The sequence below is a fragment of the Miniopterus natalensis genome, chromosome 1 (assembly GCF_054644295.1).
Source record: "Miniopterus natalensis isolate mMinNat1 chromosome 1, mMinNat1.hap1, whole genome shotgun sequence".
NCBI classification, from domain to species: domain Eukaryota; kingdom Metazoa; phylum Chordata; class Mammalia; order Chiroptera; family Miniopteridae; genus Miniopterus; species Miniopterus natalensis.
The window spans coordinates 66,489,567-66,629,491 of NC_142081.1; the positions used below are offsets into that span (position 1 = coordinate 66,489,567).

General features: G+C 42.9%; 5 protein-coding genes, 1 long non-coding RNA gene, 3 other non-coding genes and 2 pseudogenes across 10 annotated transcripts; 2 read left to right on the forward strand and 9 right to left on the reverse strand.

Moving 5' to 3' along the window:
• Positions 1-6,435: 6,435 nt before the first annotated feature.
• Positions 6,436-27,062, reverse strand: TTC5 (tetratricopeptide repeat domain 5). Its single transcript, XM_016199547.2, has 10 exons — positions 26,958-27,062; positions 23,739-23,871; positions 19,812-20,023; positions 19,258-19,408; positions 17,948-18,039; positions 16,302-16,358; positions 15,605-15,751; positions 15,210-15,424; positions 13,940-14,084; positions 6,436-11,079 (listed from the first exon to the last, which is right to left on the reverse strand). Exons 1-10 carry the CDS (start codon positions 27,060-27,062, stop codon positions 10,960-10,962), a joined length of 1,377 nt encoding a protein of 458 aa, XP_016055033.2. The 3' UTR covers positions 6,436-10,959.
• A 4,676-nt stretch (positions 27,063-31,738) lies between these two features.
• CCNB1IP1 (cyclin B1 interacting protein 1) lies at positions 31,739-39,830 on the reverse strand. The gene is made up of 3 exons (XM_016199655.2): positions 39,534-39,830; positions 33,895-34,228; positions 31,739-31,941 (listed from the first exon to the last, which is right to left on the reverse strand). Exons 1-3 carry the CDS (start codon positions 39,828-39,830, stop codon positions 31,739-31,741), a joined length of 834 nt encoding a protein of 277 aa, XP_016055141.2.
• Positions 39,831-45,555: 5,725 nt separating this feature from the next.
• On the reverse strand, positions 45,556-45,703 carry LOC148094169 (small nucleolar RNA SNORA79). The gene has a single exon (XR_015716528.1). It is a non-coding gene; the product is annotated as a small nucleolar RNA SNORA79 (small nucleolar RNA).
• A 1,034-nt stretch (positions 45,704-46,737) lies between these two features.
• On the reverse strand, positions 46,738-54,415 carry LOC107526956 (uncharacterized). Its single transcript, XR_001602233.2, has 4 exons — positions 54,396-54,415; positions 50,658-50,833; positions 47,809-47,882; positions 46,738-46,824 (listed from the first exon to the last, which is right to left on the reverse strand). It is a non-coding gene; the product is annotated as an uncharacterized LOC107526956 (long non-coding RNA).
• LOC148094170 (small nucleolar RNA SNORD126) lies at positions 47,543-47,619 on the reverse strand. The gene has a single exon (XR_015713693.1). It is a non-coding gene; the product is annotated as a small nucleolar RNA SNORD126 (small nucleolar RNA).
• Positions 54,416-62,634: 8,219 nt separating the features above from the next.
• LOC148094171 (Nuclear RNase P) lies at positions 62,635-62,959 on the reverse strand. The gene has a single exon (XR_015716441.1).
• Positions 62,960-63,180: 221 nt separating this feature from the next.
• PARP2 (poly(ADP-ribose) polymerase 2) lies at positions 63,181-73,627 on the forward strand. 2 transcript variants are annotated; one of them, XM_016199550.1, is made up of 16 exons: positions 63,181-63,236; positions 64,760-64,906; positions 65,193-65,263; positions 65,830-65,880; positions 67,803-67,899; positions 68,346-68,421; positions 69,027-69,129; positions 69,984-70,146; positions 70,395-70,533; positions 71,321-71,384; positions 71,466-71,600; positions 71,874-72,001; positions 72,158-72,257; positions 72,801-72,899; positions 73,118-73,242; positions 73,361-73,627. In XM_016199550.1, exons 1-16 carry the CDS (start codon positions 63,194-63,196, stop codon positions 73,518-73,520), a joined length of 1,701 nt encoding a protein of 566 aa, XP_016055036.1. In that variant the 5' UTR covers positions 63,181-63,193; the 3' UTR covers positions 73,521-73,627. The 2 variants fall into 2 exon arrangements, with proteins under 2 accessions (XP_016055036.1, XP_016055034.1); XM_016199548.2 differs by lacking the exon at positions 63,181-63,236 and having other exon boundaries at positions 64,513-64,906.
• On the reverse strand, positions 64,131-64,659 carry LOC107526986 (small ribosomal subunit protein uS10 pseudogene; annotated as a pseudogene).
• Positions 73,628-81,058: 7,431 nt separating the features above from the next.
• On the reverse strand, positions 81,059-114,000 carry TEP1 (telomerase associated protein 1). The gene is made up of 54 exons (XM_016199551.2): positions 113,403-114,000; positions 111,660-111,848; positions 111,222-111,356; positions 110,314-110,475; positions 109,645-109,806; positions 109,276-109,353; positions 108,057-108,181; positions 107,688-107,845; positions 104,401-104,510; positions 103,595-103,685; positions 103,201-103,366; positions 101,022-101,190; positions 100,369-100,527; positions 100,111-100,188; positions 99,211-99,341; positions 98,829-98,888; positions 97,795-97,953; positions 96,968-97,144; positions 96,622-96,742; positions 95,951-96,075; positions 95,562-95,675; positions 95,352-95,469; positions 95,005-95,199; positions 94,702-94,877; positions 94,445-94,601; positions 94,153-94,332; positions 93,611-93,703; positions 93,192-93,324; positions 92,894-93,044; positions 92,529-92,662; positions 92,248-92,336; positions 91,864-91,978; positions 90,991-91,231; positions 90,670-90,793; positions 89,684-89,808; positions 89,460-89,559; positions 89,084-89,239; positions 88,727-88,939; positions 88,319-88,472; positions 88,012-88,224; positions 87,264-87,424; positions 86,900-87,013; positions 85,880-85,987; positions 85,388-85,520; positions 85,220-85,296; positions 84,984-85,116; positions 84,707-84,843; positions 84,421-84,545; positions 83,190-83,333; positions 82,951-83,047; positions 82,114-82,219; positions 81,804-81,997; positions 81,586-81,690; positions 81,059-81,362 (listed from the first exon to the last, which is right to left on the reverse strand). Exons 1-54 carry the CDS (start codon positions 113,967-113,969, stop codon positions 81,240-81,242), a joined length of 7,860 nt encoding a protein of 2,619 aa, XP_016055037.2. The 5' UTR covers positions 113,970-114,000; the 3' UTR covers positions 81,059-81,239.
• Positions 114,001-126,168: 12,168 nt separating this feature from the next.
• KLHL33 (kelch like family member 33) lies at positions 126,169-131,575 on the reverse strand. Its single transcript, XM_016199553.2, has 4 exons — positions 130,782-131,575; positions 127,149-128,073; positions 126,859-127,026; positions 126,169-126,745 (listed from the first exon to the last, which is right to left on the reverse strand). Exons 1-4 carry the CDS (start codon positions 131,527-131,529, stop codon positions 126,193-126,195), a joined length of 2,394 nt encoding a protein of 797 aa, XP_016055039.2. The 5' UTR covers positions 131,530-131,575; the 3' UTR covers positions 126,169-126,192.
• Positions 131,576-132,101: 526 nt separating this feature from the next.
• LOC148094172 (solute carrier family 12 member 3-like) lies at positions 132,102-137,350 on the forward strand (annotated as a pseudogene).
• Positions 137,351-139,925: the final 2,575 nt, after the last annotated feature.

Below are 139,925 nucleotides of genomic sequence, written 5' to 3' on the forward strand. Positions count from 1 at the left end.
ATCATGACCTCTCGGTTTCTACACTGTGATATCCTGGGACCATATATTTCAGTTTATAAGACCTTGCTCAGTAGGATCCATCTTGCAACAATAAAGCTATTAAAATCTTGCTTCAGGAAAAAAGAAAAAAAAAAACAGTTTTATTTAGGTATAATTGATATACAAAACAATTTCACATGTTTAATGTATATTAAAGGCGCAGTGACTTTTAACTAGCCATGAGACCCTTCTGTAATCTTTAACAGATGCTCCTTTCTTATACCTAGTCTAGCAATCATATCTAAACACACCTTCTAGTAAGAGAGAAAAAGAAAAACTTATCTTGACCAGAAGGAACTCTTTCAACAAATTTTCTTTGTGGTAAGTTTAAAATAAAACTTGGATACATGCTAAATAATAATTTGTCGAAGTTACTTTTCACACTTCTATTATTATGTGTACTATATTGTAGTGTAATTTATTTATTTACATGTGCTTCCCCTGGAGGGGAATTGCCTTTTTCATTTCTAGATCCCCAACACACAGTGACAGAGAGGAAAGCAGGCCGTCGCAGTTGGGAACTGGCCTGGCATTATCAGTAGGTCTTGGTGTTGCCCAGGAACTCCTGGCACTCACAACCAGGCCGTGGTGTAACACAAACTAATACTGAATGTAAACTGTAATTGAAAAATAAAAATTTTAAAAAGGATCTACAGACATAATAAATAAATAAATAAATAAATAAATAAATAAATAAATAAATAAATAAATAATAAATACATCAGTGGCGGACAGGGGCTGGAGGAAAGGGGACAGAGGAATAGGTGAAGTACAGAGGATTTTTAGGGCAGTGAAACTGCTCTGTATAGTATTATAATGGTGGACACAAGTCATACATTTGTCAAAACCCACAGAATGTACATCAGGAGTGAATCCTAATGTAAACTATGACCTTTGGGTGATGATGTGTTGATGTAAGTTCACTGACTGTAGCAAATGCACCACTGCTGCAGGATGTTGACAGTAAGTGCCTGTGTGGAAGCAGAAGGTATATATGGGAACTCTCTGTACTTCCCACTCAATTTTGCTGAGACCCTAAAACTGCTCTAAAAAATAAAGTCTATTTAAGGATTGTTTTTTTAATGTAACCTAATAATGATTATTGGCCAAAGCTGCACAACTAGTGTGTACTCTCTTTTGGGCAGTGACAAACAAAAGCAGACAAAATAAGTTTTCTATAAGACTTTTTGTTAATAGAGAAGCAGTCTGTGGACCAAAATATCAAGGCTCACATTACTCAAACGATGTTTTTCATCTACACACTTCTGCCATCATTCACTAGGCCCTTTTGGACACCTCAACCAGATGTCTTCTTCTCCCCTCTCTGCCAGCAGGAGTAAAATGCGTCAGCCCAAACAGTAGTTGGCAAAGTCAAGAAGTTGGCACCAGCCAGACACCTCTGTGAAAGCAATGCCCAAAGGATCTCTATCCCCCAGGCCTAATTCAAAGACAAAGTTGTTTTAACAGATTAGAAAAGAAAGTTGAAGAAACAGTCATAGCAGAAGAACTGGGGTCCCCAGATGCCAGTTTGGGACTCCGCAGCAGCTCCGCCTTGGTTGATTAGAGCAAGTGTTGAAAGCCCCTGAGAGCAAATTAGAAAAGGAAGCCAGGGTGAGGGAGGAGGAAATGATTCCAGCAACTACCAATTAAAAGTGAATGGATCCCACAGCACCAAGGGACTATGACTCGAACTGTTGCATCAGCCAAGTTCCAATATCAATTCCCTAAGCATGAAGAGGGAGCGAAGAGGAGGAGTGAGGGAGGGAGGCAGAGGTGTCCCACACTCTGGCACGCTTCCACTTCTTATCCCAAGTGCATACACACCTGACAATTAAGGTGCAAGTGGTATCTCTTGATTAGTCATTTAGAAAATCCCAACATGCCATGAGAGACAGGACCTGTAGGCTGGGAAACACACCCAATAGAGTTAGGCTATTGACAATAATCCTGCTACCAATTCAGAATTCCTCTTGTCAGATCAGATCACATGTGACTCATTGTCCTTTGTGAAGAACAGTGCTACTTCCATGACTCCCCTCCCCTCCATCCTGGGCTGTAAGATATCTGCTGACTTTCAAAGCATGTTCACAAGCATTACTTCAATGGTTGTTACAAAATCCCTGTGGGTTTTGTCAGGTATATATTATTTCCATCTAGGATTTTAAATAAGTAAATGCTGAAGTTCAAGAGATTTGCCTAACATCACACAGGCAGTATTATTTGTATATTTTTAAGTGATATGCCACTATGCTTATATATGCACAGAATATCTCTGGAAGAAAAGAAAAAATGGAGTGGACACTAACTATAAGGGAACTAGGGGTCAGGAGTAGAAATGAAGCTTTCTTTTCGCTGTTACTTTTTTTTGTAACTTTTTGATTTTATACTATTGTATATACAACTTCGTGAAATTAAATAAAAAAGGAAGTTACACTTAGGGAACAGAAAACCACAGTCCAATTCTCCTTCCCACTGTATAGTGTTGACTCCTGTGTGGGTAAGAGGCCAGAGCAGTTTTCTTTCTCCTGTATCTGCCCACATGGTCCCCATTCCATCATCTCCATCCACATATGCACATGTTCTATGAGAACTTTCCCATGATTTCCTGCTCTATGCAAATCTGCCAGGAGCTGAGTGTGCTTGAAAACCAATCGATAGAGAAATTGAAAATATGATTCTGATTTATATGTATTCTGATTTCAATTTATTCATCTTAATAAATTTCATTGGGGAAAAAACAGCATTTTTGTTCAAATATTTTAAGAGAATAGAAAAATAAGCTAACACTACAGCATCAAGGATCAAGATTAGAAAGAAAAGGCCACAGAACCTGCCAGTACCAGGGACTGTGGTTTCCCAATACTCAACAGGATGGCAAGTCACTAACAGAAGGAACAAAACTTCTTTTCCTGGATATCAAGGGAGATTTCAGAGAGCCTGATACAGAGAGACAGGCTCCCACAAGGAGAAAGGTGAGAGGATCAATGACACAATGGGAAATGCAGCTGACACATCTAAAGATAAAATACATAAAATTAAACTGATAGAATATTGAAAGAAATTGCCTCTCAGGTCACTTTCAACACTGATACTCTATGACTCTACAAATCATAGATGTAGGTAATCAGTAAATAGAGGGAATGCTAACAGAATGCTGACACCAAGGGACAGCCATTACCGTGGACTAAAACAGGAGACTACCATGGGAACAGCATGAATGTTCCTTTAAAGTTCATTCATTAGTTCCATGTAAATTTACCATGCAAGTGTGTCAGGCACAAAGCTAGATCTAAAACAGCAAAGATGAGTACCTTCAGTAATCTCATAGCTTAAGGAAACTGGGAAATATAGAAAAGACAATGTCATAGATACTCTCAGACACAGACACAGCATCAAAGTCTACCGCAAGTATGTGCAGGAATGTCTTACAAAAGAGGTAACATTTGAGCTGAATCTCAAAGGACAATTAGGAGCTCTGCAGGAGTAAGGACAACATATTTCAAGTAGAAGGAATCTCATATGCAAAAGTACTGATATATGAAAGAGCATGGAACTTTCCAGATATTAAAAATGTGTTGAGGTCACCATGCATTAGGATTACAAGGAGAAGAGGGCAGAAACGAGGTAATACAGCCAAACAGACCAACACATGAAGGCCACGGCCCGTGTGAAGAAGTGTCTTACTGGAATTACAGAATAGCTAAGTGTTTTTAAACAAGGAAACAGTATGATCAGATTTGTGTTTGGGAAAGGTGAAAATGTTGCCAGCATTTCCCACTTCTGAAACAGCAGAAGAAAACATCAACATAATGAATAAGAGTACAGGCTCTGAAGTTAAATTGACTGGGTTCAAATTCTGGCTGTAATAATTCCAGCATAATTGAATGTTGACCTGCTTGTTCTATACCACATGTAGGATATATGTTAGTTCATTTACTCATCACAACAATCTCACAAAGTAAGTAACAATATTAACTCCATTTTACAGATGGGGACACAGAATCTTAGACGTAAGGCACTTGCCCCAGAGCCTTTGAATCAGAGTAACAGTTGAGATTTCAAATCCTGGCTCTGCTAATTACTAGCTTGTAAACTTGGACAATACTAATATTATGATCATTATTACTAAAAAGTGAAAAAAATGGAGAAAAGAAGATTTCAGCGATAGAAAAAATAAAAACATTGTCACAGCCAGGCAAGAAATGCTAAACTACTGAACTAAGACGATATGAATGGAAAGAAAATGAATGAAGAGATATTTAGGAGATATGATCAACATATCCAATGACAGACTGGATACTGAAAATGAAGAATTGTCAGAGGTGACTTCCAACTGAATACATGTTGATGTCAGCTGCTAATATGGAGATGACAGAGGTGATTGCTAATGAGTTCTTTCTTAGACATGCTGGATTTAAATAGTCTAATGTACATACAGCCTAGTAAGCTGGTATAAATTTAGCACTGGTGCTAAGGAAAAAGATCTGGAACTATAGATTTAGGAAACTGGTACTTAGCTTGGTTATTGAACACAGGCTATGAATGAAATGGTCCAAGGAAAATATTTAAAGAAAGAAAAGCAGTGGACCATGAGTAGAACTCCTAAGGCCACCATTATTTAAAGATGGAAAGAGGAAGAAGTGTCCATATGGGAAGTGGGACTCCAGATTCTGACGGCTTCACTAGGACTATGATCACCATATCCACAGGTCAGAAACAGTTTATGCTTTGGCACTGACCTGTGTTCACCATGCTCATGGTTACCCTCTCAGATTCAACACCCTGGCTTTCCTCCCTTCAGTTCTTCCCCTAGTCACTAGAATCGGGCCTCTATTTGCCCGATTCTAGAACCTAGAACCTAGGTTATAACCCTCAACCTCTCTCTACTCTTGGAGAATTCTAGAACTTCTGTGTTGGGTTTTTACTGTATCAACCTGCTAAGCTGGAACTGCATTTCCAAGAAGCCTCGTCCCTGTACAGTCTAGTTGAGTTGGCGAGAAAGGAATTTCCACAAGACCTAGAAGGTGGAAATGAATCTGAAGTAGCCATGAATCTGAAGGTCACTGTGGTGAGAGGTGGTGACAGACAGACGTGCAGAGAAGGTCCAGCTTGCCCTCTCTCTCCTCCACTCTGTCCTGCTGACCTGGCTGGCCAACGGTGGTTGCAGACCCACTACAGACACTTTACAGACACACAGAGGCTGTGTGTACAGAGGCATAGCCTCCCACCGCCTTCCCTACAAGCTTTCCCTCTGCAGTTGCATTCTTGGCTTCTCAGATTAACTGGCTCCTGACTCCTTTCTCCTGGACCCTCACTCCTTCAGCTCCTCTGACAATTGCATAAGGTCTAATTTGTATAATAAATCTGTTATCCCATAACTCATTGAGATTCTGCTCCCCTGACTGAACCATGACTGATATATTCCATCCAGCCTCCTGATTCTGACCTCCACCCCTCATATTCTGATAAATAGCACAATTTCCAATGTTTTTCTGAAAGGCTAGAGACCACGCTGACCTTAAGAGGGACAACTACCAGAGCAGGAGCCCTGTTATATAGGCTCTTCAAGTCCCTAGGATAGTTTCAAAATCATAATTCTGCATACAAGGCGTCAACACCCTGTATAGTAGACTAGTATATTCTATTTTCTTAACCCACCATCTATCAATCCAGTTAGGCATTTGTTAGTGCATCAGGCGATGTCTAGCACAGATGTACATGATAACATCTAGAACTCAAAGATGAGTATAAATTAGTATCTGTCCCTAATGAGTTCAAACCATACAATCAAGTAATTAGAATATAGTAGAAAATGTGCATAATATAGAATGTATGGAGGGCTGTATCATGTCCTAAACGTGTCTCCCTAAATTTGTTTCCTTAATAAGGTTTTCTCAGTTTTAGATGCCCTCTTTTACATTTCACATCAAATTCATAAGTAGCTAACAAGTTTGTTTTTTTTTAAATGTTCAACATCACAAACAAAGGAGTGCTAACTTAAAACAAGGAAGCGTCACCGGGCCGGCGTGGCTCAGCAGTTGAGCATCGACCTGGGATCCAGGAGACGGCGGCTCGATTCCCGGTCGGGCCACATGCCCGGGTGGCGGGCTCGGTCCCCAACGGGGCGGGGCCGTGCAGAAGGCGGCGATCAATGACTCTCATCATTGATGTTTCTCTCTCTCCCTCACCCTCCCTCTCTCTGAAATCAATAAAAATATATTTAAAAAAACAATGAGGTGTCAAGTTGTCTATCAGATATAAAAATGATATCCCAGCTCATGACTAGGTGGTCCTTGTAACAGTTGGGAAGGAGGAAAAAAAGGTATTTTGAAGATAAAAATAAAAACTAATGAAATGGGGGGAAGAAGTACAAAAGATAAGGGTCAGACAAAGGAAGCAAGTTCTTTTAAGACTTTATAAGAAACAAGCTGATGAAAAGAAAAGAGATAAGGTACAAATAAACTATTATCAGTAGAGAAAAGGGGAACCAAATGACTGCTGCCACAGAGAATAAAATCATACAGAACATATATTACAAGCAATTTAGGAGAGGAAATTTGAAAACATAAATGAAATGAATAAATTACTAAAAAAATACAAACTATCAAAACTGCATCAAAACTTGCATAATTCAATCCAATAAACATTAAATAATTTAAATCTATAGTTAAGCTTTCCAGAAAGAAAATGCCAGGTGCTGGAGACTTTATAGGCAAGTTCTACCAAGAAAAAGATAAACCAATTTTATATAAACTTGTCAAATAAACACATAAAAGAAATACTCTGCTTACTGTATGAGGGTATCATAACTTCAACACCAAAACCAGACTAGAATAGATTAAAAAATAAAAAGTATAGACCCATAAACTAATATCACTTGTGACCCAGATACAAAATCCTAATTAATATACAAGTGAATCCTGCAGTACATAAAAATATATATATCCTGACCAAGTAAGGTTTGCACCAACAACGCAAGGTTTTTTTAATTGAAGGTTGAGTACTCTAATTCACCACATTATCAAATTAAAATCATTTGCCATCTCAATTAATGCAGAAGTAGGATTAGATAAAATTTAATACCTTTTCATGATAAAAACTCAAAACAGGGTTGGAATGTAAGAGCACAAGTATGTAAAAACCATACAATAATCTTATTTAATATTGAAATATTGAAAATATTTCCATTAAGTACAGGAACAAGACGAGAATATTTGCTATCATCACTTGTATTCAGGACAGCAGAAGTCCTAACTAGTACAGAAAACAAAATAAAATATAAAAGGATTGAAAAGACAAAAAAATAGTCATTTTGTACACAAAAAAAACAAAGAAAACAACAAATCACTAGAATGAGAAAGTTCTAAAAATGTCACAGATACAAAAAAATATATAAAATAGTCAATTGTACTTATATTCCCAAGCACAGTTATCAAATGTAATTTTTTAAATTATACTATTTACAATAGCATCACACACTACAAAGTATCTGAGAATATAATAAAAGATATAAAAGATTTTGGGGGAAAAGTATGTAATTGAATTAAAATACACTGTAAAAAACCTCAGTAAATGAAAAGAAACATGGTTAAGAAGATTCAAAATTATAAAGGTGTCTCCTCTTCCTAAATTGATCTATAAATTGAATGTAATCCCAATAAAAATCCCAGAGATTTTCCATGAAAATCTGCAAGCTATTTCTAAAATGTAAATGGGCCACTTGTTAGGAATGACATGAAAGAACCTGTCTGATCAGATACTAACTTTTTATAAAACTAAAAGATAATGTAGTACTGGCATAGATAAACAGACCAGAATGTATGGGGATAGAGAACTCAGACACAGCCCTACATATATATGGAAAGTTGGTTTAAGACACATTGGGCTTTAAAGACCAGTGGTTAAAAAAAGGATTCTTTGCCTGACCAGCTGTAGCTCAGCAGCTGAGCATCGACCTATGATCCAGGAGTTCACGGTGTGATTCCCGGTCAGGGTACATGCCCGGGTTGCCACTCAATCCCCAGTGGGGTGTGTGCAAGAGATCAATGATGACTCTCTCATCATTGTTTTTCTTTCTCTCTCTCTCCCTCGCCCTTCCTCTCTCTGAAATCAATAAAGACATATTTCAAAAAAAAAAAAAAAAAAGGAATCTTTAATAAAAGGTACTGGGTCAATTAATTATTCATTAAGAAAAAAATAATATACCTATACCACAATATAGAGTCATAATAAAAGAAAAGGGCAAAATGATAAAAATTCATAAAACAAGAGGAGAAATATCTTTATAATTTCAGGATAGGGGACTTCTTAAAACATAAACAGCATTAACCACAAAAGAAAAGATTGCAAATTCAGTAACATTGAAATTAAGAACTCTGTTCAACAAAAGACCCAAATCGGAGAGTAATAAGACAAGCTAAAAACTGTTAAATGTTTGCAACACATAAAATGACAAGAGTAGTGCAGGGGATAAATAAGTCCTACAAATCAGTCTGAATTCCAATATAGAGTAGGCAAGACACAAAGAGTCATTTTTACCATGAGAAAATATTAGTGGCTTGTAAATATACGAAAAAATGCTCAAGCCCATAACAGTGAGAAATGCAAATTAAGGTCACAGGAGGTTTCATTCTAACCTCCTATATTTGCAAACCCTTAAAGACAATACCAAAATTTAGAAGAGGGTGAGGAGCATTGGGAAGATTTATCCACCGATGACACATAAATTGGTACAGCCACTTTGGAAATGTTTGGTATTTCTCAAAAAGTTGAATATGTGTATACTCTAGTACCCCGCAATTCCATAATTGTGCCAATATTCTTAAAACAGTGGTTCTCACTTACATATTAGTGTGCATCAGAATCACCGGGAGGGTTTGTTAAACACAGATTGCTGGACTCTTCCTTAGAGAGTTTCTAATTCAAGGATTGGGGCCTACAGATTTGCATTTCTAAGAAAGTCCAGGTAGCACTGATGCTCTGAGAACCACTGCTACAAAACAAACTCTAGTACTTATACATCAGGACATGTATAGAATATTGACAATGTATTGTGTTGATAGAAAATATATATATATATCCTTTAACAGTAGGATGCATACACTGGCAGAGTCATACAATGAGATATTATACAGCTATGAAAACAAATGAGGTCATAAAGAGGCACATGGGGCTTCTAAGACACTAGTGATGTTCTAGTTTTTAAGCCAGGTGGACATTTTCACATGTATTCTAACTGCTGTTTAAACTGTACATACATATTTTGTATACTCATTTGTTCATATATTTCATCACAAAATCTTTTAAATTGTGCTTTTACCACCTACTGACCATTTTTCTATTCTCTGGCCCAACACAGACTATGTCGAATCATCTCAGGACTTGAGTAAAAGGGGAATAGTTACTGGATCTCATCTCTCTACTGACTAACAGCATACATCACCCCCCACCACCAGTTGCTTTCAACAGCTTCTCAAGATATTTTACAGCCCCTCGAGATACTCATCACCCTTCGTGACTGCAGTCCTCAAAATCAACCACCAGAACTGAGTACAAGGCTCCAATTGTGGTCTGACAGTTTACTAAAAACTCTTTCTGGCTACCAGATTCATAGTGTAGTCTAAAAGTGTTTTTGCAACGATAGTGCACTGGTTATTCATACCGACTTTATCTTATCTACTAAAACTCCTAGCACTTTTTCATCATGACGTTAAGGATATACCTCATAAAGTTGGCCTTCTGGACCAAAAGAATGGACTTCGAATTTTTATCCTAGATTCAGCCCTTACACCTTCTTCAGACGGCGAGGTGCATATTCTCTCATCCATTACGAGGAATCCTTTGCATTTTACATTCTTTATAAATCCATTGAGTCATCAACGATATCCAAGTCACTTATCAAGAGTTGTACAGGAATAAAATAAAACTTTTATTTTAACAAAAGAGTTCAACGGGACTGGGCCAAGGACAAAGACCTGAGCCATATCACTAGAAGTCTTTCTTCCAAGTTAGTCTGTATCCAATACTGCAGCATTCAGCTGGCTATTAATCCTCCCTCACATTTCCCACAAAGATATTAAGAGAAACTATTATAAAATGTATCACTAGCATCTAAAAAAACTGAATACCTAGCTCTCTCGGGTCTTTCAGTCTAGTTTCACTATTAGAAGAGTGTCATCTTGGACCGTGACAATGACCACCCCTAGGGATGACAGAACGAGGGAAACGGAAAGAAGCTGGCTCCCAGTGACTTTGTGGAGCTGCCACTCCTGCCCTGGGCTGCTTACTGCCGGAACCCTTTTAACTGGAAGAGAAATAAGTGATTTTGTATAAAGGGGAAAAGTGGTGGGGTATTACTCTAATGGACTGAAGGGATTCTAAACGCCAGGAATCCAAGCCTGGAGAGAATGAAGCAGGCCAAACAACACAGTATTTTTTTTCCAAACAAGTTTAATTCTGTTCCAGCCCCAAAGAGGGGAATAAACCTAAATTTTAAAAATAAAAATAAAATAAAAATTGCTCAAAAACCAAGCCATTATAAATTTAAGCCCCCTCCCTTAGCAATAAATACTGAAATCATATGTACACGAGGCTCAGGAAGGAGGCAAGAACAGGAACCTTGGGGACTCTGTCCCATCGCAAGATCCCAACACTTCTACCAACTCCATGCTCTTTGCGTAAAACATAAAAGAGCAATGAAAGAGGCAGGAGAGATATACCCGGGGAGTGTGGCCCCGGAGAGAGCTAGGACATGATACCAGGAGAGAAAGAAGACACACAGCGTCTTACAGGACAGAGAAGGAAAGTCATCTAAAACATCTCCCCATTGCAGCTGAGTCTCTGGATGTGGCTGGTCCAGCTGCCGCGCGCCCTTGAGCTTATCTCGGTGCCTCCACTCCCTCTTTAGCGTGCAGGGTAAGGTCACTCACACTGTGGCCGAGATGCCACTGTAGCAGCAGCCTGGCTGCTGGAGCCCTGCGGCTTCCCATTCACCACTAGCAGGAGGGGTGTTTCCACACGAACACTGGAAAAGGAATAGTCCTAGAAAAGACAAACAGAGGTTCATTACAGATCCTAAGATGGAACCAAACCCAACACCGGGGTACACGGCCTGTGACTTTCCCTTCCTCTCTCCCCCCTCACTATGTACACCCTTTACCTCCATCTCACATTCAAAAGAGCTGAGCTAACAAAGGGGATGTAATTTTCCCAAAGTTTTCAATCTTTAGAAGGAAAATCTGGGGCAGGGAGGGCGCCAGTAGTGTCACTGCAAGTATGAGACAATTCTCTGACTCAAAAAAGACAGGTTCCTGGCGCTGCCTAACAAAAGCTCTCACAGAATCTGCCCTCCCTACAGTGTTTGTTGACAGTTATAACTAGATACAAATAGCAGCCAGCCAGGTGGAAATTCTGTGAAACTCTTAGTCCAAGTATTTGTAAGGCCCTAAGTTAACCTGCCAGATATAAATTAAAGTTACCTCTCCCTTTATATCAGGAGGAAGAAACAGAATGTGTGACATTCTCTTAATAACAAGAAAGATATCAGCTCACTTCATCAGTTCAAATGTACTTTAAGTTGTAAAACATGTTTTTAAAAGATCTTCATCCAAAAAATATCCCACTGGGAGTGTAAAGGAGGCTCTTTTAAGTTCTCACAAATCAATTTTTTTTTTTATTGATTTCAGAAAGAGGAAGGGAAAGGGAGAGAGAGAAACATCAATGATGAGAGTCATTGATCAGCTGCCTCCTGCACGCCCCCTGCTGGGGATGGAGCCCACAACCCGGGCATGTGCCCTGACCAGGAATCGAACCACGATCTTCTGGATCATAGGTCGCTGCTCAACCGCTGAGCCAAGCTGGCTGGGTACAAATCAACATTTTAAATATCCAAACAGTAATATGGGCAAGTGACCAAAAAATGGCAATTTATAAAAGAAATATAAATAAGATAGCTCAGTTAGAGCATTGTCCCGATACGCCAAGGTTGTAGGTTCAATTCCCGGTCAGGGCACGTACAAGAATCAACCAATGAATGCATAAATAAATGGAACAATAAATCAGTGTTCCTCCCCCTGTCAATAAATAAAAATTTTTTAAAATAAAAAGAAACAGTTAATAAACATATGATAAAATGTTCGACCTCACCAATAATAAAGAAACCAAAGCCAAACAATAGTGATGCTATATTTTTCATGTAGCAAATAATTTTTCAAAAGTTTTTACACTGAGTTGAGAAGAAAAATAAAGGAAAATAATTACTCACATCTAACTTTGGTAATAACTGGTACAACCTTCCACAAAATCCTACATACTCTTTAGGGCAATGTTTCTACCTTAGAAACTCATTTAAGGAAATAATCATGGATATGGGCAGATATAAAAATATTTACTACAGTGCTTTTATAACAGTAAAAAAGTTGAAAATAATCTAGATCTGGGGTCAGCAAATGTTTTCTGTGAAGGGCCAAATAATATCTTAGGTTTTGCGTGTCATATGGTCTCTGTCACAGGACTATCCAACTCTGACACTAGTGCAAAAGCAGCCACAGACAACAGTAAACAAATGAGTGTGGCCATGTTTCAAAAAAAATTTACTTATGAACACTGACATTTGAATTTCCTGTAAATTTCATGTATCACAAATTCTTCTTCTTTTGATTTAAAAATATAGAAGCTATCCTTAACTTACAGGCCATACAAAAACAGGCAGTGAGCCAGTTATGGTCAATGGACTATAGTCTGCCCACCCCTGGGCTAAATGGTAAAAAAGTGGTTAAATACCTACTCTCAAGAGAGTTTTTATGAGGATTAAATGAGCCAGTGCAGGAAGTAAAACTCAGTAGTGTCTAGCAGTCAATTAAGTGTTCAGTAAATTTTAACTATCATCATCATCTTCATCACCACCTCTACGTATCAATCCAGACCAATGTTGTAGAAAATTTAAAAACACAGGAAATGTTCACAAACATTTGCATATAATATTATATTCATGAGTAAAGTGATACATATAAACGTGTATATATATTTAGCAAAGGAAAAAGACTGGAGGTATACATATCAAGCTATTAACAGTAATAACATCTCAGGGACAATATTTCAGTCTATTTTTTAAATTTTATTTTTATTGCCCGGCCGGGCGTGGATCAGTGGTTGAGCGTCAACCGAGGATCCAGATCAGGGTTTGATTCCCGGTCAGAGCACATGCCCAGGTTGCGGGCTCCATCCCCAGTTGGGGGGTGCAGGAGGCAGCCGATCAATGACTCTTTCATCACTGATGTTTCTCTCTCTCTCCCTCTCCTTTCCTCTCTCTGAAATCAATAAAGATATTTTTGAGATAAATGACTTATAATATTGTGTAAGTTTAATGTGCACATCAGGTTGATTTGACAATTCATTTATTATAATATGATTACCACCCTGGGGTTAGCTAATACCTCTATCACATCACATAATTATCATTTCTATTTTGTGGTAGGAACAATTAAGATCCAGTCTCTTAGCAAATTTGAGGTTTATAATGCCATTATTGTCTATTATCATTGTGCTATGCATTGGATCTCCAGGACTCATTTATCTACTAGTTGCAAGTTTGTACCCTTAAAATTTCCCCAATTCCCTCAGCCCACAGTAACCACCATTCTATTCTCTGTTTTCTACAAGTTCGGCTTTTTGAGATTCCACATATAAGTAATATACAGTATTTCTTTGTCTGTTCGTTTTTTTCATTCTTTCTGTTTACCAGTAGTTCCCATTTTCAGTAAAAATTACATATAAATGAATATGTGTTTACATATGTCATACTCACACACATAAACGCAGTCTTTTACATATTTTTTAAAAGATATAAACTTGTTCCCACTTTCAGAACCTATTTCTTGAGAAAGAATCCTGGCCATCTCACCTTTCCCTTGTGCTGAATTCGGTGAAGCCGAAGGCTGGGCTCAGGGATGGCTACAGAGTCCCCAATGAGCACTCCCCAGCTCTGCACCATGTTATACACCATCACTGCACAGCAAGGGCCATCTGAATCTACCAAGCCAAACGTACTGCCAGGTTCAAATGCATTAAGAGAGGAGGGAAGAAAAAAAAAGAAAAATGGGCAAGAAAGAACAGAAACAGGTTTTAAAATACCAATAAAATAAACAAGTGCTTTCTTAGTAACATATCTAGAAAACCTATGACATCCACTACAGATATCTGAGTTCTCATTTGTCTTAGATATATAATAACCTTTAGACACCATGCACATGGCTCATCGATCTGTCACTTTGCCAAGAATTAGGACACATAAACACTGAGGCTATTCAACAACTATTAATAATGAACAGCTGAAAACGTTTCAGCTGATACATTATTGCTGGTCTATCAATTTAACTATCACAACCTTCATCAAATTCTCTAACCATAACTGTCGATTTAGTTTAACTCCACAAACTTTTACTGAATACTATATGTCAAGCAATGTGCTTAGCAGTAGCACACCAATCCAGCCATGAATGAGCTAATGGTCTAGCAGGAATCAGAGTTAAACCACCACTTACAGTACAACTGTGATAGGTACTAGAACAACCTTTTCCTTCTGCTGAATTCAGTAAAGCCAAAGGCTGGGCATGGGAACCCAGAGGAGAAATGTCTAAATCAGAAAGCAGGAAAAGTTTCCTTGAAGAGACTGAGTCTTAAGAGAATGAAAAACAGCTGGGTCAAAACAGGAAAACTGATCCTCAATGGTGGGGACAAGAACAGGGACTGACTGGGAAGAAACACAAGAGAACTTCCTGGAAGCCAGTGAAGGACCAAGGAGCGATGGCAATAATAAAACAGTAATTTTTCAAGAGTTAAAAATTTTCTAAATAAATATTCTTAACTCATTTCCTCTGCTAGACTACAAGCACCCCTCACTTAGTCCTTTACATTTCTCTCTCTCCTTTTTAAATTCCCTACAACACATAGCAGATGTTTAATAAATAGTTCCTAAAACAGGAAAAAATGGGTGGTACAGAATCTACAGATTGTTAGACATCACCTAGACAATGCCTGCTCATGGGACAGTCACAGAGGGAAGCAGAGCTCACTAAACTGTGACCACTAATTGTCCTCAACTGTCAGAGAAAGGCCAGGAAGTGAGAGCACTAGTTCAAAAGGATAAAAGAGGAAAGGCAAGAGAAACTCACAAAGGGACTTTCTCCTCTGTGGTGAGGCTGAACACCACCTTCCCCAGGACCACAGCACCACTGTTCACACCAGGCTGCAGTGCGCTCAGTGGCTTGAGCTCCAGGGTCACCTTCTGCCCAGAGGCTGACTGATAGCGCCCATCACCACAGGGGCCTAGATGGGCGGGACGCAAGCTTCCCAGCATGCTCTGCAACTTTTTGGTCTTCACCTTTCCCTGCAAAGGAAGGGGAAATAGGTAAGAAGCTAGGAACTAGTCACTCTCCTTGAGAATCCAGTCCTTCTCTCCCACCCACCACTTCCACAGGGTCACTACTACCAAATAAGACTATCTAGTCTTATTTTTCTGATGTACAACAGAATAAAAAAGTAGGAGTCAGCCTTTAGACACCTTTACCTTGCTCTCAAGGAGGCTGGTTAATCTGTTCAGGAATTCCAGGAGTTGTTGCTCTCGTTGTCGGGGCTCTGGCCAGGCAGGGTCCAGGGCCGCAGCCCGAGAGAAGCCCTCCAGGGCATCCCCATAATTCTCTTCATATTTATGTAACTGCACAAGAAGTAACCAAAAACCTCCCATTATAAGTATACTTAACACAAACTATGCTGGTGAGAAGTAATGGCACAATGGATTAGAAATTTAGTGAAATAATAAACTGTTTTCCTACCCGGTTGTCTTTCTGTCCTACAAAGAGCATCCTGAAGAAGATGCTAACACCTTAGCATCCTTTATCCTGACCACAGTGATCACAACCCCAAAGATGGAGTCACTTCAAAAACCTAACTTCCAAACTCTAAAATAGTTAAGTTGCATATATTGGGTGATTCTATTTTTATATTTATAATGAGTATTTCAGAAGAGTTTTCTAAACTGTCCCCCCATCCTCTACGTACCATCCCACACCCTCAACCCTTTCTCCTTTCCCTTCAGTGACTCTACCAGCTACTGAAGTTAAACTGAGCTAGTTCTTCCTAGAAATAATTTTACTTTTCTCTTGCAGTCTGTACCCAACCTTGTCCCTATGAATACTCAGTTATCCTCAAAGGCTAAGACCTAAATTTATTTGACTTTCAAATGACCACCACCCCACAGGTCTTACCGTTGCCCTGTTCAGATGGAGATCAGGATTGCTGGAGGCTGTCCTGTCAACCTTCTCCTACAGTGAGATAAAAAGATCATCAGTAGATCCTGTCTCAGTCTTAAGGATAGCCATGCCCAACATGTCCTAAACCTCTCCTCCCTGAAAAAAATTCAAGTTTCTTCCTTCTCAAAAAGTTACCTATACCCACACTGATATAGTCATTGGTTGTGTGGTACATTACACACTCCCCGAAACCTCAAGGATGCTAAGGGTTTTGTGTGTGCATGAAACTTTAAAATATGGTTATAATTTATCTATGTAATACTATAAAGAGAGAAGAAATATGTGAAAGCATTGTGATAAAAAACAAAAAAATTCAACAGTGAGATGATGATATAAATGAGGAAAGCCTAGGAAATAAATGATGTCAATTTAATGCTTTTCCTCTGCCCATGAGCCCAGCTCCAGACACAGGCAGAATCATGCTGTATATCCAAACCTGCTTAAAACACACATTCAAAGTCAAATTTTGATTTTCGAATTTAAATAGATGGCCAGCCTGGCTGGCATGGCTCAGTGGTTGAGCACTGACAAATGAACAAGGCAATCACAGCTCGATTCCCAGTCAGGGCACATACCCAGGTTGTGGGCTAGATCCCTAGTAAGGGGCATGCAGGAGGCAGCCGATCAATGACTCTCTTCATTGATGTTTCTCTCTCCTCCTCTCCCTTCCTCTCTCTGAAACCAATGTAAAAAAAAAAAAAAAGCAACTATTTAGCAGAAGCCAAATATAAAATTTTAAAGGAAGTACATACACCATATTATTCTTTAAAATATAAACATTAACAAAATTAAGAAATTAGAGTAAAATATAATTCCTCTGCCTAAAAGTTCCCTGATTGGAAAAAGGACAGTCCCTAACCTGCAAATATGAATATAAGGTAGCAGACAAAATAAGTAATGGTTAAGTCAAAGAACAATTGCACGTCAAGAGAAGCGAGAAAGCAAACGAAGGTGACCATAAGGCCTAAATAAAAAGTGCTCAAAAGGCCAATGTGAGGCTCTCCATAATGAGTAACCAGGCATTCAAGGCCTGAAGGAGCCCCATGCAAGTGGTTATTGATATAAAAATGGCCCGAAGGCCTAAGCAAAGCATGAACTCCAGTGAAATAATTCCTAGGAAGTGATGCCAAATGGGTTACATGCTGTTTTCTATTTTAGCCTGTGGGAAATACAGAGCCATAATATGTAATGGTCAATCTGGGGATGGCACTTAACTGATACCTAAGTATTAGTTTCCATTTTTCTTAAAATATGCACACAAATATTAAGAAGCATTATTTTAATATAGACTTTTTTCCCATTTAAAAAGATGAACATGTTGGCATGGGCTCTGTGATTTGGATACATGCCTATAAAAAAATCTAGACAGCTCATGAAGAGGTATCTAGCAGTGAGGCACCACACAGCAAGTAGTTGCTAATACTCAAGTGATACGAGGAAGTAAGTTACCTCTGTAGGCAGAGCTTTGCAAAACCACACACAGTGGATGCCCACAAACACTGCCCCTCCTGCTTGCAAAAGAGCCACAAGGAAGACTGAACGACACTCTTGCTTCTATTGCTGCCTCTATTCACCTGACCAGAGCAACCATAAATACTTACTGCTTGGGCATAGGCACTGAGGGCTTGCTGGGAGATCTTAGGGTTCTGCCCAGTATTGAAGTAAAGAGAAAGGTATGCATTCCCCAGAATATCTGGAAAAGAAAAAACACAGGGTTTACATATGGATGTAAAGAACTTGGAAGTCACCACTCCATCCTAACATGGAAAAAGCTGAAGAAACTGGTAAAAAATCACAACTCTTCTTGGAGCCATTACAGAAGGCACAACACTGGGCAAACCACGGCCCTCCAAATCGAAGAGAAAGACAGGTGAATACAGGGAGTTATGGCTTATCAGAACAGAAACTCACAGGCTGCCACAGGAAACGGTGCTGGGGTATGCAAACCTGAACTGTAATTGATGACTTACTGGAGGCTCAACATGCACAAGTCTGGGAGTTAATAAGGGGACCCCCTCAATATGTGAGATCCACCTCCAGGAACTCAACCAGATGCCCACAGCAAATATCAGAGAAAAAAATCCCCTCGTGCTTCCAGCAGAGGGACTGAAAAAAGGAACATTCTGAAATATGCTAGAGCACTCTGTTCTTAATGAAAGTGAACAAGGCCTGCCATCAGGAGAAACTAGTTACCCAAAACCTAACCGACCTGAAGAAAGGAAATACCCAGCTCCACCCCACACTACCCATCCTGTCCCACCTAACAGAGGTGGAAAAACTGAAGCAGTGGTGGAGCATCTCAGAGCCCGAGTTCAAGATACAATCTGAAACGTCTATTAGAAGGCCTGACAGGCCGGCCAGAGTGGCTCAGTTGGTTGAGCATCTTCCTGGTTGTGCACTGAATGGTTGCCAGTTCGATTCCCCAACAGGCACATACCTGGGGTGTGGGTTTGATCCCCAGTCAGGAAGCATATTAAAGGCAACCGATCGATGTTTCTCTCTCATATCAGTCTTTCTCTCTCTCCCTCTCTCTCTCCTTCCCACTCTCTAAACATGTCCTCAGGTGAGAATTTAAAAAAAAAAAGGTCTGACACAAACTAGTGATGACACTGTATTTAGTATACCCCACATTTCACTGGGATAAAGAAGCAAACATGGACCTGAAGGAGAAAACTGAACAGACTACACAAAAACCTTGCCTTGCTTATGTGGAAACATAAGCCTCCTCTCTTGAATGGAAAGATCCAAGAGTTCCTAGAATAGTGGTTCAACAAAATACCTTTCGGACTTGATGCCCTGGCTTCACAATTAGAGGCAGACTCCCTAGGTGGGCTCCAGATGACTCTGGTGTGTAGCCATGGTTGAGAACCACTGCTCTAGAAACTGGTTGGAGGTATCTGGGAGCACTCACACCAGGAGCGGCCATCGTGGATATCCATCTGCACAGCCAATTTTGCCTGCCGGACACTGTCCATGACATGGCGAGAATGCTCATCTCCAGAGTCAGTCCGCAGCTGGCGAAGCACCATTGACAGGTTCTGAAGGGAGACTTTGTTCTTGCACTGCAAATGGAGAAGACACTTACTCAAGCTTCCTGACTCTAGTTCCCCCTTCCAGATCTATTCTATCCCTTTCTGCTAACTCTGATTTGTTATCTTAATTCTTGATGTCGTGTGCATCTTAGACCCATATCTACAAGGCTCAATTCTCCTTCATTGTGGCTGCTAACTCTCCTTCATTCTTCACTCCCCCATGCACCTGATCCCACCATCTTCTTCCTTTTTCAGTCCCCTATCCCGGTTTTCCTCACCCAGGTCTGTTCCCCCACCCTTCCTCCCTTCTTATTCTTTTCTCCTAGTTCCAGTACAGTCCTACTCTCCTATTCATATCCCAGGGAAATTCATAGAACCAAAGAAATTCCATCCTTCCCATCTGTGTTTTCTGCGGGGACAGTGATCAGCTCACATGGGTGAGGGCTCCTGAGAAGCAGGTGTGGGCAGCTGCAACGTCCCCTTTCTTCCAGTACACCTCCCCCAGCTGGTTCCAGGCTTCCACCAGCTTGGGCTCCAGCTTCACAGCCTTTGACAACAGCTCCTCAGCCTTAGGGCTATAGTCGGGAGTCACATTCAGTGCCTTCCCGGTTAGCATCAGAACCTGTGCCTTGCCCTGGACAGAGCCTAGGAGAAAGGGGGAAAGATACAGGAAAGTGGGAAAACCCATGCAGTCTTACAGATAAGGCCGGGACAGTTTTGCTCAAAGAATAACCCCACATCAGCTCTAGAAATAAAATATTTGAGGAAAATCTTTACAAACAAGCCACTTGTTGAAAGTGTAAAACAGGCAGAGAACTATGTTACATAATGGGAGAACAAAGAAAGCACTGTCCCTACCTTTGAGGGGTTTATTATCTAGCAGAGACGACAAAGCATGTGCGTGGAAAATTAAAACACTGAAAAGGAGCATGTGCATACAGCGAATGAATGGGTTTTAAAAAGTGAAAAGGAAAAAAGACCCTCTGGGTTGGAAAATGATGGGGGGAAAAACAGAGGAAGAAAACATGTGGCACATTCCTGGGATAATGCATAGTCCAATCTGAATGAAACAAAAAGTTCCTCTGTAAGTGTAGTCAGAGATAAGGGTAGAAAAAAAGAGAATGAATATTGAGACTTAAACATCAAGTTAAGGGGTTTAGACTTCAACCACTTAACAGTAGCCATCTTTGAAGACACGAGCAAAAAGTCAGAAAAAGGATAAGATTAAATGCTTGAAGTAATGATTTAGAAAGATAATGGCCACAGTCATTAAATAAGTTGATTTGGAAGTAAAGGAAATTAGAGGCAGAAAGGTCAGTTAAGAGAATCACTGTAGGATCCAATATGGCAGTGGATTGAGTGGAGGCTACACTGACACTCTCCCAGGACCAAACTGGAATTACAACTAAAACACAGAAAGACCGTCCTGAATAATCAACTGCAACTGAAGACCAGCTGGAGAGCACCCTCATAACCCAGGGTGAAAAGCAGAGGCTGCATAGAGACTGGTAGGAAGTGAGGACGCGTGAGAGGGCTGGCCGGGTTCCCACAGGCAGCTGCTGAAGGTCCGAAGGGATATCTCAGCTGTTGGGGGTCCCCACTGAGAACTCTGGGGTCTAAACCCCAAGCTGAGTTCCCCAGTCCAAAGCACCAGAACTGAGAAAGGTACCCACATAACACCTGGCTGTGAAAAGCAGCAGGATTTCTGTCTGCCACGTAGACACGGCTGGAAATGCAGGCACCCTCTTAAAGGGCCATGGCACAAAGTTTCATGAGCAGCCCCTCACCTTGGACTCCAGGAGAGGGAAAGCAGAGTGGACTAGAGCAGTGTGAGGAGAATCCAGTGGGGCTGGCTGGGGGAATAGATCTCAGAGGGTTCCTATCTGGACCGTGGTGCTGAGTCATTCTCCCACACTGCAGAGGACATCTTTCTCAGGCAGGCATTTACCTTCCAAACAGCTTCTGCCCGGGGGGAGAAGCAATTGCCGCCCCCTGCTGGAAAACCTCTAGCCCCACCCCATGGAGTTTCTACAGCCTGAGGCTCCCTAAGAGACTGAATAACAGCCTCTGGGTGCTTTGAGTCTTTGCTTGATTTGCTTCTGGACCCAGGGCTTGGAAAAGCAGACCTTGATGCACATCTTGGTCCTATCCAAACACACCCAGCCCCAGCAGAGGAAACCAGAAGCTGTGGAGTGAGGAAAACTTCAAACAGGGTACTCAAGACCAGTCACAAACACCATCTAACATTGACCTGAACCAGAGGCCATCCAAAAGACTGGGAATCCTAGCAGATCTACCTAATAATACATAGAAACAAATTCAAACAGGCAGCCAAAATGGGGAGAGAAAAAAACAAGCTCCCAGTGAAAGAACAAAAGAATTCTCCCGAAGAAGAGCTAAATGAAATGGAGATAAGCAATCTATCGGATATAGAGTTCAGAATAATGATTATAAAGATGCTCAACAGCATGGAAAAATATATAGAAACTATGAAGAAAATTAAGAATGACATAGTAACTAAACAAAACACTGGAAGGAATGAACCACAGATTAGGGGAAGCTGAGGATCGGATCAGTGAATTAGAAGGCAGGGTAGAAAAAAATCACTCAATCAGAGATCCAAAAAGAAAAAATAATTAAAAAACAGGACAGTTTAAGGGAGCTGTGGGACAACATAAAATGTAATAATATTCCCATCATAGGAGTGCTAGAAGAGGTAGAAAGTAAACAAGGGTTAGAGAACCTATTTGAAGACATAATGGCAGAAAACTTCCCTAACCTGATGAAGGAGAAAGTCACACAAGTTCAGGAGGCACAGAGAGTCCTAAGCTCTTGCTTAGGCCCACGCCCAGACACATCATAATTAAAATGCCAAAAATTCAAGATGAGCAAAGAATCTTAAAGGCAGCCAGAGAAAAGCATACTATTACTTACAAAGGAGCTCCCATTAGGCTGTCAGATAATTTCTCATTAGAAACTCTACAGGCCAGAAGGGAATGGCATGAAGTATTCAAGGTAATGCAAAACATGAATCTGAAACCAAGACTATTCTATCCAGAAAGGCTATCATTCAAAATAGATGGTGAAATAAAGAGCTTAAAGAGCTTTCCAGACAAAGAAAGGCTAAAGGAATTTATCACCACCAAACCAGCATTGCAAGAAATGTTAAAGGGACTGCTATAATAAGAAGTTGAAATAGAGAGAATGAGAAACATAGACATGAAGAAATAAAATGGCAATAGATAAGTACCTATCAATAATAACCTTAAATATAAATGGATTAAATGTACCAAGCAAAAGACATAGGGTAGCTGATTGGATAAGAAAACAAGACCCAAATATATGTTGTCTATAAGAGACCCACCTGAGAACCAAAGACTCACATGGGCTGGGGGGAAAAAACTTCTAGAGGACTTTAAAGAAGAGATCAAAAGCAATACAATCATTAGTAGGGACTTGAACATCCCACTGACTTTACTGGATAGATCTTCCAGACAAAAAATCAACAAGGAAACAGTGACTCTAAATAACACCCTAGATCAAATGGATTTAATTGACATTTACAGAACATTCCACTTCAAAGCTGCAGAATAGGCATTCTCCTCAAGTGCACATGAGATATTCTCAAAGGCAGACCACATGTTAGGACACAAAACAAGTCTCTACAAGTTCAGGAAGACTGAAATCATATCAAGCATCTTCTCAGACATTTACACCTTCAAATACTATGCAGTTAAAAAACAAAGGATCCCTAACCCTTGAGACAGCATGGTGGGACCTGGAGAGTATTATGCTAAGCGAAATAAGCCAGTCAGAGAAAGGCAAGTATCACATGATCTTACTCATATGTGGAATCTAATGAACAAAATAAACCGATGAACAAAATAGATCCAGAGACATGGAACATGGAACAGAGTGACGAATCTCAGAGGGAAGATGAGGGTCAGTGGGTGGGTGGGAGATTAACATAAGAATTTATATGCATATATGCATAACCAATGGATACAGACAATAGTGGGGTGAAGGCCTGGGGGAGAGGTAAAGGATGGGGGGATCAATGGGGGGAAAAAGGGGGACATTTGTAATTCTTTCAACAACAAAGATAAATTTTAAAGAAAAAGAGAATCACTGTAATAGTTCAAGCAACAAATATCTTTTATTTCATGGCATTTGCTATACTCAAACTTTAGGAAAATTAGTTTAGAGGACTGAAAGGCTGCCATCCTGCAAAGGAGCCCTTAGAAGAAATATTCTGTTGTACCATACTGGGCAGCAGCCACACACAGGATACCAACAAGTATACAGACAGAGAAAAACTCTATCACATTTCAGTGACGGGGCGGGGGCTGCATGCTCATACCCACTACTTCCTTCATCTGCTGCAGGGTCTTCTCCATCTCCTCCCGCACATCCTGCTGCTTCCTGCCAGCATCCTCAACACTATGTGTCTCGAAATAGCACTCTCGAAATGAATACAGTTGATTCACCAGTTCCTAGGAAGCACAAGGATGGTACCATTAAGTGGAGAGAACACCAAACAAAAAAGTTGAGATTGGCTGGTCATACCAGCTCTTTGCCTAGAAATATTGATTCTCTACCTCACCGAGGACTAACACAGAGGCAGACACACGGGCCTTTCAAAATGCCACAGATCGTAAGGGAAAACAGCCAGTGTCCCAGGCCCACTCTCATGTTGTCCCATGCCAGTCTCTGTACCATGATGATAGGTCTCTCAGGGCTTCCAATATGACTAAGCACTTCACATACCACAGTCAAAAGGGGGGAAACACTTTGCAACTTGAGATAAAACAAAAGTTAAGAAGATAATCCTATCTGGTACTGGTTCCCAAAGTATAAAACTCCAAAATTTACCCTTAACACTGGACTTCTAACAAAAACATTCTTATCCCTGATATTTCGTAGGCTGGTATCTGAAAATACATGACCTCTGTTTACTTGATCAACATGTGAAAGTGGCTGTTTTCCAGTGACAAACAGACCAATTTAAGCTTGACAACCTTGGGATTTTTGCAGAATTTTGTTAAATACTTATTTTCATTGTATGTTTTGTCAAGTCACCTTCTGGCTCTCTTGCATTGTTTCCAAGTAAATGTTCTCTCTTAAATACTTCTATCTCTGAGTCTTCCTGTGACATCAGTCAAAGGTTTTCCATTATTTATTCTTTCTTGAAACTGAATAGCAGCAGAAAAAAATAATACTATTCCATCAAGTCTTAACTACTTCCACAGCACATCCTAAATCCATCTTCCTGTTTCCATCCTAGACTAAATCAGCATCATTACTTTCCTGGACTATTGCAATAACTTTACCTGGTCATTTGCTTCTCCTCTCTCCCATTCTCCTCACTTACAAAAATGTGCATCATATCACAAACCTTCAGATAGCTTCCCACTGTAGACAGAATACAATCTAACTCCCTGACATTGCCTTGAAGATTGTATGACCTGACCTCCCACCACTCACCCTGCCACAGAATTCACTTCTTACCACTCCCCCTCCTACAAAATTCAAGCCACATCGGCTTTCACTCAGTTCCTCAAGTCTACCAAGCTCAATCTCACTTTGAGGTCTTCACACATGCTGTTCTCTCTGCCTAGACACTCTTTCCCCAGATCTTTACAGGCTCATCTGTCATCATCATTTGGGTCTCAGTTCATATATCAACTGCTCAGAGAGGCTTTCCCTCACTACCCAAACCAAATGACCGCTTCCTCCTCTGTCCACTGTTAAATCATGCTCTTATTTTTCTTCATGGTACTTATTTGAAATTATGTGGCCTATTCATTAACTGTCTATTACCTGTTACCACCACTGGAATGTAAGCTCCATGATGGGAGGGACTTAATCTGTTTAATTTAGAGCTATACCTGAGCACTACAAGTAAGCTTAGGGCGTGACTAGCTTTCATTAAATATGTTGATTGAATGAATGAATAAATCATCTCTGTCTCTAATAAATACTTATGTCCTATAGTTAATTTAAAATCCTATCCAGAATAAATAGAATGGACCAGCACCCTCTGCAGCAGTGCTTCTCATATTTTACTGTACATACTATTTCCAGGACCCGGCCCGCAGAGATTCTGATTTTAGCAAAACTCAAAATTCCGCATGTTAGCAAGCATTCTAGATGACTGTAATAAAAATGGTCTGCAAAACACACTTTGAGGAAAATACTTTTATATGTTCCTTGTACCCTAAGATGTCTATAAAAATGAAATCAAAGCTTGCACCATTCCCACGGATAGCAACATCACTATCCTTTTCCTCTCCTCTCCTCCATTCCCCCATGCCATTTCTGCACCTTCCCCACTCACTCCACCATACTCCAAGCATCCTCTACCTAAAAGCTTTGTGCTTCTACCACTAGTGAGTCCAGGAAAATACTGTTCTCAGCAAAAATTACAACCCATTTCCTTTTTCCTACAATCAGCATGGCTGCAAATTAGAAGTTTTATTGAGGGTTTTATTGTTTGGTTGTTTTTAGTTGTTAAAACAAACATGCAAGACATTGCTCGGTTTTGTTGTTCTGTTGGCGTGAACATTTTTAATAACTTTTTTCTCATGGCAAATACGTATGTGTGTGTGTGTGTGTTGTTAAATTGAAATGGGTACATGTAAAACATACAAAGTAAAAAATCCCTCATCACCCCCAACAACCTCAGGGATAACCACTATTTAATACACATTTTCATATACACACACACATATAGGGTGTCCCCAAAAACTGTATACACACACTTGGAATAATTATAAAGGCAGTGTTTATTGAAATGCATTTCACTTTCAAAACTGAGCTATCAGCTGTTAAAGTGTGTATACATTTTGGGGGGACCCCCTGTATATATATAGACATACACACTAACAATATTTCTGTACCTCAAAACCGAGTTTCTGATATTTAAGAAAAAAATCTAGGGTCATTAAAAGAAACATAAAGAGCCAAGGCAAGGCGTTAGCTCCTATCTACGGAGTACAAAAGACTTGTCCTAGTCAAAACTGCAGTCAGCTGGGGTCTGGGTGGAGTATGGGCCACCTGCATCAGATCCCAAGCTGGGATTGTGCGGCGTGCAAAAAATGACAAAACTGTCAAGTGCTAAAGGCAGCAACGGGATACAAACGGTGCAAGCCATTACTGGGATTATTGCCAATTTCAAAGCCGAGAAGTGCGAAAGAAACGGCCTTTGTGGGGATCAAAACAGCATGTAGTAACAGCTCCTGGAGATCTGCCATAAACATGTGTATCCTGTTTGTTATGGGTGAATCGAGCGTAAAAAATTTCATAAGAATAGGCAGGAATAAAATTAGAAGCAACAAATCCTCCTCCAGACAGAACTGAAATTAAGGCAGGTCCGCAGCAGGTCCCACACGAGGGCTGCGCGGGTCCCGGCCCCGGGCTCCCGGCGGCGGCGGCTGCACCTTCGGAAGTTGTTATAGTAACCGCCCCGCCGCACGCAGCGTCCCGCAGGTGCCCAGAAATTCCCAGGTACTGTATCAGCTGCGCTCCCTGCTTCTTCCCGATAACAAAAGCACACACAGGTTTTAACCTACGGCCCCACCTGCAATTTCTGCAAGATCTCTTTGCTTTCTTCCTCTTCATCAGCCATCATTTCCCGGCCACTCTCGGCTACTCCGCCTCCAACTTTATCACCAGAGAGACGCATACCTACCCTCACCGTGGAGCCACAGCGACATCTAGGGCGCTGGAGGCTTACCTGCACCTAAGCAGAGGAGCTGGTTTTCAAGGGTGTAGCTCCAAACCAGTGCCTAAAGATCAAAGGGGATGCTCTATAATCATTTTTCAGTCCACAAAAGTCTTTATTTCCCAAATCCTAGAAACAAAGTGTTCTCAGCTTAACTGCATGTATATTTTTGTCTATTTTCCTATTTATTTATATCAAGATTATAATACCCAAATTAATACAGTTATAATACACAAAAAGAAAGGTTAAGAGAGTGGATGTGTGTGTTACAAGTTTAAAATTTGAAGGAAATGTAGTACAATGGTAAGGGAACTTGTTTGAGTATTTTCCAAACTTTACAGTGATTCGCAGCTGGACCTTGCTGGGCAGGGCCTCTGCCCAGGCTCCCATCAGGCCAAAAAGAAAAAGAAAAACAAACAAACAAAAAACCTTACAGTGATTTTCTATGTATGAGGGACTTTATCATTTTGAACACACTATCCTAATAAACGTACTACATTTGGGATGGTATTTTGAAAGCCATCATTAATATACTAATAGTATATTAGTACACTAATAATGCTTTTTTATTTTAATCCTCACCCGAGGATATTTTTCCATTGATTTTTTTTCCTTTATCTTTATTGTTGAGACCATTACAGATGTCCCCCTTTTCCATTGATTTTTTAGAGACATCGATTGGTTGCCTCCCGCACACACCCTGGCTGGGGCTGGAGGTGAAACCTGCAACCGAGCGAGGTATGTGCCCTTGACTGGGAAGCTAACTCAGGACCCTTCGGTGCACAGGCCCATGTTCTACCCACTGAGCCAAACCAGCCAGGAAGTAATGGTTATTGACAAACTTTATATATCCAGGATACATAAGAAACAATGACTGAGTCTAGAGAGGGAAACAGGGCAACTGAGAGTTGTTAGTGGGCAAAGAAAATTTTCACTGTGTACACTTTTGAACTTATTATCATGTACATGTATTAGCTACTCAAAAATAAGCATAATTTTAAAATTAAAAAATTACTTCCACATAGACTATCTCTGAAGAAGACACAAGACACTGGCAAACAGGAACTGCTTCCAGAAAGGGGAAGTGAGTGGCTAGGAGACAGGTGCCTTTTCTGTACCTTTTGAATTTTTACCATGTGAATATGTTAAACTTTTCAATGATAAGTAACATTTTAAAAAGTAACATGTAATAGTCCTAACAAAGTTTCTCTTTACTTTTTAGTTTTAATTATAGCTTACTTGTACTCCAGGCTGATTCCTGAATTTAGAGGAAGAAACAGAATTTCAAAGCAGAAATCACAAACATACATAAAATTATTTTCTCAAACTATTTTCCAACAAAATTTAAAAGTGTGTAGGGAAGAAAAATACTTCATACTGTAATCTATAAAATCTGTGTGATTACCATGAAATAGGGAGGGATGTTTTAAAACTTTTATTGATTGATTTGAGAGAGAAACATCAGTGTGGTCTACTTATTTATACATTCATTGGTTGATTCTTGTATGTGCCCTTACCAGGGATTGAACCTACAACTTTGGCATCTTGGGAAGATGTTCTAACCGAGGCACTCAGCCAGGGCTTGAAACTTTTAAGTCTGGATTTTTAATCCTTTCGCAGGCATGTCAACTGATGATCTTTGGCACCAATTCAACACCAACAGGAATCCCCAGTTTGGAGTGTAATGAAGAAGGAAACTTTATTCAGTGCGAAACAGCTCAATTGTGCTACTGCATGGTTGCAAAAATAGCACAGCTGTGAGAGAGGCCAGGCCACTCTGCAGCTAGACAGTTTTGCTTTTTTCTGGTCTGCTCTGCCTGTGCTGGTCTGTCCCATTCTGTTCTGGGGAGACAGCTTCTGTTCAGCTCCAGTAGGGAGAAAAATTACTAGAGCTAAAGTCTTCAATCTTCAGTGGAAAGAGAATGTGCCCTTCAGAGGTAGAGAGGGGCTGAATTATACAGACAGAAGACTCACCCCTGGTCCCTGATTGGTTTGTCCTCATGCAAATGAGGACTCCAAATCCTTGCAGTTTGATTGGTCCAAAAGGCACTGTCCTGACTGGTCAGAATGGAGCCACTCTGATTGGTAGGTGAAGAAGCTGATGGGGATATAGCTGCACAGCTCTAATAGGATGGGGAAAGCTTCAGTCCTATTCATTTCACTAGAATTCTAGGGACTCCTTTATAAAGGCTGGCTCAGGTGGTGGAAGGACTGCAGCACAGGGCAGAGGTAGGTATTTCAGTACAGGCTTCTCCCAGAAGTGCAGTTTGCAAGGAGCCCCTAAATGGCTGCTAAGTTCTGTTTTTTAGAGTTTGAACCCAGTTAGCCAGCAGGAGCCCTTCTTAATAGATATCTTCTTTTTCAGGGTCCACAGACACAATTTTAACTTTGGGGTAGAGGGTTGGGGGGGGGGGTGAGTGAAAAGGTGAAAAGGGAATATAGTGAATAATACTGTAATAACTTTTAACAGTGACAGTTACTAGACTTAGTGTGGTGAGCATATCATAAGATATATAAATGTCAAACCACTATTTATATATCTGAAACTAATATTATATTGTATGCCAACTAAACTTTAATAATAAAATAAAATATTTTTGAAGAGATTTTATAGTTTATACTCCTAAAGAAAGCATTGCTTGTTGCTATTCAATTATGTAAAGCAAGAGTATTCATTTGCCTTCCTACAACAACTAAATATAAAAAAGCCTCAAATTATTTCAGTATGATTTTATTACCTAAAAAACAATGGGGCCCTGGCTGGTGTCCTCAGTGGTTAGAGCATCAGCTCCTGTACTGGAGAGTCATCGGTTCCATTCCCAGTCAGCACACACGCCCAGGTTGCAGGTTCAGTCTCCAGTAGGAATAAATGGGGGTGGCAACCAATCAATGTGTCTCTTTCACATCCAAGTCTCTCTCTCTCCCTTCCACCCTTCCATGTGTTCTAAAAAAACTCAATGAAAGAAATATCCTCCAGTGAGGATTAACAACAACAAAACACAATGGGAACAATGGGAACATTTAGGATAATTCCACTGTAATTCCTCCCAAACCAGTAAGAATAAATCATAAAACTTGAGTTACAAAAGGCTTACTGGATAATTAAATTCAATCCCCATTTTACAGATACGGAAACAAAAGCCCAGAAAGTTTAAACTCAAACTTTATGACCAAAACAGCCATAATTAGAACCCAGGCACTCCATCTGCCCAACCAGTGTGATTTCAAGTCTTGCCTCTAATAGGATATAAAGTTACTGAAAGTGTCCTTCAACTTTCTTTTGTTGCTCTATACTTTAAATAAGTTATCTGTCGAAAATGCTCACAATAATGCCCAGCTGGTGTGGCTCAGTGATTGAGCATCAACTTATGATCCAGGAGATCGAGGTTCAATTCCCAGTCAGGGCACATAGCTGGGTTGTGGGCTCGATCCCCAGCAGGGAGCATGCAGGCGGCAGCCCATCAATGACTCTCATATTAATGTTTTTCTCTCTCTCTCCCACTCCCTCTGAAATTAATAAAAAAATATTTTTTTTAAATGCTCACTATTTAATAAATGAAAACAGGGAATAAATCTTTAAAAGTATTTCAGCCCTGGCCAGTGTGGCTCAGTTGGTTGGAGCTTTGGCCCATGTGCCAAAAGATGGTGGGTTTGATTCCCAGTCAGGGCATGTACCCAGGTTGTGGATTTGATCCCCAATCAGGCTCTGTGCTAGAGTCAACCAATAGATATGTGTATGCCCCAGCTCCCTCAAATCTATTTTTTAAAACTTTTAAAAATCAATTTTAAAATCTAAAATCCTCCTTCTAAAGTCAATTTAAAATTTTTTTTAAGTATTTTAATTAATGTAACCTCTTGAGATCAATAACATTGTTAAGTTTTCTACAATAGAAGTGCATTCCTAAATAAGTAAACCCAAGAAAACAGCTGGCAAAACAGTAAAGAAAGTAATTTTATTTTTAAATAAATGGCAAAAAAAAAACTTTACAAAATAACTTTATCAATGTAAATTATTTTTAAATAAAAATAAAGACTGATCATATGTACATCAAATTGTACTCTCATTCACTGAAATGGCACATACACTCCAAACAAGTTACTACAAGAGCAAATATATAAATATATAGAAGTAAATGTACATACCCAAATAACAAACTACAGAAACACCTTATCATTTCCTCTAACCAAAATCTTCTCATAAATATACTGGCAAATATAGCAAAATATCAATATAAAGAAACACACACACAGATACATATATATGCATAAATACCAAAACCCAAAGTTGCATATAGACATATAACTTAGGTGCTTTTATACATATGCATAAACATATGTATAAAACAGCCCAGGCAGAAACAAATTATGATCTACAAAACACAATAATATTGTAACCTTCCCACTACTGGTAAAAACTCAACAGTTCACAATGAAATTGAATTTAATAAAATGTCAATGCTTTAAATAACAAAATCAGAAAAAGAAACCAGACTCACTGAGTTTCTTATAAATTGAAAATGTGAAGATAACATCAAAGACTTAATAGTACAGGGAGGTTGGTGACTCCTATCTAGAATAAAGATTATTTGCTAAATGAAATCACTGAAAGTAAACAGAGAAACATTCTGTAAAGTGCATTAAATTCTTTTTACTTTAAAGGCCCTGCTAGAAACTTGCTGCTGCTCTAATTCACGATTTGGGGATGCAAAAGTAAAAAAGTTGTTGCTGGGTTCAGGTGCTGTGGGAGAACCCACAAAAAATGGTCTGAATTGAAAATCTCCGTCTCCACCACCCTGATTTTGAACTGGTGTACTGTCCAAAGGAAACTTGGATTTGTTCCCTAGGGGGGAAAAAAGGGAAAAACTTAAGCATCTACTTACTTATAGATCTTTAGGACCAAAAAGACAAAAGTCATTCAATAAATATTTTAACAGAATTCAATTCATACAAGACAAATAAAATATAAATCTAATGATGGGTAAAGAAAAGGACCATGATGGCCCCCAACCCCTCCTTCTGACCACAGTATATACTGTACCTTCTTCTGTGAGGCAGTTTCTAATTATAGCCATGACTTCATCACCAAAAGTAATTTGACACAATGAAATATGTTTTTAGCCCTGGCCAGTGTGGTTCAGATAGTTGGAGCATCGCCCATGCATCAAAAGGTCACAGATTCAATTACCAGTTAAGGCATATACCTAGGTTTTGGGTTTGATCCCCAGTTGGAATATGTACAAGAGGCAACAAATCAATGTATCTCTCTCACATTGATGTTTCTCTCTCTCTCCCCCTTCCTTCCTCTCTAAAATCAATAATAATAAAAATATACTTTTAGTAGAGCTAGAATTTACAATATAATTTTATTCATTTGTTATATAATTTAATTCAAATTATATATATATATATATATACACACACACACACACACACACACACACACACACACACACGTGTGTGTATAGATATAGAATCTTTTGTCCCAGGTTCTTTAAGAATAATTTTTTTTAAACGATTGCCATAACACTGAAAATATATGACAATGAAAAACTAGCACATGCTCATGACCTTAGGTCAATTAGAATAGCCTTAAGAAAAATCAGACAATAGATATGATTAAATAAGCATTTAACAACTTCCACTGGACCTTCCCATGGGCTTCTACAAATTTTAAAGGAAACACATAGCTAAAGGAGAATGCTACCTATATCTGCTTCAAGACAAAAATGGTAGTAAGAGGTAAAAGTAAAAAGGTAAGTGTGCACAAAAAGAGGAACAGGAAAGAACTGGTGAATATAAAAGAAGTCAAAATAAATGTGGATAGGAAAAAATAAGAACATTTGCAATGCCCATATGCAGTAACACTTGATTCACTGCATCTGCTGAGGCACCTAACAAGCAGAAAAGGGCTAGTATCATTCTAGATTGTGCACTTCCAGAAGGCATGATTCCTATCTGCATAATATTTATATCCTCATTGCCTAGGATTATGCCTAGCAACCTGGCACATGAAATATGTTTGATAAATATTTGATGAATGAATGACTAAACAGAAGAACAAACCCAACAACCCACAATAACTTAAGAACTGTGCAGTCAGCTCTCTGAAGAGAGCTCTGTGACCTTGACCAACTTACTTAAACTTTCTGTGACTCAGTTTTTTCATCAGTAAAATAGAGATAATAATACCTACCTTATAAAGTTTTTAAAATAACATGAATACATATAGAATTATAACAATGCCTAGCACTTGGTAAGGAAACAATAAATGGCCAGTGATGCTCAGTGGTTGAGCCATTGACCCATGAACCTGGAGGTCACGGTTTGATTCCCAGTCAGGACACATGCCTGGGTTTTGGGCTCGATCCCCAGTACAGGGCATACAGGAGGCAGCGATTGATGATTCTCTCTCATCATTGATGTTTCTATCTCTCTCTCCCTCTCCCTTCGTCTCTCTGAAATCAATAAAAAATATATATAAATAAATAAATAAATAAGGCAGCTAATATTATTATTACTGCAACTAAATAGCTTTTCATTTAAAATAGCCATTTGCAAAATTTTATTTTGAAGATATTTACTCTCTGTTAAAATTGAAGCTGTAATTTAAACATAAGCAAATACAACAGATAAAAGCAATGATGCACAGAAGGAGACACGGATGAAGAATTTAGAGTCTACCACCACTCTCAGCCTTTGGAGTCTCCACTGACTACTTGGAACCAAGCAGAACACCATGTGAAAAATCACTGATTTAAAGAACAGATATTAGATATTACATGTCCTTCCTTACCTAATGGGAAGCCAAAAATACCAGAATTTGAAATCATGGAAGGCTCAAGGGTACCTTCTTGGCTAGCAATCGTGATGTTTCTTAGCCTAAGGCTATCATAGAGGCCTTGGAGCTTTTGATACTGACGATTTCGCTCCATAAGTTTCTCAGAGATGTCACTGAACTTTTTCTTGTATTCTTCTAGCACTTTCTTCATGGAGGTGACCTCCCCTTTCATAGAGGTCAATTCTACATCCTTGCTCTGTATTTGCTGAGTATATATCTTCTCCATCTGTTTCAGATGGCCCTCAGCCTTGCTGAATTTGTATTCTTGATAGAGACGCTCCTGATGTACCTGTCCCAAGAGAGGGAAAAAAATGATTTTTAAGGTAATAAATACAAAAGTTATATATTGTAAAATTTTACACAAATGCTAAAAGAAAAGAAGGACACTTATCCTGGGGTAATTTTAACATCTAGAACCAGGTTAAGAAGCAATCAGGATGTACAAGAGAATGATTATTATAGAAAATAATGTTATGTCACTAAATGCATAGGAAAGAACCTGAGGAATACTCTGAAACCACTACCATTACACCAACAAAAGGAATGAGCATTTGTCTAACCTTAACAAGTGACACGTAGTCCAAAAGTTTTTAAGAAATATAATCCTACGCTTCAAGTAAACCATAGTGTGAAAAACAGATTATCAAAAAAGCCCCCAATTATCCTTGCCTCTTGGTACCTATATTCCATTCTTGAGCATGGACAGGGAGGCCTGTGACTAAAACATAGAAAAAAGTGACAAGATGTCACTTTGTGAGTACATTACATAAGAATACAAGATCTGTTTTACTGGCACACCCTCTCTCTTGCTAGCTTTGTGGAAGTATGCAGCCATGCTGGGAAGGTCAACAAGGCAAGTAACTGAGAACAGATCCTGGGCCAGCAAAATCCTGAAGTCACAATGAATCTACACATAGACTTTACAACCTTCACAAAATTAACTTAAAATGAATCACAGACCTGAATGTAAAACAAGATAGCATAGGAGAAAATCTAAATGCCCTTAGGTTTGGTGATGACTTTTTATATACCACACCAAAGGCACAATCTGTGAAAGAACTGATAAACTGGACCTCATTAAAATTAAATTTTTCTGCTCTGTGAAAGACAATGTCAAGAGAATAAAAGACAAGCCACAGACGAATAGAAAATATTTGCAAAAGACATATCTGGTAAAAGACTGTTACCCAAAAATACAAAGAATTCTTAAAACTCAACAATAAGAACACAACCCACTTAAGAGGCACAGATGGCAAATAAGAAAATGAAAAGATACTACACATCATATGTCATCAGGGAAAAGCAAATTAACACATTGTTTGCGGGTAGTTTTTATCGCGTGCTCTACTACCAGTCAACGTAAAATGTATAAATACGTTTCCCGCATACAATGTGTTAAAACAATCACTACACACCTATTAGAATGGCTAAAATCCAGAACACTGACACCACCAATTGCTGATAAGGATGTGGAGCCAAAGGAACTCTCATTCATTGCTGGTAAGGATGCAAAATGTTACAGCCACTTTGGAAGACAGTGTGGCTGTCTTATCATACAATTCAGCAATCATGTTTCTTGGTATTTACCCAAAGAAGTAGATGATATATGCCCTGTACACAAATGTTTACAGGAGCTTTATTCATAATTACCAAAACTTGGAAGCAACCAGTATGTCCTTAAGTAGATGAAGAGATAAATAAACTGTGGTGTAATGGAAAATTATTCAACACTAAAAAATAAAATGAACTATCATGCTATGAAAACAACTTGGAGGAAACTTAAATGAGTATTACTAAGTAAAAGAAGCCAATCTGAAAAGGCTACCAACTGTATGATTCCAATTATATGACAGTTTAAAAAAGGTAAAATTATAGAGACAGTAAAGAGATCAGTGGTTGAGGGTAAGAAGGGATGAACAGGTGGTACACGGAGGATTTTTAGGGTGCTGAAACTACTGCATATGATACTATCATAGTAAGATACACATCAGTAAACATTTGTCCAAACTCATAGAATGCATAACACAAAGAGAGCCCTAATGTAAACTATAAACTTTGGATAATAGTAATATGTCAATGTGGGCCAGGAAATCTCTGAACCTTCTCAATTTTGCTATGAACCTAAAACTGCTTAAAAAAATAAAGTCCATTAAAAAAAAAAAAAAAAGCCCTTGCCAGGTGGCTCAGTTGACTGGAGCATAGTCCCATACACCAAAAGGCTACAGGGTCAATTCCTGGTCAGGGCACATACATAGGTTGCAGGTTCGACAGCCTGTTGGGGTGCATACAGAGGCAACTGATCAATGTTTCTCCCAATCTCTCTCTCTCTCTCTCCCTCCTTCCCTCCCCCTTCTCTCTCTCAAATCAATAAAAAACATATCTTTGGATGAAAATTAAAAAAAAAAAAAACTGAGCCTCAGCCAGTTTGCCTCAGTGGTTAGAGCATGGGCTTGCTGACCAAGGGTTGCAGGTTTGATCCCAGTCAAGGGCATGTATATTGGTTGCAGGTTCAATCTTGGGCCTTGGTTGGGGAGTATGCAGGAGGCAACCAATCGATGTGTCTCTCCCACATCAATGTTTCTCCTTCTCCCTCTCTCTCCTCCCTCCCTCCCACTCTCTCTGAAAATCAATGGAAAAAAATATCCTCAGGTGAGGTTTAAAGACAAAAAAAAAACTGAGGCCCTCAGTCTAATAGTCCACTAGGAAATGACTGGTTGCCAACAACCACATGAGCTTGGAAACAGATCCTACCTGAGTCAAGGTTCAGAGACTGCAACCCCTGTCAACACCTTGATTGCAGTCTTGTGAGACACTGAGCAGGGTCCAAGACTGAACTCTTGATCCACAGAAACTGAGATATAAATGTGTGTTGTTTTAAGCCACTAAATTTTTTTAAGCCACTGTTTGTTACACAGCCAAAGACAACTTACTAAGACAACTTACTACACACAAAAACCAATTTTGGCTTATCTTTGGATTCACCATCATTTAAATATTAACAGAAAGTGAAATATGAGTACTCTCATTTTTTTAACCATTTTTAATTTGCCTATTCTATGCAGTTGTATGTAATTCCACCAAGTCTGGGTTACCTGTCCCTACTATATGGTCTCACAGCACTTTGTACTTCCCTTATCATTGCAGACATTAAAAATGTATTGTAAATGTCTGCTATTTTTTTTCTTTTAATGTTTAACACCATTAAACTGTAACATCTTTGAAGATCATATGTCTTGTTCATTAATGTATACCCAGCACCTAAGAAGGTGCATGAAACATAAATGTTTCCTGGTAAGCAAAAAATATGTTGAATGACTAAATAGGAAAAAAATTAATAAATGAAGTAAAGAAAAATTCATTTCTGGCTACCTTACTAACCCATTCACTGTTTTCCTCCATATCTGAAATGATGAAAATAATATCACATGTACATGGTCAACCAATGCTACCCCCCAAATAGGAATCTACTTTAATATACACTTTCTATTCATTTAGTCAATGAGTATTTACTGAGACTTAAGACCAATAACTATGATGGTCACTGAGGACCCAGAGATATACAGGAATCCAAACCTGACCTAAAGAACTCTCCCAACCAGAGAAGATGAACAGTATGTAGGTAATTGCAATACAGTATTAATAATACAATAAAGGTAAGCAAAGATGATACAGGAGTAGCCCTGGCCCGTGTAGCATAGTTGGTTGGAGCATCATCTGAGCATCAACAATTCTCAAGTTCGATGTCTCTCACATAGGTGTCTCTCTCTTTCTCTCTCTCTTTCTCCTCCCACAACTTCCTCTCTCTCTGAAATCAGTAAACATATCCTCAGGTGAGGATAAAAAAAAAGATGATACAGGAGTATGTAAGGGGGACATCTTACCCAGAAAAACATCGTGAAAATATTTACTTGACATATGACAAATAAAATCTTTAAGAAGTATTATTATAAATACACATGTGCCCTGACCGGTGTGGCTCAGTTGGTTGGGCATCCTCCCAAGCACTGAAAGGTTCCTGGTTTTAGGTCAAGGCACATTTCCGGGGTTGTGGGCTCGATCCCCAGTAGGGGGCATGAAAGAGGTAGCCCATCTATATTTCCCTCTCACATTGATGTTCCCCGCCCCCCTTCCTCTCTCTCTCTAAAAATCAATTTTTTAAAAATCCTTTTAAAAATGTACATGTAAGATATAAGTATATAAATCATGCATATGATAGAAGTTCTCCACATGAAGGTTTCTCTAAGAAGGCACCAAAGACAGAAATCATAAAGGGAGTTACAGATGTGAATCTGATGACAAAAATGCTGATACAGCATTTTTTAATAACCTAGAAAATAGTATGATACAATGAAATTATTAAAATTATGATTACACAGAACACACAAAAATTTTCAACTTTGGTATGTCAAAAAAATCAGTGAAGACCAATAAAAGGTAAGTGAAAAACCAGAAAATTTCTTGCAACATATAATTCTCTCAAAACAAAAAGGAATACAACTACAGCACTTGAAATTAGTAAACTGAAATAAGCAAACTGAAAGGCAATTTACAAAAGAAAAATACATGAAAAAAATACAAGAAAATGTATCCACCTAAAAGTCATACAAGAAATGCATATTTAAAGAGCCATAAGATTCTATTTTACCCACATCTAATTGGTAAGTAGAAAGTGTGGAGAATCAAGCACCATCATATACTTCTTAGGGGAACACAAATTGATATGACCTAACTTGAGGGCAATTTAAAAAGACTGCAATTTAAAAAACGCTGAAATGTATTTACCTACCTTCAGGAATGTAATCTTAGCAAATAATCAAGGACATAAATTTGATGTTAATGATGCTCATTACAGCATTTTTTAACTTGGAAATAAATTATGATACAATGCAAACATTAAGATTATGATTACAGAATGCTTATTTTTAAAAATATTTAATAAAATATTCATAATAGGCATAATATATCATTGACTTTAATTGGCCACAAAACCAGTATGTGTGGTATTATCCTATTTTTGTAAAGATAAAAATATATATTTATATATAAAATACATATTTATGCACAAAAAAGTAGTAATACACAAAATATCAGCAATAATTATCTCTGAGTGATGGAATTAGGTTTTTTAAATTTTTTCTTTCTTTTGGATTTTCAACAATAAACATTACTTTTGAAGAAAAAAACCAATTTATTAAAAAGAAAGCTTTTGTCCTAGCCAGTCTGGCTCAGTGGTTGAAGCGTCAGCCTGTGGATTGAAGGATCCTGGGTTCAATTGTGACCAAGGGCACATACCTCAGTTGCAGGCTCACCCCACTTGGGGCACATGCGAGAGGCAACCAACCGATGTGTCTCTAACACATTGATGTTTCTCTCTCTCTCTCTCTGTATCTCCCTTCCACTCTCTCTGAAAAGCAATGGAAAAAAATATCCTCAGGTGAGGGCTAAATAATAATAATAAATAATAATAAATGAAAAGAGAAAGTTTTCCACACATTCATAAAAAATAAATACAAACACAAGTGAAGGAAAAACATTAGAAACTTCTACATATGCCTCAAATCATACTCTCTAAAGAAACTAGCCTAAGCACTAACCTGGTATGTCCAAAAGGCCAGTGCTCGGGAGCTAATGTCCAACACAATCTCTGGTCGAAGTCCTGCCAGTACCATGGCTTTATATTCCTCTGATGGACTGAGTTCTGTGCGGACAATATCTAGCTTTCCAGAAAGGGTACTGTTGCAGGCAGGGCAGACAGCTGGTGAACGACTAAACTCACCACTGCCATGCTGATCACAGAAAATGTGAGAGCAGGCAGTGACCCATGCATAACCAGAGAGTTTGATGCGACACTTTCGATAATTACAAAGCAGCATGTCTTCACACAAAGACATAATATATAGTGAGGTCCCAGATTCCAAAATGAATCCTAATAAAAAGTAAATGAAAAAGTCAAATATGTAAAATTACAGTGAAAATGAAAAAAACAAATAAAGAAAACATGTTTTAATTTTATAATAATGTATTTGTTTTTGCACTAATTATAATTAATATATTATATTGATTTTAACCATTCAACCATATTAATTGTGTTCCTTTGTGCAAACCACTACACAGGTCTTGAAAAAGAATTTTAATGAAAAAGTTAAAGACACAGGTGGTTCCAAATCTTAGTAAAATCAAAAATAATACATACATGGGAGAAAAGTTTACAAAGTACAAACAAAAAATTAAATTAGTGCTTTTTGACATTCCTTAACACATAAACAAAAATCCAAATTTATTACCCATTTATAGTTTGCTAAAATATTTTAGTATTACTTCTCACACTTGATAGATATAAAAGTCCAGGAACTGATTTCAGCCATTCTTTAGTGCAGAGTACCTTAAGGTTTTTCATATATGCTGATTTCTCAGATTCTTTACCTACAGAGTAGTAGTAACCTGAGAGCATTAAATGCAAACTAATCTAATTCATCCAAATAATTGACTATTATGTAGCATGAAAATCTGCATAAAAGCACATTTTTAAAAAATCATGAGATCAACAATTCACCTGTTAATAGAAATACTATTCAATGCTATGCTTCTTTTCAAAGCATTTATAAAACTGTTTTATAAATTAGATTAAGTCACTTATTAATATAGCGTCCACTCTCATTGGAATTTTACTAACCCAAACCAGGCAGCAATCTTCTGGATATACTAAAATAAGTCACATATAATAATAATAATAATAATAATAATAATAATAATAATAGTGATACACCAAGCAGACACCAAGAAAAAGTGTTCACATGTCTCAACTGACAAATTTTGTCAGAAATGTTGCGTTATTCGTTGGGGTCGACCGGGACGCTCTGACCCTTTTACCCCAAATGCCCCCCAGTCTCCACAGATACATGGCGCCTGCAGCAGGAGTTACGAGGCGTATTTTATCTCCAGCAGCCTGATGGGCAAAGGGGAAGCAGAAGGGCTGGGAATAGTTTTGAAGTCAAGGCCCTTCTCAGGAACAGCGAGAGGTGCAGCTAATTCCACATTTCCCACGAGAGGGGGAAAAGAGCCAATTTAGTGAGCTGCACAAGTTATCAAGGGCCAAATTTCTGAGGCTTAGATTCACAGAAACAGTACCGAAATTCTCGGCCTGCTTTCCGCGCTGGACACAGAAAATAATTCTAATTACATACCTAACCTGAGGCGCCAAAAAATAAAAAGGAAAAAGGGGGGGGAAAACGCGGGAAAACGCGGTTTTCTCCACGACAGGGAAGGATTCGTTGCGCGCGTCGCCACTACGTCAGAGAGCGCATGCGCAGGGCCGCCCCCGGGGCCTGCCGGGAGCTGAGCGCGGGAGTTCCTGCCGGATGTGACGTCCGGGCTTGGGCCGCGCACCCACCGGGCACACGTGTGTCAGGCGCTGTGAGGACAGGAATCCGACTGAGCCTGGTGTAGGTTTCACACTCGGGAGCCCCCGCGGTTACTGTCATTGAGTGCCCGACTGCCCTCGACGCGCACAAGGAAGAGTACCATCCTAGCTTCAATGGGGATGACACCTGACGTCAGTCTCCTGAGGGTAAGAGCCGAGGGGGCCAGGCGAGCTCACGGGGCTGCCTGAGGACACGCAGCTGTTTGTCCTGGGAAATGCGGGGAGTGCCGACTGGGCAACACAGGCCTTCTTAATTTCAGAAAACGTTCCCCCAAATTGTGATAACTAAAATCGGACAGCTATCACCTCCGTAATGAGGTGAGGTAGATTCTGCCATTTTATTTTTTTGTCCATCTTGAAATAAACATATTTCCAGCTTGTCACATCTTCTATATAGATTTAAAGAAAATAGAATTTTCCTTGATTGAGAGCCTGCATTATGAACATTCATTACTGAGCTTGAAATGAAGCAAGAGGATCAGGCGCCAGTTTTAAAAAATATCTTTATTGATTTCAGAGAGAGGGAGAGGGGAGATAGAAACATCAACGATGAGTCATTGATCAGCCTCCTGCACTCCCGGGCTGGGGATATAGCCTGCAACCCAGGCATCTGCCTTGACTGGGAATTGAACCTTGACCTTCTGGATCCTAGGTTGACGCTCAACCGCTGAGCCACGCCCACCAGGCAGACACCAGTTTTTTGGTGTCCTACCTGTGTGCTCTCCTGGACCAGCTTATGATTGTTTAACTGTACCCACTTGACCCTAATACTTTCATATGTTACTTTCTCTTCTGTTCTGTATTAACTGTATGATTTTTATTTTCCTTGATAGAGTGTATTAGAATTCATTTTAGAAATTAAGCTGAGGAGGGCTTGAGGAGTCCTCCAGATATAAGCCTTAATGCTGTCCTTTGTAGCCACCTTTCCAAATGACATGACTCCAGTATCAATTTGTAACAGACACAATCCAATGAATCAGCAACATACTGGATACCAAGCCCTGCAAACCCTTTACTGGTTGTGAATCTGTAATACTAAACTTTTCTTTTTTAAACAAAAACCTATCCTAATTAAACAACTTTCTACTAAGTTTGTGCGTGTTTTGCAACTTGTCCACAGTAATTAGAAAATGTCCTCTTGGCCTTTGTGTACATTAACTAAAATGTCTATCTTCTGAGAATTTAGAGAGGTAACTTAATTCTTGTGGTACAAATTGGATGCAACAAAAAAGTGGAGGTTCATGTGTAAAACATGTTTTCCTTAACATCTATTTTTGGCTCTCTGAGCCTTTTGTGCATTTTCTGGATTTGACTATAACTTTGTGATCCTAGCCAAGGTACCTTTGTTCTGCAATATTCCTTCCTCCTTCGTTAAGATCATCCCACTGATTCCCAAAACCTAGTGTCCCCCACACCATTTTGTTTCCAATTTCTAACCCATTTAGCTAAAAGCCTGTAGGAGTTACTATATTATCTTCCTGGCGGAGGGGCGGGCTACAAAGTCTTAATATCACAGTAGCCTGGAACACCAGGAACTAACCTGCTTCTTGGTGGCATGTGTCCTGTTCTCTTATAGCATACATAAACCCTTCCCTGGCCTGCTTCTAGGGCGCTCCTGGATGAGTCCACTTAAATCAATCAAGGCTGAGATACAGAGATCCATTCACCAAAGTTTTTAAAATATTAGTTTTTATTATTAAATACCAAGCATATCAAAATGTATGAATGACCATCACTTGGCTTCAATAAACCCAAACTTTCCTCACATTTGATATATTTTAATGAACACAATACAGATACAATTGAAGGCTCACCTCAACCCCATTTTCCTCCTACCTCTCCAGAGGTAAAAGAAGCCAAATTCAGGTGTTTATCATTCTCATACATGTTTTTAGTATATGTGTACACATCAGTCTTTGTCTTCATGTTCTAAAACGACTAAATCTTATAGCACATATAACTTGGCCATTTTAACTCATCATTGTTTTTGAGATGTTGTCAAGTTAATGCATGTACTTTGTATTAACTTATTTTAACAGCCAAATACTATAAATATACCACAATTTATTTACCCATTTTCTAGTGGACATTGGTTCCCAGTTTTTACAATTAAAAACAATACTGAAATGAATTTTCAGTACACGTCTCCTTGAGTACACATGCCAAGAATTCTTGTAGAATGTAATACCCAGAGACTGGGTTAGTATATAAGCATCTTCAAGTAAACTAGCTGTTGCCAAACCACTCTCCAAAGTATAGCTTAAATTTCACTGCCACCAGCAAAGATGAGATCCCATTGCTCCAGACTCATCAATATGTGGAAGTGTCAGGTTTTTGTTTTAATTTTTGCCCATCTGATGGCAGTGAAATGAAATCTCAATGTTTTAATTTGTAACTCTTTGATTACTAGTAAGATTAATACTCAAGAGTCCTCATCTGTGACTTGCCCATTTATATTCTTTGATCATTTCCTTGATTTATATGGAATCCTTTGTCAGTTACATGGCATGAAAACATAAGTTTTAATTTTACTGTACACAAACTTACCAATTTTTCCTTTTGTGCTTCTCTATTCCAATGTCCTATTCTTTGCTTTTCTATCAATTTGAAGTTCTCCTTTTGATCTTTATTCTGTTTTTCCTAACATAGGAGTCTGAATAAACTGACAGCACAATTTGTGCTTATATAAAACTTATACCATTTAATTATGTTACTTTCACCGTTCAGAAAAGATATTTTTACCATGAAGTTTGATTTTGTAGAGATATTCTAAGTACCTATCAGCTATATTATGAGATAAAAATTTTTCCTCTCATTATCTTTGAATATTAGACTGTTAGCATCATCTACTCTAAAACTAATTTGATACTTTTAATAGAAAAATCTTAATCTAAAGGACAGGTTTCATATTCTAACAGAAGTTATTATAGTTGCATACCATTTTTGTGATTCTGGTATAAGCATGAGTATTAAATTCTATTCTAAAACACAGTGAAGTATATGAGACTTCGAATATTTGGATGTGTATTTTATACACTTTGCATGGATATAAGTACAGTATACATGGCAAAAAATTCCCTGTACTATAATTTAACCAAAACAACTGAGAATATTTCAACATTAAATATAAAGCAGAAATAATGACTTTTTTTAACCTTTTTAATTTTATTTTCCCCCCCTTATTGCCTTCCTTCCACCTCCCCAAACCCCCTCCCACTAGAAATAATGACTTTTTAACCACACTTGGCTAGTATGTGCAATTTAAACCAATGATAAATATCCAATAAGGCTATAAAATGTTCATAATAAAACAAATCCTATTAAGTATCAGTTAGCTTTTATATATCTATTCCTCACATACATAGGTTGTTTCACAGCCATTCTTTATTGCCTCTTAAAGGATCAAACATCATAATCAGATATTAATAGTTTTAGGCCCTGGCGGGGTTAGACCATTGTCCCGATATGCCAAGGTTATGGGTTCAATACCTGGTCAGGGCACATACAACCAATGAATGCATAAATAAGTGGAACAACAAATCAATATTTCTCTCTCTCCCTTCCTCCCTCTCTAAAAATCAATATTTTTAAAAAGGAAGAGTCTTAATTAGACTTACTGGTAACCAGATCTTACATCAGAGTCAAAATTTAAGTCCCAGTTATTCCACTTAAATGTCTTGCTGAAATCCCATTAAAATGGTTGCCATTTTCCAAGGATTAATGATTTACTTCAAATATTTTTTGAGTATTTATTCTAGGCCAGGTGTTAAGGAAATTGTCCTGCTTTCATGGAGTTTACAATCTAGCAAAGAACCTAAGGATGATAAAAGAAATATTTTACTCTTTCCTTTGTTTGCTGCCTCATATTTTGCAAGTTGATTCTATAAACCATTTCTGGTGAGAAAAGCCAGCTTCCATCTTTAATTTGAAGAATCATCTACATCTTCATACTGCAAAGAAAAAAAGGTATTTTTAATTAATATTGCTCTGAATATGTGAAAATAGAGTAAACCACTTAAAATTTAAACATCACTTCAGAATAGTGTTTCAGTGCTCTTTCTTACATAGCCCTAGATCAGTGCTATTCAAATACTATTGCAATCAAAGGTTTGTCTAAAAACTATATCCTCATGTTTTAAAATTAGTTTTGTTTAATTACAGGTAAATTCTTAATATAGCATTACCATCTGCTTTGTAATTGTTTGACTCCGCAAAAATCAGAAGGCACTAACGGACAGCCAACCCATCCCCATGGTGCTCTGAGTGAAGACAAGTCAGCTTAGATATATGATGGACTAAAATCCCACTACCTAAGGCTCCAAGCAGTGAGAGGAACAGCCATCAAAGTTTATCTCCAACCATTTTAACAAACATTTTAATAAATGGTTTAAAAAGTATATATTAAAGCCTGGCCATTGTGGCTCAATGGTTGAGCACTGACCCATGAACTAAGATGTCCCAGTTCGATTCAAGTCAGGGCACATGCCCTAGTTGTAGGCTTGATTCCCAGTAAGGGACATGCAGGAGGCAGCTGATTGATGATGTTCCTCATTGATGTTTTTATCTCTCTATCCCTCTCTCTTCTTCTCTCTCTAAAAATCAATTTAAAAAAAATTTTTTAAGTATTTACTAAAGACAGCAAGTGACATAGGAATCACTACACCTAAATTTTTAAAGAGTCAGTCAAGAACTAAACCATTAAATATTAACTGGTCCAGCTAGATAGACAAAATAAGGAATTAGATGATAAATAAATTAGTGGCAAAAACAATTAACTAAAGAAAATGTTATTGGGTCCTGGCTGGGTGGCTCAGTTGGCTGGAGTGTCATCCTACACACCAAAAGGCCTAGGGGTCAATTCCTGGTCAAAGTGCATACTGGAGGCAACTGATCAATGTCATTCTCTCCCCCTTCCTCTCTCTCTAAGAATCAGTAAAAACATATCCTCTGGTAAGGATTTTAAAAAAAGAAAATGTTATTTGACCAATTGTATAGGGATACACACTAAAGTCCTTATCATATTTTGCCTAATTCTAATTAAATTAGGCTTTAGGGTAAAAGATGAGGGGTAGGCTAATTGGAAGATGCACATAAGCAATAAACAAAGATCCTCCGACAACCTATTATGCAGATATAACTGGTTAAGTGATAGAGGAAGGGTTTGAACCCAGTCTGACTCCAGAACCCATATATAACTACTATACTATGCTACCTCTCAACATCTTTAATTGACTTTAAAAATTAAATTTTTAGCACCTTAGCAGAACTAGCCATGCCACAAAGCAGAATTTTCAAAGATTCATGTTATGTCAAAGCTTCTCAATTTCAATATAAGCCTTACCATAAAAGAAAAATGTTGTCATCATCTATTGTATATCTAAGACTCATAACACCCAAGAGTCTCAAGGCTGGGAAAGAAGTTTCTACAAACTCAGATGTAGTTTTGGTCTCCTGAAGTTTCATTTCTGCAAAAGACATAGAGCCAAAGGCTAAAGAAGTATTGCAAGTGCTGATGTTACTTTGAATTATTTCTATTTCCTGTATTTCACCCTCATATGTACCCCAATTCTCTGCAGAAACATGCAGGCACAGGTAAAAATTACAAACTTGTCCCATATAGGTTGCTTAAAAATAACTCAATTATATATGAATATAATAAAGTAGGAAAATACAAGTTAACAAGATCACCCATGGAACCCAATTCTAGAGACAATAACCGATAGTATTTGAGTATATCCTTTCAGATGATTTCTCAAGTAATAAGTATATACAAACATGTAGGCAGAAAAATGATTATATGTTTTGCTCTGTAACTTGTTTTTAACTTAATGTATTATAAATACTCTTCCATTTCAGGAAAGGTAAACCTGTACCATAACTTCTAAGTGACTATAATCTTGTATTGTATTCTATAATCTTGACAAAATTGATTTAACCAACTCAAGGATTCTCTTAATCTTATAGACTAGTAAAATAGTGATTAGTTAAAAACTGCCAAGCAGTTGACAGAATTATACCAGTTGTCAGTGCTTTTTCTGTACTGTTTGAATTTTTAGATTAAAGCACAACAAAGTGTTGTAGTATCAAATTCGCAAAGATTTAGGAATTACTTGGGATCATGGGATAGATCCCAGTAAGTATTCCAAGAAGCAGAATTCAATTCCAGGTGTTTGCCCTACCTTTAGTCTGCTCAGAGCATGTGTTTAATCAGGATGATCAGCTGAAACACGGACTTAACATGCATTTCATCATGGCAAACTGTAAATGACTGGTGAAGGGCAAACCAACACTAGCTCCTCGGCCCTAAACCAGGAAAGCCTGTTAAAGTTAGAACTAAGGCTTTTTCAACTACTAAATTTCAGCCACTAAGAACACTGGTCCCCAAAACTTGCTCGGTGACTGGAAATCCAAATGAGATAAAAAAATGAAGGTTTTTCTTTCACACTTACCTCTGGTAGCAGATGAATCCAGCTTCTATCTAGGAACAAAGTTGAACTATAGGATCAACTACCTAGCATCATCTCTGAAAAATTAAAAATTAAAGGTTATGATTACAAGACTTGAATGTACACCAGCCTACTCCACACCAAGTCATACCCATTCAGCCTCAAAGAAAATTGTTTATTCATACACACACACACACACACACACACACACACACACACACACACACACACACACACACACACACACACACACACACCCTTTATTGATTTCAGAGAGAGGGGCAGAGAGAGAGAGAAACATCAATGATGAGAGAGTCGTCATTTATTGGCTGCCTCCTGCACCCCCCTGGCTGGGGATGAAGCCCGCAACCCGGGCGTGTGCCCTGACCGTGAAGTGAACCTCTATCTCCTGGATCCTAGGCCGATTCTTTATTTGAATCTCCATTCAGTAATATAAATTGACCCATCTATTTGCAGAATGTCATCAAATGCTCAAACTCAGTACCAGATTAGGGCAGAACTTCTAAATAAGCTCAGTTTTTCATATAAATTTAAAAGTTTGGATAAAGCTATACAATAAGTCTAACCATCCTCTGACAGGTTATACGGTCAACAGTCTCACATTAAGAGAACAGGTTTGCAGAAGGAAAAAGCCATGTGCTGGCTGCCATGGGAACAAATGCAGGGAGATGAGGCATAAATGGCAGGGTTACTGCCAGCCTTTCAACTTTATAGGTATGTGTAACTGCAGAACACATGTAACTAGTCATTAAATTCACAAAAATCCTTTAAAAATTAAAAGGAAAGAACAAGGCTAAGATTCAGGTAAATGAAAAGATAATCCAAAATAGTCCATTTTTTCAAAGCATATTTCAATTTCATTTGAGTAATACCAATTATATTTAACTTTTACTATGGGTAAACTCTTTATCATAATTAAAGAAAACCTTCTCTTGACATGGCAAAATTGAATTTGCATAACTTGGAGCCTAAGTTGACCACAAGATGGCAACATAAGAAATTTCAATTTCCTCTTCCAGAGCTTGAGTGTAATCTGAATTTTCAGGTGAAACAGACTGGACACAAAGTTCATCGCTGCAGACAACCTTCAGACTATACCCTATTCTTCACCTAATTACTAACTAGAAATTTTTTTCTCGTACATTTCATGGTCATTTAAAACATATTAAAAATATTACAATTATATTTTTATCATGTTCCTTTTCATGCAGCAATGATGGAATTTAAAACTTCGTAACCTCAAATACAATCTAGTTGGAAAGATAAGACTCATGAAAATTAATGTCCATGTTAAGTACCAAATAAGGGTAGAGAGAGTAAGTAATGTTAGGAAAAAATCATTGGGCAAGGAAAACTTCATGAAGAAAAAGGTAGGTCTTGAATGAGCCTTAAAATTGCACTTAAAATAATACTGTATTGAATAATGGAAAGTTGCTGAGAAGATAGATCTTAGAAGTCCTCATCACAAGGAAAAAAATGTATTGTGATGATCATTTCACAATATATACAAATATTGAATCATGTTGCATACCTGAAATTAATGTTGTATCACTTATATCTCAATTTTTAAAAATTGCACCGTCCAATAGGTTATACCACACATAGCCATGTAAATTAAAATTAAGTTAAAAACAAAATTCCCCAGCCAGTCACTTTTTAGTTGCTTAATATCCACATTTGGCTAATGGCTACATATTGAACATTACAAATAGAGAACATTTTCATCACAGAAAGTTCTATTGCCAGCAATGCCTTGAAGGGTAGATATGACTAAAATAAGCTGATGAAACTATTGAAATCATTTTACTCAAACTTTACAGCAACCCATATTTACAAGAAAATTTGAGGCTCAGAAAAGTTAAATTTTCTAGTGTCACCTAGCTATTAAGAGCTAGGATTTAAATCCAGTACTGTCAAAACTCCCTTTTTTCACTTCAACATGCCACTACCTACATGAAATAAGCAGAGCTACAGAAGATGGTTTGCTTTAGGACATAATGAGAATAACTTACTATAGGTTGGAAAGAAACTGAGATGTTTCAAATACCTCAGAGACATAATCAAAGTGTTATTTTACCCTTTGTTATTTTACTTGAGTGCTTTAATTATGTAAAATGCCTTCAGAGCAGCAGCATTTGAGATTAACTAAGGAAATGTAGATAGGAAGCAAAACATGAAGTCAGAGGTTTCTGCAGTTTTAATGTCTACCTCAAAACTCCATGATCCAAATACATCTTTGTATTTGGAAGAATAATTACAGATTTAAAAGTGCAACTTCTCTGTCTCATCTCACAAACAAAACACAGATTGCAAAGGGCCTGGTCTTTGTTCTTACCACATAGCACAAAGCCTAGCACATAAATCCCAATGTTAAATGTGCAATGCCTTCCCCAAAATATGATGAGAATTCTAGTCATGCTTCAGCAAATGCCATTCTACCACGTGAATGGCCACTTCATATTTACTGAGTATTTACTTAGTATAAAGTAAATACTTTGTAAATCTTCCATAAACAATCAGTGACCACTCCTTTGTTCCCTGTGAAGAATGCTTCAAAGTATTGGTGCTCATAGCCAAAGGGTTCATTTTATATATGTGAACAGGTACTTCAAGAAGGCCTGATACAAACTAAAAGTTGTTAATACTAAATCAACTGATGCTTGTTTTATTGTACTACCACTCAGTTTTACTTGGTGCCTACTGTGTGTCTAGCAATTTGGGATGCTACAGGAACTCAAAGAACCTCCTATATTTTCTTGATAGAAAAGACACTTATGTGTGACAGAGAACACTTTAAGGCATCGTATCTTGGTCAGAGCTGAAGTACTTGCCTTTATGGTCCAATCAGCGCATAACCATTCCTACTGAGAATGTCCAAATCCAAGCCCACTTGATTTTTAGGGGGTCTGCAGCAGACGTAATAGAGGCTTTCAAATGCCACTTCTGGGCTGGCACACAGGGTGCTGAAGACCCAGGTCTTTCTTCTTCAGTGGATTCCATCTTTAACCTGGAGCAAAGGAAAATAAACTGGTTGCTTTGCACAGTTCTCTTTTCGAGTTAACTCTATAGGGCGCTACTCTCAGAACAGACTCCCAAGTTTTGTCCCCCACCCACCGTCAGCTACTTTAGCCAGGAACAGTGATTGTTATAACCTCTCAGTGCAGGAGGAATCCACTCAGAGCATATATGAAATAAAAGTGGTGAGATCAGAAACATGACTAACCATGCAGTTTAGCCCAAGAGACCACCATTTCACTCAGTCCCATTGCTGATGGAGCAAATGAAAATACAGAGCCTGAGGGCTTTGGATCAAAACAGCAGGAAGGAATAACTTGAAATCAGGTTGCAAGAGGAAGTAAAGCCTTCTACTCTGCTAACTTGATATTTTACCTATTTCATACTTTGCCTATCTTAAAATATATAAAGCACTTCATATATTACATCATTTTGCAAGTACTGTGTCATCTCCATTTTACAAATAATGCAAGCAAGGTTAGAGAGACTAAATGGCAGGCAACTTAGCTTAGTGGTTAAGATAATGGATGTAAGTTGGGCAGAAATGGATATGAATCTTGGGTCCCCTACATATTTGCTGTGACCTTGGGGAAGGTATGCAACTTCCCTAAGCCTCAGATTCCCTTCTGTAAAATGAAGACAAATACCACCTACCTCCTAGAACTGTTGTGAAGATTAAATGAGGTAAAATATATAAGACTTGAATGTTTGCCCTGGCCAGTGTGACTCAGTAGTTAGAGCCTTGGCCCAAAAACCAAAGGGTCTTGGGTTTGATTCCCAGTCAAGGGCACGTACCTGGATTGCAGGTTTGATCCCAGGCCCAGTTGGGGCACATTTGGAAGGCAACCAACTGGTGTGTTTCTCTCACATGGATGTTTCTCACTCTCCCCCTCCCCCCCTTTCTAAAAATCAATGGAAAATATATCCTCAGGTGGGGATTAACAACAACAAAAACTTTAATATGTTGTTCCTATTAAGTGTCTAAGCTCAACCACCTAATGAGTAGAAATGCAGATATTCTACTTAAAAATTTCACTTTCCATAACAATCTTGAAACCAGGAAAGTCACTCATAAGGTCCCTTCCAAATCCAAGATTTGACATCTTTTAAGAGAATTTAGTTCCCTGTTCCCCTCATTCCCTAACACTTAATAGTGAAAACTCCAATGTGGTCTATATAAAGTTACTCAAAAATGAAAGCATACTTCCATTGGAAAGAAATTAATTTTTCTCCCAATCAGCAGAGCTTCCTCACTAGAAAACTAGATGTTTCACAAGACATGATCTTAGCTTTCTAAGACTTTAAAAACAGCTTTGGAGAGCCCTGGCTAGTGCTGTTCAGTGGTTAGAGCATCGGCCCTCGAACGTGTGGGAGGCAACCAATGGGTGTCTCTCTCACATCTATGTTCCTCTTTCTCTCCCATCCCTTCCTTCCACTCTCTTTAAAAAAATCAATGGAAAAATATCCTTGGGTAAGGATTAACAAAACAAAAAAAGCTTTGGAGAAATTCCCAGAGGCTTCCTTTTTTATTTTGCATGTTTACATCCCCCAAAAATTAGTTTTTCCTAACTTAATGCTAAGATATGAGTTTACTCACTCAACACCATTTCAGGAAAATATCCTGCACACATTTTGCTAAGTAAACACTGCAAGCATGCTCCTTCTCGCCTTGTGAATAAAGACCACATGGTTTCTCTGATTAATGTTGCCATTCCTTCTTGACATTAAATCCCTTAAACTGAAAATGTACTCACATAAAAGCCACCAACATGGTGTTGCTTTTAATAGAAAATTCTTTATTGCTCAAGATATTTATGGTGTTGGTTGGTTTCTAGTCATCACTATGTTCACAAAATAAATTTAAGTAACAGGAAACATGCACATTGAGAGTCCTTATAAACAAGGACATACCAAAACCTGAATGAAATGTCTTATGTGACAACTAACTTATGTACAAGGTTATTCATTTTGGAGGAAATGAGACTGTAAACCACTTAAATGTCCAACAATAAAGATTAAATAAATTATGGTTATGCACATACATTGGATTACTACATAACCATTACAAAGAATGTGGTCACTCTTTATTCATTTGGAAATCTTAGGTGGAAAAAGTAAGGTACATGGTAGAGTATGTATATTGAAGAGGGGAGAAGTACAAATATTTGCTTACGTCTGCACAAAATATCTCAGGAAGAATACCCAAGAAACTGCTAACACTGTTACTGGGGAGGGGAATCAACTGGCTTAGCAGACTTCATTGTTAGTCCTTTTTGAATTTTGAACCATGTGAATGTATTATCTATTCAAAAAACATTAATACAGCTCGAGAATGATAAAAATTATGGGAGGTCTACAGTTGGCTATTACTACATTCCATATACTAGTTCATGTCTTTCTCACATCTTCTACCTGTCAGGATAACAGACATACACTTTATTCCGGCTAATGTATATTAAAGAGAAAAATGGGAATCAGGGTGAAATTATACTCAAGGTCACTAGGCAAAACTTTTTATGAGAAAAAAGGTATACTAAATAAATTTGTTGCTTTTAAAAGTTACCTAGCATTTATTATACACCAGCTAGTGCCTGGCCTTCATATGTTTTGATCCTCAAAAGCTAAGGCTCAGGCCCTAGCCGGGTAGCTCATTTGGTTAGAGTCATCTGGATATGCCAGGGTTGTGGGTTCGATTGATCCCTGGCCGTCAGGGCACATACAAGAACCAACCAATGAGTGCATAAATAACTGGAACAGCAACTGAGTGTTTCTCTCTCTCTCCTTTCCTCTCTAAAATCAATTTTAAAAATTTAAAATAAAAAAATAAATAATAAAAGCTGAGCCTCAGAATAGTTCACTGACTCACCAAGGGTCAGTGGAATGGTAAACCGTGGCACTGGAATTTGATTTAGGCTTGCCCTAAGCTAAGGCCCCTGATCTTTTTTTAGTAAATCTTAAGCGTTAAAGGGCACCCTCACCACAGTGAGGACATTAAAATTGGGAGCTACTCTTAGAGCTCACTAAAACCATCTAACTTCAGAGTTTGCTGCTTTGTCTCACTAAGAAAACTGGAAGGCTCTGAACAAAGACCAGAGCAAAGACAACATCCACGGCAGCTCCCATGAACCCACTAAGGACCTGGGCCCTGCAGACACAGAATTATTAAAATGTACTGGTCTGAACCCCTCCCAAGATCAATCACCCTCTCATAATTCGAAACAGCACTAGGCGAATAACAATACCCTATTATGTAAAATGAATCCAGGCATTTTCCAGGAACACATGCACTGTGTGCACACAGCCGGGTTTATTGTTCCTAAGTCACCAGTCTCTCAGGAAGGAAGGGAGACCCAGCACTGCTGAAGCCCACGTGCAAACAAGCCAGGCAGAGCATTTCACTGCCTTCCTCCAGTCTCCACCAGCCAAACTTAATCACCTTATGACTCACACACACTCCAATGCTGGCTTGAAATAAAGGCCTGCCACCAGGAAACGGGGCCCAAATGGAAGAGAAATTCAAAACAATTCGGGGACAAAATTAAGTGCACACTTACCAGTCCACCACCAACTGGAGAGAGAGAAAGTGGAGAGACAGGAAGCGGCTTTAAGAAGGGGCCTCAGAGTCTGATTGGCCGATGAGTTAAAGGCAGATTCCTCCTCCTTCACCTTAAAAGGTACTGAAATAACACACTCCCTCCTTCACCAGCTTATTTCTTAATGAACCAGTGATGCTACCTGCACTATTTTAGGTTGAACTTTTTAAACCAAGTTTCCTTTTGAGTTAACGTACCTAGTACAAGCAATCGTGGGCTAATTCAGGCTATTTATAAACATTCTTGTTAGATGGGCCTACCGCAAACAATTTTCATTCCTTTAGGCCAATTTCCCATCCTTTGTGACCTCGACATGGTTAATTTATGCAAGGTAATTTATGCAAGGTTTCATTATAAACAGTCTAAGTCTCTTCAAGTTAGAATGTACCTTCAGGGTAACATTCAAGTTAACAGGCTTAGTGGATAAAACCTGTGAGGTTAAAGGCTTAGGCTTTGAAGTAAAACTTAACTGTATAAACAAACCTTGTTAAACTAACCCTTTTCTTTCTAGTTACTTTTTCACCATTTACTACCTCTAGCTCAAGCCCCTTTGACTTCTCAGTTCTTTACAAATTTATTGTCTAAATGGTATAAAAGCTTCCTGCTCTTGACACTTCTTTGGGTCTTTGTTCTCTTGTGAAGTCTCCCATGTCCATGTAAAAATTCATAAAATTTGCATGCTTTTCTCCTGTTAATCTGTCTTTGCCAGTTTAATTTTTAAGCCCAGCCAGGGAACCTGAAGGAGTCAAGGAAAACATTTTTCTCCCTTATAGTAGCAAATGAAAATCTCTATTTCAAGGTGCTACACAAGAATATTCTGGGATGTGTTTCATGTAAATTGTGATCATTTCCAGGATACTTTCTAGCTGCGTAATCTAGAATGAATTTCTTAAACTCTCTGAGACTCAATCTTTTCCTTTGTATCATGGTGACAGTAATACCTTTTGAGAATTTGTAAGAACTTTAATGTCATAAATTGTAGCCCAAAATTTGGCTTTTTGAAGCTTGAGCTCTGAAGTTGCTTGTAGAGCATAACTTCGACTTTTGGGCTTCAGAACTGCCTGCAGAGCCAGCAGCCCTCCCACCCTGTGCTGATTATACTGTTAATAAATTATACCCCTTGTATCATTGTTAAATAATACTCCCTGTACTATAATTGTGTGATCAAAGACAGCCTTTTCAAAGACAGGCCTGGGCTGAAACTAGGACTTGATAAATGCTTAATTATGTATTACCCGCTGTTCTCACCTTACAACCCCGCCAGCTTCATCACTGAGTCAGCCAGCCATTGAAAGTACAGTTGCTCCCACCAATCAGAAAACAAATTATGTAAGTATGTGGTCTTGTTTCCCCTAGCAGTCATTTCTTTGATCAACAGCACCTTCCAACTTGCCTTTATAAGCCCTGCCCTATCCCCTCCATTTTGGAACATATGCTTGGTTCATACTGAGGACCATGTGTCCCAGTTTGCAAATCATTACCTGAATAAACTCTCTTTAAATTATTTAAAAGGGTATCTTGATTTTTTTTTTGCATTATTTCCTTAACATATATACAAATATATGCAAGTGTCTAGCACAATGAGTACTGCATAGTACATGCGCAATTCATATTCTCCTTCCTTGCTTGCTCAGTACCCATTCTTGTGATTAGAGGAGATGAAAAAGTGAGTAAATGCTTGCTTGAGTTTACTTATACTATTCCATTTGCCTATACATCATAAAATTGTTTTTGGGTACAAGTAAAGCAATGGAAATCAGTTTTGCTCCTAAATTTCATGTAATTACAGACCTACGTTCACCCATACTTTTCTGCTTTAGCACTAGCAAGGTTACTTTGCAGGTTTTCTTCTCCAATGAGAAGTGCCAGGGATCATTTTGGAATCCCAGAAGGATGATTGTAGGGCTCTCTGAAGTCACAGTGGGAAATTAGGAAAGAGCTTTAAAATACCAAGATAACATACATAGGCAGAGATTCACAGACTCTATGTGTTTCAAGGGTTGAAAAGGAAAAGCTGCCTAATATCTCAAGTGGATTCTTGGAGAGGGGAATAAAGAAAAATTGGGTTGCAAATGTTGAAATTAGCTGACTCTACAATCCTATAGGGGGTACTAAAAATGTGGAGCCTTGAGTGACTCTCAGTGAGACATGTTTGGCCATCCATAGCACTAAATAATTGGGATCATCTGCCCTCAGAGAACCTTGCTGACCTACATACAATGATCTACTTGAACAATATGATCATTCCAGCACTATATGTTCATGCAGCCACACCACGTGAGAGTGAGTGAAACAGATTCTGTGTTTTGGGATGTATTTGGGAGTCAGACTGCCCCTCCCCCAACCATAGGCCCAAATATTCTTAACAATTCAAGAGAAGAGAGAGGTGTGTTCTTGGTAAGGAGTTGGGAACCAACAATCTCCCCTCACTCCACACGCACCCTGAATTTGTGCAAGAATTCATTTTGATTATATATCTATAGTTACCAAATGATATAAAGATTATATAGAGTATCACAGATTTAGCCCATTATCCCCAATTCTTGATGGTGTCATTATAGACAAAAACAAAAAGAAAGCAAAACTCCCCCCTCAAAACACCCTTTCAGAAACATCCATTCCCATCCCTCTCTCTAATCACCTCCTGTGACAGCTACTCTGTTCATCTCTGCTGGTCCTGCACTTACATTTCTCTTCATCTCCATTCCACTTCCGCTCTTCCTTAGGGCTCATCTTGTTGTGTATAGTCCCTGACCTTGAGATTCCTGGGATCATTTTAGGCCCCTTTGCTTTAATCACAATCCTTCACAAGGCTTTTTGGCTAACTCCCTGCTTCTCTGGACCTATAATTCCTTCCCCTTTCCACCTTATCCTATCAGTTCCTGCGCTGATCTTTTTTCTCTTCTTTATTCCCCATTCATCAGGCACTGGGGATCTCCTGAAACTCGGCTACTATTTTGCTTTCCAAAAGTTGAACAAATTTATGATGCCACAGCAATATGAGTGCATGGAAATGGTATCTTGTTTTAATGTGCTTCATAAATTATAAATACTCGAAAAGTTTAAATATTAACTACAGTCACAAATTTAAAGTATCAAATTTTTTCTAAGGTTTAAGCTCCTTAAAAAACATAGCAATATAATGATTACAAGGCCAAGCACTAAACTCACATTTACACTCTACAAATTGTGAACAAAAGGGGGGCTGCTATGCAATAAACCTGACGAGCTCAGGGGGCCACAGGACAGGCCCGGCTAGCTCAGTGACCAAAAGGAACCACACGGGAGGATGGGAGCAGGTAATGTCAGGTAGTCACATCCTGGCCTACAGCTTCCTTAGCAGAAGTCAACCTTTACCTTAAGTGAGCTCTGTCCATGATTCTTATGCATCTAGGACAACAAACCTTTGAAATGTCACAGTAATTTTCTTTTCCTACCCCTCAAAGTCACAGCTGAGGGCATCAGACACAAGGTCACCAGAGCGTGGCACCGCAGAGCCCCTCACTGTGACCTTGCTCCCGGCAAGATCCACGCGCTGCAGATGTTCATTATCAACTGTCCTGTACCCACCAGTGTAAAAGAAGCATGTGTCTCTCCATTGTGCTCTTCATCCGGCCCTTGCGATTTTCCTGCTATGCTCTCCCACGCCCTTCACCTACCCCTAGTGCCTTTCATGTACCTTCTTTATGTCTTCCCCTTTGATTCTAATGTACAAAATAAACTGCAAAACCGCCATTCTCCAGAGCATCTGAGATCTTGCTCCCTGACATATGTCGTCAGTTGACCTCCAGTAGACTTGTAAAAATTCTCTACAGGTTTGGGTGTTTCTTACATCAACAAAATACTATTGTTTAAATTTTTATCTCTTCTTTTTCCCTTTCTCTTCTTCCTCCTCTCGTCCTTATTTTCCTTCTGCTCCTGCTATTTTTCCTCATTTTATTTTATGTATTATAGGGCATCATAAATTTTACTAGAAAGTATTTTTATATCTTTTTGGGACCCACATAAAGAAAATAACTCATCTATTTATAGATTGCTTCAGATCCGTGAAGTTGCATGATCTTATGTATGAACTAAATGATTCTTTATCAGGATATGGGTACTAGTCGCTTAGTCAGATGTGATACAAAGCCAAACAACTGGTCATTAGGAGACATCTCTGTTTTAAAGACCTATTTGTTTAATCTTGGCTTCATAAATTCCCACTTATCATAGATTTTACTTTTTGAAATATATATGAACACTTTCCCAGTAATTATGTACCTGTATTCTAGCTTGATTAATCCATTTTTCTGTCATTTTAATATGCTGATCTAGAATAAAGATAACATAGAAATTTAAATAAATCTTAGGAATACCACATTATAATCAGTGATACCACCTAAAATGTTCACTTATTAGGATATGAAGTCTTGATTTGCACAGTTAATTCTTCTCTTTAGTTATACTTATTTTGACTAATTTATCATTTCCTCTTAGTATTTTTCAATTTACTATGACAATTATAAACATACAGGAAAACAGAGAAAAGAATATAAATGGATACCTATAGGCCTATTATCTAGATTTAACAATTATCTATATTTTGCCATATTTGATTATTTTGGCTGAAGTATTTCAAAGCAAATTCCAGATATAATGATATTTTACCCCTAAATACTACAGCATGCATTTTTAAGAGTATTTTTTTTTTTAAAAAAAAAAAGTACATTTTTAAATCCTAACTACAATACCATTATCACATATAATAAATAATTCCCTAATGTCATCTGATACTCAGTCCATATTTACATATCCCCAGTTGCTTCCAAAAGGTCTTTTATTTCTGGCTTGTTTAAACCAGCATCCAAATACCAAACACTGCATTTGGTTGTTATGCTTCAAAAGTCTCTTTTAATCTAAAACAGTGCCAACCTTACAATTTTTATCTTATAACAATTTATTGAAGAGAGTAGGCCAGTTGTCCTGTGGAATATGAATTTTCACTTTTATATCAGGTAAGACTGAACATTTTTTCCACATACTTGCTTATCATAATGTAAACCATTTATTCATATCTTTTGTCCACTTATCTACAGAGGTTTTGATTTTTCTTATGACTTTGAGACAGCTCTTTATTTGTTAAGCACATTTAATTCAACTTTTAAACACTCCACAGCTTTCCTTTGGGCTGTTTCAAATTCTTTCATTTTCTTTTTTAAGAATAGTCAAATATGTTATTTTCCTCTGTTTTCTTGCTTTGGTTAAATAAAACCTATGAAAATTATCAATCACTATACATTTGTTAAATAGTATAGATTATATGTTTATACTAGAAATTGATATGTTTTAATACTATTTTAGTTATACTTATTTTGTATCTAATGATAAAAAAGTCATATCTGCAAAATATATTTTCAGTAATTTTCACTCTGACCACCATAAAAAGTAATAAAGAGAAGAAAAAAACTAAAAAAATAAAATTTTAAATATGTGTGTGGGATGGTAATTACTGTTGTGAAACTTAAAAATACCTTAGCCTAGCAGATAAGAATAAAATTTGGAGTTACCCAGATTTCACTCTGCCCCTTAGGAACTCTGTTATGGCCTGAATTGTATCCTGCCCCCCCAAATGCATATGTTGATGTTTTAACCCTCAGTACCTCAGTATGTGACTATATTTGGAGGTAGTGCCTTTAAATAAGTAATTATGGTACAGTAGCTCATATAAGTGGGTCCTAATCCAATGTCATTAGTGTTCTTATAGAGGAGATTAGGACACAGATACACACAAAGGGAAGAACCATGCATGGAAAGATACAGGAAGAAGACAGCCATCTACCATCCAAGGAGAGAGGCCTTGGAAAAAACCAACTCTGTTGACACCATGATCTTGGATCTCTAGCCTTTAAGTAAAGGTAAGTGTGATGTATATTTCTGCTGTTTGAGCCACCCAGTAGGTGGTACTTAGTTATGACAGCCCTAGCAAACTAATACAATTGTGTCACCTTGAATAAGTTACTTAAATTTTTCTAAAGCCCAATTTCCACAGATGTAAAATGGGGATAATAATAATACTTACCCTGTAGGGGAGTTGTGAGAATGAACATAATAAGCATTAAATAATTTTTTATGAAGATTAAATGAGTTTATGCATGTAAAATAAAGCCATTAGTTCAGTGTCTAGTACACAAAGAAAGCTCTACTAAGTATTAGCTTTTTTTAAAATTTATTTATTGATTTGAGAGAGAGAAAAATATCAATTTGTTGTTCCACTTATTTATATATTCATTGGTTGCTGCTTTTATGTGCCCTGACCCGAGATCAAACCTGTAACCTTGGCGTAGCCAGGGCCTAAGTATTAGCTGTTTTTAAGAAATTTTCCATTTTATATTTTCCTATCTCTAATTAATGCCTTTTAGACCAGTCTAGCTTATTTGTGCCGTATTTAAGTCAGATGCAACAGACTTTGAATTACCACTGAAACAGATTAACCAATCACATCCAATCCAACAAACATTTGTCAAGCACCTACATTTGGTCAGATTTATTCCCAAGTATTTGATATCCTTTGATGCCTATTATGAATGGCATCTTCTCTAAAAATTTTATTTCTACTTATTTGAAGCTCTTTTATAAAGATGTAATTTTTCCTTATATGTTATTTTCTATCAGGCTTGCTAAGCTTTCACATTAAGTTAAAAAATTTATCCTGTAGTTTCTTCTGGATTTTTTCATGTTCTTAAATCTCATGAAAATAATGAGAATTTTATTTTCTTTTTTCTAAACTTTATGTTTTGATGAAGAAAAATTCTTTATTTTAATATAATCAAATACATCAATACATTCTCTTATAGTCACTGATTTTTGTCTCTTAAGAAACCTGTTCCCTACCTCAAGGTCTAAAGATATTTATGTGTATTTTCTGCCTAAGGGGTTTCAAGCTTTATTTTTGCATGTTAGTCCTTAATCCACCTGTAGTTCATACACACATACATATTAGGACAAAGCAAAATGCCTAGCCTTGCCCTGGAAACATGGCTTGCTGCCACTGGCTGCTTCTCCAGCCCTCCCCACATCCCACCTGCGGCTCTTACTGCTCCAGCCACTCATGTCTCCCTTCGTTTACTGATTCTTCTGATGCAGCCAATTCCTGTCATTTCTTTAGTGATGAGTTCCCCAATTTCCTCTCGCATTAGAACTTCCCCTTAGTACATACTATATGCTTCTCCTAATAGCAGCTTCACTTCTGTTTGTGTGATTACTTGATTAATATCTATCCCCAACTCCACTATAAGCTGAATGAAGACGTGAACTGTCTCTATTTTGGCTACACTATTTATCCCCAGTACCCAGCAAGGTGTCCAGTAAATGTTTTTTGAAGCAATGAACATACACATCTACATCTATGTATATAATGAAAATCACTAATATCAACGTTATCTGGTGTTCTTGTTAAAAATATACTGTTTTTTTGTGTTTTGTTTTTTAATCTTTATTGTTGAAAGTATTACAAATGTCCCCTCCCCCCTGGACCCCTCCCGCCAGGCCTTCACCACACTATTGTCTGTGTCCATGGGTTATGCATATAAGTTTTTAAGTTACTCTCTCCCCACCCACCCCTGCCTTCCCTCTGAGATTCATCAGTCTGTTCCATGCTTCTATGTCTCTGGATCTATTTTGTTCATCGGTTTATTTTGTTCATTAGATTCCACATATGCGTGAGATCATGTGGCACTTGTCTTTCTCTAACTGGCTTATTTTCCATAGCATAATACTCTCCTGTTCCCACCGTGCTGTCGCAAAGGGTTAGGGCTCGCTCGTTTTTCCAGCTGCACAGTGTTCCCTGGTGTAAATGTCCGAGAGGATGATTGATATGATTTCAGTGTTCTTGAACTTGTATAGACTTGTTCTGTGTCCTGACTTAAAAATATACTGTTTTTGATTCAGAGGGTCTAGAATGGGGAATCAGAGATCTGCCTTTCACGGGCGCTGCCCCAACCGTCCACGGGGCGGTGGCCCCCAAACCTTTAAGAACTCGCCCTGACCTCACCAAGCACCATCCTAAAACCCGGATGACCAGGTTTCTCCGTCTTCAAGGGCTCCCGAGTTGATAGGCATTCATCCTTCTTGCACCCCTGCATCCCTTCTCTTGCGTTTTTCTGGCTCTTCTTAGCGAAAAAGGCAGCAATTTTTCCCAGCTTCCTTCGCCGCAAAAGAGGACGGGGGGAGAGTAGTCTGAATTGGGTTATGAGGCCCCGCGGGGTGCCTCACCTCAGCCATTGAACTCACTCGGCCGGCCGTGAGTCTGTTCCAAGCTCCGCTTGAGGAGGCATCCGCCAGGCCCGCCGGGGCGGGGCCGCGGCATCTCCTGCCCAGTCTGCCCTCGCGCGGAGGCCCGCTCTCTGGGAACTCACCTCCCCGCGCATCAGGGAGGGCCCTGTTAGGGCCGCTCTTGGCCCTAGTCTCAGACCTTCCCAAGGGACATGGGGTAGAGTGACGACGCGCACTCAGCATGTAGCCCCACCGATGAGCTTCCCTCCGCCCTGGGGGAGAAACGGCATGGTGGCCAATATATAAGGATCCCGTACCTAAAGGCCTTTCACGCTTAGGGTGACTTCCCACAACACATAGCGACATGCAAATATAGTTAGGCGCGCTTCCCCGGTCCTTCGCCGGCTTCTTTTGGCCCGGACGCGTGCGCGCGCTGCGTGTTCCCGCCTTTTGGCTCGGGGCGGGCGAATCCAGGGAGAGCGTGATGATGTCAACATTCGGGCTCCATGGCGGCTCGGCGGCGGGGGACGAGCAGGAGCCAGGCGCGAGGTTCGGAGAGCATTGTTGGGGGGCGGAAGGCTGGGGGGCGGGGAGTCGTACGAAGAAGGGCGCCTTCTACTCTAGCCCCGCCCCTTCCGTGACCCGCGCTTGGCTGCCAAACTAGTTTTGCTAACAGACTTCCAAGATTTCGGTTTTCAGAGCGTGTTGGATGACAGAATTGTGGACCTATGGCAGCCAACATAGTGCCAGCGCTATTGTATATATCTAATGTCATCCAGTTAAAAGATTAACTGTAAGGTGCACCATTCATTATTGTATGTACCACCAAGAAAGGAAAAACGCTTCCAGTTAAAACATGATTCATTGTTTATGTGTCATCCACTGTAAAATGCATCCGGGTTCAGAGGTCGTAAAATGCAAGTCTCAGAGTTGATGAGCTCTCTGTTCTGTGTTACATGTTCTTAAATGCACAGGCCCGTTCTGCAGATTCACTATTGTCATCCTGTGGATTTTACAGTTGGGGCAACTGAGGTACAGAGATGAAATAACTGCTGCTAACGATTTGACTTTGGGCGGTGGGCGCACAGTGCAATATACAGATCTTGTAACATAGAAACCCACACCTGAAACCTATATGTGTCTATTACCCGTGTCACCCCAATAAATTTAATTAGAAAACAGAGAAAAGAAATAACTTCTGCTAGGTTCCACAGCTGAAAGAGACAGAGCTGGGCTGCAAGACCTACAGACTCCAGAGCACGGTGCTAACCATTATCTCATACTACCATAGGTGGTTTAATGACAGGTGTTTGGGGGGTTTGGGGACACAAGTAAACAGGACAGATAAGCAGGCTATGAGCTCACAAGAGCCCCATGGCTCCCTTTTACTTTATTATTATTATTTTTAAAATTACTGATAGTCAATTTATTTAAAAGGTTGATTTAAGCATCTGCTATGGTGACTTCAACCTCGACTGACGGAAGTAATCTGTTTAACAATCTCAGAAGGGCTGTGCAAGTCAGTGAGTTCCTTGTGGGTCCTCATCTGAAACCGATCCCAAGTCTTAGAACCCTCCCAAGGGAGTTTTTCTTGTGATTCTCAGAGTCTTAATAGGCATCTGAACTGGTCCTTTCACTTTGAGATTCTTTTCCTTTTCACTTCTGATCAAGTCAACACACACCTCCAAAGACACTGGGGCTGGTTAGGGTAATTCTAATGTGGTGAATCGCCACCTCTGGTGCCACGGGTGTCTTTCTGGAATCTTTAAAAGCCAGGGCTGTGGCTTAGATCCAACAGCGGTGAGTCAGGAACAGGAGCAGGTGGGATGGAGCTCTGCTGCAGCTGTAACTGTGTCTTTCGCAAAGAGCCTTTTACTTTATTTTATTTTTTTATTTGCCTACAATAGCAATTTAGGAAGCAATTACTCAGACTGTTATCAACAGTTATTTCTTTGTAAACTTACAAAACCATCCTAAGCCATTTCTTTAAAAAGAGGCTGTTTTTTAAAGTAGGATTATGTTCACTGTATACTCATTCTTTGTTTTGCTTCTTTGCCCATTCTTGCCCGTAGCTTCTAAAGCATCAAATGAAACCAACACTACAGTTACAGAAGACCCTCCTCCTGCCAAGAAAACTCGAAGATGCCAGAGGCAGGAGGTGAAAACCGAGCCTGTGGCCGAAGGAAAAGCTGATAAGGACAGAACAGAAGACAAACAAGGTCAGCCTAGTGTGGTAGGCCAGGGAGGACATGGGCCAGGAAGAAGGTCTCGGAGGGGTAAGGGCGGAGGATATCTTGTTCTTTCAACTCATTCTTCAAGACATAATAACTTTCTGTCTTTTCGGCGTACCATTTTCTTGGAACCTTCAGTTTCATGATTTGAGACAGATTAAGGCCTGGGCGCATCAGGATTGCTTGGGAAGGGCAAAGTTAATTATGACACGTTTCTTTCTAACCTGTTTGATTCCCATACAAGTAGACGTGGTACATGTCTGTCTTTCCTCAGAGTCTGTGAAGACCTTGTTGTTAAAGGGCAAAGCTCCTGTGGATCCAGAGTGCACCCTAAAGGTGGGGAAGGTGAGAGACTCCTTGACCCGTTGATTTCTCAGAGAGCAGTGTTCTGTTGTCATTGGGATTCTCATCTGGAACATTGCTAGTATTTATTTCACGAATCCTCACCAAAATATTACTAGTAATTAATGTTCTGCAAGGCTAAGAGATGGGAATGGTGGGGTTAGGGATTAATAGGGTGTTTTTAACATGGTTAGCTTCTGGGGTTGTCATCAGCTTTCCACACCTCATTCTCTTTTTTCAGTTAGAAAATTATATCATTATCAAGGAAGAAATGAGAAACTATGCCCTGGTATGGCATGAGGTACTGAGAATAGGAAAAGGCTTTGAAGAATACGAAAGAGCAGGTTTTCTTTAACTGAGTTAGAATCATTTGTATTTCTGTGGTTACAAAAAGGCAACATGTTTTTATTATAGGAGTGACAGCTTATATGTGAAAGAACATACTTTTGCATTTCTTTCCCTAGAAGATGGATGTTGGTAGTGCTGGAGAATGACATGTTGAGGCATAAGAACATTTAGAGCCACACTTAGGATCTCATACAAATGTCAGTTTTTTCTTTTCTCTCTAGGCCCATATCTACTGTGAAGGGGATGATGTGTATGATGTCATGCTAAATCAGGTAAGGGGAGAAGCCATTTTATTTATGGGAATTTCTTCTTGATAATTATTGATTATCAAGTGTGTCCCAATGCCCAGATCTTTAATTCTGGAGTCCCTTATATTAGCCACATTCTCCCTAGCAGAGTCTACCTAATAGTGGAGTCCTCAATAAGGAGCAGATCTTTTTGCAGATTTCTTGTCTTTTATTTAACCTATGAACTCTCTTTTCATGTCATTTTGCACATTTTTTGACAGATTGTTAGTAGTCTTTTTCTTACTGGCTTTAAGAAACTTTTTATAATATGGAGAATACTCTTGGATCTATAACATCAATTTTCAACCTTTTTTGTCTCATGGCACACATAAACTAATTACTAAAATTCTGTGGTACATCAAAAAATATATTTTTTTGCCAATCTGAATAAAAAATAGGTATAATATTGATTCATTCACACTGGATGGCTATTGTTGTGTTGGCTGTTGTCATTTTTTTACTTGGCAATCTAAGGGAAAACAGGTCAGTGCTCCTGACTAAATAGTCAGGTATTGCATGTTTTAAAAATTCTTGTCGCACGCCAGTTGAAAATCGCTGGTCTATAATATAAATTGCTTATATGTTTTCCAAATTTGTCATTTGCCTTTTGATTTTCTTTATGATATACTTTTTGCCATTATTGAAATTTAAATTTTTATGTTACAGTTATGAATTTTTTCTTATTAATTAATCTTTTCCTCTTTATTTTTGTTGTTTTGAATAGATAATATACTTGCCTGGTTAAAACATATATCCTAATTATATATCTTCATATTTGAACTTATTGATCCATCATATATAATTTTAACACCTACCTAGTAGTATTCCTTTGTTACTGCTTCTTTCACATAAAATATCATGAGCAGATAGAAAAGATCTTAAGGCCCCTTTTTGTTCTAATATTCTATGACCTTATAATGTGAACAGGTAGGAAGGGGCAGAATACTTAACAAAGAAAGGAGCCTGGATAACCAGGACTCAACCTTATAGCACAAGCTGCTATTCCTTGTCATGGACTACTCCCTCTCTTAACTCTGAGTAAGTTACTTACCCTATACCTCTTTTAAGATACTAGTCACATTCTCTCTGAATGTCTCCAAGTCATGTCAGGTTAGTTATGGGACCAATGTGGCAGTGGTTTCTGCCTGTTCTCTGTCCCTTCCTAACATTGTCCTGCTCTCAGCTCATTGTCAAAATGCTGCAGCTGACAAAATAAAGCTTTAATTAGAACTATTAAACAGTAAATTGTCTAAACAAACAAGCATAATAGTTACAGACTTTTGAGACATCAAAATTGTTTTCATTTGAAAAATAATTGTTGGGAATGGATTGGGAGCTGGAATATGGCCTAGGAAGTATCTATTGAGGGAGCTGAAACAAGAAAAACAGAAGGAGCCAATCAATATGGGATATTTGAGGTTGGGTAGAAAGTTTTAGGAAGCTTCCAAGTGCCAGTGTGTGTTTTTTAAATACGTTTTTATTGATTTTAGAGAGAGTGGAAGGGAGAAGGGAGAGAGAGATAGAAACATCGATGAGAGAGAGACATCAGCATCGATTGGCTGCCTTCTGCACGACCCCCGCTGGGATAGAGCCCACAACCCGCACATGCCCTGCCTGACCAGGAATCGAACCTGTGACCTCTTGGTGCACTGGTCAATGCTCAGCCATGGAGCCACACACGCCAAGCCAGCCTCCAGTTTTAATTTCTAGGAATCCAAAGTTTAATATAGAAACCCTTATCCTTCTTTAAATCCTTACTTTACAGGAATCCGATTGCCTTGCCCCATGCTTTCCTTTTTCTTATGGCAATTACTGGCACCTCTGACCAAGGAAGAGTCATTGGTTTATGCGGCTTCTATTTGCAAACCTCTGTTCTTTTATGTTCATATTTGTCTCACTCATCATAGACCAATCTCCAGTTCAACAACAATAAGTACTATCTGATCCAGCTGTTAGAAGATGATGCCCAGAGGAACTTCAGTGTTTGGATGAGGTGGGGCCGAGGTAATGACTTATTATGGATTTTCTGAGTCATCATTCAGAAAGCCAGAAGCAACTTAGTGAGTGGCCAAGGATCCTCTAGTTTTAAATTGGTGTAACGGAGGCTCTGTAACCTGGGAGGGGCTTAGGAGTCAAATTGTGCTTTCTGTAATTGGGCAGTGGCAGGCATTTTCATTAGAAAGTTCCCATTGGAAAAACTATGAGCAGCCTGTTGAGAATCAGAACTCTCCGGGACAGGTCTGCTGGTGCTGCTCATTCATGGACTGTGACAGTCAGCAGGCAATTAATACTAATAAGATAGATTCCCTAAGCCCTTTCACTTTTTTTTCTCTCCCCTTCTTGTGCATTTGTTAGATGCTAAGCAGAGACCTTAGAGAGCTGGCTTGTTATTATTAGATAACTCTTTTTGGATTAGGGGACCAATCTTATGTGTGGCATTTACTTTGCAGTTGGAAAAATGGGGCAGCACAACTTGGTGGCTTGTTCAGGGGACCTCAACAAGGCCAAGGAAATCTTTCATCAGAAGTGAGTGCTAAGAAATGAGTATAAAAAAATACCCTTCTTCTTCTTGGATGTATCTTCTTTAAGAATTTTATAAATGTGATTTGGCCTAAATGTTAGTGTCTTCCCACTATGACATGCTGTGACTAGAACACCAGACTACATCCTTAGTTAGTGATTACATCACCCAGAATCTTGAAATTGACTCAAACCGGAAGATCAAATATATTTAGCACATGACCAACAATTTAGGAAATTCGGGAAAAGTGGGATGAGAATATAGAACTAGAGTTTAAAAATACTTTTACTATGGATGGATGAAGAACTTTCTGGAGTCCCTAGAAACGTTTCTTTCGGGAAAAGAAATTGGATAGGGATCTTTTGTCTTACATTTCCAATGACTTTAGTGGTGTTCCGGGGCCTTTGGGAAGCCCAAGTCATTTATCTCCAGAGCTTTACTGTTTATTCAGGGGCCTAATTTAGAATCCAGATTTTTGGAAAGTTGATGTGTAAAAGAGCTCTGTTGTGGGACATAAAGTTTGGCGATGTTCTAAAGAAACAATTGTAAGCCCCTCCCTACTGGTAGACCCTTATTTGTAAGATTTTTCTCACCACCTTGCACTCTATAGATTCCTTGACAAAACAAAAAACAATTGGGAGGATCGTGAGAAGTTTAAGAAGGTGCCTGGAAAATATGATATGCTTCAAATGGACTATACCACCAATACTCAGGTAAACCCTGACTGTACGGTTAGGGGGAAGACTTGTCCCTTAACCAGGGCGAAGTCTGACAGAATGACTTAGATCAGGTCCTAGACCAGAACAGGCCAGAGTACCTGGAGTCTTGCCGTTTCCTACCTAAGAAAAGATTACAGGTCCCTCAGGAGTAACCCTCATTCATCTTTGTAATCTTCAAGGGGCTGTAGAAGAAGATGAATGTGGTTTTTTCCGAGTCTCTGTTATTTACTAAGGTTCTTATAAAATCTTAGGTCCTGTTTCCAGAAGTTTAATGTTAGGAATCAAGAAAGGAGTAATAAATAGTCAAACAGATAAAACTACATTTAAAGTTGTCTTCACTTCTGGTTATACAGGGTGGAGGAAAAGTAGGTTTACCATTGTTCATATGAAAAATAATACAGTAATTAATAAACAATAATATAAGAACAAACTGTTTCGCGTACTCACAACTGTAAACCTACTTTTGCCCCCCATATTACTAGAAATGAAAACAACTCTAGATGTAGTTTTATCTGTTTGAGTATTTGTTGCTCCTCTCTTGATCTATAACATTAAACTTGTACAAACAATTTAAACAAACTGACAGATTTAAGACATAATAGCTGTCTTTACATGCTTAATAATATTTTATCAGGAGGGCCTTTTAGGCTTATTCTGAGTGTTTATGGGAGGCAGAGTAGGACTAGCAGGTGGAAATCATATTGAGTACTCTAACTAGGGTAATGATGGCATGGGCCTGTGTTCAAGCGGAGGCTGATGTTCACCTGCCAGGGATATTGTAGAGCCAGTCCTTGCAGGAAGCTTAAAATAGATCCTTTTAGATTTTATTATTTATTTTTTGATTATAGAATGAAGAGGAAACAAAAAAAGAGGAGTCTCTTAAGTCCCCCTTGAAACCAGAGTCACAGCTAGATCTTCGTGTACAGGAGCTGATAAAGTTGATCTGTAATGTCCAGGCCATGGAAGAGATGATGATAGAAATGAAATATGATATTAAGAAAGCCCCACTTGGTAGGACTTCAGATTCTATCCTACATTCTCTCTTCATATTTCCTAGTTCTTTAAATGAGATCTTTCATCACCATCATGATCGAAAGCTTGCTGATATTAATAAAGAAAAAGATTTGGGATGAGGGGTTGTATGAAGGGAGGGACTATTTTGATAGTTGACAGGTGAGAGTCTGTGTTGGGCAGGATATAAATACATTTTACAGGATGGGATTTGGGTTGTGGAGTCTGATCTCTTGCTGGGTCTGCAGGGAAGCTGACAGTGGCACAAATCAAGGCAGGTTACCAGTCTCTTAAAAAGATTGAGGACTGTATTCGGGCTGGCCAACAGGGACGAGCTCTCGTGGAAGCATGCAATGAATTCTACACCAGGATCCCACATGACTTTGGGTAAGGCCTGTGCTGTTACTTGACTTTGGTCTTCTACCCAACTATATCCCCTACATCACTCCAACAATTATAATCTTCTCAATCTTTCATTTCTAAGGAAATAATCATCTTGAATAGATACAGAGCCAAAATGATTTATAGATAGCCTAATTAATTGCTTTACAAGTGTGAAATGCAGTCTCCTGGACTGATTACAACCACATTGTCTAACCAGTTGGAAGTGACTAACACAAGAGAGAATGGGTTTAGTTCTCTAACCAACAGGTAAAACACCTTCAGGCATATCACGCCCTATTTCCTGTTCTTTAAGGCTGCTATTACCACACACCATTTCTGTGAACTTAAATATTAGGTATGTAAATTCACTTATCTTTGTTGATTCTGTGCTCTTATGCTTATTTTATTCCTTTTGTTGCTTTATAGAGCTCCATGAACTAGAAATAACCCTGAGTGGTCTACTTCCCCTTGGAGACAGGACTATACCCAAACTATTCCTTATTGATGGCAGTATATCTTATTTTTTAAAAAGCAACCCATAAGAAAGAATTTCAACTCTAGTCTCAAATGTCAAAATCTATATAGTTTGTTTTATCCTACTCAGAGTACATATGTCATATCTATATTCGGAAGTTAAAATCTTTTTATGGATCTCTCTCTCTCTCTGTCTCTGTCTCTCTCTCTCTCTCTCAGAAAACCCCAGTTTTCTATAGGACCTCTCTTTAGTCTGTTATTTTTAATCATGCACCACAGATTAGAGACTTATTATGGGTTATATCTCTATCCTTAGGCTCCGTACTCCTCCATTAATCCGGACAGAGAAAGAACTGTCAGACAAAATACAGCTACTAGAGGTGAGAGATGTGTGGATTGGGAAGTATTAAATCTCTTGTCCTAGGTTCTTCCCATATTGATTCTATATCTCATCTTGTCAGGCTTTGGGAGACATTGAAATTGCCATTAAGCTGGTAAAGACCGAGCTGCAAAGCCCAGAACATCCATTGGACCAACACTATAGAAAACTACATTGTGCCTTGCACCCATTAGACCATAAAAGTTATGAGTTCAAAGTAAGAAAAATGATCATTTATTCTCATACCTTTAAGACCTACCCTTCCCCACCCCACTGTTCTCTGGCTACTTCTGCTTAAGAGCAAACTTTCATATAGGGCAGAACTTCTATTTACTAGAAATTTGGGAAGATAGAGCTCTTTCTGACTGCCTTGTGAGACCATTTGGGAGCAGAAAGGTCTGTTAATTTATACCACAGGCCCTGAATTTCTTCAGCTTAGCCTGGTCTCTCACAGAGACCACATTGGCCATTTCTTTCGTTCTTTTTACAGGTAATTTCCCAATACCTGCAGTCTACCCATGCTCCCACACACAGTGACTATACCATGACCTTGCTGGATGTTTTTGAAGTAGAGAAAGAGGGCGAGAAGGAAGCCTTCAGAGAGGACCTTCATAACAGGTCTCAGTTTAACTTTGGGTTTGGGAAAACATTCCCTTGCCTGAAGTACAGTTATGGAACTTGTAAAGGATGGCAGAGACAGCTGTTGGCTTTATGCTAATAGCCTATGTTTGCAGGAGAGCAACAGAAACTCCAATAATAATGGCTTTTCCTTAGGATGCTGCTATGGCATGGTTCCAGGCTGAGTAACTGGGTAGGAATCCTGCGCCATGGGCTTCAAATTGCCCCACCTGAGGCTCCCATCACAGGTTACATGGTGAGTAGAAACTGAACCTGGAAGGAGGCACAAGGGAAAAGGTACAATAATTTTCTCAGCCCTTTTTTTCCTAGATTATGATTCGTGGTGGTGTTTCCAAGCATTGAATCAGCTTACTGTTTTTTTTTAGAGAGAGGAAGTGGGGGAGAGAAACATCGATGTGAGAGAAACATCAATCTGTTACCTCCTGCACACGCCCCAAACGGGGATCAAACGCACAACCTGGGCATGTGTCCTGACCAGAACTGAACCTGCCACCTTTTGGTATACAGGACAACGCTCTAACCATCTGAGCCACACTGGTCAGGGCCCAGCTCACTTTACTATGTTCTTTATTTAAATTCCTAAATATATCCATCCTTTCCCTCAAAAAAGCAGGGATTCACCAATGCTTATAGCTTCTCTGGCACATAACTGTGAAGGGAAATGGAAAAGGGTCTCTGTTGTGTTAGAGATTATAGAAACACAGGATCAGTGGTATGAGCCTCCCTTCTAACACAATAGGTTAAGCAGCTGACCTTGGTGTTTATTTACATATTTCAGTTTGGAAAAGGAATCTACTTTGCTGACATGTCTTCCAAGAGTGCCAATTACTGCTTTGCCTCTCGCCTGAAAGATACTGGACTACTGCTCCTATCAGAGGTAAGGCAGGAACACATCTATGATCTCTAGTTTATTATTCCTATTTTTCCAAAGAAAAGTTTGACCTCTAGAGAACTTGAGAGGAGAGCAAAGTACAATTTCCACTGCATTAGACTCCTCTGCTGTAGGGGAAGACGCACTGATGGGATTTTCTGTTGGCTTTAGAGCCATCCAATTTTCAGTAGGATATGGGCGTTCAAAGATCTTTTGCTTTGCAGGTAGCTCTAGGTCAGTGTAATGAGCTACTGGAGGCCAACCCAGAAGCAGAAGGATTACTTCAAGGCAAACACAGCACCAAAGGGCTGGGCAAGATGGCTCCTGATCCTGCGAGCTTCGTCACTCTGTAAGTACTCAGAGCTTGGAGGACCAGAAAACTCCTTTTGGCTCGATAGGACTCTACTTTCTCTATTCCAGCTTCTGAACCAGAGGCAGATATTGACATACTTTCTTCCATTTCACAGGAATGGGAGTACAGTGCCCTTAGGACCAGCACATGATACAGGAATTCTGAATCCAGAGGGTTATACCCTCAACTACAATGAATTTATTGTCTATAACTCCAACCAGGTCCGGATGCGATACCTTCTAAAGGTTCGATTTAATTTCTTGCAGCTGTGGTAATGTTGATATTAAATAAACCAGAGAAGATATCTTCAAGCAAGAAAATAGGCAATGTTGTACTTTTGAACTTTCTCATATTTTTATATAATAAAAATAGTACAAATCTACCACTGGCTTCTTTGGGCTTTACTTCTACAAACATATTTCTTCTGATGTTAGTGTGTCTTCATTTCCAGGTCAGAAAGTATAATTGTTCTTTGTATCCCACAGCTAGCTAGCTGTAGGTTACTCGGGATCCTGGGTGTGTTTTTTGTTTCCTTGGTTTTTTAAATTTTTTATTAAAGTATAGTTGACATACATACAACCTTATATGAGTTTCAGGTGTACAACATGGTTAGTCAACATTTATATACCTTACGAAGTGACCACCATAATACATCTAGTAACCATCTGTCACTGTATCAAGTTACTATGATACTATTGACTATATTCCCTATGTTGTACATTATATCCCTGTGGGATCCTCTTCTTTCACAGCAGAATAACTTCTGTGCATTGAGGAATACTAATTGAGGCTACTGCTTTTTGCCATTTAATTCAATTTTTCTGCAAACTGGAATTTGTTGGTTATTATTACAGGAAGGGTAGAGGCAGCAAAGCTGAATTGTTCCCTTTTATTCAACCCAAATCTTCTCACTTGCCTTTTTCCCTGTTTACATAACCCAGACCAGGCCTCCCACTACTTAGCATCTTAGGACTTAGCAGATGTCCAAAAATTTGGAAAGCGCTTGGAGGACTGTCACTAAGCCTAAATAAATCTTGGGAAGGAAAGAAGTAGAAAGTCTGAGTCAGATCCCAAGACTTTCTGATTATTTTTAAACAGAACACATACACACAACACACTTCCTTAGATAACAGTGAAGGTTATTTAAACGAAAACAATAGCCTGGCCTTAGCTGGTTTGGCTCAGTGGTTAGAACTTTGGCCTGTGGACTGAAGGGTCCCAGGTTCGATTCCAGTCAGTTGCAAGTACCTTGATTCCAGGCTTAATCCCTGGCCTATGTGCAGGAGGCAACCAATCAATGTGTCTCTTTCACATCGATGTTTCTCTCTCCCTTCTTTCTTTCTCTCCCTCTCTCCCCCTTCCACTCTCTCTGAAAAGCAATGGAAAAAATTTCCTCGGGTGAGGATTAAAAAGAAAGAAAATAATAGCCTGTAACTTTTTAGAAACCACACTACCAATAACTATCAAATTTTAAAATGTACACACCCTGTGAAAATTACAGATGATATCACTAGAGCATTGTTAAATACAAAAAGGTCCATAGATAAGGAACTAGTTAAATATATTCACTCACTGAAAGACTGCTGCTGTTAAAACTGAGTACACACTTTTCCAGAAAATAGAAGAGAAGGGAATACTTCCCACCTCATTCTATATGGCAATATGAAGCCAAAACCAACTAAGCATATCACAAGAAAAGCAAACCACAGACCAATATCCCTTAAGAATATAGATAGGAAAACAATGCTACCAAACTTAAACCAGTAACCTATATAAAGGATTTTACACTGTGATCAAGTGAGATTATGGGAATGCAACGTTGGTTCAACGTGAAAATCAACTAATGGAAGACATAAATCACATGACCATCTTATTAGATGCAAAAAGCATTTGGTAAAATCCAACACCCTTTCATGATAAGCATTCAACAAACTAAGAATGGAAGGGAACTTACTTCTTCAACTTAATAAAGGACATTTATGAAAAACTCACAGAAAGACTGAAAGCTTTCCCCCTAAGATCAGGAACAAGACCAAAATGTCTGCACTCACCACTTCCATTCAATGTTTTGTGTTTTTTTGTTTGTTAATACTCACCCAAGATATTTTTTCCATTGCTTTTTAGAGAGTGGAAGGGAAGGAAGTAGGGGGAGAGAGAGAAAGTGAAACATCAGTATGAGACACATTGATTGGTACATGCCCCTGGTGGGCAACTCAGGTATGTGCCCTTGACCAGGAATCGAACTGGGACCCTTCAGTCTGCAGGCTGACATTCTAACCACTGAGCCAAACCAGCCAGAGCTTCTAGTCAATGTTGTATGGGGTTCTAGCCATAGTAATTAGATAAGAAAAAGAATAAAAAGGCACCCAGATTGAGAAAAAGAGATAAAACTATATATTTGAAGATTATGTGATCTAATATATATATATATAGCCCTAAAGAATACATACACACAGAAAGAAATTAGAGGTAATAAGTTCAACAAGGTTGTAGGATACAAAGTCAATATACAAAACTAAATTTTATTTCTATACACAACAAATAATCTGAAAAGGGAATTAAGAAAATAATTTCATTTATAATAGCATCAAAATATAAAAATAATTAGGAATAGATTTAACCAAAGAAGTGCAAAACTTGTACACTGAAAACTATAGTACATTAGCTGTTTTTGTTTTTTTAAAGATGTTTTTATTGATTTAAGAGAGAGAGAAGCATCAACATGCGAGAGAAACATCCATCAGCTACCTCCCAACAGGGATAGAACCTGCAATCTGGGTATCTGTTCTGACAGGGAACCAAACCAGCGACCTCTTGATGCTCAGGAGGGCGCTCAACCATCTGAGCCACACCATCCAGGGCTATAGTACATTGTTGAAAGAAATTTAAGACCTAAATAAATGGGAAGGCACTCTGCTCATGGATTAGAAGACTTAATATTATTAAGATGACAGTACTCCCCAAAGCAATCTTCAGATTCAATGAAATTCCTATCAACATTCCACCAGTCTTTTTTGCACAAATGGACAAGAAAAAGCTAAAATTCATATGGAATTGCAAAGGGACCTCAAATAGCCAAAACAATTTTGAAAAAGAACAAAGTTGGAGGACTCACACTTCATGATTTCAAAATTTACTACCAATGCTATAGTGATCAAGACAGTGTGGTACTGGCATAAGGATGACATATAGATCAATAAAATTGAGAGTCCAGAAATAAACCCATGCATCTATGGTTAACTGATTTTCAACAAGGATGCTAGGACTATTAAATGGGGGAAAGAATATTCTTTTCAATAAATGGTGCTTGGATATCCACATGCAAAGTAATCAGTTTGGAATACTACCTCACATGCTGTGCAAAAATTAACTCAAAATGGATCAAAGACCTAACTATAAGAGGGAAATCTATAAAATTCTTAGAAAACACAGGGAAATCTTTGTGACCTTGGATTAGGCAATAGTCTATGAGATATACCAATAGAACAAGCAACCAAAGGAAATAATATATAAGTTAGTCTTCATCATAATTTACAACTTTTATACACTAAAGGACACTATCAAGAAAGTGAAAAGACAACCTAAGAGTGGGAGAAAATACTTACAAATCATAATCTGATGAGGATCTAGTATGCAGAATATAGAAAGGATCCTTACAATTCAACAATAAAGACAAACAATCCAAATGAAAACCAAGTAAAGGGCGTGAATAGACATTTCCCCAAAGAAGAAATACAAATTCCAATAAGCACATGAAAAGATGCTCAGTATCGTTGGATATTAGGAAAATGCAAATCAAAACCACAATGAGAGCCCTGGCTGGTGTGGCTTAGTTGGTTGGGGGACGTCCTATGCACCAAAAGGTTTGCTGGTTCAATTCCTAGTCAGGGCACATACCCGGATTTCAGGCTCAATCCCCAGTAGAGGGTGTGTAGGAGGCAGCCAATAATGTTCCACTCTCACATGGATGTGTCTCTCTCCCTCTCCCTTCCTCTCTAAAAAATCAATAAAAATATTTTTAAAAACCACAATGAGATACCACTTGACAACCACTATCAGGGCTATAATAATAAAGACCAACAATAACAAGTGTTGGAGAAGATGTGGACGAATTAGAACCCTCATTCATTACATGAGAATGTAAAATGGTGTAGCTGCTTTGAAGAATAGCTTGGCAGTTCCTCAAATAGACTTACCACATGACATACCAATTCCACTCCTAGGTATATAATCAAGACAACTGAAAAATGTCTATACAAAAATTTGTATATGAATGTTGATAGTAGTATTATTTAAAGTAGCCAAAGAGTAGAAACAACCAGATTGTCCATCAACTGATGAATGGATAAATAAAATGTGGTCTATCTGTACAATAGAATATTATTCAGCCATAATATGGAATAAAATAGTGATACATGCTACAACATGGATGAACCTTGAAAACATACTAAGTGAAAGAAGCCATAAGAAAGGTAACATATTAAATGATCCCATTTATATGAAATGTCTAAAGTGGGCAAACCATAGAGTTATAGATTAGTGATTGCCATTGGTTGAAGGAAGGGTGAGAAAGGAAAGATTGCTAATGGGTACAATGTTTCTTGTTGGGGTGAAGAAAATGTTCTGGAATTTATGGCAATAGTTGCACAACATTGGAATATACTAAAAACCACTGTATTGTACACTTTAAAAGGGTAAAAATGACTGATATCTTAATAAAAATTATACTGAATTTTTGTGATGGAAATATATTTTTTCCTATACAAATATAGGCCAAAATGTTGCACTGAAATATACATTACTGTGAAGTTTGAGTATTAAAATTCAAGAAGCTCCTGAGGAGTAAAATAGATATCCATGAGTTCATAGTAATATAAGCAAATGACTCAACAGATTAAAAAATGGGGAAGGGATAAATATTCCATCGGAAGGATCTTAATTAATGCAGAGGCCTGAGGGAAATAGAAAATCATCATTAGAAAACCACAGTAATAATTGCTGCAGTCAAGATCAATGGGTGAACGCTAAAATTAGTGAAACAGGATATTTGCATTGTCTCGAAAAACCTACCTCAAAATTTATTGATTACTGTGATGTTTTTAACATGACCTCAGATTTTTTTGATACCTCTCCCTCCTAGAGGTTTAATGCCCCTCCCCTTGAGCATGCATTGGACTTAGTGACTTGCTTCTTAACAAATAGAATATGGAAAATGTACAGTGAAAAAAACCTGCCAAACATCAATTTTACCTTAAAAGTGATCAAGGTTAATAGCACTAGTAGTAAGTCATGTTGAGATCATGTGCCTCTGATATGATGTAACAAGAGCACATCTTCTCTTGTAGTCTTCCCTTAAATCTATATTCTCAGTTTATTCATGAGAAAACAACAGACAAAGCCAACTGAGGGACATTCTACAAAATGCCTAGCCAGAACTCTTCTAAAGTGTCAAGGTTATAGAAAGACTGAAAAACTGTCAGTCGAAACTAGGGACACATGATGACTAAATGCAATGTGGTCTTCTAGATTGGACCCTGGAACAAAACAAAGACATTAGTGGGAAAATGGGAAATCCAAATCATGTCTGTAGTTAATAATACTGTACTAATGTTAATTTCTTAGTTTTGATTAATGTAGCATGGTTATGTAAGATGTTAACATTTGAGAGAGCTGGGTGAAGGGTATACAGGAATACTCTGCACTATCTTTGCAATACTTCTTTAAATCTTAAATGATAAAAAACAAAACAAAACAAAAAAAACCCAACAATTAAGAGCCACTCTACTGGAAAAGCATTAATACAGATAGGTTCTTTGGGGGTATAACTGTATCTGGTTCCTGGTTCTCCTTGCAGATATTAGGTAGGATAATACTTCCTTTGACATCAGGTAGGGCCATGTGACATGCTTTGCTATTTTATTTCCAGGAAGAAGATTTAGAGCCAGTTTTGGGTGTTTTTTTTTGGGGGGGGGGGTGCCACATTTTCTTTTTCTTTTTCTTGCCTTTATAGTCATTGAAGCACAGATCCATAATTGTGGAACTTATCCAGGCACTGGGAGATGCTGAAATTTGATGATAAGAATTCAGAAGATATTTAATATAAAACCATCTAATGTGTACATATTTACTTTAACCCAGAGTCTTTTCTTATCTTCACTCACCGCAACTATACTATGACCTCACTGTACATCTCCCAGATAAGAATAAAAAACGCTTCAAGTAGACCTGGCCAACAAGGCTGAAACTATTGAGCAAGTTAGTCTCTGCTTATATTTTATCCATCCCTATTTCTCCAGCCTTAGCTAGGGTGTTTTTACAGAATTTTTAGAGCATGGAAGACAACATCTAGGGCTTTCTCCTGTCCTTGGCCCATGCTTTCAGGGAGCAAAAAAAAAGGAACCAAACCAGCAATGTTTAGGATGGTGCCATGCTACGGTTCTCTGTGGCATTTGTGGGTAGGATTATGAATCATAAATTTCAAATTACCTTACCTTGGACTTCTAGTCACAAGGTACATATGGAGGAGGTGGTCTAGAAGGTCTAGAGCCCTTGTATGAGGCACATGAGAAAAGATGGGAGCACGACCTATGATTGACTTATCAGCTGATGATGTTCCTAATGTCTTCATCTCTGGGTGAGGGAGACCAGGAGGCATTGGTAGAAATAAGGTAAAGTCCCTCAGGTGATTTCTCCACGTAAAATCTGGAATCAGGGTGAAGTAAGAACAAACCTCTCCCACTCAACTGCCCAAATCCTCAAAACTCATTTCTAGACCAGAGTGCAGTGGTATTTCTCGGAGAGAACCCTACCAACCCAGGACAACACCCTGTAATAGCCCTGGCTTATCACATTCAGGTACTTGAATTCTTGGACAAAGAAGACCCTTAACCCTTCTTTCACCCTTAGAAAGAAAGGGCCTCAGGTAACTTTTTCTCCCATAAGATAGAATTACAGGAAAATAAGAAAGTTCTAGAACTTTTACTTAAGAGGATCGCAGTCCATGGTAAGTCCGTAAGTAAACACCTTCCACCTTTCAACTTGTTTTAACCTTTGTGAACTTTAATTTGAAAGAGATACACTTTTGCCCAGCCGGGCGTGGCTCAGCGGTTGAGTGTCGACCTGGGATCCAGGCGATCGGGGTTCAATTCCCGGTCAGGGCACATGCCCGGGTTGCGGGCTCCATCAATGGCTCATCATCGATGTTTCTGTCTCTCTCTCTCCCTCTCCTTTCCTCTCTCTAAAATCAATAAAGGTATATTTTAAAAAAAAGAGATACACTTTTGTGATCTCTTTCAAGAATGCAAACAACTATACTGACTTACGCTTGCAAGCCAAGCAGCGGGGCTGCTCTGGCAGAGGCTGTGAAAGCTGGAAGACCGCACCTGCTTTCAGTGCTCATTTGGGCAGTGAGTTCCGAGTAGATGGGACTGTTTCGCTAAGAGGAACCTAGTGTTTTCCTACTTCTATCGGTTCTTTCTAAAGGCCCTGACTGGGGGCACTATTGACTCACTCTTCCTTCCAGCTCTCCATTCAAATTCAGTGCTGGCCAACATCACTTTCATTCCTTCTCCAGGCAGGAGCGGCATCTTAGGCTCCGGGGCCCAGCAAATGACACAAGAATTTTAAAGCCTGGTTTCAAAGAATATCTACTAAAGATCTGGTTCACTTTCTTGCAGTTCTAGTAAAAATTACTGTTAAAGCAGAAAGAGTCCTGACCGGCATGGCTCAGGGTTAGATCGTTGGCCTGCAGACTTGAAGGGTCATGGGGTTCGATTCTGGTCAAGGGCATCCAAAAAAAAAAAGAAAGAAACAAAAGAAACATTATAACATCCATTTTCTTCCCTCTTGGTCCAAATCCATGTGAGAACACAGGGAGAACTGTATCTGAGATTTCCTGACACTTTATTTTTATAATTTTATCAAGAAAGTCGCCGCTGATGTCTTCAGACTTGCGCCTCCAGCACGAATGGTATCTCTGCTCTGAGTAGGGCACCTCATGCCCAGGATAGAAAGTACACATTGCCCTGCGCGTCCCCCACGGCGAGCTGCAGGACAGAGTCGGGCCCCAGCCAAGGCTCCAGGCAGCTCACCGCCCCTTCGCACCGGAACAGGCCCAACTACAAGGGGAACAAAAAAGAGGGAGATGAGAGCTACAGGCCTAGGGTCTCCTTACTAACTTCTTTTTCTCTCACATTAATGTTTTTTATTTAGAACAGGCCAGTCACACATTATTGCAAGAAGAGCAAAAGAAAAGAGAATTTTGATCTTTTGAACTTTCTTATCCCAAGTTTGCTCTCTTGTGACATCCCTTCGGCCCTCCTTGTGCATATACACACTTACCAGTTGCATGCTGGGTCTCTCCCACAGTTTAACATCTCTGTCCTTTGAAGCTGTCACCAGCAACTCAGGCAGCACATGGAGGGCTGTGACAGAGCCCGAGTGAATCTCAGAGAAGAAGGGGAAGCATATGGTGAGTTCTCTGAGCCTTAGTCGAGGAAGCATCAGGGTCAGGCCTGAAGCCTCTTACCCTATATTTGTGACCCTTCCCTTAAACTCACCTTTCTACGCTGCCGTGTCTTTAGACGTGGGTTTGTTGGCCAGCTGTACATATATGGGTCTGTTTCTGGAGTTTGGGTCTCAGGCATTTGTACTGGTTTCTGCCAGATGTTACCCGTGGTCCATTCTCCTTCAAGGGTGCATTTGGCCAGGTTCCACAGCATCCCATCAGAGCTGGCACACAGAAACGAGGACTCTACCGTTTCAAGGGCAGAGTTAGGTCTCAGGCTTTGAAGGATCCCCCCCCTCCCCCGCGCACCCTCACCTCCACCCCCACCTCTGGATTCCTCCGGTCCTCCCATCACCACTCACCAGATTCTGGTTTGGCCTCAGTTACTGATATTATGGTCCCACTAGGATTCTCCAAGTCCAGATCAAACTCCAGGCACTCTTCTAACTCTCCAGATTCCTTTGGCCTCTGTGAAAGGGCAGATCATTTCGTTTAGCCTATGCCTGTCACTTAACCCTGCCCAGACAAAAGCAACTGTTTTCTCTTCTGGACTGGCCAGGATTTTTTTTAAAAAACTAACCCGGAAACAGTAAAGTGCACAAATCTTAACTGTGCATCTTGATGAATTTTTACACATGTATACACATGTATATGTCCTACACATGTATGACCAGATCACGATGTAGAACATATCCATCACCCTGGAAAGTTGCCTTCATGCCCCTTCCCAGTCAATACCAGAGACCTCCAGCCCCAGAGCCAACAATATTCTGACTTCTGTCACTATAAATTAGTTTTGCTTGTTTTTAAGCTTCATTTAAGTCAAATAATGGAATATGTACTCTTTTATGTCTAGCTTCTTTCACCCAACCAAATGTCTATGAGATCTGTCTGTATTGTTCCAGAAACTAATACAGCGGTAAGGCAAGAGAAACAAAAAAAAATGCAGTTAATGAAAAACCTGGATTTATGGTTCCCCATGACTTTCTTAAACACTAGAATCTCTTTTTGTATCAATGAAATCTTAGTGGGAAACAATACATAATGCTCTTAAGTATAGCTGCTCCAGTTGAAGGAAGAGAAGGGGATTTGGAACCAACTGCCTTTACCTTTCTCTTATGCTCCATCATGGCCTCAAGGTTTTAAAATATTGGTTCTGGACAAATCTTTATTTTAACACACATTCAAACCAGACTTACCAAGACAGAAAGAATTCCAGGGGCCATTGGCTGCAGGACAAACACACCATAGTCCTGGTGGGTGGACAGCATCATAGGATGTTCTTTATAGCTGTTCCTGGTTTACAAGAAAGAGGCTGAGCCCAGGCGCCTCTCTGTAAGACCGCAGTGCTTGTTCTCAGTCAGACCCAACCTCAGGGGAACCAGGAACCCATTTTTCCTTTCTCCACCCTGAGAGGAAACTGCATTTTGGATCTTACCAGATTACGGAGGGAGCATCCCCTGGCTTCAAGTGCAGTAATTGCAAATCCGCCTTGGCCAAGATGAGGGAGTCACCATCTGGGGCCAGGCCCACACCTGTCAGGAACCCTAAGTCCTCCTGCAGAACTCGGTCCAGGTGAAGGCTGTAGCTCACAAAAGGCACATGGGAAGAGAAAGATCCTACTTCAGTCTACCTCTCAGGCTCCTCAGTCCCCCATGAAGTCCTCAGGAGTGAAGTAGGAAAGTAAATGCATCATCTTCCCTATTCTGTCTCTCCTTCTGTTTTTCTCATATCAGTATTCATCACCATCACCCCCTTACTTGCTCAAACTAGGAATCTCTAATATTCTTGTCTTTTCCTTCCCTCCTGACCTCCCACTGATCAATAAGCACTGTGGAGCCTACTTACAACACATGCCTCAATCTGTATCCTTCCCATCCCCACTGTCCTGGCCAGGACCCACATTACATCTTCCCTGACTGTAGCCACAGCTATGAGAGTGGCTTCCCTACCTTCAGTATCTCTCTACTACTATCCACCCTCCTTACTGCCACCCAAGTTCTCTTTCTAAAATCCAGATAATTATTCTGTTCAAAATTCTTAGCACTGTGTCCCCTACAGCCCAATCCCAGTTTATCTTTTCAATCTAAATCCCCACCCTCACCTCCCACCAAGAACTCAAAGACTTGGCTTATGTACTCAGAATACACCACACACTCTCGTGCCTCCGTGCCTTTTATTAATGCTACTTCCTCTTCCACATCTCCATTCCCTTCCCTCACTGGTCCAGAAAACTCCTACTCATTCTTTAAGTCCAACCTCAAATAGCAACTCTGTTGTAAACTATAAATTTCTCAAATTCTGCAGCCCCAGGGGATATGGACATATATGGAAATTATATATATATATTTTTTCTTTAGAGTAGCACTAATCACTCTGAATGCTGTTGACAGTTTACTTATATGCACACTCCTCTACTATGAGCTTTCTAATTAACAAATTAAGTTCACACTGCCTAACCCAGAGCTTAGCATAAAGTAGGCACTTAATAATTATTATTTAAATTGAGATGACAAGGAGCAGAAAACAGTTTCCCAGGGACTTTTTTCTGCCTAGTAACTAACATCCTGTTGACCTAGTTCAGAAGCAAAGGTGCAGCAATTTGAGTAAAATCCTGGCTGTAAGGAGACTGCCGTTCTTATCACGTTAACCCAGCTGCTTTGTTTCACCTGAAATTTCTGGGTGTTGAATCCTTCTGCAGCTCCACATGCCACTCGCTGACTTTTTCATCAGCACTGACAACAACCAAGGTGTTTGCCGAGCGCCAGATTAGAGCACTGATGCGGCCTGGAGCCTGGCGTACACAACAAGTTCATTTCAGTATTTCTGAGAAACAGGATTTCACCCTCTTTCCTCTCCCAGGCATCTATACAACCTCCAACCTGGGCATGTACCATTAAATACATAGCCTGGTCAGAATTCACATAGATAAGGAACTGAGGTTGCCCAACTCACCTGTCCTGTGGCCACCGCCTTAGCTTCCTGCCATAAGGTTAGTTCCCCAGCTTGATTCCCAGACACTGCCACAGAGCCATCTGGGGCCCAGGCCACGGCTGTGACGGCTGCAGGACTCCTAGGCATGTTTGTCTCGTCTGAAGAAGAGAGAAGTAGCAATCATTAGGAGCTGGACTACTGCTGGGATACAAGAGGAGATATCAGGCTACTCTTGACCTTCTTGGTCCCAGTTACACAACCCTCTTTCATACCTTGACTCTCTCCACGTCTCACTCACCTGCCTCCTTGGGTACCTGCCAGAGCCGTATAGAACCATCCTCTGAGGAGGTCAGCAGGAGGCCCGAGGCCTCTGAAACAGCAGCTGCATTGATTGGGCCACTGTGTCCCAGGAGGGTGTGTGTTTGAAACACCTAAGAAGAAAGGATGGAGATGGAACAATAGGGGTTGACACACAGAAGATCATCTGCTATTCCTTTTCTACCTCCTGCACTCCAGTCCTTTCAGGGAACTCACCAAGAGTGGATGCCACAACCGTGTGACCCCATCCAGTCCAACAGTCACCACCATAAGCTCTGAGCCAGGCTGGCAAGCTGATGAGACAGAGAGAATGAGTGAGAAGGGGGGAAGCAGAGGAGAAGGGAGGAGGCGGCAGGTGAGGGAAGGCAGCTCATGTCTCATCACCTGCACGGGGCTCCAGAGTGGCTGCACAATGGCTGATGGGTCCTGAGTGAGCAGGGATGCTGGTCAGCTCCACGCCCCGATGGTCCCATACTTTCAAGGTCCCATCCCGGCCCACAGACACCACGTGCTCTTCCTGCCCCAGAGGAGAGTCACACTAAGCAAGACATGGGATGTACAACTCCCACCACAGAGCTGTGAGCTGAACATTAGGGGCTTAGAAGATGTTAGAGTGAGGAGAACTGGGGACATAAAGCTGGGGGGCTCAGGGCTGCAATCCTCCCACGAGGTCATACATCTAAGATGCTGTGTTTTCATGCTTGCCCTTCCCTCACACCAACCCTCAGCCTCAACACCCTAATCCTGCTCTGATCTGGGCCCAAGCACCTCATTCTTTATACCTCTTTGCCTTGGGATTAGATACCCAATGCATCGTCTCCCAAAGCACCCTTGGCCTTCTCAGAGACCCCGGGGTACTCTGTATTCCCTTCTCACCACGGCCACAACGGCGCTCACGGCACTCTGATGACCCAGGAACTGACCAAGCTGCTGTCCCAATGCTGGGTCCCACAGCCCCACAGAGCCATCACTGGAGCAGGAGATCTGCAGTGTCAGAGGTCAGAGGAGTGGGGGTATCAGCATCCCTCCAGCATTTCTGTATGCTCATCATGGAGGGCACTAGCCTTGTGACTGAGAGCAGGCTACCCTGGCTTCAAATCCTAGCTCCACCATTCATTACTTTGTGACCTGGGCCAAGTTCATCTCTCTGAGCCTTAGGTTTCTATCTGACCAGGATAATGACAGTGTACCTATCTGCTGTGGTTACTGTGAGGCTGATGCATCTACAGATAAAGGATTTAGCCACAGCTGCCTGGCACACAATGAACACTGTAGCTATTGTCTTTGTTATTAATAGAGTGTCAGTCAACAAACTCAGACAAAGGTAAAAAGTCTGCAATGCCTGGCTACCTAGAAGGCAGGGGAAGGACAAACCATGACAAGTTTATTCAACTTACTCTCATTCCTCCCTCATCTCTTTTTGAGAACAACCTGGGGACTCTCCATTGGAAAACTAGGCTTCACCAACCTCTAGTCATAATGTGAGACTCATTTCTGCCTTAGAACAAAGAAATAACAGTAGTACCCTTTACTGCAGGGATGGGGCATCCTAAGCCTCCAGGAGAGAGTTTTGTGCTCTTGTCAAGAGCATGAGCTTTCTATCAGAAAGTTTACTGGCTCAGCTTTATCACTTAGGTAGCCTTGGAAATGTTCTTTAAACTATCTGAGTTCAATGTCCTGGTCTGTGAAATAGCTATAATAGTAGTATCTCCTTTACAGGGCGTTGTAAAGATTAAGTGAGACAATATAAGCAAAGAGCTTAGTCCAATGCCTGGCACATACTGCCCAATAAATGTTAGCTATTACTGTTATAAACGGGTGTCAGGAAAGGATCAGATGGGGACTATTGTCCTCCCCCAGGAGCCCTACTGAGCTTTGCACCTACTGTTCACTCACCAGTAGGTTGTCTTTGGTCCAGGCACAGCCAGTGACCCAGTCACGGTGACAGGCAGGGAAGGAGCAAATCAGAACAGGGGCCGTGGGTGTCCTCACATCCCAGCAGAGGAGACTCTGGAAAGGTCCCAAAGGATGGAGGAGTGAGGACCATGGGAGAGAGGGAGGAAGACCAGGACCATCACAGGCAAGAGGTTTTAAGGGAAGAGAGGGTATCGAGGGAGGGAGGTGGGTAGATCCAGCACAGGTTTGACAAAGCAAAAAGCCAGAGGAAGCAACAAGAATTGGGCTGTTCAGGAATCCAGGAACCAGGGGGCTGGGGACCCAGGGGGAGAAGGGCCCAGGGTTGCATCCTTTCGAGGCTCACCCGATCCCGGCCCCCGGTGGCCAGGCTGCAGCCATCAGTGCTGAAGCTACAGCAGTTTACGGGGCCCGTATGTCCCTGGAGTTCAGTGGCACAGGGAAAGTCTTCTGCCTTTTGTGGCAGTGTCAGCAACTGCCTTGGCCACAGCCGCACTGTGAAATCCTCTGCATTGGAAATAGGGAGAGAGAAAGATACCCTGAAAGAAGCAGGGAGGCAGGTCTAGAAGCCAAAGACAAAGGCAATCATGAGGGCTGAGGGCGAGGTCTGAGGGCACAGCTCCAAGGGAGGGAAGCAGTGAGTCACAGCTATGGCGAGGCCCTGGACAAAGGTCAGACGTCACTTGAGTACACAGGACAGGATGCCAGGCACTTCCAGCCCGGGCTCTACAGCTGTCTCTATCTAATTCCGTGCTGCACCGCCAGACCCTCCCCTTTCCAAATACCCACTGTCACTTGGATCAAGCCTCCTACCTAGAGAGGACTGAGGCCACTCTGCATTATCACCTCCACATCTCTCTTACCTCCTGAGGGAAACCCATCCCCTTACACAGCAAAGTTTCCCATTGGCAGGAACTCGAAGGATCATAGGAATCACAAAGAGGTCCCAGCATCAGGGTTAGGGAAGGAGGAGAAACAGTCTATACTAATTGTGCAAGATAAATGCATTTAAAAGGACTTTTAAAGTTTTAAAAAAGTTTTTTACATGCGGGTATTTTCAATGATTCAGAGCCCTGCCCACTGCCCAGCAGTACCTGAGGCAGAGGCCAAGAGTTCATGGGAGGTGGCCAGTCCCAGCACAGGCTTCTGGTATCTGGACAGGAGCCAGAGAGACTGAAGGGAGCTTTGCTTGAGGGCCCAGGCCTGCAGGGATCCATCTTCTGCACCACTCACCAACACCTCAGGGCTTAGCCAGGCCAGTGCAGACACTGCCACATCTAGTGCTTGACACTGAGCCCCCTGGGAACCTAGAGAATGAGAGGAAACAAGAGAGGAAGATTCCTGGAAAGGAAGGGGCCACTTTCCAAAGGCTCAAACACCCCATCTTTTCGCCCTTTGTACCTGAAGATATTTTGTAGATCCTGATGCCATCGGCTCGGTACCCAACAGCCACCAGATGACCATCTGGGCTGAGAGCCACAGAGAGGGCAGGCGAGAGAGAAAGGGAACCCAGGTACCCACGGGGCTGACCCAGAGACCCGGACCACACCTGAACCTGAGGGCCAATAAAAGGGCTTAAAGATACTCCACTTCCACCCCAGAGTTACAGCCAACCTGCTAAAGTCCTCCTTCCAGACACTCTTCTCCTGAGAGCTAGCTGCTGGCAAGCACACCCGCATGCTTCTCCCTGAAGCTCACACCAGCCGAGCTATCTCCACAGTCCCCTCAACAAAGGCCCAACCTCACCCAACATTCCCTGCCTTTGCGACCCCCTCCCTGGAACCCACCTCCAGCCCTCTGACACCTGACCTTGCCATCCTCTCCGGCCGTCAATAACTGGCACCCAGCACGCAGGAAAAGGGCAGCGGCCACAAAGCCATCGTGGGCAGGGAAGGCAGCCAGGCGTGCTCCCTTCTGCCAAGCCCACAGCTCCACCATCCTGTCCAGCCGGCCCACAGCCACGACCTGCCCAGGCCCATTGAAGGCCAAGGTACAGACAGAGGCTCCTGGAGCTCCCAGTTCCTACACAGGGAGGTAGAAATGGAAATGTCAGGGCCTGCTCTCAACACAGCCCAAAGTGATACAAAATGTGGACATCCATCATTGCCTACCTTCTGTTCCCACCCTTCTGTATTCCTCCCCCAGGGCTACACAGGATTTTCTCACCTTGGTGACTTTGAGCCCATCCACCTGGAAGAAGATGAAGCTGCCAGACCAGCTGCCTATGGCTATCACCTGCCCCTCTGGGTGAAAAGCAACACAATTCACGGGTTTGGGAGAGGTGTGCTGGGAGGCCAGCTGCCCATGGACTGTGTCCCAGAGCTGGAGGAGAGAAAGGGGAGGTGTCAGGTGCCGGAGAGAGATGCCTGAGTTCCTCAGTCCTACAGCTCCAGGGACCACTTTGTCCAGTCCCCACCCTCAGCAGGGAAGGCCTCCCCAGGCCAAGCAGTCAGCAGCCTCTGCCATTCTGACAGAACCTCCCACTCCCTGGGCTGACTCAGTGCTTAGAGCAACTCTGACTACCACGGAGCTCAGTCATTACCTTTAGGCACCCCCCTAGGCACACAGTGGCCAGCAGCCGGCGATCTGGGCTCAGGCAGCAGCCGCTGATTTGGTACTGGTGAGCCTTCGTCTGTAGCACCCTATCCAAGGGAGACAGAGTCAGGCCCCGGGGCCCTCTGGCCACAGGCTTCCCCTCACTCCCCACTCCCTGGGCTTCCCACAGACAGGGAAGGCCCTCACTCCAAGACATGGGAGAGTCCTTACCGACAACCATGCTGCAGGTCCCAGAGCTCCAGGAGCCCATCAAAGGCAGTAAGAAAGAGGAAATTGTCCGAGAGGAACGAACAAGAGGAGACCCCATCACAGCCACTCACCATAGATTTCTCCTCCTGTGAAGGTGAGGGGGGAAGTGTGTTCAGAACACTCCCTTGACCGCCCCCACCCCCACCCCATGTCCAGCCACTCCAAGCCCCAAGCAAAAAGGAGGCCATGGCAAGAAGGGCTGGAATCCCTGGGTCTCTACATTCTCTACATAAGTCTCCAAGTGTGGCTCTCTGGCCCCATATCAGGAACACCTGTTAAAAGTATAAAGCTTTGGGGCCTACTCTAGACCTAGGCCAAGCGCAGGTCCAAGTAGGGCCTTGTGATCCAAGTGGAGTCACAACTTGTCCCCACTCCAAATCCCATATGTATCCCCAAACCAGAGAAGAATTTGATGGGCCTGCATAGGGAACGAGGTTACATGTATGCATACATATGGGAGACAAGATATGGGTAGAAAGATGAGAGACCCACCTCTCCAGACTTGAAGCACTTTCTGCTGCAATCATTCCAGCAATTTACAGGAAACCGTCCCCCATGTCTTTGCTCAGGCTCCCCCTAACTCAACCCGGAAGGCCTGCCCTTCTCTGTCCTATCTCCTACGGGCACTATACAACTCACTCAGCTCTGATCTATGAGACATGGCTATGTTTTGGTTCCTTTTTACCTGCTATGTCTTATCTTTCAACAAAACTACTTGGCAGGCAAAGACAATGTCCTTGCAATGCCTATGAAGTGCCTTGAATAGAAGGTATATGGCAAATATTTGCTGAGTGATTGATTTTGCCCCAAGCCCTTTTGATCTGATGTGAGGGAAGTAAAGTTACTGAATCAAACAGGATGATAGCAGGTGGGCTTGGCCTGTCTAGGGTCTCAGGGCAGTCTGTGAGGCCTTTCCGAGGTAAACTGCCCCACACTGAGTGTCATACCTGCCAGGTTCTCAGGTCCAACAGGTAAACTGTGCCATTGGCAGTGCCCACAGCAGCTCTTTGCCCACTGGGAGAGAAGGCAACGGCTGTGGGGGATGAGGAAACTGCCAGGGACAGGCTGGAGCTAGAGAAAGAGCAGGAAGAAAGGGAGGAAATGAGGAATGAGGGGAAGGAAGCAAGTGGGAATTCATTTCTGCATTTCTATGACTGAGTCCCCCTCTCCACGGTGACTCTGTCTGATATCTCTATTCTCCAGTCTCAGAAAGGGCTGCAGCTTGCAGCTCTGGTGGGCTTGCGAGGGTCTGGGATTAAGTTTCTTACCTTTGCTGGCCCCCCATAGTGTGGGGTTTATTAAGCCATTGTAGCGTGTGCTGGAGGTGCCATCGCTGAGAGAGCTGGGGGGCCTGGCGACAAAGAGGAGAGTCCAGAGGCTGGTTGGCTGCCTGCTGAGGCAGAAGCAGGGGGTACTGACTGAGGACTGGAGCCTGCTGCTTCAGGAAGGTGTGAAATACAGCAATGTCAGCCTCAGGGAGCTTTTGTTCCTCTTCAGGGACTGTGGAAGCTATAGAAGAGATGCAGAGGATCATTGGGAGCCAGCCTGGCCCCCATGAACCCCAGCACCAATACGTGTATCTAAAATGATAAGTCTCAAAGTGTGGCTCTCTGGCTCCACATCAGAAACATCTGTTAAAAGTACAAATCTCTGGGCTCCACTCCAGTCCTAGGTAAGCAGAATCTGTGGACCCAGACTTCTTCAATTTGAATAAGTTTCCCAGGTAATTTTTTTAAAAAATATATCTTTATTGATTTCAGAGAGAGGAAAGGAGAGGGAGAGGGAGAGACAGAAACATCAATGATGAGACAGTCACCGATTGAGCCCATGACCTGGGCATGTGCCTTGACCGGGAATTGAACCCCGATCGCCTGGGTCCTAGGTCGACGCTCAACCGCTAAGCCACACCCGGCCAGGCTCCCAGGTAATTTTATACCCTCTAAATAAAGTTTGAGAACCTCTAATCTAAGAGATTTAGGCAAAAGGTCTCCCTACACTCACTTGTTTATCCTCTTGGCATTTCCTACTTGGAATGGAAATTAGATTGTTCTTTCCATTACAACTCTCTCTGAGCAGGGCCCCCATGAACATACCCAGGGACCCTGTATCTCAAAGAAGAAGCCACCCAGAGACCATCTCACCATAGAGGGCATGGGCTTCCAGAAGCCGAGCGATCAGACCCAATTCCAGGTGTGCAGCCACCACGTGGAGATTGGTGAGGAACTTTGCAAGAAGGCTGCGGTTCCCGCTCTGGAGCTGAGAGGGCCAGAGTGGATTTGTTAGGGATGTGAAGAGGCTGGTGAGGAGGGACAATCTAGTCTTAGACCTGCCTGTGCAGCTGGGACCTAGACCTCGGAGCTGGGACAAAGGACCTGAAAGAGGAGGGCAGGAAAACCAAAAGGAGAAAAGGGGGAATTTGAGAGGGGTACTGGCAACAGTGATGGGGGTGGTCAAGGGAGAGAGGCGTCTCAGAGCAGTCAAAGCAGGTGATTGGGAGAAGGTGCCAGTGGGATGTGGGGACTAACCAGGTGGTAAGGCAGGTCCTCCAGAGCCTCAGGGGGGCAACTTCGGAAGGTGCCTGAGGCATCAGGGTCACAGGTCTTCCAGAGCTGAGCTGGAGGTATGAGTCAGAGGAAGGGGCATTGAGATGAGTTCAGCCCTGAAGCATCTCCAAAGATCACATTCCCTCAGACGATAGCAAGCCATCCACCCACTGAGGTGGTAGGTGAGAGGCCAGTAAAGGGAGCAGCAGTGGGTGGTCCTGGCCTTTGGGCCCAGGCCCCACACTAATTGGGGCTATAGCTACCTGCTATGAGGACATGTGCTGTGCTTTCCAGCTCCAGCCTCTTCCCGTATCGACATTTAGCTGCTGTCCTCAGGGGCCCATCAGGCAGGCAGAGCCGGGCACCAGGCCTCTCCAGAGGGCCCTCCCCTAGCAAACTGTCCTCATGTGAGGGAGAGAAGGAAGGAAAAGAGAGGGAGGAAGCCTGTCAGTGAGCATCCTGGTACAGCTGTGGGCTCCCATTCCCACCTCAAACAGTAGTAAGTTGAGTGGCAGGCATTCAGGGTCTGGGAGCCAGGTGTCAGTGCTATGCAGAGGGAGGGTGGGGTGAAGAAGAGATCACATGGGGCCTGATTCAAAGACAGGGAGACAGCTAGGGGCACCTGTACCTGCGCAGACTCTGGAGGAGGTAGGCAAATGGGCCCATGGGGTAGGGATCCCCACTGTTACCAGCAGCCACTGCTTCTTCCCAGGTCTTGGTCCCTCTGGGAAGAACCTGCCATGCACTCAGCACTCCATGCAGCTGGTCCACAGTCAGACCTAAAAATGCAAGCTCTCTGAGGCCCCCACCAAACCACCCATCCCCCGGAAGGCTAGTCCCTCCTTGCGCTGCTGTGAAGGCCCTAGCTGAACCAGAGTCATCTAACCTCTGAGCCCTCAGCCTCCCAATCCACTCCAAGCACTGACCGCTACGTGTGACCCCAAGGGTGGCCAAGGCTCGGGAAAGGATATCAGGGCCATGCTCTTTCTCTAGGGTGCCCAGGATGTGCTGCAGCAGCAGGGGGACAGTGGCGGGCAGGGTCCGGAGTTTCTCAGACACCTGGGAGAGGAGAGAGACAGGCTTCAATCAGTGGGGGGAGAGGGAGAGGCAGCTTTGGTTGTAGGGAGGGGAGAGGGCAGCAGGAAAAACCGTGGGAAGGGATGAAAAGGAAAGGAAAACAGGTGGGAGAAAGGCAGGGTTGGGAACGAGGTGAGGATGGGGAATGGGTGACCAAAGATGACAAAAGATGAAGGAGAGGGATGGGAATGGAAGAAGCTGCGTGGAGACTGGGAGGTGAGATTAGGACTTCGAATATGAGGACTAAGGGGTTACATTCTCAACCAACCTGCTCATAGAGTGTGAAGAGCCTCAGGTGATTGGTGACCAGGCGCAGGTAGAGCGGCAGGGCTGACCCACGCTTCACCAGCAGCAGCTGCATCTGATGAGACTCAGAGGACTCAACATGGGTACCAGAGAGCCTGCCCACAGCCAGCCCTCCGCCCCTGCTCTCCAGTGCAGCACAGAGCCCACTGCAAGGCACTTCTCTGAGAATCTCCAGCAGTGGAGACCACGGCACCCCCTTAGGGCACAGCCATCCCTGCCCTATGCTGCTCTGCCCAGCCAGCCCCTTTTCTGGGAATGCCCAGACTACCCCATCCAGTAACCACAGCTTCACTCCTCCCCTCACCTGGATGGGCCCTGGAGAAACCATTCACCATGGGAAAGGCTAGGGAGTCAGTTATCTTATTAACAACTTCCCCGGGCACAGGGTTTCTGAGGAAGTGAAGCACAGCTGGCCTGTGTGGGGCAGCTAGCTGCCTCAGCAGCCTGGTCGTTGCAGTTCTCAGATTCACCCCACACACCCACCAGCCCCGGCCTCAGTCCAACCTGGTTGTTAAAAGGTGACTCCTCCAGCCGCTTCCCGTACAGAGCCAGCTCCTCTCTCACCAGCCGGGCCCGGGCAGACGGCTCCAGAGGCCCCAGGGCCACCACATGGGCACCTTGGCTCTGCTCAAGGGTCTCCCCCAGGCTTGAGTCACTAGACACACTCAGCACCAGGTGCACCCTCTGTGAAATTTGGGCAAAAGGGTATGGAGGCAGAAGGGAAAGAGAAGAACAAGATTGGAGAGGCCCCTTTCCTCCCTGCTGCATCCCATCCTCACCTCCTTCTCACACTCACCCGGGGAAGGGTCTTTGGGATCCAGTCTGAGATCAGCTGCCCATGCTGGTCCACCAATCTGTCAGCCCCATCAATGATCAGCACCAGGGTCTGGCCAGATTGCAGGGACTGAGCAGACTTGGGCAGCAGCCTTTGCTGCAGCTCCCACATCAGGCCCCTGTATGTGGAGGGGAAGGACCAGGGTCAGCCAGAGAGGGAGATGCAGGGGTGGCATCTTGCAGCATCAGCAAGGCAGGGCTAATGGGGAAGATACACACCGGTAGGTACTGGGCAGGGCACTTGGCTCTTGCAGTTGGCTATGCAGATAGGCACAGAGGCGTCTAAGTAAGGTGAGGGCAAGACCCTGGTCAGGGCGGGCTCCTGAGAAGTGGAAGAAGACTAAGGGGGCCACCTTGGCCCCATCAGGAACCTGCAAGGCTGACACAAGGGATGCCTGTATGGGAAGGGAACAGAAAACACGGTCACATTTTACATGCACAAGCTCCCTGGCCCCACCTCCCCAGCCCTCCTTAGCCCACACGGCCCTCCCTCCTCCTGCCCGGGCCTCTGAAACTCTGTACCAGGAAAGTGGTCTTGCCCTGCCCCGACTGCCCGGTCACCAGGCTCAGCCTCCCTTGGTGCTGCAGCAGCTGCTGCACTATATCCTGAAGAAGGCGAGGTCGGGCAGAACTCGGTGGGTTCTGAAGCTGCTGAAAGGTGGCCTGGACCACGTCATCATCTGGGATGGACACCTGCTGCTCCAGCTGGACCGCAGGCTGAGGGCATATGAGACAGCAACTATGTTTCCATGCTCCTCAGGATCCCAGGCCTAAGACTCACAGAGTTCCCACAAAGCTGCTTGCCACCCAGGAGTATCCAGACCACCCCACCCCCTCTCCACTCCCCTGCCACCAGCACTCCTGCTGACCTGTAGGTAAAGCTTCTGGATCATACTCCACACATCCTGCAGAACCAACTGCCCAAACTCCTCCAGTCCCCCAACATAGGGCCGGTCGGCTGCAACACCCCCCCACTCACAAGGGTATCTGTGGGCAAAGTAAGCACAAGCAGAGTTAGAGCAGGCCTGGATGCCCTCACCACATCTCTCTGTGCAGGGACTCTACCTCCCCCAGCTCACCTGCGACAGGTAATCCCTTTCTGTTTGTTCAGGTAGTTCTTCAGTTCTGAGATCCGATGTACAGCCTCTTCAGACTCAGGAGTAAAGTCAGGTTTCCAGGCATCTGGCACAGAGCTGACCACCAAAGAAACCCAAGAGTGCTGCTGGACTCACACCCAGCCTCTCTCCACCCCACCCATCAGACCTGGCTGCGGTTCCCTGAAGCCTCAAGTGCAGCTCTCCTGACTTCAGCTCCAAGGCTGATCTGGTGCTGCAAAGGCCCGCCCTCTGAGCCCCGTTTCTCCCTTCTAGCTCCCCTTCCTCTACTCTGACTATGGGAAGAAAAGACATGCCCACCAAGCCTGTCTGGCCTTCTGTGGAGACCAAGGCCCGGAGGCCAAAGAAGGTACCTGAGGAAGCTGGAATCCCGGAAGTAGATGAGAGGCTGGGCGGAGGGCTGCAGGCGGAGGCCCCGATTCAGGAACTGCATCACTTCCATCTCCGTCACAGAGCGACCTGAAGGGTACTGCTGAGCCTGAGGGAGAGGGCAGAGAACAGGTGGGTTCAGTTTGACATCACACTAACCTCTCCCCTGGGACCTGCCAAAACCCCAGGGCTCCTTCATCTCAGGAATGTTCCTTCCTCCCTCTAGACACAAGCCAATAAAATATAACTAACAGCTAATACTTATTGAATGCATTGTATATTGAGTATTTTTATAGCTTCCTTACTCTCATAATAAGCATGCAATGTAGATGTCATTTATTTCTCTTTAGTATATGGGGAAATGGAGGCCAGATTAGGATAAGCTATTTCCCACAAAGCCACACAGTCACTGAAGGGAGATCAGAACTGGCATCCATCTGATAGAAAACCTAAACAGACCTGCCTGCTTAACTTAGCATCCCATAGTCAACCCAGAGATACTTCTCAAAGGATTTCCCTCATCTAGGACTTGGCCACTCACAGAACCTTTTGCCTGTGCATAGTCCCAGAGTTCTTGATCAACCACAGCCTCCCCCCACTCATGCCCCAACCTTTGCTTCCTCCCCAAACCCTGCTCCAACCTTGTCTGCCTTACCCAGTGAAAGTGAGGATGGTCAGGCAGGTTGTAAGTGGGGGGAACGTAGCCATAGCGAGAGCCCAGAATCCCAACAAACAGCTGCGAATTCTCCACCTCCCCGAGGCACACTTCCAGTTGTCTGCAAGCATGATTATGGGGCGTCATATCAGGGAACACACACACAAATGGGGAGCCAGGGCCCTGGCTCACAACTGAGCAGTGGGAAGGCAGGCTGCTCCTGTTAGCATCCAAGCAGCAATCCACTGCTCTCAGCCCTCAGGCATCCTTGCAGCCCCAAGCCTGCCTACCTCAGTTCCACCACTTATGTCCCTCATCCTGCCCCTCTTCTCTGTGGTCCCCACACCTGTTCTTACGAGTCTCCTCCTCAGTGATGCCCCAGCGCAGGTCGATGGCGAGAAGGCTAATGCGGTGGGGAGCTGCTCGGGCCTGCAATGCTGGTATCACGGACCTCAGGAGCAGGTCCCGTTCCCCGTGCATGTCCCGGAAAGTGGAGGAAATGAAAAGCCGGATGCTGCGCCATCTGGGTGTAAGCAAAGGGCTGGGCTCAATCTAGGGGTCAGCCCCACAACCTAATTCCTAGATCACTCTTCAGCACAGAGCATGAGCCAGGTACAACAGATAGCAGGGGAGTGTCCAACAGGCCTCCAGAGAATAAGCTGCTCACAGCCCCAGCTGCAGAGTCCTGGAAATTAAACCCCACTTGCCATTCCTTATGCACCCCTCCTTTGTCAGATAATAATTATTATGCACTTACTATGTTGCCCAGGGAAGGCTCATGATAACACTTTGAGGTAAGCACAATCATTATCTCCAGTTTACTGATCAAGAAACTAAAGCTTAAAAAATTAAGCAACCAGCCCAGGTCTCAAGCTACCATTTGGCAAAGCCACGATGAGAAAACCAGAGCCCATGCTCCTCAGCCCTCTGCCTGAGCCCTGGCTGTATGCTGCCCGCCTCACATTCTGACTCGCTTTCCCCAGTAGAGAAAAAGGCGTATGCGCACAACCTGAAAACTTCCTGTGTTAGAGAAGCCCCTGCCTGGGAAAGCAGAGGCCACCTCAGTGAATAAGGCAGGAGCATCTCAACAGCCAGAATTTCAGTCACCTGAGTTTTTTCAGGTTTTGAAGGCAGCCCCTCCCAATTCACAAAGGCAGAGAAACACATACTGACCCAGGCTGAGAAATAGGAGGCAAGGGGCTTAAAGTGTTCTCTTCCAGTGGCCGGAGAGATAGGGCCCCTCTCTTTCCTGGGGGAGGTGGAATCTTGAATATTTTGTCCATTTGGCCCACATGTTCTAGAAGACGGGAGGCCCCACGCTCTGCAATGAACCTAAAACAAGTAGTGACCAAAAATATGAAAGCAGAATAGCACAATGAGAATCAGTAAGGTTTTCTAAGGGGGCAAAGGACTAGGTTAGGGGCCACAGTTAACTGGAGCTTCTTAAGAAGAAGACCACAAGCAGTGAATGTAGGCTTAAGATAAATGAGGGTGCAGATCCATAGGAATGAAGGAAAAGAGAAAAAACTAGGTCTAGCCCCCCCCCCCGTTACACATCATAGGCTATCTGCTGTGCCAGGGGAAACTGGGCTGGGCGAAGGTAGAAAGATGAAGGCCATCCCAGTCTGGGCTTGATTAGCTCTGTACGGGCCTTGAAAGCTCCCTGAAGAAGGAGGAATGCGTATGAGGCTTCTTAATAGGAGTTGGGGCAATGGGTGGCATCCAAAGGAAATAGCAGGGAAGAAAACATGTAAATGAGAAGGCTAAGCATGGAGGAAAAAAACAAAGCAAAAAACTATCTGTAAATTTGGCATAAATAAATAACTTTAGTATGGGATTTCTTCTGGATCAAGAATGGAACAAAGAGAACTAATGTGACCAACACTTGAGTTGGTCACTTATAAGCAAACATACAATCTCCCATGTCCCTTTTTCTTCTTTCCTACTAGATGTAATACAAAAATGATGGCTGGAACTGGAGCAGTCATTTTGTGCCATGGAAGCAGAGTATTTGATAATGGTGGAGTAATAAGACAGAAGGTGCCCAGTCTCTCTTACACTGTGTTGCTGCTATGCTTAGACAGCCGAAAAGAGGAATACGCTACTATCTTCCTTGAAAAAAGAAGTAAATGGAGTAGGGACCACAGATATCTCTGAAAAATGCTCTAACAAACCACCAGCCCCTTCAGTGTCCATCCTGTACTCACTTCAGTATCCCATCAGTACAGCCTGAGAGTGTCACATCATTAGGATTCAAATCTTCTAACCTGCAAAGGAAGAAGAAGCCATTACCTATCAGAAACAGAGACAGGAACACAGTCACTGCCACTGAACACCCTAGGATAGCCACCCCACCTCTGCACTTTTAATAGGGTTATGTGCTAGGCTGGGCCTAGGGTGGACCCTCACAAAGGGGTATGAGCTAGGCTGAAAACTTCAGAGAAGGTTCTTGCACATCAAGTGCAACAGACATAAGAGGAAGAGCTGGGGAGGTGCCTGGCGAGTGGGAGGATCCCAAACTTAATAGGGTAGAGATGAAATATGGATCACTATCTTCTGGCACTGGGCAATGAGTGTGAGCACCCTTACATGTAACTTGTCCCTTTTAGGAGAACACCAACAAAGAGGCACTTGGAATTCACATGCTGCCAGAAAAGCTGCTTGGCCTTATTTGTCAGTTTCTCATTCATATCTGTGCCAAAGACAATGACCCTGTCCACCTGTAAGACAAAAGGGAAGGGGCTGAGACCAGGGAACAAAGGAACAGAAGACAGGCCAAAGAGCTCAGGACATCAAGAGATCTCTGAGCACCAGGGGAGTGAGGAGAATTCTGAGTGCGAAGGGAAGCTGCTTCTCCTGAGAGCACTTAGGACCAGGCAGCCATTGACCCTGACTTGGAGGGGCATCAAAGTGGAGGTTGGGGTAGGGGCAGTGGTGTGCAGTAGCTGGCTCAGCCAGCTTCCCAAGAGCTGGTTGCCAAATGTTTAGGAATTTTGTGAGCCAGTTGTGAAACATGGCCACTATTAAATATTAAACTGTATGAACTTATACTGTTAACGGTAAAAAGTAAACTTAAAAACAAAAAAGAAACAAAGGTAATAAATAAACACTTATCATTTCCTAATTACTTTACTACATCTTGATCTTACGTGTATTTTATCTGTATTGCCGAAAGACTACACAATGGTATACTTACCATCTCTTCCCAACTCTGAGTTCACTGACATCAGGAAATCAGCTTAAAACAGCCATGGAAGGAATATTTACACCATGGAAATTAGCAAAGGCTACTAACCAAGACTTATTTTCCCAGATTGCTGGTTGTTAAACATTTACCAGCAAACCACTGGTTAGAGTGTTGCAGCCAGCAGGGAGCTGACCTGGGTACTGTACATAGTTTGAAAAGTTAGCTTTCAGGAGTGAGATACATCAGTTGTGGATAAAAATGTAGAGGAGAGGAGGGTTTCTCAGGGACTGGGCCATACTCACAGGAACCCTTTGGGCAGCCAGAGACAGCAGGTATTTCCCAAAAGTATGCAGAGACCATTCATGCTCTTCACCGAAGTCCTGAAGGAAAAAGGCTCATGTTAGTTGCATGCCTGGGAGATGATCAGTAAGCAACAAACACCATAGTCGGCTTGGGAAATCTTCAGAACTGCGCATATCCAAGCCTTTCCTGACTATAAAGGCTGTTCCCAAGCCTGTGTCCATTCATATATTTTTGCACGGTGGGGGTGGGTGACTTACCTGGACTTGGGCCTGGAGTGTCGCGGCAGTCTTCAGGATACCGTCCTCTGCGTTAATCACCGCAGTCTTCACAGCGCCCCTTCCGCACAGCAAGAGATCCCCGCGCTCTGCCCGCGCAATTATCATGCAGATCAACAGCAACACATAGTTCAGGGGGGGCTGAATGGAGAAGTGTCAGGGTGAAACAAGGCTCCCCTACTTTCAATCCACTCTTGTCTATCCAGCCCTGAAGGCCAAACAACTCCACTGCTTGGGGAAAGGGAAAATCCCGTTTAGGAGGGGCCGCTTCCCACTTGGACAGCCCTTAGGAGAGCTGCCAGGGAAGGAAGGAAGGAGAGGCCAGGACCCCTGCCCAGGTTCAGCACTCAGATGTAGGGAGGTAAAAGTAAATATTTTGGTGGCAGAAATTGAGAGCAGATTATGTACCAGCCAAATGTGGAATGTTAGCATTATAATCCATGAACAGGCTTGAGGCCACATTCTAGGAATTGTCCCTAGGGACCAATGTCTGACACTGGGAAGCAAATGCAGTCATTTATTTCACTTGCTTGCTTGCTTATGCAATGCTTGCTTGTGAGAACCAGGTCTGTGAACAGGGTACCTCTCCAGAGCCCCAGCATCCTATCAACCCCCAACTTTTAAAATTTTTTTACCCCTTGAGGGTTGCTCTTGGGACAGAGCTTGTCTGCATCAACATCTGTCATATAGACCAGGAGGGTGCGGCCTGGCAGCGGGGGCAGACTGTGCTTCACGGAGAGGTCCACGGCTGTCTCCAGGGCCTGTCGATACCGAGCCAGCATCTCACTGTCACATTTCCTCTGTCTGCAGACAGAAAAGGCACAGAAAGGACTCAGGGGCTCCTCTGTTTGCCACTTTAAGGCAGATGGGAAGATGAGAACTTGCCACTCAAGTATTGAGTCTTCCCCCTCTACCCCCTTCCAGAGCCCCCCTCTATTCAGTAGAGAAGACAGGGACAGAGCCTCCCTTTGCTGGCATTCTACAGGACTCTCCTAATTCATTCTCATGGCAGAAGAGAAGTTGTCTATAGACCCACTCTCTGAATCACTTGCCACACTTAACACATCAATCCACACTTGCTTCATGAGGTAAGATTTAACTGCTACATATTTTTACATTGTATTTTAAAGAACTAATACTACTTCCTTATTCTGAAAACTGAAAGTTAAAGAGGAAAGAATTGAGCATTCATTCCACCTTTCCAATACAATCTCTATTATAGGTAACTGAATACCTTTAGTTAATGAGGGAGGTTCTTTTTAGAATTTCAACTAATAAGTTGAGAGAGAGAGAAACATTGATGTGGGAGAGACACATCAACTGGTTGCCTCCCGCATGCGCCCCAACCCGGCTGGGGATCGAGCCTGCAACCAAGGTATGTGCCCTTGGCCAGAATCGAACCTGGGACTCTTCAGTCATTGGGCCAACGCTCTAACCACTGAGCCAAACTGGCTAGAGCAACAAGTAAAAAATTTTAATATGGACTAGATAATAAATGATAATACCAAGGATTTTTTTCATTTTTTTAAAGTATATTAATGATATTCTGATATATAAGAAAATGTCTGCTTTAAAAGATATGTGAGAAGTATGGAGGGTGAATTAAAATGCGTCATATTATTTGACATTTGTTTTTAAAAACAACTTCAAAAAAAGGAAAAAGGAAAAAAAGAGAGGGATCAGGAAAGGAAGTGTAGTAAAATGTAGATAATCACTGAATGTGGCTAAGAGTTTTATAGGATTCCATTGTACTATTCTCATTACTCATGTACATGTTTAAAATTTTTCATAAGAATTTTTTAATCTGTAGAATTCAATAGTTTCAATCCAATAAAATTAAATTATAATTAATAAAATTAAATTAAATGAAAATTTCACATGTAATTTTAAACTTTCTAGTAGCCACATTAAAAGAAAGTAAAAAGAATCAAAAGAAATTAATTTAATATTACATTTAACCTTATAAAAATATTTTCATTTCAACATGCGATTAATACAAAAATTATAAGTGAGATATTTTACATCCTTGTTTTATACTGTCCTCAAAATCCTGCACATCTCAGTTCCGACAAGCCACATTTCAAGTGCTCAAAAGCCACATGTGGCTAGTGGCTACCTTAATAGCCAGCAAAGGCATACTGTTTGGACTATACCCTAGGCTTTATTCTTAATGAACTGTGTTCAACCACTGGTCACTGATTCAGGATATTCCTGGCCACTGAGTTCTACTAGAAAGTAAATGATCCCTGTCTTTGCCTTAAATGAAAATGAATGAAGATCCTGTTGAAGCATCTGAAAGGACACGGTGCTGGGACTGAGGACAGGTTTCATGTCTGTGTTTGAGACTGCTTGATGATAACAATATATGTGTAAAAAAAAAAAGGAAAGTGAATGGGTCAGAAAATACAGAGAGAGAAAGAAACAAAAAGAAAAACAAAAAGATATCACAGAGAAGAAAAAGAAAGAAAACCATGAACCAGAGCAGAAGCAGAGAAGACACCAGCACACACAAAGAGAAAGGGAGATGCTACACAGACCCACAGAATCCATGAACACCAATGAAACAAATCACAACGAATAGAGCAGAGGCCCAAACATAAATTTTGCCTCATGATCTCGCTATAGGATAATGTTGAAGACAAGTTTTGCTGTGCAAGGGACGACTGGAACCAGACAGGTCTAAGCCGTTGGGATGACTGAGAAGCACAACTTTGCAGGGAAAAAGTTGGGGTTCCCAGATGACTCCCAAGCCTTATTAGGGTACCTTTTGTTGCCCACCCTTTGCTTCCACATAACACACAAACACACACACACCTGATCCTGTGTATTTTCAGCTTCTCTCGCTTGAGCTGATCATACAATACGGGCATCATCATTGCTGCCCGAAGTTCCCGACGATTTAGGTTGCAAAGTTGCCCCGGACAGTTGAGCCTCTTGATTATCCTCTTCATCAGTTGTGTGTTGGAAGGAAAGGGCAATTCTGCAGGGCAACAGGTAAGTATCTGAGTCAGGCAGTTTATATTCCCTCATCTTCTCTTCCCATCAATATCGGTCCCGCACCCCAACCCTTGGGGCTGGCAAGCATCCGACCTCTGCCCACCCAGCACCCTGAGACTGGAAGGCAAGAGGCTGAAAAACATCAGTGCTGCTGCCTCATTTATTCTCAGGCATGAGAGACAAACAGGAGCCGGAAGAAGAGAGATAATACCTTTACTTTTCAGTTGAGCCTCAAGGTCATTGATGGAATCATGGGCATTAAGGAATCTGAATGGAAACTGCCGACTGTGGATCACAGACTTCTGGAAAGCAAGGGAAGGGTCATGAGTATGGTAGGCATTAGGGGCCTCAGTGACCAAGAACTTGAGATAACCACTCCAGACTTGTGGGAAGGTGAGGAAAGACAGATGCATATTAGAGAAAAGGAGGGAAGATTAAAGAAAAATGAGTCAACATGTGAGAATATGAGAAGAGGTAAAGAAGAAAGGAGAGGAAATAACAGAAGGAGCTCTCTTTGTTTTATATCAGACTCCCTCTGAAGTCAGTTAAATCACAGAAGTGCTTCCTCCTGGTAAGTGGCTGATCTCAGAAAATAAAAAGGAAAGTTCTTTTTTCTTTCTTTTTTTTAAAATGTATTGATCTTAGAGAGAGAGGAAGGGAGAGAGAGAGAGGAACATCGATTTGTTGTTCCACTTACTTACGCATCCATTGGTTGCTTCTTGTATGTGCCCTGACTGGAGATCAAACCCAAAACCTTGGCGTATGGGGACAATGCTCTAACCAACTGAGCTATCCGACCAGGGCAAAAGGAAAGTTCTTATACTCTAATTTCTCAAAGGGTGGATGAACCTCCCAGACCTATCTCCCCTAACCTATCTGTATCTCCATACCCGTTTTCAGCCCATATGGACAGCTTAGTAGCCATGACGTTCCCCAACCACTAAGAAAAGCCCAGTTTCCAAAGTTGGAGCAGCATCTCCACACCCACCTACCCAGCTCCCTGCCCCTCATAAGTACCGCTTGCTGGAGTCTCTGCAGTACAAGCTCGTGGTGGTGGGCACTGATCCCAACCCGCAGCAGGTTGCACAGATTCCGAAGCATGGCCATGAAGGGAAGCTTCCCATTGTCTACAAAAGGTGGGGCACAGGGCGAGAAAAGCAAACAAAGGATGCGTAAGAGAGGTCAGAGACCAGAGCAAGAAGTTCAAAGTCACACAGAAACTTCAGGAAGGTGTTAACATATGCTCTACCCTACTCAAAACATTTTAAATGTCTGCAAAGAAAAGAAAAACCCAGTTGGCCTGAAGTTTGGAGCAAAATTTATACAACACTGTTTATGGGATGGCTGTTTCAATAAACAACTTATCACTTTGTCTGTTGGCTCCAGCCCTGAGACTAGACTCAAATGGCAAAATATATTCTCTAATCAAAAGTAATGATTTATTGCATGATCTCACTTATATGTGGAATCTAATGAATAAAATAAACTGATAAACAAAATAGATCCAGAGACATGGAAACATGGAACAGACTGATGAATCTCAGAGAGAAGGGGGGAGGGAGAGGATGGGATGAAAGTAACCTAAGAACTCATATGCATATATGCATCGCCCACCAACAGACAATAGTGCAGTGAAGGCGTGGGGTGGGGGAAGGGGTGGTAGGAATGGGGTAGAGGGGGTCAATGGGGGAAGAAAAGAGGGACATCTGTAATACTTTCTACAATAAAGATAAATTTTTAAAACAGAGTAATAATTTCTAAACTTTTTAGATGGCTAAAAGAGAAAATTCCTAGTATAAGTTTATTTATAAATTGTGTACATGTAGTATAATCATTAATATTTCAAGGCACAATATACACCCAAGGTAAGGTTCATCATCATGATAGTGAATGCAAACCCCTATTTCAAATAATCTTCTTGACGCTTTTTAAGTTTTCTGGCAAACTTCTTGTAAGATCTGATTAAATAGTCATTATTTTTCATGTACAGGTGAAAAAGACTTGCAATGAAGCAGAATTTCACCTGTGCCAATTCCTTATTGTTCACTTGTCCCTGTGCTGTTAGTATTATCTTCAAGTCATAATTTTGTAATAATAACCTTTTTAAGATATAAGTCCATTTGAGAAGGTTAGTTTGGTTAATTATGAATAATAATTCTAAATCCACTTATGATTCAAAGATAAGTTGTGATGTCACATTATGTAGAAATCAAAAAAAGTGAGGGGGCACCATCAATGCCCTCGTTGTGGAACTCCTCATCTTCCTCAAGAAACCTCAACCATCTTACATAACAACCATATACCATATGGACTAAGCGACTAGTATAGTCAATATTGAAAAATTCCTTCTATCTTTTAGACAAAAGTAACATAAGAAGGAGGTGTGATATTTTTCCTGGGTACTTCCACTTTACAGACCAGGCCTGTCAGCCACAAACCCACATCCCATGCTCAAGGCTGCACTTAGCAGCAGTTTTCATCAGGAGAACAGAAAAGTGAGGTTGTGTATATAGTGTAACTGATGTGTGACAGCTGATGAACTATTGTTTCCTTTGTAAAGTCATAAGTTTTCTCAACTGTTGCTATGTATGAAAGGTTTTTTAGATCACTTTGATAAGAACTTAAGTCCCATATCATATTTATACTAAAAAATAAACTGAATATAGATTGAGAAATTCACTGATTTCATTCCAAAGAAATTTTCATAAGTTAATGAACCAGTGGTCTCCAAAGAGGAGTCTGTATATTTAACTACATTTTATCTTATATTTTATACTTATGTTTATATATTTTAATATTTTCTTTTATTTACTGATATTTATTTTCATATCTATATTTAAAATAATTATATTTTATATATTTCTTAAAGTACATTAACTTAGTACATGTACAAAATTTTTATAAATACTTGGTGGGACAAAAGTAGGTTTACACTTGTGAGTACAAAAAACAGTTTATTATTGTATTATTATTTATTAATTATTGCATTATTTTCTATACAAATAGCTGTAAATCTACTTTTGCCCCACCCTGTATATATACATATATTCTGCTGTATTCCAAAAACTTTTTTACAATGTATAATTTTAAAAAACTCTGGAGACCAGTGGGCATTTGTCTTAACCAAGAATAATGAGACAGTTTGATTTTCAGGAACAGAGAGAGGAGGTGGAGCTGATGCGTACAAGAATCATCTAGCCCTGGCTGGTGTGGCTAAGTGGTTAAAGCATCGACCCACACATGGAAGGGTCATGGGTTCGATTCCCCATCAAAGGCACATACCTGGGTTGCAGATTTAATCCCTGGCCCCGGTTGGGGCACATGTGGCAGGCAACTAATTGATGTGTCTCTTTCACATTGATGTTTCTCTCTCTCTCTCTCTCTCCCCCCCTTCCATTCTCTCTAAAAGTATCAATGGGAAAAAAATCCTCAGGTGAGGATTAGCAACAACAACAACAAAAGGATCATCTACACATGTTGGCTGCCATCCAGGCCTCCTTATTCTACTCCACCCAAATCTGAATCAATATTGGGGAAGAACCGTTGTCAGGCGTGTGTGTGTGTGCGTTATAATTCCCATGCAACTCTGATGCGTACACCACTAGTGACAACCACAAAGTGAGAGGAGTACTAAGCAGCTAAGCAATTCAGACTTCTCTGAGTATAATCTATAAATGGCAGCTCACAGAGAAACAAGGTAAAAGCCAACTTGGGCTTCTAAAGCTCTAAAACGTGAAGTCTACAAAACTCAAGCAGACAAAAGGTCTACTTAGATATTTCTCAACAGTTGACTTTAAATTTTCAAAGATGAAAGAGGAAGTAAAAGAAAACAAAATGGAATAGAAAGACCTTCTATAGTTAAAAATAAACTAACAACAACAAAAACAACAGAGAGAGAAAGAGGAGATTGAGAGTAACTTGGTCCTCCCTGATTTGAAGTTTCTGTGGGGATTCCACTATGCCATGTGCCAGAAAGTTCTACCTTATTTGGGTGAATTACACAGATACTGATACAAGTGAAATCAGAGAGAAGGTACCACTTTTGTCATGTGCTGATAAAGACTTGTATATCGCCTAACCGCATCTGGAATAATGATCTACCTCCGATGCCAATGTTACTTAAAGAAGGCACCACTGTCCACTTGGGTGTGGTCAACGGCAGGCCTTATAAGTCCAATCATTTTCAGTGATGCAACTACCAAGCAACAGAATGACTGCATCACACCATGGAAATCCTCTAGTCCAAAATGAAAGGAATAAATGGGGGAGAGTGGAAAGGGGTGTGATGGTCAAGATTACTGTACCAATGAGTTCCTCCCAGACAGAAGCTTTGTTCCCCCGCAAACTCAGCTCCCGATCCCAGGTTTCAGGCTTAGAGAGCTTCATCCGCTTCCCAGCTCTGCTAGAATCCCATGGCCCAGGGAGGCGACTTCGAGAAAAGGCCTGTAGGTTGGAAGGGTATCTGAAACAGAAAATATTTATCATTTCAAAGCCAGGGGAAAATAACTCAGGAAAGGAAAGGGGAGCCAGTCAAAGCTAGTCAGTCATCTTTACAGGCCATGTCTGCTAAAAGTAATGATGCTGGGATCAGAACTACAGGGATTGGGGCCATGGATATTGAAAAGTCACGGGGTTGCCCAGATGAAATGTACGTGCAGGATGTATGTTCTCACCTGTAGCCCAGCAGGGCATGCACGTGCTGGGCAGGCTCCCGGATGTGCAGTCGCTGTACCAACTTCTTCAGGGTGAACCTTGGTGGATTCTTTCTCTCTGGCACTGCATTGTAGGTCTCCTCAAACTGTGAAAATATCCCCAAATCCGTCAGGGGTCATTTAATCTATGACCATGGTCACTTTCTTCAGAAAGCAGAACCTAAGGCCATCCCATACCTATCAGATCATTTCTTTCCCCAAAGTAGCTTTGGGCAAAGAGGAGAAATAAGGGGTAAAAATCTCTAACAACAAGAACTCCTGTGGTGAGCATAAGATAGCGGTGTTTTGGGGTCACTGTGTTTTATTTACATGAGACTGAACTATCAACGGCAAAATGGAGTGATTGGCTTGTGGAAAGCAAGACGGGGATAGAAGGAACAGAGAACACCTTGTACTCCGAGCTTTCATTTAAATCACTGAAAGTTGGAATAGGTAAATGGAGGCATCAGAAAAATGCAGGAGTTAAAAAACTGAAAGAAGTTGCTTTTCAGAATTTTCTATGGTGGAAGAGCTAAGTTTGGGATGTATTAATAAGATGAAGAGAAAAGATCAGCTGACCAATTGAGAATGTGTTTTCTTATAATGCTTATATTTTCCTAATAATCTATTTTAATGATGACAATGGTGATAGCTCATACTTATTCAATGCCAGGTGTTGTTAGAAATACTAGAAATATAATAACTGATTAAAACCTCACAAAATCCCAATGAAGTAGGTAATACTATTATCCCCACTTTATATCTGAGGAAACTGAGGCAAGACAAGGTAAGTCATTTGATCAAAGTCAGGTAGCCTGTAAGTGCTGGTGGTGGTGGGATTCAAACCCAGGTCAGAATCCAGATTCTATGCTCTTAACCACTAAGAGCAATGATTTGCCATTAATGCAAAAAAAATTTGTTCGGTTTGCTTTTAAAACTTCCTATGGAAGGTAAATATCTCATGTCTTTAACTCATTTATCCATATAATAAAAGGAGAGCAAAATGAGGGAAAAAGGAGCCTTTCCAGTGCTCTCAAAACCTGACCCCATAATCACAGCTCAGAATTTCCCAGGAAGGAAACTGGCATGTGCCTACCACACCCACTATTAGTATTTCTAAACCAAATGGAATTCCATTTCTAAATATCAGTTGAGAGAAGACTGTACATGCACATACAGAACCCCAGAACAAGGCACTCACCTTCTCCTGTTTATCTTTAAGAGGCTTAAGGTACTTTGGCAAATATCGATGTGTCTCAGAAAATGGACGCCCCGTTCTCTGTAGGGACAGGAGAAGCAGTTTCAAAAAGGCAAATAGAGGCTGTCCCTGGGGAGATCCATTCCAACAGCCCTGAAGGAAGCCAGCTAGGAAAGAGGCAGGCCCTGCCCTCTCTGCCCCTGAGCTCTCCCAGGCTCCCCTGCATTTTCCCGACTCTGCCTGTTCCTGGTGGTAGGAACATGCCAGATGCTTAGTGTGGGATCCCCCGGAGTCAGCATGCTCCGCCGTCCCTCCCTTTCCAGAGAAAAGGAACCTGGGCTGTGAATGACCAGGGTTGAGACAGGGACTGACTGGAGGGCGGGGGGGTCGGTGGGGGGGTCTCTTGGCCCGGTGCTTCCGAGGGTTGTACTTGGCCAGCTGGTACTCATCAAACTGGGTGAATTTGTCCGTCATAGCAGCACGCAGGCAGGCAGGCAGGGGCACCAGCTTGTCCCCCTCTCCTTTAGCCAGGCTCTGTCAGGGAGAGAGAAGAGACCATCAGGGGCTATTGGAATGGATCTCTCCAGGGACAACCTCCATTCCCCTTTTTGAAACTGCTTCTCCTGTCCCTATAGAAGATGAAGCATCCATTTTCTGAGACCCAAACAAACCTCCCAAAACAAAACAAGACCCTTCACGGGGTTAAATGAGAATAGGGAGTGAGTTCTCAGCCCCAGCTCTAAAATGACAGTTTCTGCGGTACTGGGCCAGTCAGCAAACTTCAATGGGTCTCGTTTTCTTCATTGTAATACAAGGTCCAGAATAAGACCAATTTTGGTCAAACTGTGGTCCAGCCCTTCTCAATCACATTCTCCCTGTTGGGCAACCCACCTGGTACAGAGAGATGCTGTCCTGCCAGGGCACCAAGGCTGAGGACAGCAGAGGGGAGCCCAAACTGTCTGAGAACTTTCTCCAGGAGTGCAATGAGCAAAAGCGAGGAACCCACGTGAAGGCCAAAGTTCAGGGAAGTGAGTGCCATACCTGGTAGAGCTCGGCTACTTGGATCCAATCAGAAGGCAGCTGGACAATGGCACAGAAATACCGTCGCAGGTGGGGGCGGCAGACTGGCAAGAAGGCAGCAATGGCCAAGACTTGGTTGGCTGCATCCCGGATGTTCAGCTGCTGCCTGGTGTACAGAGCTGCCTAAGGCGCGGGGGGGGGGGGGGGGGGTTGGCACCTCAGCCACTTCTCCCAGAGCTTCATGCCCTAAACTAACTGTGTATCTAATCTACCTGCATAAAACCTTTCCTGAGCCCTCCATATTGTCTATAAAATATAAAGTTCAAGCCTCAGCTTTGCATCCTAAGTCCTCCGTAATCTAGTCCATATCCATCTTTGCAGCATGTCTTCTCCTGGGTCTAGTGACCACCTCCTGAGTTAACCTGGCCCTTTCCCTCTTTGGAAGACCTCCCACCATCAACGCCTACCAGACTTACCCCAGGTTCAAAGTGCTGATTAAACCTGACATCTTCCAAAGTCTCATAGAAAACATGTTCCCCCTCTTCTCTGCTTCTGAAATAGTCACTTATCTACCGCACCATTTGCATTTACATATTTGGGAATATTTTGCTGACCTAACAATCCCATAAGCTCCTTAAGAGCCAGGTCATGTTTCTTTCTGTTGGTATGACCCTCAAGACACTGTGTACTGAGCCTGTGTATTTGCTAAGCAAATGAACCCTAGCATACTCCTTCCCAATCCCGCCTTCCCCACTCCTCAGAGAACCTCAGGGACCAGGCCACAGACTCACCCAGAGATCCTATTCCCTTCTTAGGTGAAGCTCCCTCCACCCACAGCACAAAGCTGGTCACCATCCCCCTCGCATACCATCAGCACATTCTCTTGCTCCCAGCTTCCCACTCCCATCCACCCTCTCACACCACAGTACCTTAAGGATAAACTCAGGCTCCAAGGGGGCAAGTTCACTACAGACTTTCAGGAGGGAAGTCTTGGTAGCATGGGCTTCATCTTTCATGTTTACCTTTGATACCACAGTGGAGCACAACAAGCTCATTAGAGCCATCTGGGAATTGAGAAAGAACGGGAAGGAAGGAGGAAAGAGGTAATAAGGACCAACTTAAGCATCCCTCAGGCCAACTTACAGAATCATGGACAGAGAGAATGGCCCCCAGATTCAGAAAATGTTTGTTCAACCAAGAGGTTAGAAAAGGGAATTAGGAAGTGCGATATGAGCTAGGTGATGCCCTCCCCCTCTCCTTCCATCTCTGGAGGGGATCTGGTTCCGCCTTTGGGCATGACTCCTCCCACCCACCCCACACCCTCCCCTCCACCACCATCAACCTCTTCCCCACACTGGAACTTTTACCTTCTTCTCCTGAAGGACCTGGTCAGTGGGCTCAGGCCAAGACTCAGAGTCCCCAGGGGTGAGCTTCAAGGCCAGCTCCTCTACCTCCTCCTCCTCCTCCTCTCCCAAGCTTAGGCTATAAAAAGGCATTTGAGCCTCAGTCCATCTCTTCTCTTCTGGCTTTTTATCTTCTGAAGAGGACCAATGACCCTGAGGATAGTGGCAGTTATTAATTACAGTCCCTCAAACATAGATAGATCTGAGGGCAGCTCCCAGGGATAGGAGGCATCCACATCTGTCTTCTAGCACCTCAACTCCTCTCCCTTCACACCCAGCACCAATCTATCCGATCCGACATAGGGATTCCTCTGTCACACACACTACCTTTCCTGACTCAACCTTCTGAGCCTTTGCTCAGGTGCTTCGTGATCACCTCGCTTTCATCTCTTTATTGACGTCACACCCCAGGAGTCTGCCCACCTCCCTACAACACACCTTCTATGATGCTATTATAGTACTTTGGAGTTGCCCTGGCCAATGTGGCTCAGTTGGTTGGGCATAGTCCCGTGCACCAAAAGGTTGCGGGTTTGATTCCCTGTCAGGGCACATGCCCAGGTTGAGGGCCCTCAGGAGACAGCCAATCAATGTTTCACTCTCACATTGATGTTTCTCTCTCTCTCCCCCTCTCACTTCCTCTCTCTCTAAAAATCTTTTTTAAAAAAAGTATCTTGGAGTCGGAAGAAAAAGGGTCACATCCCAGGTCAATCCCCCAGTGCCTTGGGCTGCTTAACCTCTGAACCTCAGCTTCCTCATTCCCTTCTAACGGTTCCATCAGGTAGGGTTAGGACTACCTGGTGGGGCTATTTAGATTAAATGGGATAATGCATGTATAACTTTTGGCAAGTTTCAAAGACCTAAATAAATGTAAGATGGCAGTAGCTGTAATCCTGACAATGACCCTGTGAGGTAGATTTTCATTGGTAAAAGTTTCAAAAGGTTAAGAGTCGCCCAGCCGGCGTGGCTCAGTGGTTGAGTATCAATCTATGATCCAGGAGATCATGGTTCGATTCCCAGTCAGGGCATATGCCCGGGTTGTGGGCTCAGTCCCCAGTAGGGGACGTACAAGAGGCAGCCAATCAATGACTCTCATCATTGATGTTTCTATCTCTCTCTCCCTCTCTCTTCCTCTCTCTAAAATCAATAAAGATATATTTTTTTTAAAAAAAGGTTAAGAGTCTTGCTCAAGGTTGGGCTTGTAATTGGCAGAGACAGTGTAGGGCTCAGATTAGTCTCCCTTAGTCCAAATCCTGAGGCTATACAGAGAAATGTGTTTGTATACCAATTCTGACCTGTATACTGAAGTGTGCTCATATATACTTGTACAAGTGGACATGTGTTTGTACATGCACATACAGGAGACTGGGCCAGGGGATAGCAGATGTGTCTCATGCCAGAATAGGATCTCAGAAGCACTTGATTGACTGTGCTACTGCAACTTCATGATGGCTCCCCTCCTGAGCAGAGGTTTTCTAAGACAGGGCCCAGTTTTGCTCTACTGTGCAGAATGTCTAAACTAAATATGTAATGAGAGTAATGGTGCCGATGAAGACAGCCCTGGGGTGAAGGGTGCCTCAGGAAGAGGCTTTGAGGATATAAGGTACACAGGCACAGAGGAGCACAGAGAGATGCTGTGGCACTGAAAGCCAGGGACTAGAGCATTCAACAGACATGGCTGCAGTCAAGACAAGTGCCTGGAGCTATTACCAAAGCTGTTTCCTGAGCTCTCCGTGTGGTGGAGATGAATTTCAGGGCTCTGGGGCAGGTCAGAAGTCCTGGTCCCTCAGAGAGACACTGAGCACTGCAGGTTGAAGGCTCAGAGAGCAGGTGGTTGCTAGTGTCCACACTGCACAGATCAGCTTGCACCAGCTGAGATATCTGGATACACTGGAGCAAGGGGCTGGCAGACAGAGTGCTCTTTAGAACAGGGAGAGTAGCCAGGCACCGGTTCTCCAAGGAGAGAATGTCTGGGTTGGCAGAAAAATGCCCATGTGGTTTCTCCATGGACTTCAGGTCAGGAAGTGTGGCCAGGCACCGGTTCTCCAAGGAGAGAATGTCTGGGTTGGCAGACACATGCCCATTTGGTTTCTCCATGGTCTTCAGGTCAGGAAGTGTGGCCAGGCACCGGTTCTCCAAGGAGAGAATGTCTGGGTTGGCAGACACATGCCCATGTGGTTTCTCCACGGTCTTCAGGTCAGGAAGTGTGGCCAGGCACCGGTTCTCCAGGGAGAGGATGTCTGGGTGGGCCAACCCATGCCCATAAAGTTTCTCCATGGCTGAAGGCCAACCGGTATATCCTAGAAGGAGAGAAAGACAGGTGATGAGCATGTGGCTGCACTGGGAGTATATCTTTCCTCTAGCCCTCCTGGTAATCCAGTGACCTACAAGCAGAGAATAACCAATATTTACTTTTCCAGAACTGGGTTCATTATAAGGGTGTATTCAGGGAGTGTTCTACAGAGAGAATACAAAGAGTATTCTAAGGAAGAAGAGTAGGAAAGGTAATGCAAAAGCTTAAGAGCAGGAAGTGTTTTGCATGCATGTGTGTGGTTTTTAAAAGAAAATGTCTTCTCATGAAGGGGTAAAGGAGCCCCCCAGGGCTATACGTGTGACCTCAACTTAGTACAGGGGCCACACTTGAACCTGGACTCTGGATTCTTGGCTCCAGAGAAAGAAACATTTCGATCAAGCTGTCTACACTCACCACCTCAACTTCCTTGCCTCCTACTCACTCTTCAACCAACTACATCGGATTCTGTCCAGACTATTCCTACAAGGTCATCCTCTTAGGTAACTAGTGGAATTCTTGTTACAGAAGAACAGACACAGCTGGGAACTTATTTCACTCTCAAGCACAGTATGATACTGTTGATCACTCTCATTGAAACGCTTTTCCTTTGGCTTCCATGGTGCTACTATTCTGGTTTTCCTCTTAGGACTCTGACCACACCTTCTCGGGGGTTCCTTCTCTGCCATTCCTTGATTGCTAATGCTCCTTAGAGTTCCAATCATTCTGTATACTTTTCCAACATGGTTTCACCTACTCTGTGGCTCCAAATAACATTTCTATGCTGGCAACTCACAAATGTATTCCTTGACCTAGATCTCGTCTGAGCTTCATACTCATTTACCCATTTGCCTGTTGGACATCTCCACTTGGGTGGCTCAAATGTAGGCGGAGCTCCACAGATCCAAATGTACTGTCTTTCTCACACTCCTATCTCTTCTCCATATCTATCCCCCCCTCCTTTGCTACCTCTGGTTACAGAGGTCTGGTGTTGAACAGACTTGAGTTTAAATACTTATGGGACTTTAAATCCACTTGGGACCTTGGGTTTCCTTACACTTTCTATTCCTCAGTTTCCTCATCTACAAAATTGAGATAAATGTCTCCCCTACAGAGTTGTTATTGGAATAAGTGAGAAAAAAATAATAAGCCCTTAGAGCAATGCTTTATAAGTGTTCAATAAGTAAAATCTATTGTTCTTTTCACCCAATAAACTACCAAATCCTACTGACTCTACTCTCGGTGTCTCTCAAATCCATGCAGTTCTCTCCATCCTGCCTGCCGCCACCTTTGTTGAAACCCTGCAACCCACGTGGCACTCAGTATGTAGGTCTGTTTAAAGGAGCTCCTGGATACATACCCCAGCCACTGTTTACTATATTGTCTTGTTTATTTTTTCATGTTAAAAAAAGTATCTTGTTTGCTTCTCTGACTCCTTGTTCACTGTTTCTCCTTACTAGAACAGAACTCCCTGGGGTTTCCTTTGTCTTGTTTGCCTCTGCATGCCTAGCGTCACACACATAACCTGGCTTCTGATCATCTCCCAGCCTCGTCTCTTACTGCTACTCCCATCTAACTGGAAGCTTCAACCATACAAACTCTCTTTAGTTCATGTAATCAGGGCGGTATCTCGTTTTGTTTTATTTTGTTTTGTTTTGTTTTGTTAATCCTCACCTGAGGATATTTTTCCCATTGAAAAAGTGAGAAAGAGAGAGAGTAGAAGGGAAAGGGGAAAGAGAGAGAGAAACATCGATGTGAGAGAGATACATCAACTGGTTGCCTCCTGCATACACCTGGTAGGGGCGGGGAGGGAACCACAACCCAGGTACATGCCCTTGACTGGGAATCGAACAAGAGACCCTTCAGTGCACTGACCCAATGCTCTAACCACTGGGAACATCATCCAGGGCACCAAGGTACCTCTTGACTCTAGACCTTTACACACAGGCAGATGCTTGGAACACTCTTCCTTCCACTAAGACCACTGCTTCCCCCATCCCTCCTTTACCAGGCCAAACTGTACTTTCCTCTCACTCTGCAGGCTTCAATTTAATAGGCCCTCTAAGGTGCCTCTGCTGACACCCAGCCCCAGTCTAATTTAGGTGGCCCTATGTTCTCCCAACGCCATAGCTCCTCCATCATAGAACACATCCTCTGGGTTGTAATAGCCTGTTTGTCTTTCACCCACCAGATTATAAATTCCTGAAAACAAATACCCCTGTGGCCTTATTCACCATTGTTTCTACAATGCCCTAGTCAGAGGCATTCAGAAGCTTTTGACAATCTGGTGAAAGCTACGGAGGTTTTTCTCAGAAAAACATGAGTATGCACTATTTTGCACTCAATTATCAGGGCCCATCCATGGACCTCTTAGAATCTCCATTAGCTGCAAATTAAGAGCCTCTGCTTGACAGAATGCTTGGACTTATATTACTAGAAATGTATTTACTTATTTGGACAAATGCTTACCTCCTACTTACATTTAAGCATTTTAGGAATAAATATGTTGTTAAGTCAATCACTTAAACCTTAAATGCAAGAGCTTATGAACAGGAATGTAGAATATGTCCAAGAAGGTTTGAATGGACAGACAATCCAAGACCAGAAAGGACAATGGATAGCTCACTGGACATCCATGTGGGCAAATTACATCAGGAATGATGGCCTCTGTGCCCTGTATACTTCCCTCATATCTTTGTACCACAATAAGCCCCCAGGGAGAAGAGTGGGGAAATCTCAGAATTAACTCAAAATTAAAAAAAAAAAAAAAAAAAAGTCTCAAAACAAAAAAATTGTGTTAACAGAAAAATACAGTTAAAATATTTTTTGTTACCCTGGAGTTTGTGAAGGGAGATTCATCTGTGCACTACAAATGAAGAGGCCCCTCCCACCCCATCCCTAGTTCCATTCTCCAGGGATACCACTGCTAAGTTTTATATGAATAGTTTCAAGACACTTTCTACGCATATACAAATATATGTATATGCATCCCCCCCCACCCCCTTTTCTTCTTTGTTTTACACAAAAAGGATCATACTTTAGACACCATCCTGCACTCAGTATACCTTGGACACCTTGTGTTAACACATTAACACCCACCTCACTTTTACAAAAGTTGGCTGTGTGATGTTCTATCCTGTTCAAGCACCGCCAGCGTTTCTGTTACTACGAACCGTGCTCACACCACCTAGTGTGTGGCAGCTACTCGCTCCTTTCAAGGAGCACTGAGCAGGGAAGCAAGGGAGCTCATTCTCGCTCAGCCTCTCCCTCTTAGGTACCCTCCTACGCCCTGGGCTCCCCTCTCCTCTAGCTTCCCAGCGGCCCTTCTCACTGTCCCTTCCACGCGGGCACACCCCCTCCCGCAGCTGCTGGGAGGGGCTGGCACCAGCGCCCCACCCGCGTCCGCCCCGGCGAGAGCGGGCCGCGCCGCCCTTCCCTCCGGCTCGCGGTGCCCACACCCGCGCCCCACGCTCCGGGCCGGGGCAGCTTCTACCTGCTCTCGGGCCGTCCCCGGAGCCACCGGGGGCTGGAGAAGCTGGCTGCCTGCCGCCGGGCTACCTGGTTCTCAGCTGCAGGAAGCAGAAGACCGGCTCCACGCCCCGCAGGTCGGAAGAACGGGAGCGGGAGGAGGAGCCGGGCCGGGCGCGGGGAGGGACTGCGCGCGGGCGGAGACGCGGCCGTCAGCGCTGAGCCGGGCGCCGCCCGCCCGGGGCCGACGCCGCCGGCGGTGCGAGGGCAACGAGGGCGTTGCAGCCTCTGCTGGGCCTGTGTTCAGTCCCTCCCTTTTCTCGCTGTCTGGCCCTCCTCCTGTATGTCTACCAAGGACCCCTCCTTTGCTAAATGCCCTCTCCTTTCTGCTGTTATATCTGCGAACTCTGTTTCTTGAAAAGGGTTTTGGCATATTCAGTGCCTGTCTGGACACTGCTTTTCCTGGTGTCAAAGACAGATAGATTCTTAATTCATCCAAAAGTTACTTTGTGAAAATAGAAATAAAAGGAGATGACTATGGAATAATTATGGCGGGGTGAACTTAGAGCAGCCCATGTCCATCTGGAGGAGATCTGTAGATTACAAAGAATCTATTTGGAGCCATCCTGAATGGCTAAATGCGAATTGTTTCCGTAAGGTGGGACCAGACTCAGGAAAGAGACAAGTGACCTGGAAGATGGTAATGCTAGTGCTATTTCTTAAAGAGCAGGGTGAAACAGATAGTAGTAGGACACACATGCTTACCTCGTGTAAAACAGATGATCTGTCATCTGGGAAATATGCCTTTGCTTAGGAAAATACTCCTTTGCTTAGGAAGATACCCTTCATTCTCACGTAACAACTGAGCTTCAGATCAGAATTAGGGCCATCCTATCTTTGCAATTTATTGAGCCAGATTCCATCTTCCTTCCTTCCTTAGATGCCTCCCTTACTAGCCACCCCTTCAGTCCCCAAACTCCCTTTTTATAACAAATATTTTTATGTACCATTTATCCTCCTGAACTACAATTGATGAATAATATGATTTACCTATATGCACAACTTTTAAAAATAAAATATCCTAAAGAGATAGAAAGGAATAGTAAAAGGAAGGTGGTTTATTATAAAATACTATGTGTTTAAATATGTAAATATTTGGGCCTGACATTAAAGAGGACACTGTGTGGTACTCAGATGCATGCATCTCTGTAGAGAACTACTTTGAAAGTTACAGTTATAGCCCTGCCGGCATGGCTCAGTGGTTGAATATGGAGCGATGATCTAGGAGATTGTGGTTCCATTCCTGGTCAGGGCACATGCCCGCATTGCGGGCTCAATCCCCAGTAGGGGGCATGCAAAGGTAGCAGATCAATTACTGTCTCTCGTCATTGGTATTTCTCTCCCTCTTCCTTCCTCTCTGAAATCAATAAAGACTTTTTTTTTTTTTTTAAGTTTCACTTATAGAGGCAGCATGGTACAGGGGTGTTATGATAGTGGTTGAAATACCATGAATAGATGCTCATGTGGCATGATTTTCCAAAATGATGAATAATTTTTGGCAGATATTTTAACAAAACAAGATATGATCATCCCATGATATTCATGGTAGTTGCATTTCATTCATGGTAATGGTGATTCTGGTCTCTAATCCAGGGACATTTTGAAAACCACTAGTCTAGAATGATTCCCCAGACAGAGAGACAGTAACAACCTACTCTACTCCAATTTAATAAGGAATGTCCCTGCCACACCTCAATTTTGTATACGTATCTATATAAATAACTGGGTCCAATTCCCAGAGATCCTGTTTCAGTCAGAGAGCCACTGACTAATCTCTGTGGATGAAATAAATCTAACCGAATCTAACCTCACAAGGTGACTTGATCATAAATTCCTAACTGGTCATAGTGGGTAGTCACTCCCCAACATCTGCATGTATATATGTATGTATTTATTTATTTTAAGTGTTTTAAATTTTATTTTTCAGTTGCAGTTTACATTCAACACCATTTAGTATTAGTTTCAGATGTATGGCATAGTGGCCACACAATCAAATACTTTACACAATGATTCCCCTTGATATTTCAAGTACCTACCTGGCACCATACAGAGTTATTACAATGTTATTGACCATACTCCCCATGCTGCAGTCCATATCCCCATCACTACCAATTAGTACTTTTTAATCCCTTCATCTTTTTCACCCAGCACCCAGCCATCAGTCTGTTCTCTGTAGCTATGAGTCTGTTTCTATTTTGTTTATTTGTCTATTTTGTTCTTTAGATTCCACAAGTAAGTGAAATCATATGGTATTTTTTTTCTCTGACTTCTTTCACTTCGCAAAGTACGCTCTAGATCTGTCCATGCTGTTGCAAATGTTAAAATTTCAATTATTTTATGACTAATGGTCCATTGTATACATGTACAACCACTTTTTAAAAATTTATTTCTTTATTTTATTTATCTTTATTGTTGAAAGCATTACAGGTGTCCCATTTTCCCCCCCAATTGACCCCCTCCACCTTGCTCCCACCCCCTCCCCAGGCCTTCACCTCGTTATTGTCTGTGTCCATGGGTTATGCATATATGCATATAACTTCTTTGGTTAATCTCTTCCCACCCTCCACTTCCTTCCCTCTTCCCTCTAAAATATGATTGTCTGTTGCATGCGTCAATGTCTCTGGATCTATTTAGTTTGTCAGATTCTTTTGTTCATTAGCTTCTTCTTAAAGAAGACCTTTCAACATTTCCTGTAGTACTGATCTGGTGGTGATGAACTTCTTTAGCTTTTCCGTGTCTGAGAAGCTCTTTATCTGACCTTTAGCTTTTCCATGTCTGAGAAGCTCTTTATCTGACCTTTAATTCTAAATGATAGCTTTGTTGGGTAGAGCAACCTTGGTTGTGGTTCCTTGTTTTTCATCACTTTGAATATTTCTTGCCACTCCCTTCTGGCCTGCAAGGTTTCTGTTGAGAAATTAGCTGACAGTCGTATGGGAGTCCCTTGTAGGTAACTAACTGCTTTTCTCTGCTACTTTTAAGATTCTCTCTTTGTCTTTAATCTTTGGCATTTTAATTATGATGTGTCTTGCTGTGGGCCTCTTTGGATTTCTCTTGTTTGGGACCCTCTGTGTTTCCTGGACTTGTAAGTCTATTTCTTTCTCCAGGTAGGGGAAGTTTTCTGTCATTATTTTTTCAAATTGGTTTTCAATTTCTTGCTCTTTCTTCTCCTTCTGGCACCCCAATAATATGAATGTTGGGCCGCTTGAAGTTGTCCCAGAGACTCCTTATACTATCTTCATATTTCTGGATTCTTTTTTCTTTTGGCTCTTCTGGTTAGGTGTTTTTTGTTTCCTCATATCCCAAATTGCTGATTTGATTCTCAGCGTCCTTTACTCTACTGTTGATTTCCTGTAAATTATTCTTCATTTCAGTTCATGTTGCCTTCATTTCAAATTGGTACTTTATTATGTCATCGATGTTCTCACTTGTTTTCTTAATAGTCTTACTAAGATCCTTGAGCATCCTTATAACCATTATTTGAACTCTGTATCTAGTAGCTTGCTTGGTTCTATTTCATTTAGTTCCATTTCTAGAGATTTCTTCTGTTCTTTCCTTTGTGACATGTTTCTTTGCCTCCACATTTTGGCTGCTTCCAGGTGTTTGTTTCTATGTATTAGGTAGAGCTGCTATGTCTCCTGGAATTTATAGAGTGGCTTTGTGTAGTAGGTGTCCTGTGGGGTCCAGTGGCTCAGCCTCCCCAGTCACCTTAGCTGGACCTTCTAGGTGCTCCCCTGTGTGGGCTGTGTGCCCTGTCCTGTTGTAGTTGAGCCTTGGTTGCTGTTGGCATCACTGGGAGGAATTGACCCCCAGGCCAATCAGCTGTGAGGACCAGCTGCAACTACAGCCAAAGAGCTGCTGTACTGGAGAACCCCTGTGGAGCAGGATTTACTTCAATGGAGCTTTGGTGTTCACCAAGTGCGCCCCTTGAGTGTGTCACTCATGGATGTGGTAGGGTTGTAATCCAGCGTGGCCGAGTCTGACCACCAGGTGCACTGTCTCTGGGGCCTCCCGGGAGGTGCAAAGTCAGCCTCTGCCAGTGCCTTGCCCAGAGCCACCCAGCATGAGCTACACGGCAAAACGTAGTTGGCTGCTACTTGTGCTGGGCTTGGAAGTGTCCAGGAGAGGCCAGGCTATGAACCAATGCAAGCTGCCACTAGTGCCAGGCCTGGGACCACTTATCAAGTCGTATGGGGCATGCTGCTGCTTGTTTGAGAGATCTTAGTAAAGTCCTAAGCGTGAGGCTCGAGAGGCCACTTGCATAGAAAAGCCCCTGGAAATGGCCTGGATGAGCCTGCAGGTGGGGAGGGGCGGGGCCTCCGGGAATCACAGGGCGGGACCAAAGGTGTGAGTCAGGTGCTGGAGATTCAGAGAAGGCGCCTGCCTGCAGTCTGTGTGGGGGGAGGGCTTGCCAAAGGAGCAATGGCCTCTGCCAGCTCTTCTGCCTGAGAGAAAGCTGCCCCTCCACCTCTCGCCCCAATTTCAGGCAGGTTAGTTCCTCCCTGAATGTCCCAGGTTCCCTTCAAGCCGCTGCCCGGCGCTGGGGCTCATCTGAATGAGTCCGTGTGCTGGCCCTTTAAGAGGAGCTGCCTGGGGCTCCCGCAGCCTCTGAGACCCTCAGCGACAGTCCCCACTGGTTTTCACAGCCTGAAGTTGTGGGACTTCTTTTCCTGGCACTGGAACCCTGGGCTGGGGGCCTGATGTGGGGCTGGGACCCCTCACTCCAGGAAACCTCCACTGCCGAGATGTCCTCCCGGGGTTTGACCCTCGGCACCAGGTGTGGGCCTGCGGCCAGGCCTCTGCGATTCAGCCCCTATCCGCCGGCATCTCCGCCCCTCCTACCAGTCTTGATGCTTCTTCAGTTCCCTGATTGTAGGGCTTCTGTTCAGCCAGATTTCAGGAGGTTCTGAGTGATGGTGGTTCTGTATTTTAGTTGTAATTTTGATGTGGTTGCGGGAGGTGGCGGGTACAGCTGTTACCTACACTGCCATGTTCTGTACAACCACTTTTGTATCACTCATCTATTGATAGCGCTTGGCTATTGGAAGTGCTTCCATATTTTGCCTCTTGTAAGTAATGCTGCAATGCATATAGGGGTGCATATATTTTTTCGAATTAAACAGTCCCGTTTCAATGACATTGCCTTGCCATTCATTGTCTTATAAAATGTCCGACCTTTGGATTTGTCTGACTGCCTCTTCAGAATGTCTTCAGCTTGTTCTTCTACCCTGTGTATTTCTTGGAAACTGGAAATTAGATCTAAAAGCTGGACTCCCAACTTCTTTAGTAAAAAGTTTATCTTTGCTGTAAGCAATCCCTGTTATTTGTTCTTGTGCATTTAGGTTAACACACGTTTGAAACATCAGAATAATCCTTTTTCAAGAGCCCATGAAGGAGTAACCACCCTCAAGAGAGCACATAATGTTAACTATCCTGTACCTTGCATTCTCCCGCTTTCATATAATCTTCCTTATTACCCTCCTTAATTCCAGATATATAAAAGAAACAGCAAAACTGTCATTCTCAAGAGCATTTAAGGTCTTGATTTCTGTCAGTCTGTCAGTTTGGCTCAAACAAAGTCTTAAAAATTTTTTTTACAGGTTTAGATATTCTTACATGGACATCCTTAAAGGATGTTTCAGTTGGATTTTGATGGAGCCAGATAAACTAATTTTTGCCTTGCAACAGAAAATCTCTCAACTGGCAAGATGTTTACAAAGTCAGCTTTTCTTCCCCATGGGTAGTGCTAAAGGCATATTGCCAATATTTGTTCCTTAGAATCCTGCTTTTCTAAACTAGCCACTCTCTTGAGTTGAAGCAACCTTTCTTCAGATTACTGTCATTGATTTAATCGTGGAATTTTTCCAATCAAATAACTATACCAGAGTTGTGGAGACATTCTGTTCCCCACTGGAGTAACTTCTGGAGCTTATTATTCTTATCTCCAAGTTCTTAAACTCACTTTTTCCTCCAAATATAGCCTACACCCTTAACTGTTGATTAATGACATTGAGCTGCAATGTCCAGTTGATGAGTATAGTGTCTGGACTGGTTCCTTTCTGGGGCCAAGGAGTGCCATCCCTTCGGTGTTGCTTAGAGCGGTTAGAGCACTAGCCTGTGCACACAAGGGTCCCGTGTTTGATTCCCAGCCCCGTTCGGGGCGGGTGTGGAAGGCAACCAATTGATGTATCTCTTTTACATTGATGTTTCTCTCCCCCTGCCCTTCTGCCCTCTCTAAAAATCAATGGAAAAAATACCTTCAGGTGAGGATTAACAAAAACAAACAAGCGAACAAACAAATAAAACTAAATAATGAAAGCCAGAGATCTCTACAACTAACTGTTGCCATCTGTATACTTTTGGACCCTTGGTTGTCAGCTCCTCCTGGAATAGAGCCATGCCCTCTTGGACACTCTGATTGAGTTTTCTGTCACCTCTTTGGGTTGAAGAAATAAGAGAAGACTCAGGAGAGTGTGCTATATCTGGAGCCAGGGGAGGACAAATTTTTAAGTAAGAGCCAGTTTTCAAGCCAGTCAATCCCTACAGAAAGATGGAGAATGAGAATGGCCTTAGATCATTTGATTTGGTGAGAAATAGCTCACAGTAACAATGAGGGAGGATGGTTTCAGTAGTGCATTGAAGACAAAAGTCAAATTACGGGGAATTTTAAATGCTTTTTATAATAAAGAAACTCAGACAAGAATGATTCAATCATGGGGAAACCTTTATTTAAGCCTATCTTTGCATACAAATCATTAAAAAAAACGTGCTCACAGTTCACCCTAAAGACTCAATTCTTATAGTTTCTCAGTGCTTCCAATTTCTTCCTTCCTTGTCTTCCATCTTTATTCTCTTTTCTCTTATATATCCTACTTACCCCTCCTCATTTTCAACTATGTTCCTAAACAGGTATAGAAAATGACCTTAATAAAATCTAAAAAAAAAAACCCAAACCCCCAAACCTTTCAAGTGCCTCTGGGTACTTGAAGCAAGGTACAGGGGAGGCTCCTTCTTCTCGCCCTTAGGACTGTGAGAATCTTAATGAACCATGGCGATAGAAGATAGATCTAGGCAAAGAACTTGCCCTTCTTTGTCCTAAGCTGCTCAGGGGTGAGAAATGGAAATACCAGACAGAAAAGATTTAGGGGGGGTCGTGGAGGGAGGGAATATACAATCATTAAGGGAAAGCCGTTGTCTTCAGAAAGGCTCCAGAGAAGGGAGTAGGCTGGCCACAGCAGCAGCAGTCTCTGAAGGACCTCTGGAATTCTGACTCCCCCTTTGCTATGGAGACACAGGGCACTACATTCCCCACTTGCTTCCTTTCTCTGGCAGGAATGCTTTCCTCCTCTGACTGGTGAATCAGGCAGCCTTCAAGATCCAGCTCAGACTGCAGCCACCTGATAATGGCGCCTTCCGTAACAGAAGGCTTCCCCGGGCCTTTCACTCCTCCATCCCTTGGACTCACACCGCTAAGTATGTACGAGAGGTCCGAGGTAGATGTTCACACTTCTAAGTCCACTGAGAAACTGGGATGCATTTACAAGTCTGTCTGCCGCTCAGGAGTTCTCTGACCTTTGTATCCTTAGTGTCTCATATAGTGCCTGGCACAAAGTAAGGAATTAATAGCTGTGAGGGAGAGAGGAAGAGAGAAAAGAAAGAAGAGAGGGGGGAAAAAAGGAAGGAACGAAGAGCAGAGTGGAGGAGGTGAGAGAGAAGGCATCTGACTCAATGTTCCCTGGCCAAGAAAAAAGGAAATGGATTCAAGAAAGTCTGGCGGAAAGGCACAGAACGGTGGAAAACCAATTTCCCAGGTCTTCTCTGCCTCTCACTCTTTTCCTCTTTTCACTCCTAATCCCTCGATTCACCCCAAAGGAGAGGAAAGAAACCAGTCAGGCTTCTGACTTCTTCCACCCTATCTCCTCAAGCCTGCAGTGTCCCTTTTCTGCGGTGGCGCCTCCCTGCTTTGCCTCTGCCCTCCTAATCTTCCCCACATGCAGCACTCCCGCCTTAGCGCCCTGGCATCTCACCCCTGTGCTGTGCCAGGTCCAGACGGGAACTTCTGCCTCAGATTGAAAACCAGGAGGCTCTTAGGGGCAGCCTGTGGTATCTGGGCTGAGGAAACATTAGACAGGGCCTACAAGTAACCTGAGAAACAATATTGTCAAGAGGGTTCAGGGGTTGGAGAGTGGAGAGGAGCAAAGCCTCAAAAGGAAAGAGCTCAACAATTACAGCCCCCCGCCCCCAACTCCTCAAACTCATTCATGGATAGCCTTTCTATGTTTTTCTCCTTGATCCATGGGTCAGAGTCATCATTTTCCCAGCTGTCCTTTCACGGCCCCTACATTTTGGCTACCGAAGTTTCTTGACTATCTTCTCATCTAGAAGTACTTTTCCAGCTAGAAATCATACCACGATCCCCAAACCTTGTATAGTTGCTCCTGGGTCTCCTCTTCTTACCTAGGTATTCAGCTGTTCCCCTTCCTCAACACCCTTTCTCCTGGAATCCTGGAGCTACTTTTTCTTCCACGAAGATCATATATTGAAAAGCAGTTTATGAGTTGTAAAACTCTGTACTAGAATAAAATACTATCACGAATAAAGACTTCTCTTTCTCCCCCCATCATCTCTGTCCTCTCATGAGGTGTCTTATCCCTTCCTCCCCCATCCGCTACTGCTGCTCCACCCTCACCCGGCAGGTTTGGTGTGGTGCCGTGTGGGACCTAAAGCCATGTGCTGCACAGTGGGCCGAGTCAGGATGCAGGCAGGCATCTCAGCCCGAGGCCTTGGCAGCGTTCCCAGGCAGAGCCATCGGCCCAGGCCAGGACAGTAAGCATGGATAAGGTGGGAGAGGGCATAAGTAAGGTGGCTGTAGCCCCCCAGCACCAGGAACTCCCCCTGCAGCACAGCACTTGCAGCTCCCACATGGGGGGAGGGCAGGGGTGCCAGGTGAGTCCAGCTATCAGTCCTTGGTTCATAGGCCTCAAAGCTTAGCAGATCCCCAGTCTCACCTACCCCGCCTGCTACATACAACCGCCCACCCAGAGCAGCCATGACATGGCCAGCCCGAGGTACCCCCATAGGCCTCAGAAGTGTCCCTGGCTTCTCAAGTTTGGGGTCATAGTGCAGCAGTGAGGTCAGGAACTGGCTAGACCCGTTACAGCCACCGCTTATGTACAATCGGCCCTCCAAAATAGCAGCTGCATGGGCAAACCGTGGTGCTGGAAGTGCAGGTGCTGGCCTAAGGGAGAACAGGGCACACGATCAGGCAGCAGTCATCCTCAACTTTCCTTCTCCTCCACGTCTGCTAGTCTCTCCTTAAGGCTAGAACCTCCCGCCCCTTTCCCTTCTCACCTCCAGACATTGAGCTCGGGGTCATAGGTCTCCACAGAGTTTAGGGCAACGCCATTGGCTCGTCCACCCAGGGCATAAAGTAGTCCATCCAGTGCCACCAGAGGGAAAAAACTCCGGGCCTGGCACAAAGGTGCCATCTCCTCCCAGTCCTCTTGACTGGGGTCCCACCTGGACACAGTGCGACAAGAGATGGGAAGAGTGACTCTGGGAGTCTGTGCTTGGCTGGGCCCGCAATTTCCCTCAGCTGCTCACCTCGTGGTCTGCCGTTCTTGGGGGTGGGGGTGTCATACCTGAGAGTGGAAGCCAAGGTATTGGAGTGGCTGTAGTAATCCTGTCCTCCACACACGTAGATTTCACTTCCCGCCAGGCTCGCAGCCCCATGCCGGAAGCGTCCTGGGGCAGGCAGGGCAGGCAGCCGGCCCCACTCCACAGTTCGAACCAGTCCCATGCCGCAGCGGAAGGCCCGGGCCCACCACACTCCTCGGGATGGCTGTTTTATGGCCATGTCTGAACTGAGCCCATCCCCGCCAATCACTACCAAAGCCTGATCAGGCTCCCTCCGCCTCTCTGGACCTGGGACCTCAGACTCCACTATCAACTGATGCAGCAAGTCTGCGGACAGGGGTGGAGGCAGCCCAGCTGTCCGTACTTTCCGAAGCTCCTTTGTAGACATCCGGCCAAAGCGGACACATTGAAGCAAGGCCTTGGCCTCTGACTCCTGGGTTTCAGGGTTGGCAGCTAGCCAACACCGTGCAGCCACAAAGGCCTCATACTCTTCCTGCAGGTGTAGCTCATCACTATCCAGCAGCTGAGCCAGGCAGGCAGCTGGTAAAGAAGGGAAAGTGGGGCACAAAGCCACAGCGGGCAGGTGGGTGAGGAGGTAATTACGGGCTTTGTTCCAGAGCCTCTCCAATCCGGGGGCTTCAGCCATGGGGAAGAGGGCCAGGCAACGGGCAGGGCTGAGGCCCCGTGCCAAGGCTGTCTGGCACAGAGCCAGGCAGGAAGAGCTCTGGTATTGCAGAGCAGCCTGGGCAGCTCTCAGCAGTCCTGGCCATCTTGCCCGCACAACCCCAGAGTAGGCAAAAGAGACGAGGAGTCGCAGGTCCTGGGCAGAGATGGTGTGCAGGGACACCTGTGTGCCCTGGGATTCCTTCATCCCACTCAGGAGCATGGCCCCAAAGAACTCGCTGCCACAGGCCAGGGCTGCTCGGTGCACTGCAAGAGGGAGAAGAAGCAGATGGGGATCCAGAATTTTGCAAACTACTAGGCACTATCCCAACTTCACAGCCCCAACTTTGGACCAACCACCCAAGGCCACATGCCAAACTGTGGTGTGCATCAGAATACCATGGGGTGCTTGTTAAAATGAAGGTTTCAGGAACTTACCCCTGGAGATGCTGATTTAGTATGTCTGAGCGGAATTCCTAGGATTTTGTGTTTTAACATTCTCAAGGACCCTGCATGACTCTCATGTTAGTGGCCTGAAGATACTTTGATAAATATTGCTTTAGTCTTTTTGATCCAGGTCAATTAAAAAAAGAGTCTTGATGGATCAAGTTGAGAAGATTCTATAGACAGCATTTGCTAACAGGGGGCATAAAATAAACTGCAAAGACCAATGTGCAACTTGTATAAGTCTCTCTATATTGTGTATAAAATAAAATTCTTTTCTTTACAATTGTAAGAGCCACTGACATCAGCCATTCTGTTATTTAGATTTTACTCAGAAAGTGGTATGACACTTAGGAATGGCTATGAGCCAACCTACTCAGACTGTCATCTCCTCTTGCCCAAGATTTAGTGCTTAAGATTTCCCATGTGTTCTAACTTTCCTCTGCACACCACCACTCTGCATCTCAATACAGAGATGGAATCATGAGATTTTAAACTAGAAACCTTCAAAATCATCTAGTTCAGTTTCTCCCTTTAAGATAAGAAAACCGAGTCTTAGGGAAAAGAAGTGATTTGTTTTCTATTGCCATGCAGTGGCTCTCTGGGCAGATCCTCACCATCCACTGTCACTGATGTCAGGCTGCTGTGAGCATACTGTGTATTGATATCCTGCTTATCTGGAACTGTCCTATGAACAAATGCTGTTGAACAACTAGATCTCATATGCTTCCTAATGTAACGTAAAACAAGAGGTGCTTGGCATCACCTATGGAGTGTTTTGACTGAAATATTTAACCTAAATCTAATCAAGACTTTATCTCTAAATTCAAATGTATAGGAAATTGAGAGGCTAAAGGAACAAGCTAAACAAAGCCATAAGGGAAAACACATTCAAACCTAGAAAATGGAGCATTCTATAGGGTAACTATTCTTGTTTCTTCAATAAGTCAAGTCATAAAAAGGGAAAGAGGACTGTACAAGAGGAGGATTGAGAGATGTACATCTGCCCTGGTAGGTGTGGCTCCGTGCTTAGAGTGTTGGCCCTCGCACCAAAAGGTCACAGGTTTGATTCCTGGTCAAGGGCATGTACCTGGGTTGCCGGTTTGACCCCAGGCCCCACAATGATGTTTCTGTCTCTCTGTTTTTCTCCCCCTCTCTTCCACTCTAGTGTTATCAGAAATGATAACAAACACATTAGAGATCGGCTATGGATGGAATGTTTGTGTTCCCCGAAATTCATGTGTTCAAGCCCTAATCCCCAATGTGATGATATTTGAAGGTGGGGCCTTTGGGAGGTAATTAAGTTTGAGAGTGCAACCCATCTGTGTGTGTGTGTGCGTGCCATGTGAAAATACAGTGAGAAGGTGGCTTTCTGCAAACCAGGAAAAGGGCCCTAACCAGAACCATGTATAACCTTCACCTTGGACTTCAGCCTCCAGAACTGTGAGAAATAAATTTGTGTTGTTAAACCACCCAGTCTCTGATATTTTTTTGTTATTTTTGTTATAGCAGTCCAAACTGACTAAGGCAGGATGCTCTTCCTTCTGGGAGTCCCAGAAGCCTTTGGGCCCCAGTCATTCCTCTAATGAGCAGTAGCTGTGTGATTTTGGACATATCTTGAAGTCTGATTTCTTTATCAATAAAGTATAAGAGCCTAACTAGATCATCTCCAAGCTAATTCCTTTTAATTTTAAATATTTATGTGTCTGCATTCCAAATTCATTTGCCAGTTCCTATGCGTGGTTTGGCTGCATAGGAGACAATGCATGGCCTAATGAGAGTAGGCTGGGCTAGTGGATGTGGGCTTCTATGCTGGCTCTTACCATTTAACATCTCTTAGTTTAATATTCTTTATCTGCACCTAGAAATAATGGCACCTACCTCACTAGTTTTCAATGAGAATTAAAAGTGATGGCACATGTAACAATTCATGGTAACCCATTACCTCACTAAATCTTAGTAGAATCTGAACTCAACTTATTCAGCCATTCTTAGCTTTCCTGGTGATGAGAGTTAACTTCAAAGTGTCATGGCCTGACAGCCTTAAGATTCTGGCAAAGCAGTACTGGACCTTACTCATTAGCTATAGGACCACACCAGCCATGGTGTCAAGCACACTTAGGTGAAAAGATACACTGAGTTTTTCTACCATGTTCCTTTGGCTTTTTCTGTGCCCTAAATAGAAGATGCCAAGAAGAGCCTTTGGTTAATTCCTGTTTGAGTCAAATCACTTTCTGCTTGTTCTCTTGGCAATGGCTGCACCTTAGCCCCAGCCAGCTGGCTGTTAATTCCTTGTTACTGGGCCCAGGAAAAGCCACAGTGGGGAGTCAGCTTCAATTTGTCAGTGCTCTTAGGAAAACAACTCAAGTGCGCATGCACCACTCTCAGTGGGTCAGGAGAGGCACCAAAGACCCCCCAGGGGAATTCTGACTGCAGCTGGCATCAGAATCACTATGGTAGCGACCTGCTGCTTGCACACACCATTCGGGAGCATTTGCACCTGCAGTTAGGAATGCCCCGCAGGCCCTCACCCCTCAGCCGGCAGCCGCCTGCCTGCAGCTCCAGGTCACACCCGGCTCCCTCCTGGTATAAGCGCTCAATGCTGCGCAGGTTCTCCCGCAGCTCCTCGGCCTGGCTGGGCTGCTCTTCACCTCCCGGGGCCCTTCCAGGCCTCTCGAGTTTCCTCTGGGCCGCGGCCTTCACACGGGGCGCTCCCAGGGCCTTCGCGGCCGCCAGCACGTCCCTCAGCGGGGCGGGGCTCAGCACCCCCTCGTAGGCGAAGGTCAGCACGGCCTCCCAGGCCCCGGGGGCCACGTCGAGGCTGAAGGGAGTTCGCGCGCCAGTGCCGCCCAGCAGCCGGTCTCGGAAAAGGCTGCTAACCGCGGCCAAGATCACCCGATGCACCCCGTGCACTCGCCCCCCCACTGACACCTCTTCGTCCAGCAGCAGTCTCTGCTCCCGCAGCCGCTGCGCCTCCGCGAAAAACCGGCTCGGATGCTCCTCGCTGCGCAGCCCCTCGGGCTCCGCCACGTCGTCGTCACCCTCCTCCTCCTCCTCCTCCTCTAGGGACAAGGCTGGAGAGGGAAGGTCCCCGGGGGCCATGGGCCTCGGCCCAGGCTCCTCCAGAGGAAAGGGGGGCAAGCTTGGATCCTCGTCGGGGGTCCGAGGCCAGGACGGGTTTCTCAGGCCAGGAGAAGGGAAGCCGAGGCCGCCCTTCTGCACGGGAAGGGAGACGCGCCCCGGGTCCGAGGGCCGATGTTCGGAGTCCGAGACGCTCATGGCCTCAGTTCCCTGGCTTGCTGCAGACGAGCAGAGGAAGGAGACGAGGGGGTCAGAGCTGAACCCCCAGAGTCGGCTGGACCCCTGCCTGGGGACGAGTCAGTATCTCTTCCTACTTCGCACCATTCGAACCGCTTCCCTGACCCTCCCCGGCCCCCGCCCCCGCTCCTACCCCCACCCCCGCCCCCGCTCCTACCCCCACCCCCCCCCGCCCCCACCCACCCCCCCGCCTCCCGCCCTCCGCTCCTGGGCGCCCGCAGCCAGGCTACACCGCGCAAGCCCGGGGGGCACGAGGCGCGGCCGAGCCAGCGCGAAGCGCGTGCCAACGCCCAGTGCCCCGGGCGGCGCCCCGCCCGCCTCGCCCGCATCCCGCGCGTCACCTTCCCGAGGCACCGGCGCTCCGCTTGCCTCTCACTTGCCCTTGCTCTGCTGGGCGCCGCGTGGCCGAGGGAACTCGCCCCGCATCCGCGTGAGCAGCCGCACCCGCTAATTATAGCCGGCGCTGGCAGGCCTGGGCCTGGGCTCCGGGCGCGCGAGCTCCGACACCCAATCCTCCCGGGCCGGGTCCCCAGATGACCTCCCACCGGCTTCGACCTGTACGTGGTGTCCCGCTGCTGAGCGAGGCAGATTCGGAGGCCAACGAGGATGCGGGGACGGGACGGAGTGAGCCGCGGCCGAGAGGCTGCGTCCATCGCGCGGGGCGCAGGGCGGGAGCGAAGAGTCTGCTGCGAGACCCGCGGAAACGCGGCGAGAGGAGGGAAGCATGTTCGGGGGCATTGCCTGGGCTTTGTTGATTTTTCCGTGCATGATGAAACTGGGACCCTGGAGCAAACGCTACTGATGTGAAACGCAAACGTAACCCAGCTGGGCCCAACGTGGGTGCAGTGGGGGGGAGGGGGAAGGGGCCTGGGTGAGGGCTACCGCCCGCGGTGACCCCCCTAGGTGACCCGGCCCCCAGGGCGTTTCCTCCATGACCACCGGTAGGGTCCGTGGTGAGAGAGGGAAACCGAAACCCTGCGTCTTCATAGGCGGCCGGGATGACGACCACACCGTGGGGAACGGTGGGGCTGATCGCCGCTGCCGCGGGCCGAGTCCTGGACCGGTGGCCTAGGGGCGCTCTAGAATTCGGCCTGGGGCGGGACGCCAGCAGCCACTCCCCGCGTCGGGGACAATGCCCCTTTCTCATCCTGAGACCTCTAAATCCACGCAGTTGCAGATAACCTCATGGAGAAGGAATTTAGAGAACAGGGCAGCAACCGCCCTTCCCCTGCCCTCTGCCAGGGAGGTAGGGCAGGCCGCGGGCTGCTGGGGCTGGCTTCCCTGGCCCACAGAAAGGCCGGTCCAGGCTGAGGAGATTCACTCAACGAGCTGACTTAACCTGGGAGTGAAGCCAGATTGTTCTTTAAGACTCAGGCAAGAGGGGTGATGTTTTCGTGGGGGAGGGGCAGGAAGGCGAGTTGCTCAGGCACAGCACCCCCTCCTCAGCTGCCACTCCCCTCTTGGGTACCCCAGCCTACCAGGGGCTGTATTCCCCCAAAATGTTTCAACAGAGAAAGGCAGCCAGCAAGTGGTTGTTCTGGCTGGAAAAGGGGTCGATTAGTGACCAGCCTCTGTACCCTCTCCCCCAATTCAGACATTTCATGGCCTCCTCTGAGGGAGAGGAGGCCAACACCTGGAGCCCCCACCAGGAAGAAGGGGAACCAGCCATTGGAAATACACCTGAGGTCAGTCTCTGCTCCCACCCCACCTCCCCAAGGACAAAGACACTGGACCCCACTCTGAGTTCTGTGCCAACTCCCTGGTGCTGGGACTGAGGCAGCTGCCAGTCTCTGGAGACTGCGTGGCTCTGCCACAGTGAGACACATGCCTCACAGCAAACACTGGAAGACAGATGAAACCCGCTGCCCTGGGCTATCATGCACCCTCCATTAAAGCCTTGGGACTGATATGCCCCACCCCCACAGCACCACCAGGTCTCCTAGCCTTCCTCCTGGTTGCTGATGTGCTGGCTGGGAAGGGGTCTTGGTATCTCAGCCTGGTCTTTGCTGTCTCAGTCAGGGTCTAGCCTGGCTTCCACCTCTGCAGAGGAGCCCACATCAAGCCACACTCCCAAGATGATGGGAGAATTCAGGGGCTGGGCCTGGCAAGGCCCTAGTGCACTTCTACTGGGTCATGGGAGTCATGGTAACTCAGGGTTCCCAAAGGTTGAGGATCTAGGCAAGGGACAGAGAACTTCAGAGTTCTCAGAGGGTACTTCTGTGGGAGGGAGGAGGGGGCTGAGGCTGACCTCAGTTCCTCCCTCACCCCCTCCTCCACCAGATCTGCTGCATGCTCAACATCTGGGGCACATCCTCTATGTGCGGCTGTCCTAGATCGCTGCTAGGTGGGCATAGGTATGAGCTCAGGGCTCTGCTGGGCAGTAGGAAGGGATTTCAGGACTTAGCCAGAGCGAATTAAAGGGGCACCATTTATATCCCCACATGGCCCAGGGCTCACATGGTTCATTATCCTGCTCTCAGCTCAGTCACTGCTATCACCAGCCTGTCTGTCTCAGCCATCCCCACTATGGCAAAGTCAAGGCTGATGAGTCTGTTACTGCTCAGTTATCTCAGGGCTCCCGCTCCTGTAAGGAATTGCTGAGACCACAGACTGGCTCCTGATCAGGTGGCACATACTTCCTTATCTCATACAGCTTGGGTTCCGCACTTGAGGGTTCCGTCAGGATCATTTTCACTTTTATCAATTCAGTAGCCCTGGCTTTGCACATGACAGGTTTTGTAAACACCATTTTGGACCTGGTTTGAGTATTGCCCATCCTCTCCCTTGGAGCATCTTTTTCTCATGCTAGCTGACCACCCAGCCTGCATATTTTGTGACTCTAACTTGGGTGAGTCATTTTAAGAATCAGATGGAGGCATTGGGTCAGTCAGTTAAGTCTTCATGAGCCCCTACCTCTGTGTTCTGCCCTTCTAGAAGCATGTGGTGCAGCATGGATCCTGAAAATGAGTTGTGGGTGGTGGGCATGGTGACTGTGACTCTTTCTGGGCATGGGAGTCTAAGGCAGGCACCGGGAATTGAAGTGGGGCTGAGAAGGCTGAGAGGATGGCTGTGAGAACTGGAATAATCTGAGAGGGGCCAAATGTGTGTGTGTGTGGGGGGGGGGGGGGTTGTGTATATGTGTTTGTGTAACTGGCAGAGCAGATTTCTAGGGACCCAGACCTGAAACTGAACAGCTTTTCTGAGAGAAATTCCACATGTCAGTTCTTCAAGGGGAAAGTAAGGAGAACTAATTCTGAGGATCTGCTGGGATAAGTACCAGATAAGACTACCAGATGAGAAATTCTGTTTCTTGCTCCCAGATATTTAAAATCTTGAGGTGCACCCCTCTGGAATGGGAAGGGACACTTTGCTGTTTGAGGCAAGAAGAAAAAGGACTCCCATTTAGCCACACTCTTTTATGGAAAAGGCTGGTCAGAAAGGTAACTAGAGGACTAGAGAGGAGAGTGAAGGTGAGACAAAGGACAGGAGTGGAGTAGTAGTTACTCCTTCCCTTCCGCTCACATTTCTCCTGTCCTTGTGTGTGTGACCCATGGTATCCCAGGTCCAAATTATCTTTTTCCTGATCCTCCTCTTATCAGTTACCAGCTTGGGACATGCCTCCCACAAACCCCAGCAGACAAGCCACTGGCTTCTTTGGGTACCTAAGTGAGACAGTGGGAAGATGGCCAAGAAATGAGAAATGCATTAAAGGGAGTGAATGCCTCACAATATCACCTCCCCTTGGAGCAGGGGACCTCATTAGCCCAAACCTCAGAAAACACCCCTTGACTTCTGATTCTCTATGTCATTTGGAAATTGACCATCAGACCACTGAGAATCCTGTGTGCCCCCAGGCTGGCTAGTTTGCAAAATTCCCTTATTCTTCCCAGCCTCACCTAAGTTACTGACACTAACCTGGGTAGAGGGGTAATAATCTTGGCTGAATGAAGGGAAGCCAGGAGATGCTCTTCAAAACTACATCTTTTTTCTCTGTACTTTTATGTTGGAAGCATTTTCTTGGAAAACAGTAGTGTGGTCCAGGGGGCAGTTTCTTTGGTATGTTCCCCATCTTTTCTTCAGCCATGGGGTATTCACTGGGACCAGTATCTCTGGGGACCTCAAGGTGAGAAGGATGTCTAGGCACGGAGCACATTCTTTCTCTCTGCTAATGGTTCAACTTTTGTTCTCAACAAAAGTTGAGATACCTGCAACAGCTATCCCCAGAGGAACCCTCCTTGTCATCACATGGACCACACTTTTCTACCTGGGCATCTCTGCCACCATTGGTAAGGCCCTCGACTCCTGCCTTCTATGAAGAACAACCTGCCTTTCTGAAGTGCTGGGGTATAAGTGATGAAAAGAGAGCAGTCATCAAAATATTCAAAGCAGTTTACATGAAGAAAGTAGCCCCTCCCACCACCACCTTCCTTCACTATTTCTGCCCATCACTCATTTCATTAATGAATTATATGGTGTTCTCTGATTATCAAATTTGGTCCTCTCTCCCTGCCCCCATGCATACACACTTCCACTTACCCATTTGACACTGATGGTACCTAGACCAGTGCTGAAGGGCACTGGTACCTAATCCCAGCTATGGAATGGGATTCCCTCCCCATAAAGGAGTGTGTGGTCCTCAGTCTCATTTCCAGGCTCCCTGTGTGATTCAGGATAGGATTGACATGTATGTGTAGAATGGGAGTTGCCTGGGGCCAGAGTGCCAGTATAGCTGGGATTTTAGCAATTATCGAGAGCAAGGGTCCTGCCTCTATGGGCTCTCAAATCACCACCAGGTGAGTGAGCTAGAGGGGAAGATTCAAGAGATAAATCTTACCTAGCTCATTGCTGGGCATAACATAGATGCTGAAAAGCCAATAATGACTAATGTGGATACATGTGGGTGGGGTAAAACCTTCAAAGATGGGATAAAATGTAATATGCCCCGTGACTTCTGGGAAAGCTAGGGAAAATATGGATGGAATGCATTGCCTCCAGAATGCATTGACTTCTACTTCCCCTGCTCTTCTCAGGCCATGAGCACAGTGTGTGCCTTCAGTCCCCTGATTCAGCACTGCAGGAGTGATCTTCAGTGCTACCCTGTCCTCTGCGCTTTCCTGTTTTGTTTCAGCCTTTCCAGGTTAGTTGGTTTCTTAGCAAGAGGCTTGTTGGGGAAAGGAGAGAATGTAAGTAGACAGGGCCATCCCAAGAGTCTAATTTTGTGAGAAGGAGCAAAAGAGGGCTCAGTCCCAGCAACCAGGAGTTAGATGGTGATAACTGTAGTTGGCTGGTGTTTCAGACGATCCAAGCTCACAGTAGCAAAATTTAAAGTCTGCTCATAAATCAAGGCAAAGTTTGGGGAAGGTGTCCCATCACCTCCTGTTTTTCCCATTGCACATTCCCAGAGAGCTCACCACACCCTACTCCTTCCATCCTTTCTCCCTGTTAAGGTCCCTAAGCTCCCTCAACTCTTCCCTCTGTGCTCCCCACTCCCTTCAGCCCCTTTAGGAATAGGAGACTATCATTCTCCTCTGCCTGGGACCCTCCCCTGATGATTTCCATGCCTTCTTATAGCGCTGTACCAGGATAAACTGTACCCAGTCATTGGCTTTTTAGGGAAAGGCTATGGCAGGAACATTGAATTGCTGTGAGGCTATCGGTTCACCTTCCTCATTGCTGTCGGTTTCATCCTCACTGGGAGTACTCTACTCCCACCTCCCACACTGGGCTTCATTAGTCACGTCTCCTCATGCCCCGCACTGCCCTACCTCTGAGTATTAGGACCTGATCCTAAAGCCTCTTTTCCATCTCTCTAGTATTGAAAGTGGATGAAAACTGTGCTACCTTGGTGGTGGGGGTGGTGATGTGTGTGGAAGGTGGAGTGGGGAGCACAGAGGAAAGAGTTGAGGGAGCTCAGGGATCTTAACAGTAGGAAATAGTGAGTATGGGGAAAGAGAAGACAGAAGATGATGCCCTTGACTCTCCAAACATGGATCCAATAACTCCGGTTTGGAAAATAACCCCCTGACCTTTCACCTCCCCCAAAGCTGGTCTGAACACCACTGCTCCCATCAACTCCAACTTTTTCCTCTGCTCCTATGCCCTTGTCAACTTGGGCTGTCTCCAAGCCTCCCTTAGCCAGTCGCCTGGCTAGTATGGGCAGGTGTTGGGGTGAGGCCTGGGGCTGGGAGGACCTGGGAGAGTTGGAGGAGCATCCTTGGGGTACAAGGGTGGGTGGTACTGAGGCTTCGACAAGGGATGAGCTGCATTCACTCCCCCTGCAGGCTGGCACCCTTTCTTCCCCTGGCAGATCCCCTGGCTCTCCTGCCTGGACTGCCTGCCCATCATGTTCATCCTCACTTGGAGGGCAGCACCCACTGCTCTGTTGCCTGTCCTGCTGCTGCTGCGCTATCCATCCTACAAGAGTCCTGGTGAGTGAGTGGGCAGGGGGGTAAGGGAGTGAGATACAGCAAGAGGCTGGCCCCCGTAAGAAGCCAGACCTACCAACAGTAAATCCTCATTTCCTCTCCTATCTGACTGGTGAGGCCCCACCTCTGATCACTCTCCACCCTCTTCCTCTGCACAGGTGTGAACTGAGCTCACTGGTCCATTTAGGCACCTACCACAAAGCACTGTCCTATTCAGTGAGCCTGACCAACATGCAGGACCATCCAGTGTCAAGAACTTCCAGTGAGGGAGTTTCTAGACCAGATGTTGAAAACTAGTAGCCTCTGAATTGGATCTTGCCTGCAAATGAGTTTTGTTCAGATTGCACAGCATTTACAATTTTAAAAAATTGTCAACATTTAACATGCTTTTGATAGTCTTGGGCTTCCCTCCCACATGACATACTCAGCTGGAGCCAAGGATCTGCTGTCCCACGGGATAGGATAGGTGCTCTCCATGTTGCCACAGTTCCCACCTGGTCCACTTTATTCTTTGATAGTACATGACTGGTTCTTACAGGCCTGAGTTTTCTTATCCCTGCTCTATTCATAAAAGGAAACCAGCTTCCTAAAATCTGGGTGGAGCAATGGAGAAAAAGGAACAGAATTCTAGTGGGGCAGAGAAAATGGGTTCTCTGAGGAGGGCATGCTCCCTGGCAGGAGATGCCTCAGGAACCAGCTTCCTTCATTATGCTGTGAGATGGAGAAGCCCAATACTCTTGCTTTCTCCCTAAAATCTTCTCTAAAATCTTCCAGTGGGTGGTAATGAGCTGACCTCTACTTTAAACATTATCTCTGCCTTCCTCTCCACAGACCACAGCACCTGGTACTAACTATCTCCCCTAGCCAGCGTCCAGCCCTGGTGGATTTTGTGGGAGCCTTCACCAAAAACATGAGTCTCATGATCTGTGGGAATGTGGTCTTGGTAAGAGAAGAGGGAATGGACTCTCAGTGCAAGGGGACTGAGTACAGGAAAGAAAAAGGGGTGGCAAGATCAACAGGTCAGTGAGTGAGCTCAGGGAATTTGGAGTAGTGAGGGTCAGGTAGAAAGATGCATTGAGGGAGGGAGACTCACAGCCTACATTTCTGCCTCTTCCTTAGGAGCCTCAAGCCATTCAAGGTTCTGAGAATTATGCCAACTGGCTAAATGCATGGAAGATTCATTCATCCTATATAGTCATATCTAACCCCAGGCTATGCCCAAAGCCTCATACAGGTCAGCCTGCCAAACTGCATCACTTCTTGTCACCCTCTCCCCTTTCTTCATTGCCTCCTTTCAGGTCACAGGTTTGGGCCAGCTGGTCTTGGAATATAAGCAAAATTGGCAGGAGATGCCGATACCTGCTGTGGAGGACTATGTTGGCATTCTATAGTAAGAGGAGGGGTGGAGGGGATAGGGAGGTGAAGATGGGCTTAGAAATGGTCAGAAACCAGGGGAAGAGGAAATATAATCATGGCGAAGCCCTGTTCTCTCCAACTCCCGGCACCTGTGTCCCCACACAGGAAGGGGGAGCTCCCTGCTCTTGGTTGTTGTTTTTTAAATCCTCACCTGAGGATATTTTTTCCATTGCTTTTCCGAGACAGTGGGGTGGGGGTGGGAGGATATCAATGCGAGAGACACATTGATTGGTTGCCTCCAACGGAGGTACATGCCCTTGGCCGGAATCGAACCAGGGACCCTTCAGTCTGGGGGAGCCAACGCTTAACCACTGAGCCAAACCAGCTAGGGTTTCAGCTCTTGCTCTTAATCTCCTTTTTTCCCAATAAAGGACTTTGACTATAACTATGATGTCAGCCTCTTAAGGATGCCACAGGGATCATTGATGTTTCAACTCTCTCTCCCTCTCCCTTCCTCTCCCTGAATCAATAAAGATATATTTTTTTAAAAAGAAAAAAAAAAGAATGACATAGGGG

Bases quoted from the DNA above. Each gene is read 5' to 3' on its own strand.
- TTC5 (XM_016199547.2), bottom strand. From the start codon at position 27,062: ATGCGTCTCTCTGGTGATAAAGTTGGAGGCGGAGTAGCCGAGAGTGGC. The intron at 23,872-26,957 runs GTGGGGCCGTAG...TGTGCTTCCTAG, and splicing joins AGATCTTGCAGAAATTGCAG to GAACTGGTGAATCAACTGTA. The intron at 19,409-19,811 runs GTGAGCTGATCA...CTCCATTTGCAG, and splicing joins TCTCAGGAGCCCTCACCCAT to TGCAAGAACAAAGTCTCCCT.
- CCNB1IP1 (XM_016199655.2), bottom strand. From the start codon at position 39,830: ATGTCTTTGTGTGAAGACATGCTGCTTTGTAATTATCGAAAGTGTCGC. The intron at 34,229-39,533 runs GTTAGTGCTTAG...CTCTTGGGACAG, and splicing joins TGGCCTTTTGGACATACCAG to GTACATCAGGAGCGTCTCTA. The intron at 31,942-33,894 runs GTAAGGAAGGAC...TTTCCCCCCTAG, and splicing joins TATTTTTGGCTTCCCATTAG to GGAACAAATCCAAGTTTCCT.
- PARP2 (XM_016199548.2), top strand. From the start codon at position 64,705: ATGTTCACTGTATACTCATTCTTTGTTTTGCTTCTTTGCCCATTCTTG. The intron at 64,907-65,192 runs GTCAGCCTAGTG...GTCTTTCCTCAG, and splicing joins CAGAACAGAAGACAAACAAG to AGTCTGTGAAGACCTTGTTG. The intron at 65,264-65,829 runs GTGAGAGACTCC...TTTTCTCTCTAG, and splicing joins GCACCCTAAAGGTGGGGAAG to GCCCATATCTACTGTGAAGG.
- TEP1 (XM_016199551.2), bottom strand. From the start codon at position 113,969: ATGGAGAAACTTTATGGGCATGGGTTGGCCCACCCAGACATCCTCTCC. The intron at 85,988-86,899 runs GTGAGTGAACAG...CTGACACTGCAG, and splicing joins GGACCAAAGACAACCTACTG to ATCTCCTGCTCCAGTGATGG. The intron at 85,297-85,387 runs GTGATGAGACAT...CTGTCTCATCAG, and splicing joins CACTCTGGAGCCCCGTGCAG to CTTGCCAGCCTGGCTCAGAG.
- KLHL33 (XM_016199553.2), bottom strand. From the start codon at position 131,529: ATGAGCGTCTCGGACTCCGAACATCGGCCCTCGGACCCGGGGCGCGTC. The intron at 127,027-127,148 runs GTATGACACCCC...CACTGTGTCCAG, and splicing joins ACCTTGGCTTCCACTCTCAG to GTGGGACCCCAGTCAAGAGG. The intron at 126,746-126,858 runs GTGAGAAGGGAA...GTTCTCCCTTAG, and splicing joins CCCGAGCTCAATGTCTGGAG to GCCAGCACCTGCACTTCCAG.